Here is a 122,575-nt window from a genome sequence, read left to right on the forward strand (position 1 = left end):
GCCTTTGAGCATTTCCACAGGAAAAATGGGAAGGGGCTGCTACACAAATTTTTTCCACAGTTTTTCTATAGTGTAATTGTTTACTTCTTCATCAGAGATTTATTTTAATCAATGTAAAATGAAGTAAAAGTTGCTGCCTTAAGGCTGGTTTTCACTTACGACGGAGTCATAGTCAGAGTTGTAATCAGAAGCGTGGAGGGATACGATCTAGTGAAAATCAAACCGATGGAGTTGGAAGCAGAACACAGATTCTGCCTAACTCCGTCGCTTATGATCCAGTGAAAACTGCATTGTCCGAGTCGGAAGCGGATGCGGAAGAAAAACCAATCACAATCCTCGATTCCATCTTTCCAAAGTGCACAAATAGCCATAACAAATTTAAACGTGTAAGCTTACTGTAAAATTACGAAATTAAAAGTTAAAATACTCGAAACCTACCGAAAGTACAACTCACAATCACCAAGTTGTAGTTCGCTGACGAGGTTAGCATACTCTTCCTAAGCTGCTCGACGTTGATAGATATCACGAATCCAAAGTTTCTTTCTTTTTTGAATGATATTATTCCTGTATTGTCTCTGCCTGCGCAAAATAATGATTAATAAGAGCCAAAGTTGCTCTTCGTCCGCCATGTTGTCTTTGGCGCCCAAAATTTGTACATTAGCGGGCCTGGAATAAAGCATTGTGATTGGTTTATTCTTCCGCTTCTGCTTATGACTCACACAATGCAGTTTTCACTAGATCGTAAGTGACGGAGTCATAAGCGGAATCGGAAGAAAATGGAAACGTTCTGATTCTTCCGACTCCGATTCCGTCGATCTTATGACTCCGCTTACGACTCTGTTTTTCGATTTTCACTAGTCATAAGCGCTCTTACGACTCCGACTACGACTCTGACTTCGTCGCTAATGAAAACCAGCCTTAAAGGCTGAAAGGACTACCCAACATTTTGATTAACAAAATCTCATTATGAGTATCATGGGAATGTTTAGAGAACAGTATGGAGAATATGCATACTGATGTTTAACATATGAGGCATGACTAATGCAAGCAAAAGGGACCTTACAAGGTTAACCTTGGGTTTCAAGATGACATCAAGAATTACAGCTTCCCCTGCCCGGACCAACACTCAAGGTCTTAAAATAATTGAGAAGAATATGCTGCCTTTTTATAACATCAAGAAATGGTTTAGATATTCTAGTCTTCTCGGATAGGGACGAATAAATGGAGGTCCCGTCTCCTGCAGGGTTAGGGGTAGGAGACGTTAATTTCCCATGCACCAGATTACTGTGTGATGAATGTCCTCCCCTGGGCTGGGATGGGTGGGTTGTTATCTTGCATTTCATACATGAGCCTCTGGCTTGGGCAATATGGGTAACCATGCCCCACGTAAAGGCGTTAAACTTTGATTTGATTAATTCCTTGCAAAATCTTTGATAGTGTTCAGAACTTGTAAGATTTTCAGAAATTTGGGTAATGAGATTGACTAGATCGTTACTACAAGAAAACACAATTAAAAGTGATTTTTTAAAAAGTTAAACAGCCTGATAACCACCCTCTGAGGTAAGCTTACTGTAAGAAAAAAACAAATTAACCAACAAGCTTAGACGTAAAAACTGCCAAATGCCCAAGATAAACACAGAATGTTATAAGAACACATTTGTAAATAGATTAATTTTGAAATACAACCTTTTATAATATTTTATGCCAGATATATGTAACTAGTTTTTCACATTTTTAATCTTTTTATTATAACTTAGCTGAACTTGTAATCTTTTCATCCTGTAACATTAGATACGTATTTTTATCTAATGAGCAATGAAGGCATTTATTATTATTATTACCATTATTATTATTACTATCAAAATATTATTATTGATGAAGGTTAGAAAAATTGCTTGCATTTGACTCTGGAAATTTGGCAGGCATAAATATGATATGATGTACATTATTTGCTATGTGGCAGTTCACCCCTTAAAAATCCTATCGCATCTCCAAAACTATACATGGTGCCTTTGATACAATCATACCATAAATGGTGCCTTTGATACAATCCATCAAGTCCTTCTTGTTCAAGGAAGATTCAATATTGAAAGAAGCAGGTGGGACTAGTGCTTCATCGTGTTGTTCTGTTGAAGATTGGCCTCTCTGAGACTGACAGTCACATCAGAGGATTCCTTTTTGTTTGCATTTTGTTTACTGATATCACTGACTGTAGATTCTTGTTCAATTGGGTTGTTGGCAGAAATAGGCTGTTACAGAGATTGAAGTGATAAATTTTAAAAATTTAATCACCAAAAAAACAAAAGGATACAGTTAGCCTATTGCTTCATTTGATGACAAACAAAACCCCTGTCACCAACTGTAAAGAAATGTCCTCCACTAGGGGAATGGGGAGAAGGGTCTGCATTGGCATTTAAAATACCAGTTGGGCCGGGTTGTTCAAAACACAATTAACCTACACTGGAGTTAGTATAAAAATTTTAGTTTACTTTTAATAGCTTTGCAAAGGAATTTTTCATTTGCCTTTTTTCTGTCAGTTTCGAGAAATTAAAACCAAGGTTAACCTATGTTAGATCAATGTTAACCCCCTTTTGAACCCCCCTTACAAAATGGATTTTGGAATTCCTAGGATTATCCACAGATTCCTGAGTATTTTTTCTAGGAATTGCTAGGAATAAGAAGTGTGAATTTTCATGGTAAATTCTGAGTGGAAATTCCCAACTGCAACCACTCTGGTTCTAAAAATCTAGAAATACCCAGAAATTCCAAGTTCATAGCCAACGGGACTTGGATTTCTAAGCAATTCCTAGGAATTCCAACTCAGAGCACCAATCACTTCCCTGAAAGGCTTTAAATCTAAAAACTTGCCAGAAATTCCCAGGAATTTGCAGGAATTTCTAAGAATGTTCAAGAATTACTGGGAATTTAAGGAAAACTTTGAGATAACTAAATATAAAATGAATACATGCATTAACTTCCAACTAAAAATTCAATTTGTCAAATGAAATTTATTTACATGTTCAACTCAGGTTTAGATGTAAAATAATGTTATATTCTATGGTATATTAACATCAACGTGTAGTAATATTACAGTGAAATTTGATTTATTTTTCTTTTCTTAAAAACTTCATAAAAACTATCCTCGATTACAGCCATTTATCTAAAATAGTCCTAATCAGTCATTCAATTTGGTTTGACACAAATTGTGAATAAAATCTGTTGATTCCTTTCCATGAAATACATTAACTTGAATTATGTTTATTGCAATAAATACTATCAGTCACAAAATGATACAAATGGGTAAATACCCCTTACCTGTGAGAGTCAGGCTTTGACACAATTTTTTGTGGTTGTAATTTCTTTGGATAAAACACTTGTGTGTTAGCATTCACATGTAAGCTGCCAAGCAGCATTTTCATGTATACTGTTTGTTTTTGTTGATTAGAACTGCAAATTGAAATTCGAAGAATTCAACTCAATTTTGACCCAACACTCTTGGGAGTTGAGTCAGTTTGCTAGACATAACGTCTCGTAGTCACGTTCGACGCACTAAAAACTACTATAAAACGAATACAAGAATTGTAAGAACGTGTAAAATGGTATATAAAAAGTCACTTGTAAAAATGTAGCGGAATTCCAAATCGATTTCGATCAATTACGATCCTCATCAGTAGTACTCCGCCATGTTTAAAATACTCATAAATAATTGTTCAATTATGAACAATTATTTATGAGTATTTTAAACATGGCGGAGTACTACTGATGAGGATCGTAATTGATCGAAATCGATTTGGAATTCCGCTACATTTTTACAAGTGACTTTTTATATACCATTTTACACGTTCTTACAATTCTTGTATTCGTTTTATAGTAGTTTTTAGTGCGTCGAACGTGACTACGAGACGTTATGTCTAGCAAACTGACTCAATTATCGAACACGTTCCTGGCCTCGGCCCACAAAATTTCATCACAACTCTTGGGAGTGAAGCTTGGGCTTAATAACAGTTAAATAATTGATTTTTCAATCAGAATCGTGTTGTAACTGTAACAAAAAGTTGTAATAAAGTTATCCTAAACTGCAGGCTTAGCAGCTGTGTCTTTTGCTGGGGTCGCAGCTTGTCCAACATGATTAAAATAATCCTGAAACCTTTACCTTACGGATAGATTTGATTCATTTTTAAGCGTAAGCTTAAGAAACTGTCGCATGCAACTGACCGATTCGATTCTCAGTTTTGATCACGTACTGAATATCGCAATTTATACTCACCACCAACTTTCAAAATCGTAGCTTTATAAATGGCCGCTCGACCAACTTGCTTTTCATCTAAAACACTCACGCTGTTCTCGTCTTCCCATCGAACGACGGTAAAACCCATCTTTATAGGGATGTTGTATTAAGCTAATCAGTCAAGAAGAGAAATAACGTACAAGCGGTCAACAGATGAAAAGTACATTCGAAGATGAGCGCTAATTGAAGTTTTCATTGTTTCTGCTCACGAGCATGATCACGTGGATATTTTGGGAATTGTCATTGGTTACTTAAGAGAATCCGGTGGCTTGTCCGATTGCAGTCTCAAGAGAAGCTTGCAAGATTGCAAGTCATTAAGAATATCGTGGCTTCCCTGAACGTTCCTCTGCTTTTTGGACGATGGATACCCTCGGATCCACGTTCTGACGTTGATGTGAATAATGATGTGAACTCACTTTATGTAGAAATAATCGACAAGAATCGAACGTACTACAAATGCACGATTTGGGGCCAAAAGTTGTCGAGGAGACAAAGACTCAAAACCCTCTTGAATTGTGTACACAGCAAAGGTGAGGAATGAAGCCAATCACAATTCTTTGTTTCAAAAAAGACTTAGGAAAAAAATCCAAATTTTGAAAACAAAGACTACTAGTCTCTGCGGAGTTCCAATGGTTATCGCTATTGTTTTCATTGAACAAAGACTGAATGCATAATTAATGTATGGGATTATTATTGTATGGGGTTATTAATGTATGGGGTTATTAGTGTATGGGGTTATTAATGTATGGGGTTATTAATGTATGGGGTCATTATTGTATGGGGTTATTAATGTATGGGGTTATTAATGTATGGGGTTATTCATGTACGGGGTTATTAATGTAGTGCTCTTGCCAGGGAATTTTGTTTTTCGCTTATTTAATGTGTTCCTCCCCTCCCGGAGCCAAAGCGTCTGTGATTTGCCATATTCAATTTCAGTGAAAAGTTACAGAACATTTTTGAAATAGGATTTAAAAAAATGTGGATTGATCGTTCAAAAATCGCTCTCGAAAAAAAAGTATTAAGAAATCAAAAATTAAACGAGACTTACCTTAAGTCGATGTTTGATTGGGACTCTGCCGAGTCATCAGTAGCACAAGAAGTCACGTGAGAAAGCACCAGCCGCTCAAGTGGTCAGTCTTTAAAGCCTTGAGTGTGCTAATCAGGTGAATAGTAGCACAAGAAGTGTGGGCTGGTATAAATACCTCTACAGGGTTTGGGCATGACTTCTTGTGCTACTGATGACTCGGCAGAATCCCAATCAGACATCGACTTAAGGTAAGTCTCGTTTAATTTTTGATTCTGCCTCGTCGTCATACGCACTACGAAGTCACGTGAGATTTCAAAGCAACTGATAGCACATACTATAATCAGAAGAAGCTCTTTAATACCAATTTAACTTAGGCTGAGTACCCTGTTAGTAAACGAGGAACCTTGTTCAATCTCCCTATCATAAAACCGAGCGAAAGTGGTTGCTGAACTCCACCCAGCAGTTTGCATTATCTCAGCAAGGGAGGCATTGTTGACCTTAGCCTTGGAGGATGCAGCTGAGCGGGTACTATGAGGCTTGTAAACATTAATACTTATGTCAGCCTTCAACATCATTGGCTGGATCCAGTGTCTTAGTGTGTCTCTGCTGGCTCTCTTATGTGGTTTCTGATGACTTATGAGCAAATGAGATTCACTGCCACGTAGTGACTTAGTCTTATCAAGGTATACTGAACAAGCATTGACTACACAAAGGTTGCCGTCAGGTGGGTACACGTATAACTTAACAACTAATTCAGAGGTTGATCTGCCCAGTTCGCTTTGTTTTAAATTACTATCAACGAGAAACGTATAAGTAGTCTCCACTTGTACCATGTTCAGAGTGTCTAAAAGGTGCAATGACTGCCCTCTCTGGGCTGTGGTTAAAGTAACTAACATCACGAGTTTCAATGTCAAGTCCTTAAGTGAGAGTTAGGAGTTGCCCATTATGCCAATGTACTGGAGTACCAAGTTGACATCCCAAGTTTTGCTATAACGAGGAAGAGGGGGCCTACTTTGGAAGACGCCCTTCATGAACCTCTTGACATCAGGGTGCCCACCAAAGGTATGGTGAACTGAGTCAGGACTGTCTAAAATAGCAGACAGGGCACATCTTGCAGAGTTTATACTGCTGTAGCTCAATCCTTCATCATAAAGGGTTGTCAAAAATTCCACAGCCAAACCTATAGTAGGGCAAATAGGATCTGCTTGCCTTTTAGTGCAGAAGAAAAGCCATTTCCTGATGTGGGCATCATACTGTTTCTGGGATGACTGGCGCCAGGATTGCAAGACAGTGTTGGTTGCTCTTTCAGAAAAGCCTGTGTTTTTGTAGAGTCTCCGCATAAATGACATGCTAACAGATTCAGCTTTTTCCTCAGTGGATGAAGTTTCTGGCACCCTGGTAGTGTTAGGAGTGTTGCCCTGGGTGTGATGATCAGTGGAGGAGCCACAAGTAGTCGCATCAGTTTGGGATACCAGCTTTGGCATGTCCAGAAGGGCACCACCAGTATTCCCTCTGCTTTGTTTGCTTGAATTTTTTTCAGACATTTCCCAATCAGACTAAATGGAGGGAAAGCATAAAAGAAGAAAGTATTCCAGTTGGCAGAGAATGCATCAACATACAGTACATCTGGATCAGGCCTCCAGGAGGCATAGACTGTACATTGTTTATCTAAGCGAGATGCAAACAAATCAATGCTTGGCTGACCAAGTCGCTCGGTTATTGACTGGTATATTTTTGACCCTAACTTCCATTCAGTATGGTCATTAAAGTGCCTAGATTCTCTATCTGCCTCAGTGTTGTCACATCCTGGCAGATGTGAGGCACTTAACCAGATGTTATGTTCAACACAATAATCCCATATGTGTTTTGTGACTGAGTTGCAGTCGGGGGACTTTGAGCCACCCATATTGTTGATATAACAAACTGCGGTGGTGTTATCACATTGAACCCGAATGTGCAAATTAGCACATTCTCCACATAAAGCCTTTAACGTTAAGAGTACAGCCTATAATTCTAGATAGTTAATGTGATGGGGTGCTTCCTGTTGGTTCCACCTCCCCCCTGTTCTCTAGTCTCCCCTCACACCTCCCCAGCCATGGGTAGAGGCATCAGTTTGAATGAGGAGTTCTGGTTCACCATGAGAAATAAGTTTGTTTGAGGTGTCCACATTAGTTATCCACCAATTGAGTTCTGCCTCAGAACTGGGGGAGAGGGCCATTGAAGACCCAAAGTTGCCTTTGTTTTCTCTCAAGGCATTAGATTTATCTCTTTCAAGACTGCGATAGTGTAAAAGGCCAAGTTCTACCCCTGGCAAACTTGACACTAGCAGCCCAATGACCTCTGCCACTTGTTGGACTGTGGAGTTCTCTTCGTTAACTAGGTTGAGACAAGCATTTTTCAGTTTCTCCTTTCGGCTGTCAGTAAGCTGCACAGTCATTGTAATTGAGTTAAGTACAAATCCCAGGCATGTCAAGACCTGAGATGGTACAAGCACTGATTTTTCTTCGTGAATAGGAAACCCAAGTTCCCTGAGCAACATAACAGTTTCTAGTACATTTTCATAACACTCCCCATATGAGGCTCCTTGAAGGTAGCAATCATCTATGTACGAGGAAGACAAATAACCTTTTTGCCTGAATACATTAAACACTGGTTTTAACAGTTTAGTAAAAATTCTAGGGGTGGATGCCAACCCATTTGGTAGGCAGGTATATTGATACAATTTGTCCCGCCACATGAATTTCAAGTATTTTTGATGTTCTATGGCAATTGACCCTGTATAGTATGCATCTCTTATATCAACAGATGCCATAAAACATCCTTGGGTCATTAGATCTGTCACTGTCTTGAGTGAGTCCATTTTGAAGTGCCGGTAAACAATGAACTGGTTTAACTCCTTTAAATTTAGGATCATCTTGTAGTCCACTCCATTCTTTTTGAGTCTAAGGAAAATGGATGATAAAAATTCTCCCTGAGAGTGAGGAAACTCCACAAGTACACCTTTATTGAGGAGTTTAACAATTTCAGAATCTATAATAGCAGACATGGTATCATTGAATTTAATGACCTTATAACCCAGTTCCTGTACTGGGGCCGGGATACATCATCTACGAACTCTAAATGACAGTGCTCAACCCAATCTAAAACTTCTTGGTTGTCAGTTATATCTCTCCATGCTGGGACAAATTGTTGCAATCTACCAGCTCGAAAATAACTTGTGTGATAGCTTACCTCATTTAAGGGGTTTTCTGGCCCTATTTGTTTGGCCTCCTCCCCTCGTCCTTTTCGTTGTAAGGGGGGCCGGGCCTTTTCCAGTTTAAATGTTTATTGATCTGAGTTCCTGGACCACGCGAGGAGTACTTGTTGCCAAATCCTTTGGACTTTGCGTGTTTGTAATCTCTGTATCCATTGCTCTTGTGGCCTTCCACTTTGGGGTTAAGCTTTTTGCTGACCTTGGTCACTTCCACGAGATCTTTCAGTTGTTTAGACAAATCGGCATCATTGCCAAACAAGAAGTCTGTGAATGGGACTGAGCTGGAGCACAAATGCTTGTAGTCTTCGTTTAGCTCAGGCTTAATGTTCTCCCGGCACTGCATGTTTAACTCGAAATTAGCGGCACCTATCAGAGCAATGGCATCAGTGGCCGCTCTTATTAAATCAGGGGCATCCAAGGCATCTTTGGGAATTTTATCCCGTACCTGCACAAGTTTCTCAGCCATAGAAGCTACAGGAATGAGCCCTTTGACAAGGTTGGATTGCACTCGTTGCAACTTGATATCAGCAGACCTCGTGTCTGGTTTAAGTTTATCCCAAATGAGATGGTTGACCTTCGTGCTGGTGAGACATTCTCAGTTTTCTGGCGTATTATAGCGATTCTGTGTGGCCGTCAGAACTTCATCCGTAAGTTTTTCTCTCATTAAGCCAGGGACAATTTTGGCGATCTACTCATTTATAGCAGGAGCCTTCTTTTGATCAAGTTTGAGATCATTCGCAATGCCTGACAGTAGGTCAATTTCCCCATAAGGAACATCATGCTGAGATTCAGAGCTCTGATTTATCAGAGTGTTAATGCTCTGCTCAGTTGTTTGAGAACTTGTAGGCTTTTTAGCCCCACTATTTGACACTGCAGACCCAGATTGCTGGTTTTTGTGCGACTGCTGTGTGGATCGTTGGTCCATGTAGGCGGCTATTTCTAGCTGTTCTTCAGTTTCAGCATTTTCCTCTAAAGAACCTTCCTCGATTGCGAGGTGGTCAATAGTGTCCTTCATCTGACCAAGGGATTCAGTCATGGTAAACTTCAGTGAAGTGATGGAAGAAACTAGCAGCTCGCTCATGGAACTGATGGCCGCGACGATGGCTGACTCGCTGTTGCTTGGCGCAGCACCATTTTCAGCAAGTTGAGATTCTGTCATTTTCAGCTCTATTGATGATTTTTTGCTTCCAGTTTGGTACGTAGACACCTTCTAATGTACCTCACAACTAAATTGAGAAAATTTTTCGAATTAACTGTTCTTACACTGCGCCTGCTTTTTTTGCTGACCGACTCGAGCAGTGACCACTTGAGCGGCTGGTGCTTTCTCACGTGACTTCGTAGTGCGTATGATGACAAGGCAGAATAAAAAATTCGGAGACACGCTTTCGTTGTTTAAATCTAAAACCAGTCACTGTCAAAATTTGAGAGCAATCGAACAAATTCCCTTAGGTGATTTGGGCGCTGGCATATAGAAATCGTGAAAAATTTGACAATTAATTTTTTTTATAAAATTTTGGTTTCGTCTGATAGCCAGTCCTATAAGCTTTAACTTGATATGGGCTTTAGATATCTACAGTCTAAACCGGACGCGCTACATCGCTTGCACGCAAGACACCCCTGAAGGTGCACGGTAACCTAATAACTGCATCTCAGAACGAAGAAACATTTGTATAAGAGACAGAAGCGACTATATGCGATTACACTTGTGTGTTGGAATTCTCGCCTACAAATTGATCTACACAGTCCAAAGCGTAACTCCCATGTTTATGATTATGTTAATGTTTTATGATTTTGGCACATCTGTGGACATAAGACATTTTTGCATCTCAATAAAAAATTTTTATGGTCATGGAATCCAAGAGGCCTTTGAGGTTAGAAAGCAAATCTGTGATGTGAGTGCACTGGATCAATTGCCAATTTGTATGTAACAGAAGTGACTACTGCTTTGTGAAAAGTGCATATCAATGTTAAGATTTACTGAAACCTAGTTTGAATAAGAAATTTCATGATAAACATATACCTGCATGTATATCTCTTGGTGCATTTTGTGTAGCATGCCTCTAAAATTACTCCTTGTCTTAAACCTTCACATTCAAGGTACTGAGAATTTCTTGGAATTATTTGGATAACTCAAAAAAAGATTTTAGCATAGATTGATTCACCCAGGTTTCAGTCAAGTCCCTTGCACTGGAAATGTAAAATGACACGGCAGCTTTCAAAGTCAAAACATGTTAAAATTCGAAAAACAAATAAAGGCAATTTGCATTGGCATTGGACCTCTCCGTGGGGTTGGCAGTAAAGAGGTTAAATTTCTTCTGTGACATGGAAGCACTAGGAAGAAAAAAAAAGAGCATCAATACTAAGTCTTTAAAGAAATCAGTTTCCTTTAAGGTTTGAACTTTGTTTGGTGTTGGATTTGTTGTCTGGCTCAGTAGATGTATGCATTTAGATTATTCAGTTTCATTTGCCTTTTTTCAAACCTTAAGAAAGGTGAGCAAGTAGTTTTTGCTTCCAGTCATATAATGTTTTATTTTGTCTTTTTTTGTTGGTTTGGTCCTTGAATTAATAATATGAATTGAACCACTTGCTATCACTTTGTGACTTCATTGATATTCTAGACAAATATTATGCTGGGTTTGAACTAAGAAAATAATTATTGATATCAGTTAGAAAAATTTTTAATAATCTTTTTCACTTTTTTATTAGAAAAATCTACTTGTCCTTTGAACCAGGCCTCAAGAAATCGCATGAACCTCCAAAAATGATTTCCAGCTTCCTTTGATTTATGGAATTTAAGAGTCTCTTTCAAGTGACTTTTCAGTGACTATTTGTTGATTTGGGTCACCAATTCATAACAGAAAAAAGTTGAGCTCAGAGCCCTTCCAGCACAAATATTGTTGTCAGATCTTGAAAAATTTTTACTGAAATGATTTGTTTCTTTTTGTTTTTTGTTTTTTGTTTTTTTTTTGAAAACTAATTGCTTTTAATTGATTTATTTTATTTACAGTTATGTCAGAAGACTGCACTTTCTTGATCAGGTAAGGCGTAAAAAAAGAAGTCAATACTTGTTAGACAGGGACTACACAATTTCTCTAATGAAGGAAAAACAAAGGCAGGAAAGAGAAACACTCCTATTGCATTTATTGTAAATCAAATTTAGCTAGAAAATTTTGAAAGGGGGCTGACCAGATACAAGGTTTCTCACTAAAATCTTATCTTATATATTTGTTACATCTTTCAAATACAATAAACAGTCATTATGCAGTCATTTTGGAGGTTATGTATGGAACACTTTTTGATGAAAATTTATTCTGCAATTGTGGAACTGGCTTTAATCATTACTTTTAACACTTTAATAATCCATAAATATTAGTTACCAGTATTTTATCAACTATTGTTAACAGGGTGCAATTGTAATGTTCATTTGATGTTTGTTTATTTTTTTGTTTACTGGAAACAATTTTCAATGTATGTAACTTTGATTGGATCCAGCAATTGTAAATTTTTCAGGCAATGCACTCCTTTCCTACAGAGAGGGAGTAAAAGTTTTGTGTGAAAATATCAAACAATGGCTGTGGGGAAGACTTTGATCTTATTGACTTCCTTTAAAATCCTAAGGCAGGGTTACTGTGAAATCCGATTTCAGATTTGATTGCTTTGAAAGAAAACTCAATATGATTCTAGTTGTCTACAATTTGATGATTGAATACCTTAACTGCTAAAAACATATTCATTACCCCTGGTGCCCACTCGGGATTTGGTTATTTAAAAAGAGCTCTGTATATTTGATATTTATTTATTTATATCTTTCATGTCATGTATAGGTCTTTTACAAGCAAATTGATAACCAGTGCTGTACAAAAGGGCTTTTACCTCAGGAAGTTCTCAATGACATTTTGTCCAACATTCAAGCTATTCACCAACTGCACAGAGATTTCTTATTACCTAAGTTGGAGGCGAGGATGAAAGAATGGTATATGTTTACCTTTTGGTTACTAGATATTTTCAATTAAAGTTAAGAAGTTACATATCTAATGAATATTTAATGAAGCCAAAGACAGTAAGCCTCCATCCAGTTTCATTTTTGGAATTGAAATGTAGTGCTTCTTTCCCATCAATAAAAAGAGTGCTCCCAACTTTAAGGCTGCAATGAGTTGGTCAGCCTTGGTAGATTGACCACAGTGAAGAGTTTGTAACATTTTGAGCATTAGTCCTTGGTCATAGATAAGGGCTCTGGGAAGAGTATTTCAAGTGTGTTCAGCTCTTCCTTTGGATAAGCTGATGCTCAAAATGTCACCTTTAGAAACTCTTTATGGTGGCCAATCTACATTCTCAGCTGAGCTGATAAAACCAAATTGTCTTGTTATACCTCCCCATGGACCCAGCGCCACAGTTTCTCTTAGGTAAAAGGTAAAGCCTGTTTACAAGCCAAATGGCCCATCCAGCCAGCATTTAAATCCAGTTTCTGTACCATGAAGTGACTAGGAGTATTTCTACTCCCCCACAGGATGGGATGCTAGTCCATTGCAGGGTTACCCCCAGTGTTAAATTCGCTGGTACCCATTTATTCTCTAAGAACAAAACACAAAGTTAACCACTAGGGCTCAAACCCAGACCACTCAATCTGGAGTAAAGCACACTAACCATGAGGCCACCGCGCCTCCAGTTTCTCTTAAGCTAGAACCTTACCCCTTTATTCATCAGTCAGTTGATCATTCAGCCAGACATTCAATCAGTCATTTAGACAGTCAGTCAGTTCATTAGTCCATCAATCATTCATCATTCAGTCAGTCAGTGACTTAGTCAGTTGGTCAGTCAGTAAGTCCCTCAGTCAGTAAGTCCCTCAGTCAGTCAGTCAGTCAGTCAGTCATTCAATCTGTCAGTCAGTTAATCAATTATTTACAATCAATCAGTCAGTCAGTCAACCAGTTCTCAACATGTATTTACTGAATTTGCATGATCCTCTGTCTTATAAGTTTTCATTCATTTATTGACCTAGTTTTATTATTATTTATTTATTTTTATCAGGGGCACCAACAACCAAATTGGGGATATTCTAAAAGGGCTGGCTCCATTTCTAAAGGCAAGTGTTCTTCAAATTATTCCACATATAAATAAGCACTGTTAATTTCCTCTAGGCACATTCTTATGTCACATTATTTCTCAGAGGGGTTCAGAATCCACAAGTGAACGTTACCTCCTACCATTCTACATGTTCACAGCTCAGATTAGCCTTTTGAAACCTAAGAATGGCCAGCATCTAAATTGTCCTTAAAATATTGTCCCCCAATCGCACATTAAGGTTACAAGAATAATGGAGATGATCATCAACTAAAGAGGCTCTTGATTGTTTGACAAAATAATTCTCCTTCTCAGCATCTCAGGAAATGTATAGAGAACAGTATGGAGAATGTGCATACTGATGTTAGGGTTTAGATCATAGCTTTGGGTCTTGTTGTTGCCTTGAATTATAGTGAATATCTTGTACAGGTTACAAAAAAATTAATAATTTTAATTCGTAAAGATCATTTTGTTTCAAGTATAACCATCATTTAATGTAAATCATGTAATTTAAGCATCTAAATCATCTAATTTAAGCATCTTTTTCATAAAATTACCTTCTTACCCCTACCGATGCAGCACCACAGTTTCTTTAGAAACTTTCAGCCTTTGTACTATATTGTTGTTACACAGCAATAAAAAAATATAATTCCAGGGTTCCTATAACAATTTACAGAGCATTCCTTTTGGATGCTGATGTCCCTGACATAGGTCTTAAAAGATTTTTATCTTTCTTTTAAAATAGACAGGGTTTTCAAGCTGTTTAGTAGTGTCAGGTAAAGGAGGAGACGGGAAATATAGTTCTAAGTTCTCACCCGAGAGAGCGACAAATTACAATGTCTGACACTAGACGGATGGCATCGCAGATACAGAGTATTCTCTTCGTCAGTTTTACGAGCACAGACACATCCCTTACTTACAAACATCACGTACGTTAGGCAAAAATTAGGTCGATATGTGAGCGGGAGGTTTCAGACGGAAAAGAGTTATTCCTACTCGCGGCTTTACCTCTCAGTGTTTCAAACCGCACACAAAACCGCCAGCTACGCAGGGAAAGCGCATTTCAGACAACAGAGATGAAAACGGCCCATCACATCGAAAGGAATTTTCAAAGTAAAAATAGCAAACTGCATAAAGCGCGGGAAAAAACGACTAACCGAGCCGCGGTTGGCTTCAGTGTTGCATCTGATTGGTCGAGAGGGCGGTGTGAGTTTTCTGGACGAATCACAGAGCGTTAAAACTAATGTAATACCGGATTATTTTCGACATTCAATCAAAATGTGCCCTCAGTTAGCTACTAGCAATCTCAAGCACTAATTTTACCTTTTAATAGCAGTTTGTATCTCGGCACCCTCTGCACTGGTTCCAACATGTGGTCAGTGAAGAGTTAAATGCTCACATTCCTCAGTTTTCTAAGAGGACGTAAAAATACAGATACCCAGATCTACGATATGCATCACAACTCTCCCTTCAGACTCCCATACATTTTCTGTTAATTAGTGAAGAAAAATTGGTGTTGCATCAAGATAGACTTGTTTCTGGTTGTCACCCTTAACCGCTTTAGGAAGGTTGCGGCGAGGACGACAGACAGTCATCAAGAACGAACATTAATGTTGGTAAGTAAAGGATGTGTCCATGCTCATAAAACTGATGAAGATAATTCTCTGTATCTGCGATGCCCTCTGTCTAATGTCAGACATTATCCAGCGCTCGACACAGTAGCCCACTAGCCACTGACTAGAAGAAATTCAGTTTTGGCTTGCAGTTTTCAATTTCGGTATATCAACAAAGTTGAAATGGTAAATTGGCCACCGTAACGATTACAAAAGCTGACGTTTCGAGCGTTAGCCCTTCGTCGGAGCGAATAGAGGAATTGTGGGTTGTGTGTGCTTTTAAAGGCAGACAATGGAGCTACGTTATTGGTGGGAACATGGGAACAATTTCCACGAGCCAGTTTGGCTACCAAACAAACTGAAATTGGCGTAACATCTAAAAACATCTAAGATGTCACTAGCCACTTGGCTAGTAAGTTGAAAAGTTAGTGTCGAGCACTGATTATCGCTCTCTCGAATGAGAACTTAGAACTATATTTCCCGTCTTCTCCTTTACCTGACACTATTAAACAGCTTGAAAACCCTGTCTATTTTAGAAGAAAGATAAATTCTATCAAGACCTATGTCAGGGACATCAGTATCCAAAAGGAATCCCCTACAAATTATAAAAGGAACCCTGAATTTAGATATTTTTAAAGTTATTTTGGTCTCTCTTTTAACTTGTATTGTATTGTAAATTTCTGTTTTCCCTTATTTAGACTTAGTAGTAGTTGTAGGTCCACTTCAGCTGTACAGTTGCATATTTTTTAAAACTTACTTACCAAATAAATATATGTATATGCCTGGAGAGCACGCAGTTCAGAGTTCCAGTTCGGGACTAGCTCCTGAAACTGGTTATATTTGGAACGCCCTTGAAATATTTCGCCTTCAAACGTTACGCCTATTTCTACTCTAAAAAGGGTAGTAGAAGCTAAATTTGGACTATGTTCTTTGTTTTGCAGTTCAACGACATTCTCCTTTGCTGTGCAAAGTTTCCTGGCACAAACAACTACAAAGTGAAAGTAGAAATGGACTTGTACGGAATGGAAGTACACGACGTGGACGAGGAACTGGAAATAGAGAATTGCTTTCGTATAGTAAGCAAACAAAGAGTCGTGGATTTCACCGCAGCGTCCGCCGAGGAGAAAGAAGCTTGGGTGAATAAACTTAAAGAGACCGTGGACGAACTGACAACGAAAAGAGAGAGTTATCGAAGAGGGACCAAGCTTGAAGTCATGGAAGAGGGAGACCTGGGAAAGAAAGCGCCAGCCTGGGTACGAGACGAAGTAGTGAGCACGTGCATGCTTTGAGACGTCCTGTTTACGAAGTTTCGTCGAAGACATCATTTTCGCGCCTGTGGACGGGTGGTGTGCGGACATTGTTCTGGCTTCAAAGCACCGCTGGAGTACGAGAATGGGAAACTGAAGAAGGTTAGCGAAATTTGTCACAGTGTTCTTGTGAAGGGCTCCAGCGAGGAAGCAGTTAAGGAAGTGGAAGAGAAGGGTCAGAATGTGTTGAAAATCGGTCAGGAATCAAAGATCTGGCACAGTGGATATTTGAATTCTCAAGGCCAAAGGAGATAAAAGCTGGCAGAAGATATGGTTTGTGTTTCCGAGTGACTTTGTGTTGTTGCGGTACAAGGCCAAGAAGGTAAAGGCATTATTAGTATCAGTACCATATTGATCACTTCCGAGTCAGTATTAGTACTTACATTGTGGCAATACTAGTAACAACAGTTTTCCAGGATTGGCAGGCAACATCTTGAGGTACTTTTAACTTTATCGAAGACTGACTGGAAGTGTTTCTTAATCAATGATTGCATTACTTCAGCTAGACGTAAAATAGAGAGAAATTTACCAAGACAAGTTAAACCTATTTCAAATTGTAAATTCGTTGAATTTTTTTAGGTTGGAAACTGGAAACTATTTCGCTAAGTAGGCTGAGAAAAAAAAAAGAAAAGAAAACGCGATAGCGCTTGTTGCGAGTGCAACAATCAAACTTATTTCTGCGATCGCTCGAGTTTGTTTTTCATGCGTGCGCCAAGATTGTTTAAGCTTCCGCCAGCGGTCCCTGCGATTCTCGTGCTGTTATAAGTGTTGTGCTTTTAGTCTTTGGTGGAGTTCATTGAAAGTATTTGTGTCTCTTTGATGCAGGACACAAAAGCAGAGTTTAACCTCCCCCTCCCTGGTCACAATGCAGACAAGCCATCTAAGGTAAGTTATGTTGACAGCATCGTGTAATTCCTTTGAAATGAACCCCTGCATGAAAATCTCCTTCCCTAAAAGTGCGTTAACCGCGTTTTTTCACGCTTCAGGCCCTTGGCCTGTTGTTTCTTTGAGTTCTGATTGGCTCCTCGTGATTTCTTCCTTTATTCTGATTGGCCATTCTGATCACTTGACTACTGATTTTACGACGTACAATGGATTAGTTAAGTGCTTTCGATTCTCTGCGATGACTTATTACATTACGACATTTTTACTACAAGTCTTTAGCGAAGCGTAAAATGTATGTAAATCGTGTAAACAGTACAGTGTTTCTCTTTCTGAACTACAAACTTGGCACGGTTTTTAATAAGATTTTAACTTTTGTATCCCTACTTTTATGGTAAATTGATATTCTTGCAAAGCCTGTCAGTAGATGGCAAAGTTTGTTTTGTTGCAACAAGTAATACCTCTGTGTTCTAAGGAAGCGCTGTTTTACGATGTCGCATTAAAATTATTTTACACGCATCATTGCAAAAGGATTTTTATGTATCTTGTTACATTTTCCATTCTAGGCAGACGGGGTGGACGGCCGAAAAAATGTGTTTAAAGTACATCACAAAAACCTACGGGTGTACTTTTTCGAGGCCGAAAATGGAGAGAGCATGCAAAGGTAAAAACAACTGACGAAATTTCAAACTCTCCTTGGTAATCAGTATACGTTTCCAGTCAGAATTTGTCAATGAATTAGAGATCGCTATGATATGATATTTCTACTTATGTTTTAGTCTCCGCGCTAGAATTCAAATCGCGAGGTCTGGGTTCTAACTCCCAAAATCTGATTGTTAATTCTCTCCTCCAGCTGCTACACATTTCCTTGTAATTTAGTTACGGGAATTTGTTGACGGGTCAAGATGATAATTCTACCTGATAAGTTTGAGAAAGCTCACTACCTGTTTTCTGGATAATGTATGGGTATTATAGGTAGAAGATCGTTGTGAATCGACTCCGGGGAATTTAAGTTTTAAGTTTCTCTGTCCACCCCAATGAAGACCAGCACATTGTCAGAAGACCTGGCGAAATGGCGGGGGGGGGGGGGGAGGGAGTTGAGACGGGAGGGGATGGAAAGGGGATAACTTTTGATAGACTAGAACCCCGTCTAGAGGTGGGTGGGGGTGCGGTAGTCATTGCGACTTGTTACTCTCTGATACAGAAACTGGTGTGATCTCCAGCGGTGTGGTTTAGTATAACTACACTGAAGAGCGCATTGAAGAATGATTTCTCATACCATGGCAGGGGGTAGATAGAGAAAACTGTTCCAGGAGAAGACTGCTGACAATCAGGGCTGAATTTTGTCAGATTCTCCACACCTTAATCCAAAGAAATAAGCGGAAAACTGTAAGGAGAGTTTTTATTTCTTATCAGGTGGATGGAACTTCTGGCTCGTGCAATGAAAGGTGAGGAAATTGACGAAAAAAGTCCGGAAAATCAGGAAAGCAGTGAGATTGTAGAGGTCACGGTTATTTGAGCCTTGTGATTTTAATAGCTTTAAAATATTTGAGGAATTTAAAAAAACTCCGTTTTCCTGACGAGGTTGCAATTTTCAATAAATTTATTTCACGTTCAGAATTTTCTTCAGAATTACGAGTCAGAGACATACGAGACATAATGAAGTCAAAGAATATTATGGGATACTTTCAACAGCTGGTGGGATGATGAAAGGCAAGATTGATTTGCCAAATATGGTTAGGTTTTTCTTGATCCCTACGAGGCATTTTGTTTACGTGTAACACTCACAATGTGTCTCCGAATAATATCACTTATAATATGATACTGAAAATCAAAGACGCGGTGTTAGTTTCATTAACATTCACGTGTGTGTAATTGAATAAATACCGGTACTTAAATCTAGGCCGCTTATTTTGTGAAACAGAGAAACTGAAATACCACTTACAAACCGGGTTCGATGTCCGTACTGTAAGTTATAGACCGAGGTTTTTTCGAGCGGAGAAAACGAGCGAAAAAGGCATAACATATAATACGAACCTGGAAAACGAGATTACTAAGATATATCTGTATTCAAAAAACACAGGGAAAAACGGTCCGTTAAATTGAACAATCATAGCACACTTACTAAATCAGAGATCCGGTAACTAAATGAAGTTTTTCATGCGTCGAAAGATGCGGAAATGTGTTCATGAGCTATTATAAAGAATTGGAGTTGTTGAGGCACTATAAGAAAATTTAACTAAGAAAAGTGTCTCAAGTTAAGAATAGAGATATTTTTCCCTCTATATTTTTGTAATATGGAATTTTGTTTATGCGAAGGAAATAAAATGCATTGTCACTCAGGCTTATATGTCTATCGTACCGTCAAATAATGTCAAATAATGTCTGGTTAGGAAAGTAGATCGGGTTCATTACAGTAGCGGAATAAACGAAGAGTCCTCAGGGGGGTGGGTCTCGGGGGAGCGTGAATGCCTGTTTACTTTCCAGTGAGATTTCGGTGGTCTATTCTAACTTTTGAAACCCCATTTTTATCGCTCTATAGTTTCCATCTCACAAAGCCTACCTATGTATTTACCCTTTCAGAGCGTCCCAAACAACATTGACTCGTTTTGGTGGCTCGACTTAGCTATAGAAGTTGGAACAATTTTGAGCTGTAGAAAAAGGAACAATCTTTAAGGAGTAGACAAACACTCCTCAGGGGGTGGGCCTTGGGCACTCTAAATTCCACTTTCTTATTTTGAACCCTCATTGTTCCCTTCCGATCTTTACCCCCAAACCAGTCTGTTCTCAGACCTCAGTTTGTTCTCAGATCGCGTGATTCGACCGAGACAAACTTATGAAAGACTGGGGAATAGGCATCAGCATCAAAGGAAACCCGCCTACCATCCAAGAGCGCTTCTCGATTACATGTTGTAAAGATCAAAAGTTTATGTAGTCAAAACAGCCAATCAGAACTAAAGAAATATTACAAGGAGCCAATAGGAACTCAAAGTGAACACCGAAACCCCCTGAACAACTTTGAACGCGGGACCAGTCGCGATTGGTTTTCATTTTGAATCTGGTTGGTTGAAAAAACGACGCAAGCTTTCTTAACCAATCACAGAGTGGTGTAGAACAAAACCAAAGTGGTCCACGACTCTTTCAACACTTAATTACAATTGAACTATTCACAGTTATTGCACTTACCCTGAGGTAACAAGTGAAGTATTTCAGCAACTTCAGGCTACATCGCTTGTTAAACAGACAACAGGTGTTTGGCCAAAAACAGTCGGCTGCCGCCGTGCATTTCTGAAATCAACGTTGAACAAAGGCAAGATTTTATGATAGGGATTTTTCCTCGTTCAAAGAAACAGCATAATTTCTGATGCTTCCAAAAGACAAGGAAAACAATTCTAATTATAAGGTAAAACAGAGTTTTGCTAGAACCGTTGTAACACGATTTCTCTCGACTACAAGTTATGAAAAACGCTGCGAGGAAAAAATAATTTAAATTTTTACTTAAGTTCTGACAGTTTCTGCTCCAATAGAAATAAGAAAGAAAACCTTGCAAGGACAAAATACAAAATTATTTTCTGCTTTTTTTTTTTTTTTTTTCATTATCAGTTTCCTCACCTTGCCAGGATAAAATCTTGATGCCGGGTCCAGTACTGCACTACCAGGGTTCAAAATTTCACTGACATCAATTTCTGTTAGTTTTTCGACGACGATGGGCTCATTGATCGGCATGCATTGCTTCACTTCAGCTGTTTGTTCTCCTATGTAAATTTCCCGTGTTTCCTTGCAGGCTAAGCTCGGTGCACAGTTACAATGGGGCTTTTCCTGGGAATGAAAAGAAAACAGCTTTAGGTTAGGAGCTTAAATTCTCGCAAATGTCAAAGTTCTAGACTTACCAAAGTGTCGCACGCTGAATACTTCGGCAAATTGGAGCAAGCCTAAGAAAGATAATAAGTTTGATTTCCAACTAAGAAGAGTTTTACACCATACATCTTAATCTTATCTAAATCAAGAACATCGTTATTTAAGCTGAGATTACTAACTCTGTTGCATCCGTCGATTTACTCCAACCTTAATCATCCCTTTAGCAATTGAAAATCAAATCAGACCGCTTAAATTTTCGTTTTGGTATAAGTGTGTGAATAAAACTTCTACGCAAACTATCACTCACGGTTAAATCATCTATATCTTTCCTTTTCACAAAATATTTTCTCCTCTTTTTCGTCCACTTAGTATCGATACCGCGTTTCTTTGTTTGTTTTTTTTTTTATATGCAAAGAAATTGAAGGCAATCAAATTGAATTACACCAGGACATTTTAGTTACACCGAACCGCTTAGCCTTATCGATAATTACCGCTCTAACCTGATACTTTTAAACTCTTTTAGGCCTAAGATCATGTTTAGTAATTCTCCTTACCTTCTGCCATACAATTCTTATGATGTTAGTTTGGGGAATCTGGTATTGGATCAACTAATAATCTCCTACTTGTTTTCCTTTATTTTAAGGATAACTTTTGTCCTGTTCACTCATGGACGTTAAAGGATTAACAACTTGCTTTAGAGCGTTTCTGGTTCCGAAACGAAAAGTAATCTCTTTTAAGCTTTATATGAACAACTTACCAAAGACAACGAAAAAAAACAGCATCAGGACAGCTACGGTTTTCATTTTGAGGACCTGAAACTAATCGAAATTAAATGGCGGAACCTTGAGGATCGAAATTGACTCAGTCGTAACTGAGTAAAACTACAGATTGCCGGGTCAGTCATCTTTATACGTTTTTGTCACGTGATCGCAGATTTCGCACGATGCTATTGAGAACCTGTTTGACAGGCTTTTGAGTAAAAATGCTTGGATCATGTCAATCTAATAACAGACATGAAAGAGTTCCAAGGCTTTAAGAAACTTTTTAAAAGGAAATGAAGATGTATGCCCTCTGCAGAAACATTAACCGACCTCTTATTGAAAGCGTTACATTGTCGTTTAGCGCATTCTTATTATTTCTTAAGAGAAAATGGCGGGGAGGGCTTAACACTATGAGTCATTGCTTAGAATCCATAAGTAGCCGTTAATGAAACATTAAAGAGTTTTAAGCTTACACTACTTTTATGAGCTTCCTCTACAGTTCTTAAAAGTACAACGCACAATCTCTTAAACATGTAATCGATTGTTAATTCAGACTGTGTCCAGCTCGCGCGAATTCAATTAATCTATCACAGTCGTAAAGAGCTTGTAATATATGTTAAGCATCTGCGAAAACACGCCACATACAAGAAACAACATATTTAACAGTCTAATGGAAACTTAGATAAATATTGAGTAGAAGTAACACTTTACAGCACATTTAAGCAAGGGCTCCTTAATCTGTTTACAGCTTTCGCTGTAGTATATATTCTCGAGAACGTTTGAAAACGCCATTGGAGAGAGTTTGTTTATATCAGCTGAGTTGATTTTGTAAATTGGCCACCGTAAATAGTTTCTATGGCGGACGTTTCTAGCGTTAGCCCCTCGTCAGAGCGAATACAAGGGTAACGCCCGAAACGTAAACTTAGAAACTATCTAAGGTGGCCAGTTTAAGTCATCAAGTCAGTTGGCCATACCATTACCGCAACCGCACCAATACTTATCAGTTCTGCTATCGTTTTTAAGATGTGTAGGGTATTTCAGTTTGTAAAGTGAGTAGAAACATATCGTAAAGCATGCATGTGATCTTGGGTTGATCACATGCAAAGTGGTTCTCGCAATGCAATAAACGCATGTTGAAACTGAGGTCATTATGAAGTCAAAATACTTGTCAACATGCAGCCGTCTTATGATGCAAGGGGGCATTCGATGCCCAGGGCATAAGGTGTGATAATGTAAACAAAGTTGATCTGCTGTTCGCTTTAGTTCTATCGTTGGTGCTTTTCGAATTCTTTCGAGGCTTAGTGCTTTCTTGTTGCTCGGAGGAAGCTGGTGTCGGCTTCCCACTTTTTTATTTCTCTGTGGGAGGGCCAGCGTAAATAATACATTTTTTTTTCGAACCATGGCTATCAAAAATAGTATGAGGCCAAGGGCTTCATATAATCTGTAATTATATTTAGTAGTGACACGCGATTACAGAAGAAAATTGAAAGCGAGAATTAAGGAAATAATTGCCGACTAAAGAAGCTCTTGATCAATACACAAATTCTCTCTTTCATTCATAGAAAATGTATACAGAACATTGTGGAGAATATGAGTTTTGATGACAGGGGGGTATGAAGAGAAATTTAGTAGGTAACAGGTAGCTCTTGCAAAAGGAGCAGAGGAGTCGAATTTAACAGTGTCTTCTGTAAAATTCACCACACTACTACTGCGCAGCTCTCCCGTGTTGATCAACCGTTGTTAAACGCGTGAGTTGAAGTCCTTTCCGGATAATTGTGTTTTCACGTCTTAAAAGCAAAAGTAAACATTATCTGCCAACCAGTTTTTTCATTGAATCATCTTGTATCATTGGATGATGGTTTCATTTATGATTTGAGAGCAGCAGCGCTCATGATGTCATTTGTGACAGTTTTCGACTCAGCCAAGCTTTAGATAATAATGCTAAAAATTACCCAGCATCGTAATAAAATTATGACATACGAAAATGAAACGTGGAGTTCTGGTTTCCGTTTCCAGCTCTATTTTCTTCAGATTACATACAACTTCCGCACGACTTCCTATCTGAACAAAAACACTGTACATGTTACATGTTCATTTTGGAGACAATCACGTTTTCATCTAGAGTCAGGAGCTAGTGAAAGTTTGATCGCGGAAACATTTTTTCGAGAAATTTTTCTTTGAGATTGAGGTAAGAATTCAGTTGTAGTACATTGTTTTTGGCGTCATTCAAAAAACTTGTGTGTTAAATTTATTTGACCACAAATCGACAAATTGACGACTATTCCTGCAAATTGAGTCGACTAATTTAGATTTTTTTCTATATTCTACTCGCCATGGGGATCGAAGCGGTCCCAAGTAAGAGCGCTACTGTGGGAAAACTGTTGAAACTCGGAGATTCATCATTCAGAAGCTGGAGAATTTAATAACGTTTATTTCTATTTCATATTCAGTCGCAGTCGGTCCGATAAAATGTACAGTGTTTTGTTATCTTTCTTTTTTATTTCCCTGGTAGATTAAAATTCATCAAAAATATAGGATACATTTCAAATTTTCTTGAAGCTGTTTTTGACTGAAATATGTTTTCCTGTTTTACCTTTGCATTCAGAATCGTTTCTCAAACAATTGTTTATGACACAAAGGAAATCGGTCTGGTTCTGTTTTATTCTTAGTTATGGCTGACGATAAAGTTTCGCAATTGAAAGAAGAACTAGGTCTGGAGAGCGAGAGTTCCACAGGTAAAAGAAACTATATTTCAACTAATTATATATGGCATGCACATAGTGGGAAGACGGAAAAATTAATTTAATTTTTAACCAGAATAACGACGAATTTCTATGACAGCATTCCCACTAACAAATGAAAGAAAAGGACAGGTTTTATACCTTAATTGAGGAGATAGCCGCTTGTTTCACTCAGATGTTAGAGTCAGACGTGTGTGGTTTTTCATTGACCTTTGGAGCCAGTTTGTGCCAGGGGAGATTTTCGCTTCAAGGGTCGATTGCTACAGTGTCGACATCTTCGCAAATTTTTTTAAGGGAGACACACGACAATCAAAAGTTAAAAAAAAAAAACGGCCGTGTTAGATACTATCTGTATCGAGCTTACATACTTTAAAAGTGGCTATTAAAGTAAAACGCAGAAGGTATCTTAGCATTGTTTTTATTTGTAGAGTTTTTCTTTATTACGTGAGTAAACGGCGTACGATGTATATCACATAGAAAGCAAGTGGTGCAAATCTGCCCTGACACCTTGCTGAATTCCTTCGTTGTTTTTTGTCTACGGAAACTCTCGCTTTACCATTTGTTCTTTAATCTGCTTTACTCATCTTCATGAAAGTTTTAAACCGTAACTACAATTGCAGTTTCACTATCAACCGAGTTCCAAATTCATGTTAACGCCTGCTGGAGAGCTACACTTCGACATCATTTGCTCAAGAAAAAATGATGGAACGAAACAAATCTATCGATTGGAGTTCACCAGTAATAGGTTTGCAAAACTCACGTGCCCATTAAAAAGCTTTGACTCATAGGATGCAACGTGAGGAGTAACGTCACAATTTTCATTGTAAATTTCTTTTTCGAATCCTGAGAATATTTCTGGCTTCCCTGTAACCAACCTCTCACGGCAGTTCTTTTAATGTCTTGCCATTGCCGCATTGAAAAGCCTTGACTAATATATAGAATGGAACTTTGAAGAGTGACGTCACAATTTTAGTTTTTTAAAATTTCTTTTTTGAATCCTGAGAATATCTTTGGCTTCCTTGTAACCTTTCACGGCAGTTCTTTCAATGTCTTGTCATTTACTTTGTCTACTCCCCCATTCCGTTACACTTAAAGCCAAAGTAACTCCATGAGATCCGTATTGTCCTCTATAATTAAAGTGGCTCACCAAATTTCTAATCGATTTAAATTGTAGCTCCATGTAAAGAGCACGTGACAAAAGAAAACCAGATTTAGATATTTCCTGAGGAGTCCGTAATAATAATACTAAAAATAATGGTAAACTTATAAATAAACCATTATCGTTTGACACTCTCTCGAAGGGTGCGATTAAAAAGGCTAAATAAAAGATTTTTGAAAGGTAAAATATCAGCAAAGTATAAGGAAAAATAAATAAAACCGACGACAAAACTTATCACAATAATAATAACCAAATATTCCTTGCGGTATTTAATTCTGCAACATTTTAGATCTCCGGATCATATTTCATTTTCGAGCTAAGAGTGTTGAAGCAGTCGCATTCACAATTTCATTTACAGGAGAGTCACGCTAAAACTGGGTTATTTTTAGGTATGTTGGATAGCAGAGTCTTGGAAATCCAAGGAAAACTGAATTTGGATGATAAGCTTTCTTCAGGTAAAGGAAACAAAACAGCAAATAAATTGCTCTTCTTAAGTTTGTAACATTTTTAAGAGAGAAAGTTACCTAAATAAAGAATCGTATAAAAAAGAAGAGAAACAGCAAACAAACAAACCGTAGTCAACGAGTTTACTGAGTGTATTTACTTTACATCTGTTCTCAAAATGAACAATTACTTTCCATAGGATCTCTAGGCATGGATAAATGTCAAGCTGTATTCAAGAAGGAGTCTGTTGTCCCTGGTCACAAATCACCAGGTACAAGTAACCTATGTGAGCTGAATGTGTATGAACCCTATATCATAAAGAATAGTTCCCGATGGATTTCGTGACTTCATTCACCATAATGAATTTTATTCAACCATTTTCACGATAGAAACGAAAAAACAAATTAACAGTTTTAAAACTTGTCCAGCAGGCTTTTTCTCAGCAGATTGAAACATTTCTAGTCTTGTTACAATTCTTATGACCGATGACATTCTTTGATTTTGGGTTACCAAAGAGGAGCAAGTTGAAGACACCGAAGGAAACCAGGACTTACCTGACAACAACGGTTCATTTGGTGAGAAAAGCACTTACTAAATACTTATCAGACTTTTCTCGACTTGTGAAATAATAACAGAACAGAGTTGGCCCTAACTATGGACAGAAAGTATTTGTGCTGTTAAGCAACTCATCCTTCTAGAATTTGCATGATCCTGTAGGTCTAATTACACACTACACCACTCGCTGTAACTTTGCCACCCGTGGTAGGATACGATTTGGATGGGTGTAACAAGTTCAATGTCTGATATGCGTTCTTGATCATAGGCTGCCTATCTTTTTATTTTATTTGTTGTTACAAACTAGACCAGTCGTACTGAACTAAATTTATACTGCACTGAGCTAAACTTACGACCATAATAAATAATAACAAAGTAATATTAATTCAGATGCATTAAACTAGACTTAACCAAGAACACATTTCATTCAATTTAGATAAGGGACCGGTCATTATTTATCGCCTGGGGGGGGTCGGAGTATTTTTGTTGTCACATCGAAGCATTTACCTGATCCCCCCGTAGAGTATCTGGTTTTTTAGAGATCCCCCCTTATCGGTAGTGGAAAGTTTCATGATCCCCCCCCCCTTTTCTCCCAGCCACCGCCAAATAACTTTTTGAATATGCAAGTGATATTTTAATAGTGGTACTTACGTCTCATGGACCTTGAACCACAACGGTAAATATTTGCTCGTCAGATACGAACTGAATTGTCGAGGAAGTGCCAATCTCAGGCTGTTCATCCAAATCCACGAAAACATAGTCATCGTCGCTCTCTGCCTCTCCACTTTCGGATTCTTCATCCTCGAATTCCACGTCATCTTCATCACTCGACAGTTCTTCTGTTATCACAGTCTCTTTATTCTGTCGGTAATAGTGACATCGAATGGCCTTCACTTTGTCAAGTTTCCGACCCACAGTCGTCAAACCATGCTTGTTGAGATACAGGTCTAGTTCTCTTACCCGCAACTTTTGAACTTTGCCACCCTCGATGAGGTTATCCCATTGAAAGTCCTTGTACGTTCGTTCGGCCTCTTGCCTTCTTCGCTCCTGAGCTGCTCTTGTTCTGATGTCCTTTCGGATCTCAATATCCTTCAAATGATTAACATATGCAATGACGTGCTTCTCTTCCACATTATATTTTGAGCAGAAGCTCTTCATGGTATCCTGATCGTTTCTGATACTGTCAGAATGTTCCTCGTACAGATCTTTAATACATTTTCTTGGAAGGTAATCATCTGGTGTCCTGCCCGTCGATTCCGTCTGATAGATATCCATGAAATGTCCAGGATTGTTTGAATCTGGTACAGGTTGCGGAATTCTTTCCGTTTCTGGACCGACCCATCTATTGTTAGAACACCAGGAACAGAGATTGGAACTTTCTTCTCTTGACTCTTTACAGGCATCACGACAGAATTCCATAAAAAGTTCTCCACGAATATAGTGGTCTTCCATAAACGATTCGATCTTTCGGAAGTATGCTGCACCGGGCGCTTGCTCTTTGTTTCGTTCTGATGCACCCCGATAGTTGTCGAGGTAAACAGAATTGAAAAAGAATAATTCATCAGGGGACTCGCTTACTTTGCTCTTGATGTAATCTTTAAGGACAGGGGCATCATCAATTCTCTCGGCTACCTGACTACAGACATACCAGGCATTTTTCTCCATCCGTTTCTTTTCGTACTCTTCGTATGACTGGAGAGACAGTTGTTTGATTTCCTCTTCTGAAAGATCCTCAAATCTCCTATATTTTTCCCACTCTAGAGTTGCGCCATCCACAAGAGCATCAGAAATTGCCGAGTTTGTTCTTTCGGCTTCACCTTGCCCGCTGTCGCCCCTCGAACGATGACATCGCACTCTATAATCGGAATTGTGAACCCTTGCTAACTCGGCGTCTCGAAATCTAACTTCGTAGTTGGAAACTCCCACGCCCGGACCAGCATCTGTAAGGTCAGCCCATCGTGGCTTTACAGGTGGAAGGCAGAGATCTCCGAGAACTTCAAGACCATGTTTACATGAACTGGTTACCCTTAAAATCCTGTCCTTTCTCGCATCTTTTTCCATGGAATCGACTTCCTCTTTAAACAGATCATCAATGGCATCTAAAATGCGTTTCGTGACTGGTATTATCTGACTAGCAAACAGAGCCCTATTGTGCTCTGACATTTCTGTGTCTTCGCAAAACTGCAACAAATTGTCAATCCTTAATTTCAAATGTTCTGCTCTCTCTTTTTCGTAAGTGAAGAATTTACAGTTACTTTCTGTTTCTCCAGATAATTTGTCTAGGTCATCTGACTCTGTCATATCATAATAAAGAAAGAGGTCATCGTGTAGTCGCGCGCAGCATTTACGAAATCCCAGTGAGTACTGTGGACTGCCAGGTGTCGGTTCGTCAACCTCAAAAGCTGATGGATCCTCATGTCGCAAACGAACCGTTTCACTGGCCCATACAGTGCCTGACGATCCCACTATTGCTTTGGGCCGGACAAATACATAGTGGCGATCGTCCTCAGTTATCAGCTTCTCTTCAGTTTCATTCATTACACTTGACTTCGTGAAAACACGGTGAGAACCCGGGGTCACATATACCATTTTCTCAGGCCAGTCGTACTTTGGCAACTTCCTTGCTTTAGTGTGATCTGATAATGTTAAGATCCTAAGATTTCTGGCTTTGTCAAAACCTTCAGATGTACCTGGTCTATGGTAAGCCTTGTCATCGGTGCTTCTCATGAAACAAAACTTTCTCGCGCTGGAATTTCTGGCACCCCAGAATCGTCTTTTTATGTTTTTTACGTGTGCTCGTTGGTAGTGAGTGTTTTCGTTTGTGTTTTCTTCGCCTTTTGGTGGCTTTTTCCAACAAAATAGGCCTTTGCCACAATGGCGCTTCGCTTGGAGACTTCTTTTGTTTCTCGGTCTCGCCCTGTTGTATACTGTTGTAGCGGATTGAATTAATTTCTTGCCACGTTCAGCTAGTCGGTAGTTGGCAATTGAAAGAAGGTTTTTCTTCTTCACCCTCTGGCCGGTATAGAGGACCGTATCATGTCGTCTACCATGATAAGATGATTTATCCTCAATTGCCTTTGCAATGAAGTCTTCATCTTCCTCATCTAGCTTTGGCTTCGGACCTTGGTTTGACAACTTTCGCCTCTTCAGTCGATTACATTCGATAAGGCTTGAAGCTTGGCGCTTGAGCATTTGGCGTTTTCTCTGATAATTGCTTTCGGTGGGCTGGCTGTGAAGAAGCCCCTCCGTGTCTTCAACTTTTTCCTTGAGTTTTTGTACTTCGCTTTGGATTTCTTCTAACGTTTTGGATGACCAAATATTTGTTTTCTTTTGAAGAAGGTTTTCCTTCTCTTTTATCTCCTTCTCCAGCTTTTCCTTCTTGGAATTTAAGCGCAACCTAACGAGGTCGGCTGCTGCCTCATTAGCATTTTTTACCTCTTCAACAACGAATTTAACTCTCTCCGTCATAGACGGAAGATTGTCAGGATCGAAGCCTAGGGCTGTCATTTCTTCTCTAGAGAATATGGATCGCAATATAACTCTAAGACAAATTTTATCCCATTCTGAGTCCATGGTAGTAACGATACCTTGCACGGTTTCCTTATCGAGAACAAGAGCACTATGTCCACTTTTAGTACTACAAGCACTAAAAATATCCAAAAGGAATGACTCTAAATCGACTTCGTCAGGACGGAGCGCGACATACTCAAAACCCTCGGTTATACGAATGATATTGATCCTGAGACCATGTTTTTCATGAAGTAAAGCTTCGCGAAAGGCAACTCTCTGATATTTTGACGGTGCCCCAGAGTGATGAGGTTGAAACGCAAGAAAGTACTCTAATGCTTCTTGAAAGGGGATTGAAGACCTAATTCTTGTCTTAGCATTGGCATCTTGCACCGGAAGAAATAGTTGATCGAAGACATAGAGCAGACCTTGAAACTTGTGCTTCTTTTCCTCTGAAATTGCTCTCGATAATTCTTCTTCTATAACACCCCTATTTTGCTCTAGGGTGCAGCTTTGTTGCGATGTTACAATCTCCATTCTCTTTTTTCCCTGAAGTAGTTTATAAAAGGTGACTTCGTCTTAGATCGAGAAACTCACGGTTTTACTAGATCTATGGGCTTGAGGAATGTATCTTAACGATTGGATTTTGGTAGCTGTTTTCTCTACAAGTTCCGTTTCTTTATAACGCCGCGTTAATTTTCTTCATCAGTTTGAAATTAAAAAACACACCTTTCGCATTTATTTATTTTATTAGAAAGTATTTTGCCTTCACTTTGCGATAATTTAAATCGCGTCAATTTTCTAGTAAGTCTGCTGGTTTATAGTCTGCATTTGACGCACGCACGAGGGAGCCCCTACAGTTTTTTTTCTTCCGCACGCTTCGCTTGCGTCACGTTCTACATTTCCGTTTTAATTTAATTGTATTAATGGTAAGCATAGTTAAATATTTAACACTGTTATTTACCACTGATCTGCAAATTATAGGGTTGTCTTTCAGATGCCGGGAATAACCCTATCTAAACTATAGTGACCACAAATACCAGTATTTGCAGTCTTTAAATACAAAGAATTAATGTCCGCGTCGTTTCGACGTTTCAATGTTAATGATTACTTATAGTATTGCATGCATATTTTATTGTTTTACTTCTCACCAGTTTGAGCGTAAAATAATGGACCAGTATCACGAAGAAATTGCCGCGTTTTCCTTCATGATGATTTTAGTAACATCGAAACGCCGTCAGACAACATTTGCTAGCTTTTATATTTTTATAAAGACTGCAAATCCATCATTTATTTACCTGGTCCTTGTCGATATCTGATAAAAGCCGCTCAGTTCTCGCTGATCACCATTATCGTCCAGATTGCTAAGCTTTTCTGTCATATCTTCCATTCTTGCTCAATTACAATGTCTGAAGTCCAACTGTCGGAAATCTTCTCAGCGCGCTTTTAAAATAATGCTTTGTTGTTGTGACCTACTATTAACTAACATCGTTGTGACTTATTAACTTTAACTTTATTTTTTACATATTAACATATAAAACCTATATTTAGCCGAAACGTGGGCACAGAACTCGTTCAATTGCGCTGATTTGCTTTCATTATAAGCCTTTTCAATGGATAAAGAAATTGACTATCTTTTAACAAAGCTGACTTGAGCAATTACACAGACAATTTTAAACAAATTGGTGTTGCAAAAGTTGGGGAATTCCTGGACGTCGATGACGAAACTCTTGAGCGAGACATTGGACTAACGAAGATACAAACTCGCCGTCTGAGGCGTTTCTTCGCTCAGATACAAGGCGAATCAAAGCAAAGAGGAACAAGCAGTGAAGGTATTGAGTTATCGTTTCTTAGATGATTATTTTGAAGGCCTCTATAAAATAATTGGCTTGTGCTTCAAACCAGCCATGAACAAAAAACGTAAGGCAACATGGTGCATAATTTGTAACGCAATCCTTAACAAACATTTATTATGTGATCGGTAGGTGTTACGTCCGCCAGTGCTCCCAAGAAGCGCAAGCAGGCGATTTTGTCATTTGGACGCTCCGGGCAACTACAACTCCTGAGGAACGACTCAGCACCAGAAAAGAAGCCGTGGGAAAAATATCTTCTTCCCAACCCACACACAGAAAGGCTGAAATTCTACAATAATGTTGTACCGCAGATTTATGAATCTTCATTCGTGAGTAAACAAGCCGGTTTCAAACAGTATCTCCTCGAGCAACAGCAAATGCGTTGGCAGTTAAACACAAAGATAAAAGCCCTTTCCGATAAAGAAAACAACTTGCTTAGAAACGAGAATTGGGGAGTGTGCCAAAACATCACGAAGTTCATGTCAGGCGTGGATGGATGTAAGGGCAGTGGTGATGTCGCGAAGTGTGAGTCCTCCTTGACCACTGTCAATGAGGCCTTCAATTCAGCATCCGATTTGCTCTCATTTATGAACAACAGACGAAAGAACCTTTATACAGAAGAGCGTACCTTAAGGTCGTTTGCAAGTGATGAGCTCAAATATTTCCAGGAAGCTCAAGAGCGAGTGAAGGCCATACACCAAGAGCTGCAGAAAGCCTCCAATGCGCTCACGACCACCCTCATGAGCTTGAAGAGAAAGTTCCCATCTCCCATGGGGAACAACGGCCAATCCCGAAGAAAAAAAGAAAACAAGAGAAAAGTGAAAAAAATCAAGGAGAAAAGGTTGCATCAGCGAGCAGCACTTCTCCTAGAAAAACTTACCTCAAAAGAGGTAGCTAAAGAGGTTTTCGATTCACTCGAAAAGAATACTTACAAATGTGTCTCAAGTATTAATGCAGGATTCACTGCGAGATTTGTCAAGCGTCTCCACCTGGATCCTCTGCTATGGCTTTTGGAAAGAGGCGTGTTTGAAACAGAGCTGGCACGCAATTTGAAAGTGGTAGTGGCCAGAATGAACGAAGAGAATAGCAGTAATGGTGCTGAAAAAGGGTCAAGTTCGGGCGAGGATTCAGATGAATCTGACGAGGAGACTGTGCAAGAGCCAGTGGAGAGGGCTGCCGAAGATTCTGACACGGAAGCGGAACAAGATACAGCCTCACCAAAATAAACACTTTTTTAGTTGTTTTTTTCATTCGGCCGCGTATTAAAATAATGAAAGTTTATGATTTTAGATTACGATTCTCTATAAAACAAACTGAAACGTTATGAAACAATTTTGAGCAATTGTAAGTATTCCATTCTCAAAATCTTGATTACCTTTCTAATTTAGATCGTGCCTGAATAAAAACGTGTATGTTAGACTACGATAGTGATTCTTTTTTACAAAATGGAGGGTCTGTAAAAGGGTTTGGGTTTTGTGTCTGGGCTAGAATAGAGTTTATATAATACAAAATACAACTGAACGTGGTCTTGAATATACGGTTGGGGGAGTCCCAGCGGCAAATCCTACCAAAGTATTTACAAATGCAATCACCCGGGGTCCTGGCGCGACCTAAAATTCCTTTTTTTTTGGTCTGATCCCCCCCATTATGCTTGTCAATTACGGCTGATCCCCCCTAAAGGTCTTCAAAAAACCATGTGATCCCCCCCTAAATACTCCGACCCCCCCCAGGCGATAAATAATGACCGGTCCCTAAGATACATCTTTTCCACGAAATTTCAGGGGCAGATATAAGTGAAGCTACCTCAAGTGCTAAAGGAGTGGATTTGAAAGCTTCTTCGTCAATTGCAGGTAAGTAGGCCTGACTTGGATTACAATAAAACATCTTCGTGTAGGAAAGTATCTTTTAAGGATTTCATACAATTATGTCATGTGACATGACCCAGACATTTATGGGAAGTGTAAACAGAATCTAATGATGATGAAAACATAAGTAGTAACAGAAATATGATGATGTTGCAGCATCAAAAACGACGAGAACGATCATTCATACCCTTTTCTTTTAATTTTAGACCCGGAGAAAACTCAAGTTTCACCGGCATCTGGAAAACTGGCCATGGAGGATTTGGAGATCGGAAGTTCCACAGGTACAGAGTTAAACTGTTAACAGTGTAGAAGTATTAAAATAAAAAATCTGGTTTGTAAATTAAATCTTAGTTTACAATGAATTAACAGGCAGCCACATATGATACAGTAATGAAATGCTTGAGAACAATAAAAAGCAACAATACTGAGATAGCAGGGGTGAAAAAAAGTGCAGTTATTTTTCTTGATGTATGCAGAGTAGGGGGTTACTTTCTAGAAATTCATTATCCTTCATCGTTTAAAGGAACTTTCCTAAGAACAGCGCAATATGTTTGATTCTTAATTTATTTTAGATACTTTGAAAGGGAAAGACTTAGCAGATCAAGAAAAGGTGGATTTGGATGATGAGCTTTCATCAGGTGAAAGAAATAAAACAGGAAATGAATTGCACTTCTGAAGTTTGTGACTACAAAAGGACCTAAAGAAAATAAATTAAACGCAAAGACCTAGTACTGATTTATTACGGTTCAAAGTCTTCTTTGCTCAAAGTAAAATATTCTTCTTTACCATTTCAAGGTCAATTTGGATTAAAGGAGTCAGATGACGGTGACGGCAAATCAACAGGTAAAAGTAATAAGTGCAAACTCACAAAATGTGTGAGCCTAAGCCTAAATTAAATACTGGGAAAGCAAGTGAGCTTCGAAAGATTTGACACGGACTGAATGACTTTAATTTTGTGGGTCAATATTTAAGATAGAAATAAATAAGGAACTATTTTACAACCTTAATCTGCACAATAACCATGCGATGTAGTTTTTTCACTTTTCCAACTAATTTCGGTCTTAGATATTTTTACATCAAGGGGAAAACCCTTCAACATATTATGATATGAAGAAAAAAAAAAGTCGTGAGTTTCTCATGAGTTAGATTGTTATTATTATTTATGTGTATTGGTATTTTAGTTGGTCACCAGGCCTCCCCTGTAGCAACTGAAGAAAGCCTGGACTTTTCTGACAATAGTTCACCAGGTAAGAAAAAGAAATAAAGTTTCTTGAGATTTTTTATATTATCAATAATAAGACAACTGGAAGCGGAAGTTTGTCAACTATCATGAGTAAAGCGAATATTCTTGGTATCTCGACAATCAAAGAGACCACTCATCAGTCGCGTTATCACATATTTTGGCCATGCATTGCCCTTTGATCAGTTGATAAATCAAAAAAGATTGAAAATCATTTCTTTGTAAATTAATTGACAGAAAAAAGTGAAGCTGCTTCTGTTGAGAAAAAACTGAACATGAAGGATGCTCCTTTATCAGGTAAGCGAGGAAGTGAGGTGCAATCAAAGTCTTTAAAATGTCGAGCGTGGTGGAGTTTAATTGGCCGGATTTATTTCCATACTCTTTTCTCTCTAGCTCTGTTGTGGGAACAGTAAACAGAATCTATTGATAATTAAAACATAAATAGTAACAAGAGCATGACATTGTTGATGACGATGAAAACGGTGATGACGACCATTCAAACCTCTTTTTTCTTTATTTTAGAGCCGGATAAAACTCAAATTTCATCAACTCCTGGAAAAATTGAGGATTTAGAGAGTGGCAGCTCCACAGGTACAGAGTTAAACTTCAAACATTATAGAAGTATATTGCAATCATCAATCTGATTTATTAATGAAATTTTGGTTTAAAATGAATTAACAGACAGCCGCACAGAATAAAATACTGAAACGCTTGAGAACAATAAAAAGCAACAATACTGAGATAACAGGGACGAAAAAAGGTGCAATTATTTTTCTTGGTGTATGCGGAGTAGGCGGTTACTTTCTAGAAATTCGTTATCCTTCATTGTTGAAAGGAACTTTCTAAAGAACAGCCCAATATGTCTGATTCCTTATTGATTTCTAGACACCTTGGAAGGGAAGGATTCAGCAAATCAAGAGAAGGCGGATTTGGACGACGGGCTTTCATCAGGTGAGAGAAATGAAACAGCAAATGAATTTCACTTCTGAAGTTTGTGACTACAAAAAGACCTTTGAAAATACACGCAAATAAAAATAAACGCAAAAAACTGATTAATTAAGGCTCTAAGTTTTCTTTGCATACGGTGAAATATTCTTCATTACCATTTCAAGGTCAATTTGAATTCAAGGAGTCAGATGACGGTGACGGCAAATCAACAGGTAGGAGTAAATAGTGCAAACTTATAATATGCGTGAGCCTAGGCGTCAATTAAACACTGGTAAACAAGTTACAAGGCAAGTGAGCTTTCAAAGATTGAAAATCGATTGAATAACTTTCTGTTAGTCAATATTTAAGATAGAGATAGGGAAGAAAATATTTTACAACCTTAAACATGTGTTTTAATTTTTTCACTTTTCAAACTGATTTCGGTCTTAGATATTTTTACGTCTGGGGAAAAACCTTGAATATATTAGGAGATGAAGAAAACAGAAGTCGTGAGTTTCTCTCGAGTAGGAGTGTTATTATTATATATGCATTATTAACCAAGCGTGAGGTCAAGATGGCTGGATCGTGACCAAGTTCTGTTTTTGCATTTTTATGGACCGTGACGAATTCGAGGTCCATAAAAATGCGAAAAAAAGAAAACAAAAAAACACCATGCTATTATTAAGCGATCTTGACCGAACAAGCTCGGTTGATAAAGGATTTATGCTATTGCAAAAAAATTTCGCCCAAATAAGAATTAAGAGTGACCTGTTTACTTTGAGAGTCGGGAAAGAAAGCCAACTGTGTTTGTATTTAACAAACTTACGAGAGTCGTTTCTGTTTTCTTTGTTTGGATTTTCTTAAGCAGCTTTTTGCGTTTCCATAGTTCTAATTCAATTTTTCTTCATGCGCGGGATCGATGCCGAAAATCCTGGGCGGGCAAGCTGGGCCCATCTTGGACCGCTCGGGTAGCCACGGGATCCGCTTCATCTTGCTCAAGGGTGCTGCGTGCAATGTACTAATTAATATTTAATGTTTATTGGTATTTTAGAAAAAGAAACATAACGCTTCTTTACATTTTTTGTAGAATTATCAATGATAAGACAACTAGACCTGGAAGTTTGTCAACTATAATAAGAAAAGCAAATATTCTTGGTTTCTCGACAATCTAAGTCACCACTTATCAATCACGCTATTACAAGTTCAGTCCATGAACTGCCTCTTTGACGAGTTGATAACTCAGAAAAGAGTGAAAATTATTTCGTTGTTTTTTTTTATTATAGAGAAAAGTGAAGCTACTTCTGTTGAGAAAAAACTGAACATGAAGGATGCTCCCTTAGCAGGTAAGCGAGGAAGTGAGGTGAAATCAGAGCCTTTAAAGTATTGAGCCTAGTGGAGTTTAGTCGACCGGATTTATTTTTATTCTCTTTTTTCACTTGGAGAGCAATTAAAAGCAACATTACGAAAACCTTAGGCAAAAAAAAAATCCCTAATTATTCTTGATATGGCATATTAGGTGCAAAGTTTTATGCAAATTCGGGTAGTTATCTTTTAGCAATTTATTATCCTTCATCAATTTCGGGTAATTTCCAAAGCACAACCCAATTCTATCTTTTAGGTACGTTGCAGGATAAAGTTACAGCAATCCAAGAAAAACTGGATTTAGATGATGGACCTTCCTCTGGCGAGAGAAAAAAAAACGCAAAAAAGATGATTGTATTCTAAATTTATAGCCACTGAGTACAACGAGCGCTATAAAAACAAACCAACACTGACAAACTGAACACTGTCAGTGTTCCTTGCTCAAAGTGAATTTATGTTATTTGCTGTTTTAAGATCATTTTGCCTCCAAGAAGGAATCAAATGATGATGGAAGCGAACCAAAAGGTACAAAAAGTCATTGAAAAGAAATCATTGATAAAGTAATCATTGTAAGCTTAAATCTGCACGACATAATACACAAAGAAGTGACGCTCGGCGAAGTTTCTGTTCTAAACCAAAGCAAAATAACTTAAAATGGAAAGAACTCAATGTTTCCCAACTACGAGCGAAGCTTTTCAGGTCCTGTTATATTAGAAAATTTTGTGTTTTTTCTCACCCTTTCTATCGTGAGTAATAATTTCAGCGACTCTAGGCCTTAATAACTTGAAACAAAAGGAGCACATAGCTTACCCCTTCCAAAATTTGTACAAATGGACCTAAAAGAACAGAAAGGGTTACTTGGAACAAATGTTACGTGACAAATTTGGACTTTCCACGGATTGAAAAACGGATGTAGGAAGTCATGATCATAACGGATTTAGTGAGTATCAGTGGGTCAGTCTTTCTTCACAGCCCAAACATTGCATCTTCACCAAAGAATTCAATACTTTCAGTTCTTTGTTCTAATTGATTTCGTTTCCTTGATTATTTCTAGATTATTCTACATCCAAGAAGGAATCATATGATGATGGAGGCAAACTAAAAGGTACAAGCTAGAGATAATTCTAAAACTACTAATGCGTGTAAGCCTAAATCTACGCGAATTTGTTTAAAAAGCTCCATATTTAAAATCAACTTAGATAAGGTGCATCTTTTCATCGAAATTTCAGGAACAGCTAAAAGTGAAGGTACCGTAAGTGATAAAGGAGTGGATTTTACAGCTTCTTCGTCAGTTACAGGTAAGTAGGACCGACTTGGATCATTAATAATACAACATATTCATAGTAGGAAAGTATTTCTTAAGGACTTCGTAGAATTAATTGTTACATGACCCAAACGATTAGGGGAACGGTAAACAGAATCTATTGATAATGAAAACATGAATAATCACAAAAATATGATAATGTTGATGACGATCATTCAAGCCCATTTTTTTTAGAGTCGGAGAAAACTCAAGTTTCATCGGTATCTGGAAAAAAAGAAGACTTAGAGATCGGCAGCCCCACAGGTACATAGATAAGCTGTAAATAGTAAAGAGGTATATTGTAATCATTAATCTGGTTTATTATTTGAACTTTGGTTTGAAATGAATTAACAGGCAGCTGCATCTAATACAGGGATCTAATGCTTGAGAACTTTGCAGAGTAGGCAGATTTCTGTCTTGAAATTTATTATCATCGTTCAAAGGAGATTTCCAAAGCACAACTCAATGTGTTTGATTTTTTATTCATTTTAGATACTTTGAAAGGGAAGGACTCAGCAAACCAAGAGAAGGTGGATTTAAATGAGGAGCTTTTATCAGGTTAGAACAATAAAACAGCAAATAAATCGCTCTTCTCTAAGACATTTGGAAATTAATCAAACACACACAACTGAATCGCTACGGCTCAAAGTTTTGTTTGCTTAAAGTGTAGTATTCTTCTTTGCCATTTCAAGGTCAATTTGGATTCATGAAGGAGTCAGATGTGGATGATGACAAATCAACAGGTACAAGTAATTAGTGCAAACTCAGAATGTGTGTAAGCTTAGGCGTCAATTAAACAATGAGAAACACACTGCAAAGCGAGTGAACTTTTCGAAGATTTAAGACGGAGTGAATAACTTTCTGTGGGTCAATATTTAGGATAGAAATAAACATAAGAAGAAATTAATTTGACAGCCTAAATCTGCACAATAACCATGAGTGTTAATTCTTTCACTTCCCTAACTGATTACGGTATTAGGTACTTTTCCCCTTGACGTAGGTCTGCATAATAGCCATTGGTTTTAATTTTTTTACTTTCCAAACTGATTTCGGTATTAGATATTTTCACTTCAAGAGGAAAAACCTTGAATATATCAGGTGATGAAGAAAGTCACGAGTTTCTCATGAGTAAGAGTGTTATTATTATTTATATGTATGGGTATTTTAGTTGGTCACCAGGCCTCCCCTGTAGCAGCTGAAGGAAGCCTGGACTTTGCTGACAACAGTTCACCAGGTGAGAAAAAAATGTAAAGCTTCTTCAGATTTTTTATAGAATTATCAAGGGCCCCATTTAAGACAACTGGACATGGAAGTTTGTCAACTATGATGAGCAACTGAAATATTTTTGGTATCTGAGAGAGCACTTATGAATCGCACTATCACAAGTTTAGTCCATGAATTGCCTCTTTGACCAGTTGATAACTCAGAAAAGAATGAAAGTCATTTCGTTGTAATTTTATTGACTGACAACAGTAAAGCTACTTCTATTGAGAATAAACTGGATATGAAGTATATTCCGTCAGAAGGTAAGCGAGGAAGTGAGGCGAAATCAAAGTCTTTAAAAGATTGAGCCTGGTGGAGTTAAATGGGCCAGATTTATTTCCATACTCTTTTATCTCGAAGACAGTAATTAACATCAACAATAGGAGAACCTAAGGCAAAAAACAACCCCAATTATTCTTGATCTGGCACATTAGACGCAATGTTTTATGCGAAGTCCGGTGGTTGTCTTTTAGCAATTTATTATCTTTCATCAATTTCAATTCATTTCCAAAGCACAAACCAATTCTATCTTTTTAGGTGCGTTGAAGGATAAAGTTACAGCAATCCAAGAAAAACTGGATCTGGATGATGGACTCTCATCAGGTTGGGGCAAAAAACGCCCAAGAAGATGATTGTATTCTAAGTTTGTAACCACTGAGTATAACGAGCGCTATGGAAACGAACACACTGACAAACTCAACAGTGACAAACTGCACACTGACAGTGTTCTTTGCTCAAAGTGAATTTGTGTTATTTGCTATTTTAGATCATTTTGCATCCAAGAAGGAATCAGATGACGATGGAAGCGGACCAAAAGGTACAAAAAGTCATTGAAAACTGATGAGTGTGAGCCACAATAAAGTGACGCTCGGCAAAGTTTCTGTTTAAACCAAGACAAGAAAGCTTAAAATGGAATTAATTCAATTTGTTTCCCAACTACGAGCCAAGCGTCTGAGGCCTTGTTATATCAAACAATTTTATACTCTTTCTCACATTTTCTATCGCGAGCTATAAGTTCAGCGAACCTTGTACAAAAGGACCTAAAAGCAGTAAGGTTACTCGGAAAAACTGTTGCAAGACAATTTGGACTTTCGACAGATTGAATACGGATCGAGTGAGTATCAGTGAGTCAGTCTTAGGAATAGAAAATAATTTTTTCTTCACAGCCCAAACATTATATCGTCACCGCACAATCTAATATTTTCAGTTCATTGTTCTAATTGAATTTGTCTTTCTTACTATTTCAAGATTATTTTACATCCAAGAAGGAATCAAATGATGATGGAAGCAAACCAAAAGGTATAAGTAAGAGATAATCTAAACTACTAATGTGTGTAAGCCTAAATCTGCGGGAAATTATCTAGGAAGCTCCACAATTGAGTGAGACTTGGCACAGCTTCTGTTTAAAACAAGGCAAAATAACTTGGAATGTTCCTATCATACAATTTTTCCGTAGAGTTTTCTAACCTTCAAACCAAGGTTTTTAAGGCCCTGTTATATCCAACAAATTTGAAGATTTTTCTGACAGTGTCGTGAGTTTATTTGGTTAAGCGACTCTGGGCCGTGAATCGTCAAAAGAAGTACAGAAATCAACCAAATTTGTACTAAACAATCTGAGAATGGCAAGGGTTATTTAGAAATGCTGCGAGAGAAGTTGAACTTTCGAGTGAAAAAAAATAATAAAATAAAAAATAATAAAATAATGGGTAAATTTTCTTTAGAGCTCGAACATTGCACCATCACCGTGCAATTTGATCTTTTTCAGTATTTTAAGCTGTTTTATACTTAAATATTGTTACTTTATGGGGAAAATCCTGGAATGTATTAGGGGGTGAAAAAACGAACCTCACCCCAGATCGCGCCTGTTTTAACTAACCGTTATTTTATATTCAGTTGACGAAGAGACCAATATGGCAGCCGATGGAATCCTGGCTATTGCTGACGTTGACAGCAGTTTCTCAGGTGAGGAAAAAATTAGACTTTGTCAGATTTTAACCATAACTAGAATGACACAACTCCAACCGTTATTTGTCAGCTATGATGAGCATAACGAAGAGTCTCTGTATCGCGACCGTCGAATACACCAGTCGTCAATTCCGCGATCATTGTTTTGATTCAAGAATCGCGCCTGTGATCAAAAGAAAATTTATTGATCACGATAAAGAGAATCAGCTCAATAGGGAATTACAGAACACACAATATGCGCCAAAAAAAAAAAAAAAACAGACAGTGAAAGTCTTTTCTTTGTCATTTCTTTAACAGACAAAAGTAAGGCTACTTCCGGTGACAAAAACCTGGATTCAAGCAATACGTCTGTGGAAGGTAAATAAGTCAGAAAACTCGGTGAAATTATTAAAGTCTTAACTGAGAGAGGGTAAGCCTGGTATAGAAAAGAAATATCGGCCTGGTATACAAAGAAATTTCTTCTGCAAAAGATTGGTGGTGCTTATCACCAAGATTTTTTGCACCAAGACTAAGGCGAGATCCATAAAAAATACAAAATAAAAAACATTTAGGAACCAAACTAACAGGGAGCGGCTTAAAAGATCGGCGATGAGAATTTGTGATGCAAACAATTACATTCTGAACGTCGTTTACCGGGCCGAAATGTTGATTGGGACTCTGCAAGATCGATGTTTAACCGAGTTAAGTTAAACGATTGACTCTCGGAAACTGAATTACCTACTTAGGGCAGATTCTTCTCAACAGAAGGGTAAAAGGCAGGAGATAAAAGAGTAAGATACAAAGGACCGTTAAAAATCATAATTGTTTATGCCGTTATCATCACCCCTTTCATTTTAGTTCTCAAAGAGGCACAAGTTGACGCTGCTGAAGGAAACGAGGACTTTGCCGTCAACAATTCGTCAGGTGAGAAATTGATCGTGATCAACATTTAGCATGTGCCATTGATACAAACTCGATGAGGAAGAGTTTAACCTGTCCACAAACAGGGTCAGTTATATCGATTCAATCAAATTGATGCGTTGTTAGTCCAATCAGTGGGGTTAATAACGTGCATGGAAATCAAACTGTATATTCCATGAATTGCACATTCATTAAGGGTCCCTAAGTCGAAAATAAGTTGACTTGTATCAGGCGCAAATTATATCTTATATATCGTTGCTATGATTTCAGAGAGCGACAATTCAGGTGATCAAGATGTGGATCCAGACGAAGACCCCTTAGTTGGTAAGTGAGACAACCAATGCGTTGAACTAAACGTTAAATCAGACATCCAATTAACAATTACAGTTAAACCACTGCTTTAAAAGCGCTTTTCATTTAAGTGTTGTTAAACCAAAGCAAAACCAATGTAAGCGCGAGCCAAGGCTAACAAAATATCACAAAACGTTTTAACCGCTAGTTGCCGTTTTCGGATTTTGGCTATTATAGTCGCCCTTTAGGGATTTTGGCCATTATTGACCTTTTGGCAATTTTTCCCATTAGTGGCTGTTTAGTCATTTTGGCCAATAGTGGCTGTTTTGAAATTTGGCCGCTAGTAACCATTTCGATATTTTAGCCACTAGTGATCGTTTCCGAAATTTGGCCACCAGGGGCCGTTTTGCCATTTTGGCCACTAGTGGCCGTTTTGGAATCTTGGTCACTATTGGCCGTTTTCCCATTTCGGGCACTAGTGGTCGTTGCGCCATCTTAGCCACTTCTTGCCGTTTTGGGATTTTGGCCACTAGTGGCCGTTTTCCGTTCTTGGCCTCTAATGGCTGTTTTGCAATTTTGGCAATTGGTGGCTGTTTTGCAATTTTGGTCACTAGTAGCCGTTTTGCAGCTTTGGTCACTAGTTACCGTCTTGCCATTTTCGTCACTAGTGGATGTTTTCAAGATTTTGGTCATTAGTGGCCGTTTTGAGATTTTAGCCACTAGTGGCCGTTTTGGATGATTTTGGCCACTGGCGGCTGTTTTGCCATTTTGGCCAAAAGTGGCCGTTTTACGAATCTTGCCGACAAGCGGCCGTTTTGCAATTTTGACCACAAGTGGCTCTTTCTCCATTTTAGCTACAAGGTACCGCTTTGTCCTTTTGGCCACTAGTAGCTGTTTTAACATTTTGCCCACTAGTGGCCATTTACGAGCGACTTTGTGAATTGACCGAGTGGAAATCGAAAAATGTGGCACATGGTCGAAAAATTGAAAACCTTCAAATTTTTCCCAGAGATACTTTGTAGTGAACATAGAAACGTGGTAAGGTTTTGTTTTCAGACTTGCATCTTTATCCTAGAAAACTCACGAAAACTGAAACGAGCGTCGGTAGCCGTAAAATGGCGGAAATCAGTGCCCCGACTAGAGGCAAATGAGCTTTTTTATGAAAAGTGCTAAAGAAAGCAGGCTCATATTAATTTTATAAATTTGTATAGGAAGGATACAGGCATGGTTTTAGTCAAAAACGGGACCATTTTATTTAATCTGGAGCTCACGGAACACTTTTGAAAATTATCAATATTTCAAAATCCAAATATCGCATTTCGTAGTAAATTTTCAATTATCATTTTCTACATGCAGTGTAACTCAGAATCGGTTCAGGTTAAGCTCATGATAAGTGAAAATAGTGTTGTTCTCGAGGATGTAAAAATTAGTCTAGGGCTTTCTATTTTCGCACGAAAAAACCAGGCTGAACTTTGTGAAAATCGCAACATCGGCAGTAACGTCACGACATAGTCTAATTAGGTACCCTGTGCTTAACGCAGAAATTCCAAGCACCCTTTTACAGTAAGCACTGTGTTTGATCAGGAAATCAATACAATAAGCTACCCTTGTATAGCTAACGACGACAGACTGGTTTTTATCCCTGCTGTCGTTTCAAATTCTCATCCCGCATTCCACATAGTGAAATTGTTTACAACACCACATTCCGTAAGCTAGCGGAGGCGTCTGTTTTTCTTGGCATTTTCGGACACATTTAAGTTTTGAGAAAGTTCTAGGGTAAAACTGAGCTTCACTGTGGACTTGAAAGAGGACAATTCAATCATTTATACCGGTAGATCAAACATTCTTTGACGAAGACGTTGAAGACGGGAGGCAATCTGATACTAGTGTAGATGTTACATACTAAAGCGTCTGTTATGCAAGGCTGAAATTATTTCAATCTTGTTACCACCTTGTAATTTTACGGCCACGAATATCCGTAACTATGGTTTTTAACAAACTTGTCAATGTGATAATCTTTCTTATCAGTAAGTCATCGCTGTGAGAAAACGTGGGAACGTTGCAAAAAATGGATTAAGAGTTCGAACTGATTTGGTACAAAATTTTCAATTTTCTCAAATAAAACGAAGTGAAACGTTAATTGTTTAGGGAGGAACTCTTATTACTACCGTCGTACGGGAAAAAAAGGTGGTTTCTGTACCCTAAAAAAACAAATAGGTAACCTTTAAAAATTGTAAATTGATAAAGTGAACCGTTTATCTTGAAAATTATTGAATGGTTAACACCACAGCGTTTAATTTTGAGTAATGGATGCACGTGGGAGGTGTTTAGGTACCACAGAAGCGTAAGGGTCGCGCGGGGCGATAGCCGAGAGAGACTCTGGTTTCTTGAGTGCTTAGTAAACCTTCTTATGGCATACACAGCTGAGTAGCGTACGCTATGGTGTTGAGCATTTGTTTTATAGCACGACAACGATACATTGAAGCAAAAAAGTTCCTATTTATGTAACAAATATTACGTGACCAGAAAAAACAAGCGTGCGGAAAACAGTCATTGCATTTCTTCATGTCAGCAACGAATATCCATGGGCAAATGGTAGACACGAAATTGGCCAGTAAGAACGCGCGCTTTACTTTGGTTATGTTATAGTTCAAATTATGGAATGCTGTGAACGGCAACGTACATTAATGGAAAATATAATTCCAAAACCTCTCTTGTTTTGTTTGAGTTTATTTAACGATTGTTTTCAAAATGTCGTCACGGATTTGCCAATCAAATGTCAAATAAATCTAACCTATCGCGCCTTTGTTGTTTGTGTTTCCCCACTATTTAAACCAGTTATTTACTTTCTTGCCATAAGCTGTTGTTAAGTCTATGGTTTTCTTGTTGAGGCTGTTTTATCGTTGTTGTCATTGTGGATCACATTTTCTTGATCCACTTGCTCAAAATGTTCTCAAAATCGTAAAACCCATGTTTCATTTGGAAAAATGTGAGGAATGAGCACTCAGTAAATGGACTTGTATAGTTTTGGACATGAGCATTACTTTACTGGGTATCCTAGGTGTTGCAAGTTAGTGGTCATATCGAGTAACGTTTCCGTTTCCCTGCGTTTTTAGTGATAGGAAAGGACTGTCTTCAGCAAGGTAACAAAGAATACATGCAGGAAAATTATCATGGTGCAATACAACTCTACACCGAGGGACTTCAACTTAACTGCAAAGATAATCGGCTGACAGCCAAACTCTACAGTAACAGGGCAGCAGCACATTTCCATTTAGGTATGGAATTTGAATGTTAAAATATTTGTAGTTTACTTTAAAAGTTCATCTTCGAAAAGGGTTATGCGGTCCCATTTTAGGCTAATTTTTCTGAACATTTATCAATGACTCCAAACAAATTCAAGAATATCCAGTAATATAATGACTACTTAAGACAAAGAATCCGTATCTTGCAACTTTTGTTGGACTAAAAGCCCCGAAGAGAGCCTTATATCCACTCACGACTCTTGTTCAACGTTTGGAGGTTAGGAAAGCTCAATTTGTAGGTCCTACTGTTAAAAATAGGGGGGAAATAAATAAGCCAATCCCATTAACACCGTCAATTCCCGTGTGTATTCTACTCTTCCTCCTCTCCAGTCCCCCTTCTTATCTCATTATCGTAGGTGAAATGATCGAGCTGGTTTTCTTATCACTCAGCCGTGAAAAAAACTCGAAATAGTAGTAAACACGCCAGTTTAAAGGCGAATCGGATACTCTTTTTACTATCGTATGATATCCCTCTCTTAGGAAACTTTGAAAACAGCCTGGATGATGCCTCGGTTGCCGTTCAATTGGAGCCAACTTTCACCAAGGCCCTTAAGAAAGGTAAATTTTACTTTAGCCACCATTCTGTAAAAAGGCTCTGGCTACGTTGACATAAAATGTCTCGGCTCATGTCTACGTGGTCACACACTGGAAAACATCTTTTGTGTATTGAAAATGCCAATCTTTTGTCTTCTCAATAAAGGCACTTAACTATTTCCCACCAAACATTGTTTTAATAGGAGCTGAGGCTTGTGTACAGCTTAAGTTGTATGATGAAGCAAAGATCTGGTGTCAGAAAGGACTAGCTATATCCTTTGAGAAATTCATTCGTATAAAAGATGTAAAAAGTGCTTCAAACAACAGTCAGACCTGTATTAAGCGATCACCCTGTATTAGTCGGACAGTTGTCAAAGTACTGAATTTGTTTCTCCTTGATTACTTTAATTTCACTTTTACTAAGCGGTCGTGGTCACCTTTGAATGAGTCCCAAGGGCCTTGTTTGCATTGTCCTCCACCTGTATTAAACGGTCACTTGAAGCGAAACCACCTTTTCTATGTTATTCTATTTACCTAGCCTCTTAACTCGTTAGGTCTCGGAAAGAGACGACGAGCATACTATTCATCATTTATGGTCACTACATCTGCCTTCGTTTTGAGGCTAAAACTATGGTGCTGAATAATTAACATATTCAGTTAAAACTAAAATGTCTAAATCCAGCTTACTAATCACTTTCATCGTGGCCCTCGTCACCTCATTCAGATTCTGGCTTCTTTGTTGAAATCCTCCTGTCATAAAACAGCTTTACAGGGCTAGCACGTGAAGAGGCATGTGGTATCGACCTCTGTGTCACAGGTTAGGTCTGATTGCCATACGTATGGCTGGACTTAGCGAGCACTCATTTCTTTTGAGCACTGATACTGTTTATAAGACTCACTTTTCATTTATTGAAGGCTACAATTTCTCTTGCAATGATAGACTCCCTGCTTGTTCAATTTTCGGGGACGTATAGGGAGTAGCCGAACTCATGTCACACGGTAGTATTGTCGACACGTGGAGGACTTGGTGTTTAAAAGTTAAAGAGCCAATCTGAGCCAATTGCAATGACCTAATCATTTTGGTCCTACAAGAATCATGCCTTGAAGTGCATCAAACGTAACACCAACCTTTCCATTCTGACCGATAGTTTAGATTTGGGTCCAAAGACCTGTTTCACAGCTTTGCAATAAGGGATAAGCTCTTATGTTGTTAGCCCCGGTAGGAAACTACTTTAGATGTCAAAGGCCCAAACAACAGCCTCTTCTTCCATCTAGATATTCCACCGCTAAGACTCGCCTAGACTTTGGCTCGTAAATCCACCTGCTCTCCTCGCTCTTACCCTTCCTTGCTCCAATAAAGCTCAGTGTTAATACCGATACCCCGACGGTTCTTTTACTAGCTTTCGTATGGTCATGGTCCTCTGCTATAAATATCCTCATTGGTTTCTGCATGTACGGTAGAACTACTGATAGTTTCTCGACGATGTATGGCGGTAATTTGAAGATTGCCTTTTCCTTCAGCAAAATATGTTAACCCTCTCAACCAGAAACACCACCTGTCGCTAAGCTCTGACTACGAATTGGAGGTATTTATTGACTGTATATCTACTGCTATAATGCCTAAGAGACTAATCAAACTCTCCACATCGCCAGGGCCTCAAGGATAACGGATTATCCAGCTAAAAGCAATACCCGAGCTTTATCTTGCGCCGTTTCACGTTTTTCCTCAGCTATCGACATCTTGCACACCCGCTTTGCACAGGAAAAACGATACATTATCCATTGTCCTGGCATGAACAATAGATATCAATTTGTCAACAATCTCAGAAACAGGCCCAAGTTTTTGAGGTTTTTTTGCAGACATACAAAACAAAGCGCTCAAATGGCGAACAGGCCGCGAGGAGAGTATCGCGTCTTCCCTGCCCAAATATGTCTTAGTCACATGTAACCTCGTCACCCAGCACTGACAAGTGCTGGATCTTAATATCTTACTCTTTCCACCTTCGTGTAATGCACATTTCATTTTCCATCTAAATTAAAGGTTCTCTTTGGATTGCGAACACGCTTTGATGCTGGCCCCAGTTGAGGTTAAAATATTTTAATCTGCCTGCCATTCTCCCTATAGTTCTTGTGTTTTCACAGCTTTTCTCCATCTCTAACTATGATTCAGGAATGTCAATTAAAATAAAAATCTTCCCAGCCGTTGTCCTTCCCCTCTGAAACTGCCAGTTCTAATTCCATCTTAATCAGCACTCATTCGCTGTTTCTCTATTGCTGTCACAGTTCTATCTTTTCGTCATCTGTTAGTCTGTGTGACGATTAAAGCCGCCTAATCCACCCGTTGTCCCCCAGAGCTCGTTCCATAATTCTTAAAGTGTATGCCATTTGCATCAAACTGGTGGCCCCTTACTTCCTTTTATAACAAACAAACTTTGAAACCTCTTGTAATTCTTAGATGCCCTTTTCTTTTATCCCGTCAAAACATCACGAAATACTTATATATAGTTCTTCAGCCTTTTTGAGCGTATTAAAAACGTTCCTGTTGTGTCAATTTTCGCTAAGATGTAATTCTCCTTGCCTTGGCAAGTTATCATCTTAAGAGATCAATCATTCCATTTCTACTCAAACACTTAAACAATAATTCCTTGCCTCTCTACATGTCACAAACTGTCAATTTATCTTAAATCAGAACTTAGCGATCAGACTTTTCCAATGAGTGGATTTGGGGCAAAACGCTTCTCCTTTCTTGGTCAAAAGGGTACGATATCCGTACATTGTTTTATACTGAGTGATAATTGGAAAGCATTTGTTAGTAATCCCTGCTCCTTTGCGCAGATTTCTCTCGAAGTGACTCGACACAATTTATCCCCCGTTCAAATTTATGTTAATGAGTATAAAATGACATTTAAGAGGCAGACAAAGTGGCAAAGCGAACAATAAGAAAAGCTGAAAAGTGGACCACTTAAACGAATTGCACAAGGAATAAATGACTATGTGAACTGCAAAGTAAGTACAGTTATTATCGACAATTTTGTCTTAAAGGTCATTCAAATCTTTGTTGCGACGTGGTTTCAGCGAGTTTTCAACAGCCAAAAAGGCAATTTGCAGTTAGAACATAAAGACGTCTTGCAGTCTATACATGGCATTCACCAAAACACTGAATTAAACAAACCTTGAGCCTTCCACCCTTCCTCCCAGCAGTTTCATTTGACTTAACGATACGAAGATAGGCGATAATAGGGAAAGATTGCGTCATCTACTAAACAAGTGTGTTGGGGAGACAATCGCATCCGGAGAGATAAAGCCACAGCAAGAAAAGGTAAACTTGAGAATCCCTTCATAACTGTTTCTTTAAATAAAATTATGTTAAGATGAAATAAACAATTTTTGATATAAGAGAAAAATCGAGTTTCCAGATGGGATTGGAACCCACGACCCTCCGTGATCTAGTCGGACGCTCTAACCACTGAGCTACAAGAGACACTATGGTGAGCAAGGGTCAATTTGTGGGTATTGACTTCAATACCCACTAATTGGATATTCAAATCCCATCCCGTGGGTATTGGGTATTCAATTGGGTATTTAAATCCCGTGGGTTCAAATCCCATCTGGAAACTCGATTTTCCTCCTATATTAAAAACTGTTTATTTCATCTTTACATGCTTACTTTGAGGGCTGGTCGGCTGCATGTGATGCTTTAATGCATTTGATGCTCTAATGTGACAGCGTGATGCTGTTAGTGAGCTTCTATGCGCTAGCAGAGGTTTGGCTGTGTAGCCGCGTGATGCGGTTCTAGTCAATACCCACTAATAGACCCTTGCTCAACATTGAGTCTCTTGAAACATATGAGTGAACTGCGGTTATGAGACGTATATAAGAACGATCCTTCGCAGTAAAGCACTATTTGAGCAATAGTGGAAATCAGACCTGAAAAAAATTTCAGGCCTGTACGGGATTCGAACCACTGACCTCTGCGATACTAGTGCAGCGCTCTACCAATTGAGCTAACAAGCCAACTGGGAGCAGGCCATCAAATTAATTCGATATAAACCCCATCTACGGGTTTATATCGAATTAATTTGATGGCCTGCTCCCAGTTGGCTTGTTAGCTCAATTGGTAGAGCGCTGCACTAGTATCGCAGAGGTCAGTGGTTCGAATCCCGTACAGGCCTGAAATTTTTTTCAGGTCTGATTTCCACTATTGCTCAAATAGTGCTTTACTGCGAAGGATCGTTCTTATATACATTGAGTCTCTTGTAGCTCAGTGATTAGAGCATCCAACTAGATCACAGAGGGTCGTGGTTACAGATCCCATCTGGAAACTCGATTTTTCTCTTGAAATTATGTTAGGCGGCAAAAAAATTTAAAGAGGTTAAAACGAGCATCTCGAGTTCACATCTTTTAAATGTAAACCAACCAATTACATCGCTGTGTCGTTACGATCACACGGACATGTAGTAGCCAGTATTGGATGGCGATTGATCCCTCGTCTATTAGGTGCAAAATATTAGCGGCTAAGTATGCCCTAGGAACCTTGTATTTTTTTTCTCTGCCAACTCAAGGTGTACCGAGGGCTTTGGACAAGCCATTAAGAATAAAAATGAGCGATAATAATTTAGAATGACGTTTCGGTAACTCGTTCATCCTTTTTTAGTTCTAAATGTCACATTCCTATGAATTCAATCTCTATGACAGAAGCAAGCTGGCAACCGAGTCTGCTCACCTTAGGAGAGCCTCGGACGAGCGCACATTACTGTTAATAGTTAATATGTTTTATAAACAAGGTTCAAATAACTTTTTGATGATGATTCCGATAACTCTCGGATTGTATTCGCAAAGTCATAAAGCTTTCAGGTCGTAGGGGAGATTTGAGTCACACCTAGAGCAAGATAGACTCGATCTCGTCGGTTCTGTTTTTGCCGGCAAAGCTGTCACCATTTTGAAAACAAAAATCAAATTTTAAAAACTTTTTGGTCCTTTTTGTCGATCTGAAAAACTTTTTAGGCACTTTTTAGTACTCAATATGAAATTATGATGGTTTAAATAACTATAACAGTTATTTTTAGTCAGAAATTATTTCATACGTCAACTATTTCTATCCATTTAAATCGTCAGTGTGTATTTTTCACGTGACTTAAAACTTCTAGTATTTGAAATGAACGGCGAGCCACGCACTTAAGAACCAGTTTTCAGTCGTATTATAATTCTATTATAAGCTAAGATTGTTTGCCGCCTTACTGGAAGAGTATTGGTGCACATAGTGGAAAATGAGGGGACAGAGAGGAACAATTCAGAAGCTGTCTAGCACCTAACACTTGTCGATCTTTCCGAAGTCACATTCAATTTCAGTGATAAATAATTTCTCTGTTTCGTCAGACATCCACACTGAAATAATTTCCGTTTTTCTTACTCGCTTCTATAGACAAAACTTATCTTCAAGCTGTTTAAGATGACATTACTCCCACCCAGAACATCAAAAAGTGATTAGCCTTTAGGCCGAAGTCTTGTAAAAAATACTTACGTTCTAATGATTATCAATTGGCATATTTCAATGGCTTAGACATAAGCCTGCCCCTCCATCACCTCATTTTTTAGCGCTTAGTCACTTTCACAAAGACGACATGTCATTCGAAAATCCACATCGAACGAGGATTCATAAAACCTTTGTACTAGTGTATCTCATAGACCAATCACGAAGGTCTAACAAGGAAACTAGTTGTCTCTGGCCTTTAATGCAAGACCTTCATTCGGACCTAAAACTAAGTGTTCGAATAATAGTATAATAAAAGTTTGCGACACATTTCCAAACCCTTAGGAAGACTTAAACAAGACAGTAGAACGTATGGCCAGACAAGTGAAAGACAATGCCAGGGAAGGAAGAAGCTATGAAAATCTTGGCAATGCTTATGATGGTCTAGGACAGTTCAAAACAGCCATCGAGTACCATAAACATCACCTAGAAATTGCCAAACAAGTAGGAGCCAAGGCTGCAGAGGGATACATTTCTGCAAATCTTGGCATTGTTTATCATTGTCTAGGACAGTTCAAAACAGCCATCGAGTACCATAAACGTTGCCTAGAAATTGCCAAAGAAATGGGAGACAGGGCTGGAGAAGGAAAGAGTTATGCAAATCTTGGCAATGCTTATCATGGTCTAGGACAGTTCAAAACAGCCATGGAGTACCATAAACGTGACCTAGAAATTGCCAAAGAAGTGGGAGACAAGGCTGGAGAAGGAAGGAGTTATGCAAATCTTGGCAATGCTTATCATAGTCTAGGACAGTTCAAAACAGCCATCGAGTACCATAAACGTTGCCTAGAAATTGCCGAAGAAGTGGAAGACAAGGCAGGAGAAGGAAAGAGTTATGGAAATCTTGGCAATGCTTATCGTGGTCTAGGACAGTTCAAAACAGCCATCGAGTACCATAAACGTCGCCTAGAAATTGCCAAAGAAGTGGGAGACAAGGCTGGAGAAGGAAGGAGTTATGCAAGTCTTGGCAATGCTTATCATTGTCTAGGACAGTTCAAAACAGCCATCGAGTACCATAAACGTCACCTAGAAATTGCCAAAGAAGTGGGAGACAAGGCTGGAGAAGGAATGAGTTATGGAAATCTTGGCAATGCTTATCGTGGTCTAGGACAGTTCAAAACAGCCATCGAGTACCATAAACGTCACCTAGAAATTGCCAAAGAAGTGGGAGACAAGGCTGGAGAAGGAGGGAGTTATGGAAATCTTGGCAATGCTTATGATGGTCTAGGACAGTTCAAAACAGCCATCAAGTACCATAAACGTCACCTAGAAATTGCCAAAGAGGTGGGAGACAAGGCTGGAGAAGGAGGGAGTTATGCAAGTCTTGGCAATGCTTATCATGGTCTAGGACAGTTCAAAACAGCCATCGAGTACCATAAACGTGACCTAGAAATTGCCAAAGAAGTGGGAGACAAGGCTGGAGAAGGAAGGAGTTATGCAAATCTTGGCAATGCTTATCGTGGTCTAGGACAGTTCAAAACAGCCATCGAGTACAATAAACGTGACCTAGAAATTGCCAAAGAAGTGGGAGACAAGGCTGGAGAAGGAAAGAGTTATGGCAATCTTGGCAATGCTTATCATTGTCTAAGACAGTTCAAAACAGCCATCGAGTACCATAAACGTCACCTAGAAATTGCCAAAGAAGTGGGAGACAAGGCTGGAGAAGGAAAGAGTTATGCAAATCTTGGCAGTACTTACTCTTGTCTAGGACAGTTCAAACCAGCCATCGAGTACTCTAAAAGCGCGCTAGAAATTTCCAAAGAAGAAGGGCAAATGCTTGAAATGGCCATGACTCAATGTAATCTTGCTCTCATTCATGAAAAGGAGGGGGGTCTCCAATTGGCCCTGGACTATTTTGTTTCCAGTGGGGAGGTTTTTAATGAGCTTCGTGCTACTCTTCTGACTCACGATGTATGGAAGATCTCGTTCCGAAATGTTTACCAAACAGCATACAAGGGTATTTGGCGCGTTCTTTTGAGACAGGGTGAGGATGTCAAAGCTCTTCTTGCTGCCGAGGAGGGACGTGCACAGGCTCTAGGAGACTTGGTGGATGCAAAGTATAACTTAGTACAGGCCTACGCTCGGTGGAGCTCTGGAAAAGGCTCTGATTGCCTTTCACTAAAAAACATTTTATCAGATGCAGTTTTTCTAGCAATCACCGGACCTTACATTGTTTCGTGGGTTATTCGGAATGGGAAAGTCGTCGGATCGAGAATGAAGCATGTGAACAACTTTGTTTACCAGGATGAATTAGAATTCTATATCACCTCTCTGAATAAGGCTACTCGCTCACAAGTCAATGCAAGGGCTGCTGTTGAATGGGAAATAAGTTTACCTGAAGTGGGCCGAGATGGAAAAGGAGCGAACGATGACTCCTTGCGAAACTCCATGACAAATGCCCTGAGGAAACTCCATGATATCATAGTTACTCCTATCGCTGATTTGGTGGAAGGGGATGAAATTGTATTTGTTCCTGAAGGTCCACTCTGCTTGGTGCCTTACGCTGCATTGGTGGATTCGAATTCAAGGTATCTGTGCGAATCTTTCAGGATTCGAGTGCTTCCATCCTTATCCATTTTAAAATCAATCACTGACTGCCCGAAAGAATTTCATGTTAAAACCGGTGCACTGCTCGTGGGTGATCCGTGTTACAAACAGGTTATTCATCAGGAGAAATTGCTGAGTCAACTTCCGGGTGCAAGGAAAGAGGTGAAGATGATTGGAGAAATCATCGGCATTGCTCCTCTTATTGGAGAGGAGGCGACAAAGTACGAGGTACTAAGGCGAATGTCCTCAGTTGCCCTAATTCACATTGCAGCACATGGTAAAAAAGAAACAGGAGAAATTCTCTTGGCACCAAACATCAAGAGGACAACTCGTCAAGCTCAAGAGGAAGACTATTTACTGAGAATGGAAGACGTCTTACAAGTTGGGCTGCGAGCGAGGCTGGTTGTGTTGAGCTGTTGTCACAGCGCTTGCGGAGAGGTCATGGCCGAGGGTGTGGTTGGCATTGCACGAGCGTTCTTGGGTGCCGGTGCTCGATCCATTCTGGTATCCCTGTGGGACATTGCCGACGATGGTACTCTGATGTTTATGAAATATTTTTACGGAGCCCTGGCTGAAGGAAGGAGTGCCAGTGAAGCTGTCAATCAAGCCACGAAGTGCATGAGAGAGACTGCAATGTTTAGAAAAGCGTATTACTGGGCGCCTTTTGTCCTCATTGGAGATGACGTGAAACTGGAATTCACCGAGATGTAGATGTTCTCAACGTGAGTGCACTTTTAATTTTGTCCAATCAAGGAAAAGTGAGATGTTAATCATTACTTTATCCTTACATTGACAATTCTTGAATTAGGACTTGTACATCTTTTCAGCTACTCTGAGGTCAAATTCAGTTTTATCTTTATAAACTTCACTTTGATCCAACAGCCGAGATAGAAGGTGCATAATGCAAAGAGAGCAAAAAACCAAGGACATGTGTTTTGAGTTGAGTCACTGCGTTCAATAAAGCACGGGACTTAGGTTCATTTTGTTGGGGCTTGTTTACATGGAGGTTAGGGACTCCAGGAAAGTAGTACCCGCCTGTCCAGATAATCTCTTATTTTATGGTAATCACGTTTACATGATGGGGGGGGGGGGTAACCTGCCTTGGCAGGTTACTTGGTCTGCCCGACAATTTGCCATATAAACGTGTCAAGGTGGGGTGATCCGCCCGGGGTTGCGTTCATGTTACATGAGCAAGCACGCCAACAATAACTCACCCCGGGATTCCGGAGTTGTAAGATTGTATGTAGACGAGGACTAATTTTCGACCACGGCTAGGCGGGTTACTTCATTCATCTAGGGTCCCCATCCCCATGCTGAGAGTCCCTTATAGGAACTCAAGAAACACCTCAAATTTGAATATGCCTCTATATCTCGTAGTTCTTTCATTTTTCTTTTAGGTCATTACAGAGGGATTTGTGTGTAGACGAGACATGACTAGATCCCTGGTGTGTGGCATCGATCAATGGTAGATTGAACTAACAGAGGGAAACCATAAATTAAACGTCAAGCAGCGGCTGCAAGTATTAAACAGCCTGTTGCGAGGCAATTATTAAAGAAGCGACTTTAATTGCAACCAAAGCGATCAATTGTATGTACAGTTCAAAACTCTTTTTGGAGTTTCATCATATTCAGTTTTGGGGATTTATACTGATGAAAATCAGAGGACAGTGTCTGTGGATTTTGAGTAGCTAATGTTGCGGCCATACGGAGGACATATTATGTGGATAAAACATTTGAACTAATTTTACATGGTCTCCGTTGGATTTTTCAGCAACTTTTTATAAAAAAAGCGATGTGCAACTTTATGTGGTTTGTTATCAAGTCATTTTCACAGACACAAACAACAATTTTATGATTTTCTGAACAGCTTTAAGCATAAGCTAATTACCAGGTTTCAATTTTGGTGTTACAGATAATCTAAAGATATTTTACCTTTGAAGTTTTTGGCTTGCATTTTTTTAAAATGCATTTTAAATCCTTATACCACTTTCCACTTTAGAAGTCATGTACTATTGGAAAAACCTAGAGCAGACATTGTATTAAATTATGAAATGCGGTAAGAAAGGAGTTCCTTTGCATTTACTTCGTACATAATCCAGTTGTAGTCCATTTCATCAACACGTTTACTTCCAAGATCTTGATATCGATTCTTCTTACTTCTTTCTATATATTTACTGCAGTTTACACCCGGAGAGTTTTAGAGAAAATGCAGCCGTTGTCCCTCGAGCATCACCCTCCTGGTTAGCATTGAAATATTATTGTAAAAAGGGTTTCGGAAAGAACAACACTACCAAAAGAAAAGGTAACATTTTGTTCAGTGGTGGTCAGATCCCTCCCCCACCACATCTCTTCTTTGTCTTCGTAATCTTTTCTTGCACATTTATTTCCAAGAAAACATTACATTACAAGGGTAGGACCCACGAGTTACCTCTTATTCGCTGCGATAAGGGTAGTTGGTTGGACTTAAAAAAGGGCTACCTTGAAATGTCATCAAATCTATAAAAGCAAAAAATATCCATATTTTGCCAGGCACCCTGGTAAAGAGACTGAAGGCACTCTTTCAAACAGCAAAGCATTCTCTCCTACCGTCAGCTCCGATCCTTAAATCCACATGCAGGTTCGATTTCCGTCGGTTACTGAGATCTGGATAAGAGCATGGGCTCATTTCCCGAACAGCGGCTGGTACTCACTAATTATTTTTCCGTCGAGTTGTTCGCTGACACTAATCGAAATTTTTCAACCCTCAGACAGCTTGGAGTTCTTGGTATCTAATGTCTCCTTGCAACGTCACGCTGGTTCAAGCATTAGGGTCATAACAATAAAGGAAACCTTTCATTACCAGTCCCCTTGGGGACAGTCATGATTACTGTAACAGTTGTGGAGAGATGCCTAATTATGTAATTTATGAGGATAGCAAGCAGGCGGCAAAGTACAACATGCTTTTAATTTATTTTAAAGATGTTACTAAAATCTGATACTTACAAGTCAGAGGGATAGTAAAAGAAGACCAGATATTCCTCTGGGGAGGAAGAACTCATATATCAAAATGAATAGAATAAATCGGAAGGAAATGGCAAATTGTCAACAGATGATGAAAAACTGTACATTAATATGCCAAAAATTGAGCAAGGGTAAGGTTTTTAAAAGAAGTAATAATATACCTAAACAATATGTTTGATTAGGTGTATTTGATCTGAACAGGTCACTCTACTAAATGTGAATCACACTTCTTCCAAATATCTCTTCATTCATTCAAGCCCGGGCAGAAGCTACGACTTATGCATAGATAATAGCACACACCAGTACACATACACAATGTACACAAAGAACAATTCATCATTTGTAAGTATTACTGTGTCAAATTTTAAATGGACTTCACATGGGGCTCTTTAATTTTTCCAAGTTTTTTATGAGCAAACGGTAATATCTTAGTCTTGAAATCAGTTATCTTCAACTCTTCAACCGCGCCACTAACAGTGGATGAACACAGAAAATCTCGGTACGAGTTTTAAAAATCAACTGTGAAACGGGTGCGAGAACTGGAAAAAGTATCAAGTAAAGTTAGTTATCCTCATACAACCCATATTCTTATTTTAATTTACGAGAGAATGCATAGTCAAGAGAAGAATAACAGCGAGGCTAAGATTCGCTGACTAGTAGGGTTTCATACGAAGCTCAAATTTCCCACCAATTGACGCTCCCCTCCCCCCTTCCACTTTCCTTCCCCTCCCCTACCCTCCCTGATACAGACAACACTGACCGTGACCGTGAGGGACCTGACTCTTATTTGGCGCTCTCTAATACCCGCTTACAAAGTCATATTTTGGAAAGAGATTGTTTAAGGTTTTCAATGTGCTTTTATTCCTCACTTTGTTGTTACAGACTTTGCTCTACAAATTTCAAACTACTTTATCTGCAATTTTGAATCATGTCAGTTCTGCGCCATGTTCACTCGGGCTTCACACACTGTTTGATGGGAATCTTGATCCCAAAAGGCAATCGGATCGTGGTTGTTACTTTGCAGGCCAAACCATTACCGCAACCGCAGTTATGCTTGCTCTATGGTAATAAAAAAGAGACAGAAAAAAGTACGAAGCGCACTCATGGAAAGAAATTATACAGAAAGATTAAGGGACCAATGTTAACTGTTTCATCAAATAAGTGAACCGGTGGGATCTTGGAGGAATTTGGTTGTGTCCAAATAACATTCACTTGATCCTCCATAACACCTTGTAATATCTTTATGCCCCACCCCTCTTACCACTGACAATTAATTGACAGCCCCTTCCTCTGTTTTTCATAAAAATCACGTGATCTCCTTCAAAATTCAAAATTACCTCAAAGGAGATAAGTAATGAAACGTTTCTGAGACTTCTGTTGCTAATATACTGTACCAATACTTTTCCAATATTTTTACCGAAATCTTCACGACGTAGTTACAACTAGTGTAAAAAATATGGCATTAGCTGATAATACACTGATATTGTCACTAAAACCAAGTAAAGAAGATTCTATATGAGATACAATAAAATATATGAAGTTCATATATTTTGAACTTCATATATTTCATTGTATCTCATTTATCACTTTCACGGGTTTATTACAAATCAACTTAACGGCCTGCTCCCAGTTGGCCTGTTAGCTCAATTGGTAGAGCGCTGCACTAGTATCGCAGAGGTCAGTGGTTCGAATCTCGTACAGGCCTGATTTTTTTCAGGTCTGATTTTCGCTATTGCTTAAATAGCGCTATCTACTGCGAGGATCGTGCATCATATGTAAGTTTCTATATCGTGAAACAAAATATCTTACTTCACTTTTCGATTATTCATTACCAAAAAAGTCACAAACACATTTATAAAGAGAACTTTGTTACTGACCACAAAAAAACAAGTGAAGAACTCTCCGAGTTTAGGAGCGCAACGTTTGCCAAGCGCACAGCAGTAGTTATCTTGACATTCAGCCTCGGAACTGCACCTCTATGAAAATGCAACATGGCGTAGATAAAAAAATAATATTTCTCGGACTGAGAAGATCAGCTAAAAAAAAATCCTTTTTTTCATTTCTTTAATGTTGAATTTGTCTTGGGAGGACAACACTCCCAGCATCAATTCGATCAAGAGATACTTGATGACAAGGAAGATCAAATTTCTCGTGAAAAAGCATGGGAACACAGATTCGGGGTGTCCAAAGGTAACCCTTTGAATGAGGTTCATCCTTACGGGAAATTCTTCTCTCGGTATTTGATAATTGAAGAAAATGAATTTCAGACTCGAGGCATCGTAGGAAGCAGTGCCATGACCGAGTAGGGGTGGGTGGGTATAGTTTAGGGCTGAAACAATACCAGTTGTTCAGGCTTCCATGTGGATGTGGGGTATATTTTCAGAAAGTTCATCATACTTTTCGGTAAAATTGGTGGATATTACCCTTTCGCTCCCTCACTCAACCTCCTCCTCCCCCTTCCCCCTCCCCCTCATAGCATTTTGGTCCTCTAAGCGAGGAGGGGAAGTTAAAATTCTTACGTTAAAAAGAAATCGTTTTTTCCTCTTGGGTTCGTCAGCAGACTGGTTATCCAGATCCACCTCTTCCACCTCAATGTCCATTCCTTCCGGCATGCACTGTTTAACAGGGATAACCTGTCCATTGTAGATCATATTCTTGGTCAACGAACAGGACAAACCGGCTTGGCAGCCACAGTCTCCTCCGCCCTGAAATGAATAACCACATTGACTTCATATGTGATCATTTGCAGAACAGACAGACAACGACATGGAATGTATTTGTTTTATATGATAAAAAACCAAAATAAATCATAAGTAAGAAGCAATCGAAACGCTTATCATATAATGAATTTTAATCTCTCTTCCCTTTTCCCTTTCTCGTACATACTCATAATTTTGATCTATCAGTCCGCTGGGACGCCTTTTCCTTTAAACCTTCTCCTGATATCCTCTTGACGCTAAGACAGAGTATTTCTTTTCTTTTTTATTATGTTTGTAAGTGCTCCTATAGCACGAGTTTCTGTTCCTTGTTTGATTTCAGGTTTATTATAATCTTTTAAGTCGCACTAGGTGGCTTGTCACGCGTTCTTAAGTGTAATTCAATATATCTGATAAGAGGCCCTTTGATCAGTTTTTGGTAAGCACTCGTGCTCGTAAGGAAACAAATCAGCAAAGGAAAGAAAGGAAAGGTTCGATTGATTTCAACCCTCGCCAAACCCGGAAATTATCTAAGTTTGATGCACCTGAAGCATTTCTTAATCTATCTGCATGTCCATAATTTCTTAAATCAATTTTTAGTTTCACGGTGTAATACAATAATAAAGAAGGAGACGTCCCCAAAGAAGTTTGGTGCGGTGCATTGTATTTACCAGTGGATTTTGTGGGGTCCAGCTAGCGGTGGACAAGCGCCGGTATATATAATACAGAATTTGATTCTTCTCTTACTAATACGCTTAGCCACCCAAACAGTCTTAGAACCCCAAGCATCATTCAGTCACCTACCGGAGCAATGTTGCAAGCGGCCAGTTTGGGAAGATTACTGCATCCCTAGAGAAAGGTAGAAAAGATGTCTTAACTTTAAAAATTGTTCCACGAGAGTCTGCCTTGTGCCAACTTATAAGGCTGTATTATCATGGTGACTGTAGACTCTAAACACTAAAAATCCAATGTCGATTATTATTTTCAATTCTTTTTCTTGTATCAAATAAGCTCTTTCTTAACTATCACTTCTATTTCTGACGCATGACATTCATTTAATCCAAGAGGAGAGAATGGTATCGTTGAAACATCGGAAAAAACATCAAACAATTCATTTCTAGAAACACACAAAAAAATTAAACTCCAATAACGCCTTAATAGATTGTTTCAAAACTTTCCGCTCGCTGAAGGAAAGAAAGTGCCTGTCGCTTAATGGAAAAACTCTGTGAAAAGCACATAAATCATCTTTATGAGGAAAAAGGCTTGAAATTATTTCTTAAGTTGCTGTGAAACTCACCAAAGCAGCCGTAGTGCAAATACTCAGAATGATGAGAATCTTCATGACTTCAATGAAACGACTAACAGAAACTCTCAGATCCAACTGAACTTTTGGTGAAGTTGAGTGCTGTGATCTGCTGTGTCAGCTGTTTTATAGTTTTGAGGCGCAAAGGTTGAGTAGCAGCTTTTACAACATTACTAACAATCTGAGAGTCTTTAAACAAGTATTTCAAACGAAAACTGTTTTTGTAAAATCAAAATTTGCCTAGCTGTTTGTTGAAAGGAATAAAGAAAACAGAACCCATTCTAAAGTATTTTTGATGTGCTCTTTTTAGAAGAATAAACAATTTCCGGTCTGAATGTTAATTGCCACGGCAAATTTATCAAACGCAATTACATTTCAGTTATATCCTTGCCTTATATTTTTATGGTGAATATAATTGTAGAAATGATACAAAAGAAACCATTTGTTATGGAGAGAAATTCAAATTGGCATGCATGTTTCTCAGAACGCGCTTCAATAATCCCTTGTTGGGGAAAATGAGGAATTTTTCTGACCCAAACTTCTGAAAAATGGTTATTCGACGATTTGTTAATGCTTCTGCTACGACGAATAACTACGTTTACAGTCTATGTCTACAAATACAGCTTAACTAACATGATTGCGTTAAATTGTTGGTGCTTTAAGAGAATAAGTCATATACCGTGAAGTATCTATAACAGGTTTAAGAAGTCTTAAAACAAGGGCTAACAGTGTGTGTTATTTTGTTAATCAAAACTTCCTTTTTTGGCGATGAAGAAAGGCTGGTAAAACAAACAAAACAAACAGTATTTCTTACTCTATTTGCAGCACGATAAAGTATGTTTTCGCAGGAGCATTGAATAATAAACCTTTCTTTAATTCAAATATAGCATCAGACTTGTACAGTCACTTACATAGCTAACATAGCAATCTTTTGTTGATCTTGTTTTAATTTCAAGACAACGTACGATTGGAAAATAGTTTTTCTTCAAAGGTCCTTGGAACATTTGACAATATTGTATTTACACAGAGTTTTCCATGGCCTTTGGCATAAGATGGTTGGATACACACGCCTAAATTCGCTTCGCCGTGGTTTCTCATCCATCTGAGGAACTGGTTTGCAAGTGGGCACAATGGCTTAGATCGTTCTGAAAATTTGTCATACGAAAAACAATTGAATTCATTTAAAAGAACTTAATTCAGAGCTCCTTCCGAATACAGTATAATTTCGTTACTGGTAAAAACAAACATTAAACTCTACGGCATCATAGTTTTGAAAACCGCTGGATTTCATTAGTTAAGAATCATTCAGTAGTGAGGCCACGCTCTCAAGTTGAGAAAAGTTTATTGGGAATTCTCCGAGACTGTTCCCAAAAACTGTTTAACGGGATTTTCCCATATTAATCAAACAGAGATAAAGAAAAAAAACCGCTCATATATTCTGTTTGTCATGGTTGTGTATCTCCGTGAAAAAACTCTTTTTTCCATAACAATTGCTTTTTGGACTTCCTTTTTTTGATCAGAAGATCAGCAGTAAGTATGCTTTTCTTCAATCTAGTCTAAAAGAAAAAAAATTGGTGAAAGAATCCTCTCATTTATTCCGTAATTAACTTCGTTCATAATTATTCAAAAATATTCTTCGGGGGTGGAAAGGCCGTGCAGCTAAACTAGCCGATCAAAAAATGCACGGTCATCCACATGGGATTGGTAGGAAGAAGCGCTCCATTCAAATCAAGAATTTTCATAAATTGAAATTTAGGGACGAACTGTGGCGACAACTTAACGTTTCTACCAAATGTTTTCCCTTCAAATTCATAAGCCTCTCATCTTATTCGAAAACTTGAGAAACGACTTTGCATTATCTCGAGGAACAAACGAAAGCACGGTATGTTTTTTTCGACAGTTTTAAAAGCGTATCAAAGTTTGTGAAGTAATCGCAGGAAAAAGCGGGCTGAGGCCATGTGCAAATGTGCAAGTATACTTCGCGTCGAAGCTATCGGTCAAGAATCCTTTGATTCTGTTTGTAGTAACTTGTGGTGTGTACACAAGTTAAACGGTAGTTTACCTTTAAATCTTTTTAAAGGCAAATTCAAAGTATTGGATTTCATTATGAAAGTTTGTCACGCTTAAGCTATTAAATTGAAATTGGGTTGTGTTATCTCGTGTTACTTTCAAATTTTGCTGGTTTTTGAGAAATAATGTTAGGCAAATTGTCTGCCTTTCAGAACAAAGAATTGAACGATTTTATATCAGAGACAGATCCAGGGTCAGTAAACTGTTCGAATTAAAGAGTCTGTTAACTGAATTCAACAAGTGATTTCCAGATTTTTCTCGAAGACTTTCTTTATTCCTTTCACTGAAATTATTCCAAGCGTTACATGGTTAGTTTTGTCTTCTCCTCGGCTGATTACTTTGTCTCGGTCAAGAGGCTGGTACGAGTTACATGCACTGCCTCAGGGCGACCTTGATAGCAGTCAGAGAGATGGTAACGGAGGCTGTTTCGGCACAAATGAGATCGTCATGGCAACCACACTTGTGCAAGTGCTGAAAAAAATCAATCAGATAATATTATTGGTTATAGTTATTATAATGAAATGATAATGAAACGATAATGAAAATAATAAAAATGACAAATATGGATAATGACATGATTTCGAGTGCAGTTTGGTGTGAATAAGTGCGAGTAAATTTTTCAAAGACAAAAACATTGCACGGTACCGTAGGGTAAGTGCAATTTATAGTCTGAAAAATTTACAAAGGTTCTCTTTTACATTAAATTGCACGACGAATCATGGTATTACTTACTAATAATTTAAAGAAAAAATCCTCACATTAAGTCAAGAAAAACGAAGTTTTGACAGCACACGCGCACTATTTGTAATATACATCGTTTTACAAATACATGGTAAAATACACTCGTTTTCAGCCAATCAGAGGCGCGTATTTTTTTGTTTTGTTTTTTCGTTTTCATTATGGTTATGAATACAGTGATGATGATATAGATAATTTTGATAATGATGGCGGCACTGCTTATAATTATGAGTCTGATGATAATAATAATGATAATAAGAACAATACCGATAGTAATAATGATAAGGCTCTTGACTCTGCTCATAATGATATTAATAATAATAATGATAATAATAATTCTAATAATACTAATAATAATGGCGGACGCTAATAATAATAATGATTACGATCAAAAGGATAACTGCGCAAATAAGGATAGCGATAGCAAGATTGTTAATGATACCCCACCGATGTTATTGCCTTTATTACGACTGGACTACAAGAAATAATGTAAACCTTCATTCTTCAACTAACCGTTAAATAACATGTGAAGTACTGTGAGGCGTGAGTAGTCCAGTGGTCAGTACGCTAGACTCTGCGTCAGATGGCCCTGGTTCAAGTCCTGGCTGGTGCTTGACGTTGTGTCTTTAAGCAAGACGCTCCACTCACATTGCCTCGTCTTCTCGGATAGGACGTAAAGCCGGAGGTCCCGTCTCTTGCACCTATCAATGAGTTAAATTCGGCAGGGGACGTTAAAGAACCCACATCACGAGATTACTGTGATGTGGTCTGGCCTGTTTACTGGGAATGGGGGGAGGGGGCATCTGTAAAATTTCTCCTTTATTAATTGTATACTGCCTCCGGCAGTCTGGAAAAGTCCCCCGCACAGTGTTGTAAAGTGCATTAGAACATTTACATGGAAATGCGCTATAGAAATTGATATATATATATATATATATATATATATATAAGAACTAATTACATGAGGGAATATTGCTCATGTAATTAGTATGCTCCTGAAGAAGACTGAGACGGTCGAAACGTCGAGCTATTAAACCAACAAAGCTACATTGGAGTTGGCCTCTTGACCATTACATTTCTGCTCTTATTTACGTTATTTCAGGAGCCCACGATCGCTTCAGTGATCCTCCAGGCAGCGCGTTTGAGACTGATCAGCATTGTTTGTGGGACCCCTTACAAGCTTCTCCTTATTTATATATATATATATAGGAAGTCTGCAAGTCGATTTTCGCGTGGAACAGTGCTCAATACGTTGAAGCAGAGCAGAATAAATATTATGAGAGGAAAAAAGGACGTAACTACATTTCCCGACAAGCCTGTTTCGTGAATCGCTTCACTCTTCAGGGGTTTAATGAAAGAATATTCATGTGACTATCGTTTATATACTAGGAAAATTTGCATAATGCGCGGTAAACTTAAAAACTTTAAAGTTCAGTTGTTGCGTAGCAACGCTTTGTTTCTGTGTCGGCATGAAGATACGAGTTCGTTACGCTTATTTAGTGATGAGAGGTCGGGTCGGTAAATTATCAGGAATTTTTCTTTTAGGCAGAGGTTGCATCTTTTATTGGAGCTGTTGTAGGGAGAGTTAGATGATAAGATGCGCCATGAGATAGAATAGTCAATGTTGTCGTTCTTGAGTGTCCAGATGTGTTTGCTAAGTTCGGTAGAGTTTTTGTGCTTGGCGTGGCGGAATGATGCGGTGTGATTTCTGTGTCTTGTTTTGAAGTCGGTTTCTGTGAGTCCGATGTATGTTTCAGAGGTGTTGTTGTCGTTCCGTGTGACGGTGGCTTGATAAACGACTGAGGATTGAAGGCAGTTACCATTGAGCGGGCAATTGTTCTTTTGTCGGCAGTTGCATGTTTTGTTGGTTTCCGTGCCGTCTTTGTTGTCTTTCGTGTAAGGTGAGTGGGACGAGTGTAAGATGCGCTTGTTGTGGTTGTCGATGATCTGTTTGGTGTTGTTCATACAGCTGTAACTGATTTTGATGGTGTTGCGGTTAAATATTTTGCGGAGGCTGTGATCCTTAGTGAAATGTTTGTCGATTAGGCTGAGGAATTTGTGTCCGATATTGGTGCTGACGTTCTTGCTGAATGGAGGGTTGTACCAGAGGATGTTGCTTCGCTGCCTGTTTTTGCGTTTTGGAGTCGTGGTGGGTTCGTAGTGAAGGGTGTATTGGTATCCGCCTTCGTCAAGTGCTTTTTGGTACGGGGGGGCGGTTTTGTCGAATGAAGCTTTGTCTGATGAAAGGGATGAAAGTCGTTTGTTGATGCTGGCAGGTATGTTCTTTGTGGTGATCGGTGGATGATTGCTCTCGCGGTGTACGTACTGTAGTGTGGTGTTAGGCTTTGTGTAGGGCTGGTAGGTGCTGTTGTTTAGGTTGAGAGTGACGTCTAGGAAGCTGATAATCTTTTTGTTTGCTTCGATGGTGATACGTAGTCCGTTGCGGTTTACCGCGCATTATGCAAATTTTCCTAGTATATAAACGATAGTCACATGAATATTCTTTCAATAAACCCCTGAAGAGTGAAGCGATTCACGAAACAGGCTTGTCGGGAAATGTAGTTACGTCCTTTTTTCCTCTCATAATATTTATATATATATATATATATAAGTACTTCGGAAGTTTCGGAGAGCATCTCTTGTTCAATAAGCAACACTGGTCTCCTCTGCAGTCAGTTTGAGTTGTACATCTCTGTTTTGCAAAATAATAGTAACATTTTAGAAAATATACGACATTTTTTTAAAAAATATGCAAAGCACAAAGTTGTCTAAATTGAACCGAAGATGACAGAAGAACTGTCGAAATATGTTTTTAAAAAATGTCATATATTTTCTCAAACTCGTGACATATCTCCAGATCTTTTGGCAATAGTAACATTCGTGCAACACTAAGCTTCAGACATGAAAGAAATATGTTACTATCACTTGGTGCATATAGTGGGTTTAACATCCCTTGATCTTATCAAACAATTAAACGCAACTAAAACTGTAACAATTCACGACTTATGCTCGTGCCTTACACCTGCTTTACGCTAGTTCAGCGTATTTCTTGTACTTCCCTAGTTTTTCTTTAGACCGCTTTACAATCCTTAGAGGAACAGACTCACCTGTGATATATGATTCTATGGTTACCCAATTATTACAATTAAATCCCCCCTACCTTGAATAATCCATTAAACAAAAAACGTTTCCTCTTCATGGGAGCCACAGCACCTTCCCCGTCAAGATCGACTGTTTCCACTTCTATCTCCATCCCTTCTGGCATGCACTGTTTGACGTCGGTCATTTGTCCTTGGTAGATGAACTTTTTAGTCAGAACTTAGGACAGACCGGTTTGACAGCTGCAGTCTCCCTCCTGGTACAAGAATCACGTGACGTAGTTGTAACTAATACGTTATCAACTGAGACACACAGAGAGACACCTGCACTAGCCTCGTGGACCACAATGCTTTGCAACACAACAATCTTACAGACCTTGAGGCAGAAGCTTTGGTGGCGGAATAAGAGCGGTGGGACGCTTAACTGAAAAATTCTCTTAGCCATTAAAGTGATTAATTGAAGTGACTACAAACATTATTACCATAAATATTTATCAACACCATGAAGAATAAGAAATGTGTTTTGAGCTCACCTCTCTGTTATTTATAATATATTTCGATTCTTTAGGACGTACACAAGTGCGGCTGCGCAGATGGACTAGAATGTAAGGAGACAGCCTACATCACGCTCCCTATCACAGGAACGAGGCTCTCTCTGAGGCAGTGTATGGACGCTTAAAGAATGGCGCTTAGCTTTAGTTATAAAAGCGAAGACTAAGATTGAAAAACTCCAGATGCAGTTTCCAAAATAAATGTGTTAAACCTTAAAACAAAACGTGAGTGTGTTCTTTCAAATGTTGGCGTGAACTGCGGTTTAAATTAAAGAGCAAGTGGTGTAATTTGCGTTTCTGGCAGAAACGCAAAATCGACTTCATCCTTTTGTCGTCTTTGGTTTCTTAATATCAAACCCAAAACAGGCAAGGCTAATTTTATTCATTGAAATGGCAACCTCAATTCTCTTTTAATCTTGGCTTTTGGTAGAAAAATCTGTTGGATGCCTTGTTTTCTCCCTATCACAGATCAAAATAATTTCTAAAAGGGATAATACGCAGTTTGATGAAAAATAAAGTAAAAAAAATAATATTTTCAAAGCAAATGTTCCACAACATCTGTGACAACTTACCAAAGATTTGACGAAATTGCTAATGGGTTATGTCAACAAGACGGTAATGTTTCTCAGTAATTCTTCAACAAATTGGATTATAAACAGTAACAACAAGAAAAAAATTATTTATTTTTCGCAAGCTATACTCAAAGTCGGTTTCCTTGAAGGTAAAACCTGAGTTTTCCCAGCTGATTGAAGTGCACTCCCCTTTTTTTTTATCTTCAATTTTCTTTTAAATGTCAGTTTTTCTATTAACTTTTTTTTTGGAAAAAATACATCAATTCTTAAAATCAACGTTTTTACTTTGTGAAGCCTCTTCGTTGGAATACCGTGACTGAAATCCCTTAGAATTCGTTGGACGGTAATAGCAAAAATATACCGTGATTCAAAGTGCTCAATTTTCTTGCAAATTTTGACATTAAGAAATGAAGTTTTAGATTGACATGTATTGTGACAGAATAAAGCAAAAAATCATTTCAAATTACGAATAAATTTTTGTTGATATATAATTTCACAATAGTTTTTTTCCAGGCAGTTGAATAAACTTAATTTCATACCGATATTGTTTTTCGTTTGGACTTCGTATTTAGAAACACTTGCACAATTAACTTTGTAATTTTCATTCGAGGCCTTGTAACAGGAAGCTATAAATACAGCAGTTTATAGAGCTTATCTCTTCCAATTGCGAACTTCTTAACAAGATCAAGTTGTAGGTTGGTTTCTTCAAGTCAGAAGTCATGAAGATCTTGGTCGTTTTCAGTGTCTGTCTCGCACTTGCTTGTGCGGTGAGTCTCTGGGGTTGATCCCTTATGTATTTCGTTTGTAGAATAGTTTAAACTGAGTTCAAGAAATTCTTCTTTTTCTGCCCTAAAAATATCTGCTGGCCGCTATCAATACTAACAACCGCCAACACCTCTCCCTCTCGCATTCTACAATGGTATAGCTCAGTTACGAGTTATAATAGTAATAATAATTCTATTACTTATAGCGCGCAAATTAACATTAAAATATGATCGAATGCGTAAATAATGCAAAAAGGCTTGTAAAAATTAAAACTAGCTTAGGTTTGAGAAATCACAAAAAAAGTCAGCAAAATGCATGTGAATTGGAAATATGAAGTAATACAAATAACGAATGATTTCAAAAAAATTACTTTTTTTAAATGACATACGAAACCCTGTGGATCGCATAACATTCAATTCTATCGCTTACTGTTTAAAACAAAAAAAGACTTAAATAGAAAGTAAAATGTTACATCTTAAAATAACAGGAATATCGTCGATATGGATACTTTACATATACATTCAAATTTGTTCATGTGATTATCATTTCCCAGGCCTGTGAAAATCTCAAGAGGCTCGAGGCTTGTAACAATGAGGTGAGTGTGCGGATAGGGACAATTATTTTAGTCGTAAAATAGAATGATTTAAAAAAACGAAATATCCTTGAACTCAAACTCAACATAACGCATAAAAGTAGCGTTGAGTACCAAATTGTAAATTAAAATAATTTGCCGCCGCGGTTTCGCTTCGCAGACGACGCAAATTTTGGTGATTTCACGTTGTTGTTTTACAGAGGACGGCTAAGAAATGTACAAAGTTTTAAAACGCACGTGCTGAGCTATTGTTCTGCCAATTAGATCTATTGTTTTTCCACGTTCTCGTTGCCGTAGCCGTCGTGGTTTGCTTAAAGTCCCTAACGAATCGGTTTCGCAACACTCATTCTAATGCGCTTTCATTGGTTTATTTTCCCTTCCACAGGGGTTTGATTGCACCTGCCAATCCGGTCTATCGTGCAGGTTAACCAAAAAAATGATCGTGGATGGCAAAACTATTCCCGTCAAGCAATGCATGGGCGACCATGAGAAGATTAACGTGGAGACAATCCACATGGACCCTGAGGAGCAGATCAGTGCAGCTAACGCAGCTTACAGAGTGAAGCGTTTCCTGGGAATTCTAACGGTAACTAAGGGGCAGCTAAGGGGCAGCTAAGGGAGGGTGTTGTCTCACTTTGCTGAGAACGAAATCAAGTAGATTTCTAGAAGGGGTGTCAAGGACAAATTGAAGTTTACCTCTCGAATGAACCAAAAAGCCCATCAATAGTTCCTTAGGTGAAGGAACCGCATGTAGTTCAGTTTGAAAAGCAGTTTCATCAGTATTTTTTAATTTTTTTTTTTATTTTTATAAACCAGAAGTGTCAGTCTGACGTTGACTGCGCCCCGAATTTCTGCTGTCCGATTCTGGCCCAGCGGTGTATCCCGAAAATCCCAGAAGACGGCGCCTGCAACTTCAAGGTACTAGATAAAAGACCATGGGTTTCACTCGTATTAATTTTCTTTAATCTTCTCTCATCGTTAGTCATTTTGGGTATGTCCAATTTATTTTTCTCAGGATTTGCATAGATGTGGCTGTATGGATGGATTGGTATGTCAAAAGACCACAGAGATCACAATTTTCCCTCCCTTTAAGTTTCCTCTAGAGCAGTGTGTCAAGATGTAAACACGGATATTTACCTAACATAGGAAACGTCGCACCATAGACATAAAGTGCCGTAGCAGTTTGAGCCAGTAAAAGAAAAATAAAACGGCGCTTTGCTTTGTTTCTTCCGATTTCACGTCTCTCACACCTATGCTGACTTGTCCTCTATCTTCCGTGAAGGAAGCCTGGGCAGATCTGCCCTCCCGTCGTACTCTTCGTTACGTACAATTGTGATTTGTCCCCAACTGGCTCGCACTTTTTGAGGTAACCATTTCTTTTACGCCATCTTAAGAGTTTTTGACCCCATTTTCGCCTTTCCTTGAAATATTTATTCTTCCTTGCGGCTAAAATTTATAATTCTTTATTCTTTTTCCTTTATGCGCCAATATTTAATATTTTCAGTTACCTTGCGCGCCATCCTTTCATTACACATCAAGCCTTTCCCTTTCTCGGCTGGGTATCATCAATTCACCATTCTGAGGAATTTCTGAACCGAAGAAAAGTTATTTGACTTGATAAACGCTTTGGGGTTTTGTCCATTTTTCTATCAGTATCTTCATACACTAACTACATCTCAATATATATTCGATAGAGCATCAATTACCTGTTTTGTCCTTTTGTAATCTAAATAATAAATCCTTCTAATTACATTTGTACGGCACATACTTAAACTGTTACCTATGTTTGGTGACTTCTGGCTCAATAATTTTCAGAAGGCGAGTTTGTGTGAGTTTCTGTGTGTTTATGTATACAGGTGTGTTACTGATAACACTAACACGACGCTAAAACTAGCGCAGGCAGTATTCTCCTTGTTTCTTATAGTTTTAGGTTAAACTTAAAATGTAAATGACAATATAGGGCTTGTATTCCGCAAATTGACATATGAATATCAAATTCGCATTCTATAATAATCCAAGTGCATAGAAACAGAAATATAACCTAAACCCCTTTGAAATTTTATAAATTTCTGCTTGGATCTAATAAGATCTAATTTTGAAAAGATTCTAAAATTAAATTATAACTGTTAAGGAAATAACTTCGTTAAAATTTCTAATAATATCTATTTAAATCTTTCTTAAGCGGTGTAAATGATAAGATAAAAATAAAATAAGTTCTTGCTAATGTTGGGCGGTTAGCAACTCGCTTGACTTTTAACGAGAGGTACCAAGACTCTGGACTCTTCTCTTTTTATTCTTTCCTATTACAACGCTCCAGATCATTTCTTCTTCTACTACTTTTTTGCGAGGAGTGCCCACCACGTATTAAATACAAAAATCGCAGACATGTTTGGGTTAGGTGACCGTGGGAGTTTCCATAGTGTATCCGTTGTTTTGCAAAGGGGGAAATTGGGTGGCTTGCTCCGAAGTACTTGGCGAGCACTAAGGAACCAATTAAACGCCAATGATCGAGCTGCGCACGAGAATCGCGCGCGCAAACAGGATCTTCTGTATGGGTAAAAACCTCAAGGTCAGTTTTACCAACCCAAACATGACCATCTAGGAAACTTATTATCCTCAACCATAACAAGCGATTAGAATGTCTAGCACGGTTTAAAGGAAATCCGCAAACTGAGCCAAGTTCAAGCATACCATAAAAATAAAAGATCAAAGTTATAAATCTATCAAAACAACACGTAGGCGCAAAAGGCAAGGCTTAACAAAACAAAAGGCTCAACTGGAAAAATCTCAAAATAGCAACTTCCAATTTTACCTCACAACAATATATATTGTCACAGTAAATAAGGAGCGGGTTTTCATTCTTCATTCAGTAAGACCAAGTAGAGCCAAGAACCTGAAAAAAAGGTAAAGCAACTTTGTTTGACTACGAAAAAGAAAAAGTTAAATGATATAACGTTACCTTCCGCAGTCTTTACGCCAACTGAGAGTGAAAAGCAGGTTCACCAATATAAGGGCCGATTAAACGAAGAAAATAATTCGCAGCTTACCAAAGACGCGGACTAATCGTGTAAACATTACATTGCCACTTTTAAGGCCGTGTTTTCTGCAAAATGGGGATTTTGAGAACGTCTTGAATAAGCCGCGGCTTTGATAAGATACGAAACTACTCGTATAAATGGCATCGCAGCTTGTTCGTGGCTTACGCAGGACGCGAACTTACGATGCGCAAGCGCAATATTTTCCCGCGCTTGAGCATTTTTCCCGCGCTTGAGCATTTTTCCCGCGCTCGCGACCTCTCACACATGTTCATGAGAACTAAGACATGAACCCCTCATGCGAACACTTCGCGGTTACCGTTTATGTAAGCCGTGGTCTTATAATTGGTCCAGTTGACGTCTTACACAAGACATGGATTATTCATGATCTTCGTTTAAACGGCCCTACTGATACAAATATAAAGATTTCTTTCAGAGACCTTTTCAGGGAGCGTTTATTCTACAATTTTTCGCAACGTACATGTTATAATCGTTTAACTGGTATTAGAAACGGCAGTTTATGTAAATTGTACTTTTTGCATGACATTGTGCGTGACTTACGTACGAGTCACGCACCTGATTGTGCGTGCCTCCGGCCACGTGCCCATCACTCAAGAGTGAGTGACTGACACTTGAAATGTACCATGATATAGTTCCTTGTTTTGATTGGCTATATTTAAATGTTCAAAGCCCCTAGAAAGTCTATAATGTCCTATAATGTACTACTTACTTCTCAATCTTCTCATCTAGCCACTTTTTATGTAGCAATTCATTGAGCCAAGACTCTGGCAGTTTACTGGCACCCAGTTTGCAGCCTAACAGCGCTCCGGCTACTGCGCCATTTGTGTCCGCATCTCCGGCCTGAGAAGAAATGTAGGTTCCAAATTTAGTGCGTGAAAAAAAAAAGAAAGAAATTTCAGAACATTGTTGAAATAGATGTGGCTTAAAACTTAAACTTTAAAATGTTGTTTAATCATAAAAATTTTTCCAACAACCTCACAAAGCCCTAAAGACTGACTTCAAATGGTGAACCGTTAGTCCTACATAATAGGCCTTGCCTACAGATTGAAAATTCTTGTAAGATGAGTAGCACATCAAAATTGTGGAAGATTTTGTACCCAGAAACACGAATTTTCGAAAGGTATGAAGATGCTTCATATTCCCTCGACACTGATTTAGACAAAGACTCCGTAGAAACTACAATTCATTTGGACTCTTCCAAATGATGGTTTTTACATGAAAAACTAAAAAAGATATTGTGTCTCGGTTGCCAAGTATCAGACTTACCTCATATGCCACAGCTTCGATAGCGGCACGAAAATCATCCTGCCTCAAGGACCAAATCCCGGCGCCTAAACATTTGTACGTGTAACCTATTTTACCGCGTTCGTCAAGCTGTAGATCTTTCAATGACTTAGCAAACATGTGTTCCTCCAAACCCTCTTTCTAAAAGCAATTCACGAGATAAGGTTCTCGCTTTGGTTTAAACTAACTGAAAGGCCACATACAGATGCTCTATGGGACCGGTCGTTATTTATCGCCTGAGGGGGGAGGGGTAAGGATTTTGCTTGTGTCAGGAGAAGATTTACCAGATCTCTCCATAACGCTCTGTCATGTTTCAATAGTAACGGCTCACTGGCAGTTAATTGGGGGTTAATTTTCTATAATCCCCCTTTTAACTCCATTGGCAACGACAGATTCCCCTCAGTTCCCTCTGAAACCCTCCCCCCCAAGAATCGCCCCCCCAAGGATCGTCCCCCCCCCCCCCCATTTCGACTAGCGATAAATAATGACAGGTCCCCGAAGCAGTCAAAAACCTACTGGTAATCTTACTTGTAAATCAACAGGAAACTGAAAAACCTTAGAATTATTTCATACACGCCTAAGAGAGGACTGCCTAAGTCTAGGCTTACGTTGCGCACTTCAGGGAACTCGCATCTCTTAACCTGAGAACCTCTACGCCGGCTATCTCAATAGAGTCTTTTCATGTTAAACCTTTAAGTACCCTGGTTGCTGGAAGGCCAAATAAAGGAAATCGCTTTGTTAAAGGGCTAACGCTGCAAACGTCATCTTTACAATTTTTGAGCTGGCCAACTTACATTATCAACTTAGTTGATCCAAGCAAATTATCTTTTAATACCTCCTACCGATGCAGCACTACAGTTTTCTTATAAACTTATCCCCTTTAAATTATAGAAACTTCCCATTATTTATTTCTTCAATGTTTAGCATGGTTACTTTGGCCACCAGCTTTCACGAGGCTTCTTCGCGTCCTCAATAACAAATAAACGAACATTACCTGCTCGTCAGTTTCAAGTGTGGCACAGGCATAACCAAAAGCTTCCTTAATCAATGCCTCAGCATCATAGCTTCCAGACTCCTCCACAAAATGCTTTCCCTGCAACATCATTGCAATGGCTGTTGTCACGGCAACACAAGATGCAATGCATCTTGGGTCTGCATGGGTGACTTTACATGCTGCCTTAGTGTTCTTTATCACTGCATCTATGTCGCCAAAGTTATGAACTCCTAGAATTGAAGTGCGCATGACACCTCCGTTTGGAGCAAGAAAGCGACCTGAAGATTCCCAGACGTACTCGGCTGCCTGAGAACAAAGATTAAGCAGTAAGTTTACCTGACGAGCTGAATTATTCCCGCACTTTGATCGGTTGTTACTCATTATCTATTGGAAGACAAATGCATGATTACCCCTCAGAGTGATTAGCATCTAATTTCTCCTTGGAACATCAGCCCAAAATCATACATCATAATTATCATAAGGTAATGAAAATAAAGGAAATGATCACAAATTAAAGCACTTGATGGTGAAACAATTTCTCCTTAATGCATGGTAGGAAATGTATTGTGAATTAAACAGAGAATATCAATACTGATATTAGATCTTGAGTGTAAATGGCAATAAATGGTTAACGACATTTTCTTTCCATTATATTTAACAATTATTCGCCAAAGGCGAGGTGAATATCGTCGAATAATCACCGAGACGAAGTCGAGGAGATTATTTGACAATACTCACCGAACCTGTGGTGAATAGTTGTTTTAGTATAATTTCAGAGCTGAACAACAGAGAGATTTCTAAAATGATCATAACATTTTAGTGACATTTATTAACATTTTATTTTAACATTTTATATAAACCACGTGGAGCGGTTTATATAGTGTCGTATAAGGAACCGCTCGACCAATCAGACTGCTGGAAACTCATAGCTCAGCTCTGAAATTACGCTAAAATTGCATATGAAATGAGTAAATTTCATGTTGCCATGGGTTTGCACAGTAATAGATAACAGAAGTCATCAAAATGGAGTAAGAATATCAGTGACGACTCAATTTCCTGATCCTAGAAATGTGAAGGATGATCCAATACCAAATTCTCCAAACTATCATCATAAGAATTGTATGGCAGACAGTAATGAGAATTACTAAATAATTATGATCTTGGGATTAAAAGAGTTCATCACTTGAGCAGGTCAGGGCAAATTCCTGACCACCCCCACCCCCACCCCCACCCCCATTTCTCTGTACCTTGTGTGGATCAGTAAGAAAGTCAGGATGATGCAGAACATTACGAGTGGTGCTGCCGATTCCCATTCCACCAATATCACCTAGCTCTGGAAAACCTCTTCTGCTCCAAAATTTCATTTTTTTGCCAAAATCAACAGGAACCATCTGCAATAAATCAAACAGCCAACACTCCGAACCAGTATTCAAAAATAGATTGTATATTTTATCTATTAAGGTGGTTTATCTGGAGTCAATCTATGGCCCTTATATAATGTCTATATAATGTCATATATAATGTCATATATAATGTCACTTGTGCCAGGGGGCCCCTTTGCAGTAGAGCTCAGGGATAAGCCATTGAAAAAGTGATGGAGGAGGGATATTTCAGGATGAGTTTTTGTTGGGTACACTTTGGGCAGAATTCTTTATTGGCGAGGGGGCTGCTCTTTGTTTGGTCAAGTATTTCGTCAAGTTTTCCTGATAATTTATTGGTACACAATTTTATTTCTGGGTGGAGAAAGACATTGTGAGGGAGTTATGTTTTGTCCCAAAGCACCACTCATTTATGCTGCAAAGGTTGGAACCCAGAGCTCTTGGTATGGAGCCCAGTGTGCTAACCGCACTTAAACCACAAGGCCAGTGCAGCTTCCACTCAACACTCTCAGGGGATCATAGGCGCTGGGTGCCAGGTGCCTACAGAGTTAATTCTCAATTGGTTTCCTTGTAAAACCATGATCACCCAACTTTGTAGGGTAACATGACTGTCTTACTACTAAATTATCTAATAACCTTTCCATCATTGTCCAACAAAGACTGCAAAATCAAAATCATTTGATCTGAGTCATCTGTCCAGTCTCCAGTGTCCCATTTCCACCGATGACCATCGTTGAATTTCATATCATATTCCAAATGTACCTTGTCTTGATCTGCACTGAAAAGTCCCTTTACTCTCTGTACAATGCTTTTCTTACTGTAAATCTGTAAGAATCAGACGAGAACATAGGCTTATCACTGGGTAATAGAGTCTTGAAAGGTGAAGGAAGGTGGACTTAGGTCACAATTAACCTCTTACTTTGGAACCAAAGATACTTTTAATTTACTACCAAGTCTGTAATTCATTTTTGGCTGGGTTGCCACAATATTTAATAATAATAATAATAAACATCTAATTACACGTTCTTCCAAGTACAATCACATAACTCCCATCTTGTTTGAACTACAATGGCTTCCAATTGCTGAGTGCATAAAATTCAAGATTTTGCTTCTCACTTTCAAGGCTATACACAAACAATCCCCCACATACATTCAAGATCTGATAAACCGCTATTTTCCGTCACAAAATCTAAGATCATCCACTTCAATGCATCTAAATGTGGTCAACCATAACTTAAAGTCTTATGGCTCTGGAGCCTTTGCCATCGCTGCACCTCAACTGTGGAACAATTTGCCTGCCCATATACATTTTTGTGATAATTTGAATTCTTTTAAATCTAAACTTAAAACATATTTATTCAAGGAAGCCTTTAATTCCAAGAACTGTAATTATTTTAATTACTGCTATTGATTCACATATGTGCAAACGTATGTATAGGTATATTTGTGTATGCATTTTACCTAGTAAAGTATACATTTTTAGATATTGTGAAGTGCCTAGAGCACAACTGGATAGGTGCTATATAAATGTGGTTCATTATTATTATTTATTATTATTATTTAACAGAATAAGCTTCAGCATGTGCACAATGCTGCCAGACGCTCAGTCTCCCATCCTTGCAAGTATGACAGAATTATGCCAGTTTTAATGGATCTCCATTGGCTACTTGTTAAACAACATCTATCTTTCAAGATATTACTACTTACATATAGGGCCTTGAATGCCTTAGTACCTCAATATATATCAGATATGCTAGTGCAGGACACACCAGCTAGAACTTAACGCTCTTCTAACAAACAGTTCTTGCAAGTGCTTATAAGTTTAAACTTAAGACTTATGGAAGCAGCTGGTCATGTAGCTATGTCACCCCCAACCTGTGGAACAAGCTTCCAGAGACCATATGACAGGCACCATCACTTGTTAAGTCAAAGCTTAGGACCTATCATTTTAGTAAGGCTTTCAATTTGTAGGACTATTAATATTAATTAATTTGTTAGTATTATCTCCTGGTTAATTTTGTCAATTATTTATAATAATTTTAAATGTACATACTATGAAGCGCTCTGAACTCTAGGGTGATAGGGTGAGTACTATAGAAATCCTACATTATTATTATTACTATTATTATTATTATTATTATCATTATTATAACAGTATAAAGAATATGCATACTGATGTTTAACATAATGAGGCATGACTAATGCAAGCAAAAGGGACCTTAGAAGGTTAACCTTGGGTTTCAAGATAACATCAAGCATTACAGCTTCCCCTACCTTTGTCATTCCTTGGAAAATCTTCGATACTGTTCAGAAGTTGAAGGATTTTCAGAATTTTGGGTAATGAAGGTAAGAAAAATTGGATGCATTTGACTCTGGAAATTTGGCAGGCATAAATATGATGTACATTATTTGCTATTAGCAGCTCACCTGTGCAGCTTCAGATTTTGTCATAAATTCTGTTAAAAGTCCTATCGCATCTCCAATACAATTTCCATAAATGGTGCCTTTGATACGATCCATCAAGTCTTTCTTGTTCAAGAAAGATTCATTATTGAAAGAAGCTGGTGGGACTAGCGCTTTAACACGTTGTTCTGTTAAAGATTGGCCTCCCTGTGACTCAGTCACATCCAAGGATTCCATTTTGTCTGTATTTTGTTTTCTGGTATCACTGACCGTAGTTACTTGTTTAACTGGGTTGCTGGCAGAAATACACTGTTACAGGGATTAAAATGATAAATATTAAAAATGATTCAAAAACAAAAAAAAAAATCAAATGAATGGAGTTAGGCTTATTTGCCTCTGTCGGTCGGCTGACGACATAAACAAAACCCCTTGTCACCAACTGTAAGGAAATTATATAAAGGCTGATAGTTTCGAAAGAAACTGTTTGGGGCTGTGTTGGTGGGGGTAACGAAATAATTTGGATATATCAACAAAGTTGAAATGGTAAATTGGCCACCGTAATGATTACAAAAGCTGACGTTTCGAGCGTTAGCATTAGCCCTTCCTTCACTAGAGGAGTGAAGAGAAGGGTCTGTATTGGCATTTAAAATACCAGCTAGGCCAGGTTGTTTAAAACAAAATTAACCCAATCTGGGGTTAGTAGAAATGTTCAATTTACTTTTAATTAATAGCTTTGCAAAGGGAATTTTTTTCTTTTGGACTTTTTTCCCAATCAGGTTCGAGAAATTTAAAACCAAGGTTAACTTAACTTAGATTAATGTTAACCCCCTTTCGAACAACCCAGTCCAGAGTTTTAACCCTTGAACTTCAAGAAGTGACCAAGAAAGAACTTCCTCTTACAATATCAAACTGTAATATTAAGCAGACACTTCAATAAGAACAAAGCAAATATCAATAATCTGATTGTTAGTTGATCCAATATCAAGTTCTCCAAACTCATCATAGGAATTATAAGGCAGACAGTAAGGCGAATTACTGGTGGGATCTTTGGAGTGAATGGGTTTATATCTTGGTGTGGCTTGAAATTTCTTGGACCTTGGACTGATAACAGCACAAAAGCTTGAGTTACCTAAACTTTCACTGTAATGACTTGTATGATCTTAATGCTTTAATTCTCAAGATCCACAGAGTAATTCTCCCTAATGACTGCCATAAATTTTCTTGTAAATTAAAGAGGAGAATTTGGTGCTACATCATAACCTGATTGCCGAAAACATATTAAAATTTTAAGGAGTATATATACATGTTGGTCACCAATCACCTGTGGGAGTTTATTGCTAACCATGTTTTCCTTTTCAAAATTCCTCTACCAAAAGAAAATCTAAACGATTTGTTTGTTCATCTTATTTTATCTTATGACCATCAATTGTTTAAGGTTAGCTTCGCTTGCAACACAGATAGATAACTTGGCAGATACAAATTAACAGAGATCTTTAATCTTTAATCTTCAATAAGTATACTCCTAAGACAGCAAAAAAAAAAACTATACTTAGTCTAGGAGTTTCAAAATTATATCATAAAAAATAACAATAATTTCAAAACAATCACACGGCACTAAGTAATGAACAACAATCGGTTAAAACTGTTGACATAAATATGATCTATGAATTACAAATAAATAAATATAAAAACAACAATAAAACATAATTTTCTATTGAATATATAAATATAGCTATAACATAACGAACTATTCCTAAACTAAAAGATTAAAGCAATTGATAGATGTCAATTAGATGACTTGATGGCTGCAAGAGCAACTGCCTTAAACTCATTTAAGTTAACGTCTTTACTGATAGGTACATTGTTCCATGATACTATTGTCCTTGGGTAAAAAGAAAACTTGTACACATTAGTTGATACGCTGATTTGGCGGAAAGGATGACTGTTTGGTAATCTGGTAGCTCCTGTTATTTCTTGAATTTCGGGAGGGAAAATAATACCTACATGACCCATTAAGATCTTGTAAAACATACTAGATTGAAGAAGGAGTCGGCGATTTTACAAGGGAGTCCCAACAAAGGTGTTTAATCATTGGGGTAACATGGCTAAATCTTGAATAGTTGTTAAATACAAATCTTGCTGCTCGGCAGTGAACCATCTCAATTTGAGCGATGCTCTGTTTGGTGAAAGGATTCCAAGCACAACAGGCATACTCGAGTTTTGGGCAAACCAACATACAATGGGCTGTATCTTTGACTTTGTTATCACAATTCCACTTAGGATGCGACGCAAAAGCCCAAGCGTAGAATTTTCCTTGCTGCAGATGTCGTTGACATGCTCGTTCCAGCCGAGATTATCTGTCACTGTGATTCCGGGGTACTTCGCTGAGGAAACTCTAGAAATGGACTGGCCACCTAAAGAATATAGGAACGTAAATTGAATTTTCTTGCAAGTTATACCGAGTCCATAACACTTCTTGATATTAGAATTTAATTGCCAAGTGGTTGATCAGAGCAGGAATTGATCAAGATCATCTTGCAAAGACCAACAATCCCGAGGACTATTGATTTCTCTGTAGAGGATGCAATCATCTGCAAAGAGGCGTAGGCCTGACTTGACAGACGAGGAGATGTCGTTTATGTATAGTAGAAATAGCACAGGCCCCAAAATCGAGCCTTGTGGAACCCCCGAGAGCACTGGCTTGGAGGAGGATTTGATGCCATTCACTGAGACTGATTGGGGAACAATCAATCGTTACCAGTGAGACTGATTGAGAACAATTAATCGTTATGGTGGCCAATTTACCATTTCAACTTTGTTGATATATCCAAATTATTTTGTTACCCCCACCGACACAGCTCCAAACAGTTTCTTTCGAAACTATCAGCCTTTATGATTGGGAACAGTTTGACAAAAAGGCTTCAATCCACATAAGTATATTCCCTCGGATGCCATAACAGTTGAGCTTCTTCAGCAGTCTTTGATGGGGTACTGAATCGAACGCTTTAGAGAAATCGAGGAGTAAAACATCAGTTTGACTATGAGTGTTGATTGACTTTGCCCAGTTGTGTATGGCTGATACTAGTTGAGTTTCACAAGAAAACCACTGTCTGAAACCACATGTTGCACGTTGGACGGAATGTTATTACTAGACAAGTGTTTAGCCATATGGCTAAGAAAAATATGTTCCATAACTTTGCAGCAGATTGAGGTTAGTGAAATTGGGCGGTAAATAGAAGGATCTGATTTGTTTCCATTCTTAAAGACTGCAGAAACGAGGGCTTTGGACCAATTTGATGGAACAACATCAAATTGGTCCAAATGACTGTTGAAAAATAAAGGCGAGCCACATAGAAGCTGTTTGTGAGATCTCTTTGAGCACTCTTGCAGGAAATTCATCTGGTCCACAAGCTTTATGGCAATTTAACTGGGCTAGCTAGTTGCTTAGCAACCCCATCAGGTGAGAATAACAAATTTGCAATCGAGGTAAAAGGTGACAGGACAGTTTAGGAAGGGGTTTCTTCTCATGGTTAAAAACTGAAAAAAAATAGGAATTCAGAGTTTCTGCTTTGTCTTTTTCTGTAATACTCACCCCATCTGCAGTTTTAAGAGGTGGAATTTCAAGGCTTTCACTGATTTACTATGCTTAACATACAACCAAAACTTTTTAGGATTATCGGTCAAATTTTCACCAATACCTTAATTCATTTAAATAACGATTGTGGGATTCTTTGATCAGTTTTGCCACTCGATTTCGTTGATTCTTAATAAACGTCTGCCAGTGTTGCCAATCTTTGGAGTGCATAGCTTTCTCATGGAGACGATCCTTTTTATGCATCTCTCTTTCAATATTCAGAGTAACCCATGGCAGCTTGTATTTTGGCTTGGACATTTTTTCTGGAACAAACTGGGAGATACCTTTGATTACATCATTTTTTAATGCGTTCCAGTTTTGTTCTTTTGAGCTTTCCAGAATTCAGCTGACTACTTAGCTATAAATTCATTTAGGCCAACAAAGTTTGCTTTCTTGTACAAATAAGCTATAATTATGAGGGGGCTTGGAAAAACGTGTTGCTTTCAGATTAATCTTAAAATTAACAATAAGATGGTCGCTAAGACCGGTAGAACTGGACACATGAGAGATAGAATTAGGATAAGTACACAGCAACAAGTCCAAGATTTTCTCTGATGCTGGCCTCATTGCTGTTTTGATGTGTTGGGTTAAAGAAAAATCAGCCATCAGCTGCAAAAATTTATTATGTTGTGAAGCAGTGGCAGGATTATTTGCGTTTGGGACCTCATGATTCCAGTCGATGTCGCCCAGGTTGAAATCCCCTCCGATGATAATGTTTGGGTGGTTGGACACTTTGATAAACACTTGATTGATAGAGTCACCTAGTTGGTCGAGAATCTCGATAGGAGAATTTGGTGGCCTGTAAAACAACGATAAATACAAAGTTCTGCAGTTTGACATTTTGATAGAAGACCAAAGGATTTCACAGGAGTTCTCATTAAAACCATCTTCTTCAATACAAGCCAGATCTGATTTTATTGCATGGAAGACTCCACCGCCATGGGCATTTCTATCCTTTCTGAAGACAGTATATGAAGGTGGAAAGATGGAATAAGTGGGAATGCCAGGATCAAGTTTAGATTCGGTTCCCAAGACGAAGCCCAGATTGTGTAATTCAAGTAGCACCTTGAATTCAGCAGAAGCTCTCCAAGCTGTTTCAATTTATTATCATACCTCTCAATTTATTCCTTTTCGGTGTTTTTCCATACATCTGAATATTTTCATGGTTCGGTGCGTTCGTCGCTGAAGTATTTAAAGAACTATTCCTGGAAATTTCTGATGTTTGATTACAATCCTCTGATAAGATATTAAACGAATTCGACAAGTCTAAAGAGCTGGTAGACGATTCCAATAAAGTGGTTTCAAAGTTTGGAAGGTCACAATTCAGACAAAACCAGGTTCAAGAAGAATTTGCGAGGATTTCGTACTCATCAATATTCATCTCCAAGCAGCGAACATGTAGCCACGAATCAAACGAGTCGCATTGGATGCCGCGTTGGTTACATTTAACAGGCTTCTTACAAAGACCACAAGGAAATTTTCAAGTTGGGCCTGGATTTATGCTGATATCTCCACACAGTAGTATCAAATTTAGCAAGAGACATGACTTGGTTTCCCGAACAAAGGTAGCAGCTCGTCCTTGGCGACTTTTGGATGACAAGAAGGCTTCAAAACCAAGCGAGCCAACGGACTGTGGCTTATGTAGGAAATTCGTTGATAGAATTTGAGTTTATGATGACTCTCTCAAACCTTAGGAGTAAATGAAAGCGAAAAAATAGTCCAAGGAATAAGATTGCTAACGGAGCTCGAAAAGTAACGTCCGCCATCGTCATGCATGCACGCGGAAACTTCAAACTTCGAAAAATAATCAAAGGCTTCCAGCAGCCCTGATATCTTTGCAAACACGAAAGACTAAAGTGAAATTTTACGCTGTTTGTACATGTCATTCTTCATCTGGGCTCTTAGTAGCAACAAAATGTGAGTTATCCGTTTGCAATCAAATGCTTGAACACCTGTTTACTTATAAGAGCAGAAAAATTAAGTAACTTGCCTTGGTAACATCTAAAGTTTCGTTTTCAGGGTCTGATCTGTTGACATCGACAGCTTGTAATGAGCTCTCTTGAGGATGACTGGCCATCTTCCGTCTCAATCTGTCTACAGTTTGCCTTAAATGTCGTATGGAGTGATTTAAATAATCGAACGACTCCAAGAGAAGTAGTCAAACACTTCTATTGAGAACACGGTCGTTCACTTCCGCTTCGTAGAACGAAACTGACGTTATGTATGATTTCATATAATGTGTACTACTTTCCAGTACCCGGAGGGCTATCAGTTGACACAACCTTAAAAACTGACACACACCTTTTCCTTCCCTTCGGCTCACCCCAGGGAAGGAAAAGGTGAAAACTTATGGGGTTACTAAAGGGAAAATGTTACCGTTGATTGTTTTTTGTCATTTAACTAAGGCATGTATTTTTTTGGTACATGAAAACGTATACGTGAAAAAAAAAAAGAAAATACTGAAGATCGTTTCAGGAATTTGAAGGGGGCTTCACTTCGGTTTGTCGTGATACACAAGAGTGTTAGGTTTAATCCAAGGGCAAAGTAACCCCGTAGGAAACTGGGTTAAGCGTCCTCCCTGGCTCTCTCCCCCTTCCCCGCTTAAGTCCCCCTCCCCCTCTCCCCTCTCCCTCCTCCGCTGCCCTCCCCCCTCTGCCCCCCTCCCCCTACGACCCCCAGCGTTAGGTTTGAGCAAACAATCCCAGTACTTTATATTTGTCCCTAATATTGCAACGTATCAATAGCTCTATCAAGAACTGACAGACATTTTCACTTTTTAATTCTTGAAATAATAGCATACAAGACTTACCCCACGCGACTTAATTTAATTTTATGTTGATTTTTCAAACTATACGTCAGTTTTCACCTGTTTCATATCGTTCATAATGGCATATCATCATTTGTTTTATATCTCCATCGATCAAAGCTCCTATTAGACTCAGTTCGCAGTTGTCATTTGGTCACGTTACGCAATGTTACAAGAGGAGTGCGTGTTGCGTGACCTACAGATTCACCTACGTTATAGTCCTCCAAGGGTTCTAACTGGGCGATCTAACGATAAGTAACTCACCATTATCGATAATAAACGTATTAGACCTAAATACTGGACGACTAGAAAGGCTATATTTCAGCGCAGTTATCTCACAGGTGGATAACGCCACCCGCCGTAAACATTACCAGACCGTTTTCATATTGAGTGTCGTAATCACAACAGCCTTTCAGCAGAGAGCAACCTCGTTCCCAGGACCTTTTCCCTTCGTTGAGGATGGGGCGAAGCCCCTGGAAACGAGGTTGAGAAGAAAGAAAAATGTAAATGGTAGCCAATGAGAGATTGGGATAAATACTGCTGGCGCGAGTTTTCTGACCAATGAAAACCCGTGTAACTTTGCATTACTTCAGACATCAAGTAAACTTGTTCAGCTCAGTAAATAAGTATTCACAAAGTTATTCCGTTTGCTGAATGGCTTTAAACTCCCTCAGAACTCACTGCGCTTGTTGTCGTGAAGATGAACCGTGCATTTCAATTGCGAGACAGTATTCTACGCAAACCAAGTCTTGAGTAACCAGAGACCGACTTGGTTCAACTTTTCAGGCCTAGCATTCAATACCGCGCTTCCATTACAGGAACGAGAACTAGAATAAATCAGCATTTAGAAAAAAATACCTAACCTTAAGAAAAATAAATGCAAACTCTGTCTACTTTGCATCCAACAAGATAGAGTCCTGCATTCCAAAATTAATTTTGAAATGTAAAAATGAGCTAAAAACGTTATTTTTATAATATTTCTTCAATCAGTAAATTCCAACTTGTTCACTTCATCATTGAATCACATCTAACCAGTATCGGGTTCATACTCGTTTCCAGTCTTTAATAAGCCACCGTGCCTTTTAAACTGAGGAGGGTTGAGGAGAGGAAAGCACATTCTCTATAGAGACGTCGTAGAGTTTTAAGTTTCTTGAGAGCGGTGCCATATCATATGCAAAACTATATCTTCGCCAAGCTTAACTCGCTGCGTAAATGCCTCGAGTCAGGACTGCAATCGCCATTGTTGGAGCTTACAGTCGGACCTCGTGGTTTGCCAGAGAGCGAACTTGACAATGACGAACTACGGCCTTTGCGAAGACATATGTAATCTACCTTAATTTTGAGGGCTTTTCTGAATTTTTCTGCTCTGAAGGCGTAAAGAAGGGGGTTGATGAGTGAGTTAAAGCTAAAGAGGACAGTTGGCAGGACGCCTGTGAGAATTTCTCTACTTTGCGGCGACATCACCTCCTGAATGTTTGTTGTAAGCCACAGAAATGCGATAACGATCGGTACTAAGAAAAAGATCATGTTGCTAAGGACTAAAGCTCCAATTCTCCTTGCTAGGGTACCGTCTCTTTTGATTCCCACCTTTTTTCCTGTTTTCTTCACAGTTTTAAAAACTCTGATGTAGAAAGGTATGGTGGTGAAGTACAGAACTATGCCCCAAAGGGAAAGTCCAATACTCAGCTCGTACGAATGTGGAATGTCTTTTATCGGGCGAATAGGAATGCAGAATGTATTGCCGTCGTAAACAGAAATATTGACCAGCGGCAAAACAGCGATGCTCACGCCCAAACACCATGTGAGTAGCACAAGGATGAGCGCTTTCTTCCGTGTGATTCGTATTGAGGGCTGCATACAATACACTATCACCAAATACCGCTCTATGGTGAGAAGGATGGAAGTCTTGATGCTAACAATTGCGCTGGAGAGCCACATAAACCCGAGAGCATTGCAGAGGTTCTCCATGATTAACAGGAACTCTGTGTAAGGCTTCAGTCTTGCGCTGACCAAGATAAGAGTGTAAAGACTGACGAGGAAGTCGCTAAGAGCCATATTGCTCGTTAGAAACATGGTCACATTCCTTCTTAGTGCTCTTGTTGTTAATGTCACCACGATAACTGTAAGATTCAAGATCATGGCGATTGGCGTGATTACGAACTCGACCCTTAGGATCATATTATCGATATCCCAGCAACGGTGTAAGGGGGTGACGCGAATTTCAGTGTCAAAACAAGCTTTAGTTTCGAGGCATTGAGGAAAAAATCCATGTTTTGCATATTCAACGACCTCTTGGCTCACCTGGAGTCTGTTTACTCGACAGTGTCCCATGTTACCAACCAAATAGTCTCCTTTTTGAAGATTAGAAGTCTCGATGTTTACATCATTATTGTTAAACTCGCCTTCCTTCAGAGTATAGTTTTTCGCCAAAGAACAATTACCACAAAACTCGTTCCAGGTCACTCCCTTAATTTCTTTGAGCATACGCAATTTGAGTAGAGGGGTCGGGGGTAAGAATTTGGAATTCCCAGCTAAATCCAAGAACATCAAAGACGGAAGACTGTTCGTGAAATTTCCTTCCCATTCCATCAGCTGATTCCCAGAGAGGTCTCTGTTATCAAGAGAGATTGAACATAGAAAAAAAAAAATCACTAACATTGTCCGCCAATCTTGTTTGCCGAAAAAGCAAATTCTGACGAAAAAGTTTCTCTCGCTACACACCGTTTATGCGAATACCTGGTGTAAAACATCTCTGCATGAAACTGATTTGAAATTACTCTGAAATGGCATTCTGTGATCAACCCCACAAGTTTAAGCAGTTTAATTTTAAGCGACTTCTTTCGGTAACAACATTCTGTAGTAGGGACCAAAATCACCTAATTCACCAAAGCGAATTTTTGTTCCGACCCTACACCCTGCGAAGTGTATGCAGCACCGAGTTATCGCGTGGTATGTTCCGTGAAATATTTTTATATTTCTGAATTTGCTACAGTTAATTTTTTGATTAACCGCTGACCAGACAACAGGAGAATATTACTCACAGACGTTGCAGATGATTGAGACTGGAGAATGCACCACCTTTTATGACACGGATGTTGTTAAAAGGCAAACTCCTAAAAAATTAAAACAAAGTGATGGTAAAATCAGTATCTGGTTTAAGATGAAACAGATCAAACACTGATTGTTGTCAAACTCGTGATCTGATCGTCGAACAGGCAATGCCAACACGAAATTCACGAAGGTCTATCATGAAAATTTATTCAACTCGGATAAGATGAATGGTATTAAAACGCGCGGGAAACCACTGCGTATACTGGAAAGTGACTACGTGCATTTCGTGAGTGTCAGTCATGATGGTCGTGATTATGCGCGTTATCGTGTGCTGATTGTGCGCACTATCGTAATTACATACGAGATCGTGCATGTGCGTGTGACTGGGAATGATTTCTAATGACACATGACGTGGTCGAAGGTGTCATCGTGATCACGTGCTCGAATGCGTGATCGTGAAATATACTTGATCGACCTTAAAAAGTGGTTATCTCAACAACCACAACTACAAGATCTTCCAAATGACGATAAAAGGTGATTAAAAAATTAACCATTACAACAAAAGCGTTAAAAATATGAAACTCTATTACATTTCAAACAAAGAAAGCACTTACAAATTGACAAGACTGGTGAAATTGCTAAAGGCTCCATCAGGAACTGTTTCCAGATCACTGGAGAAGATACTCCTGCAAAATTGTAAGCGGTAAAGTCGTTCATTGGTGACTTGAATGAAAAAAGTTTGACGCTTCCGCTTAAAACAATATGACAGCTTCACAACAGACGTTTTTTTGACGTAGAAGGCAGCTGAATGTTGAGAATTTGCCTTTATGTCAATGTCAGCCGTGAGCCACCATGCACGCACCAACACCTTCCCCAACCTGCGAGCTTATAATGCTGACCCGTTCTGCATTACAGGCTCACGTACGCCCCAGGCTTGAAACTTTCGTTCAACGGTACATCGTTGGCGTTCCCAACTGGATTGTTATCATTATCTAAATAAGCGATTTCAAATACATGTATCTTGACAACAAAAAGGCTGGCGGTAAATTAGATATTACTGCAGACGTCATGCGAATGCTAAATGTTCCTCAAGCTTTTAATTTTGACGTTTTTGCGGGAAGTTCTCATCTAAAACCCAAACAAACCGTGAATAGATTTTCCGCTCATAAGTCCACAATTCGTTTATCTGTATTTGTACGCTAGCACGTTTTCTTTCAAAACTTTGGATTGTTTGTGCCTTGGTAGTGTAAATGGAGCTGTTACAGTGACCGGTTTTCACCTCACGAATTCTCGTACGTTCTGATTTTGAACAAACCAAACTTGACATGAAAAAACAATGTTACACTCAAGGACAAAATTTGTTACTACAGAGTAAAATTCTACAATATTTTTTTCTTCAGAGATGCGTACTTGAGGAATTTTCCTCTGCAAAAATGTCTACTCCAAAGAATCTTCATTTACATCTTTTTGTTGGTAATGTGACTTATAGCTATTTTCGTTTCTCGAAAGTCATCTGAAATAGCTCCTTTAATAACTCTGAACTTTCGAGAAAAAAATTTATCTCGTTCGAACTCTCCTCTACATGTATCTTACTTCCAAGATCGAGAGATCGATTCTCCGCACCGTTTACGATAAATTCCTTATCATTCTAGCGTTGAGAATTTGGTTGAAATCAAATGATTTTCTCCAGTTGATAATTAGATTTCTTCTTTTCTCTTGAAGTTCGATACGTTTTCATCAGTCGGCTGCATTTCTAGAAAGATGGCAAACATTTGTCGACAACGGAAACAGGAAATCTTGAAAAACCTCGTAAGGGATTTAAAAAAATACATAAACAGGAAAAAAAAAACAGGCAATTTCCGCTTTGGGGGTTGGACACTCAACTACTCGAGCTGAACAGCATTTGTTCACCCGCCAGGCCGAGTTTAAGGACTTTTGAGTATTAAAGCAAGAAGGAAAACATTGCCACTTACAAAGATTTCACATCACTCGGGTTAAGCAAAATCGTCGACAGCTCTTGTAACTTTGCGATGGTACATATCGCGGTAGTCCCACTTTCGCGGTCGATCTTGCACGAACTGTTCCTGCTTGTGACAGCCTCGCAGAGCAAAGAAGCTTGGAAAAAAAGCGTCGCAAGGACTGGCCAGTAATTCATCTGTGGAGAAGTATTGAGAAATGTGATAATCAGTGAAAGTTTCTCGGAGTGACTGTATATCCCTCAAGCTGATCTCGAGATGTCACGGCAAATTTGTGAACGGCAATGGCCGAAAGTGTCAAATGTTTATGCTAAGACCGTGTCAATCACTGAAACGAACAGGAAATTACATCGATAAAACCCGTTTTGTGCATTTTGAATGGTTTACCTTTGTAAGGCAATCTCTCGCTTCAAATAATGTTGTATCGCCCAAGACAAGTGCAAACACACAGGTGACTACTTCATCATGCTGATACGAGCTTAAATATTGCACTTAGCTCATGTGGTTTCAAAAAAGGATTAGTGAACGTGTAATGCACTTTAAGACTACTATTTAACATACAGCGGGATCGAAAAATGGGTTTCAAAGTGACATCCAATTTGTGTCCGTCAAATTAGGTTAGCTCTAAAAAGGTTTTTAATTTGGTCTGTCAATCGGGAATCTCATTCGTGTTCCATTGGCTGGAAACAAAGGCAGTTGTAAATGGTGTTAGTTTTTAATGAATTTAATTTACATCCACTCGGTTCCATTGTTTTAATACGCAGCTATGATAACTAAAAACCTTTTTAATTAAAATCTGATTACCCAAGAAGATATCTACCGTACACAGTAAATACCTCTGAAAAAAATTAGTTTGAGAAGAAACAATTACTAGTTGAAAAAATTTTTTAATCGAATTATGTGCCTAAACAGTTTTGCTTTCACTTTAAAAACCTCTCAGTTTTTCACAAAGCGGTACTGAGGAGAAAGAAACAGATCAAAATTTGCTCTAGCAGCTGAGTAACCTACGTTCTAATCCGACATTTGTTTGTATAGGATGAGAAGTTTGTCAAGCGACAGTGATAACTGTAGTGACAAAGTGCTCGTATCGTTAGAAGTAAAGAGGACGAGATGTTTAAGTTGATTCGAAACAGAAAAAAATGGGCAAGCCCTGGGGTATTAAAATCTTAATTTGCCATACTTTGAAAAAAGTCTTACACGCTGTAACATTTTAAAATATCAGTTAGAAAAAATAAGGTAGACAAAATTTTCCCAAAAAAATCGTTCAGTTTGCACATGGCAACTATGGCCTCGTTAATTGACAAGCACGCCGGATTTAGCTCGTGTCGTACGCGCTTAATAAAAGCGTACGAAAGGAATCAAAATGAAACAAAGTTTTAAGAAAGAGAGAAAAAATATGAGAAGCATACTAAGATACTACTGAAAGAGATCAGAGGTGATCGACATTTCTCCCAAAAACTCCAAATTGTTTATCAAAATGGGAACTAGACGAGTCACACTTAATGGCTAGAGGGTATTTCCGTACTCAAATTCTCTACACCAATTTACAAGCACATGCACAGCAGATAGTGTTCACATCTTTGCTGCTGGTCTTTTTCTTACCCAACGATTATTGAACGCATTAATTAGGAATCATCAAATTCTTTGCATTAAAAAGACCATTGGTACCGTTACTTCTTTCGGAACCTGGTTCTAGAGCTTAACAACACGTGTGCCGAAATAACAATTTCAGATTATGCACCAGATGCCTGAAAAATCAAAGATGTCGAGGCTTAAGGGGTCTTAAAAAAATCTGTTGCCAGCGTGGGCCCAAGAAAAATCTCCAGCATCGATCTTTTGACGTATTTTTTGTTCCTGCCGCACTTTGACGTCATCTGTGATCGATTGCTGAACAAAAACACGGCAATGAATGGAATTTATTTGTTCATTTGACAACTTTTAACCGGCGAAATTAAACTGTGCTTTAAGCCGCTGCGACGAAGGCTTCAAAATAAAATGACATTATCATTGTTTTTATCATTGTAGCAAACGTCGCATAAGGAAGATTCCGACCGCATTCCATTCACTCTCACGTTTCACCCTCACAACCACTCAGTCAAATCCATCATTCTTAAAAACTTCAAATTGCTTCAAAACGATCCAGAGACAAGCACTATCTTTTCGCTGCCTCCGCTCATTTCATTTAAACGCGACAAAAACTTAGGCAATTTTTTGGTCAGAAGTTCTTTTCAGACTAATGAGCAACCAGGCACTTTTAAATGCGCTCGTGCACGATGCAAAACGTGTCCTTTCATTCACAACACTGATAAAATATCGGGACCTAAACGATCCATTAAGATCACCGATCACTTCACGTGCACCTCCGCTAATGTAATCTATTGCATAACTTGCACTTCTTGCAAAAAGATATACATCGGCGAAACAGGCAGAAGACTAGGTGACCGATTCCGAGAACACCTTCGAGACGTGGAAAGGAATGACAAGGACACATCGAAACCAGTCGCTAGACATTTTAATTTACCTAATCATTCTAAGCAACATATGGCAATCTGCGGTCTTTCCTTGCACTTAGGTGGCACGGAAAGCCGTAAAAATCTTGAACAAAAGCTCATCTTTCAAACCGGCAGTCTAAATCCCACAGGGATCAATGAACGCTTTTCATTCCACTAATTTATTCATGTTTTTCTCGTTGCCATGCACCCACCAATAACGTAGCTCCATTTTCTGCCTTTAAAAGCCCACACAACCCACAATTCCTCTATTCGCTCCGACGAAGGGCTAACGTTCGAAACGTCAGCTTTTGTAATCATTACGGTGGCCAATTTACCATTTCAACTTTGTTGATATATCCATATATATATATAGTCGTTAATGGAACTCTCAGGCCAACAAAGGTGCACCGCGCCAGGAGGATCAATAAAGATTCGAAGTCCAAACCTCACAGCCAACACGAACGTAGAAAGTTTAAAAATTGCGAGAATGGGCAACTTCTGACGTAAAAAATATAAAAAATTTTAATAAAAAACGTTTCGGTCCATCCTCGCAATTTTTTAAATTTTTTAAACTTTCTACATACATATATATCTATATAATTATACTTCAAGATCTAAGCTACTTGAACTTTTACTGCAACTCTGAGTTTCGTGGCTCTTGCAGAGTTGCAGTAAAAGTTCAAGTAGCCTAGATCTTGAAGTATAATTATCCACAGCTCAAGCCCTGCCATCGAGCACTTTTTGGTAGATGATGATCTCATTCCGCTATTTTGGTCACACACATATATATATATATATATATATATATATATATATATATATATATATATAATGCTTTTAACATTTCCGGTGTAAGCTCTTCAACCAACTGAAACCGGCTTGTGACTAAGATTTTAATATTTTTTTTCAGGACTGCGGAAAATTTATAGTTTGTTGACACCAACCGAGTCCTAACTTGTGTTGAGTTTGAGTAATATTTGGACAGGAAGGAATAGACAACTATTAAAACAGAAAACGTTGTTTATAACTTGGTCAGTTCACACCTCTATCTCCCCTCCCCTCTTCTTTTCCCCTTCACCTCCACACTGGGGGATTTTTAGCAAAACAGCGAAAGCAGAAACAGGAAGTCGAGACAGAAAAGGATATTGGAACGGCAAGAACAATGAAATACACATGGAAATGAACAATTAAAAAGCGTTATAGCGTAATAACACACGAAGCAGGAAGACGCAGTGAGATGCGAAAGCGAAATTAAACTCCAAAACAATAAATGAATCGATCCACGACAAATCCGCTGGGGTTCGAAACTACGAAATTGAACTCGAAATAACATACATACACAGATACTGTTCGAGTCGGAACAGGAAGTCGCGATACTTCAAGACTTAAGTTGGATTCGTAACACCGATAAAATCAGGACACCGAATCACCGGAAATGGAAGGTCAGGTGTATAAGATTAGATAGGGAGCGCTCCGAAAACACCCCAAACACCAAAACTAGCAAACGAAACACAGAAAACACTATTTTAGAAGACACAAGTAAAGAACTAGTAAGACGTCAACAACACAGGAAAAGGTATATTTAACACCGAAACGGATTAAAGAGGCCGGAAAAACGGGTACGAAAAGGACAGGATACGTCAAATCATCGGAAGCACTCCCACGTTACGTCAGAGTAGCATAATACCCTTAAGGTGACACGTGACTAAGACAGAGGAACGCTGAAGAAAAATGAAAACAACTGAATGAGATTATGCCACCGGCAAAATACCAACATACGATCATTAAAACGTGCCCTCCGTTACTTTTGAGGAAAAAAAATTTAGCCGGTGGTAGCCTTATAAATCATTAAGACAGGATGATATATAATAATAATAATAATAATATAATAATAATAATAATAATAATTTAATATTTATATTGCACAAATTAACCTGTGGATGTGATCAAATGCGCATCATCACAACACTTTTCGGGGGACTTTGGCCGGACTGCATCAGCAGTTTACAAACAATGCATGACTGACATCGCTTTCACGCGAGATTTAGCCATCAAATGATTTGTTTTGTTAAGGATACAACACCACCTGAGAGTTTTCATGAAACCGGTGGTTGATGATGTACACTTTAGGTCATTTGTATTTTGCTTTCTTGTCAAACGAAACTCAATTCTGGGTGTGATGGCGGGGAGATTATTAACTTTCTGTGTTACAAGCTACGATTCTCGGGGGGAGGGGTTGAAGTTGGACTTTTTGTCACTATCTTAATATTTGCTGTGGTGTTTTGCTTGAAAGGTCTGTGCTCGAATGTTGTTGCTAAACACGCTCGCTTTGATTGACTTCCTCTTGTAGCGTTTGAGTAGTGAAACATTGGGTTCTGGAAAACTAAAATGACCAGCCGGTCGGATAATTTCAATGATAAATCACAGGTGTGCTAAATAAAATACTCCGTGAGTGTTTCCGCACAATGATATGAGGAAACAGCACCGCTCATAAAAACTTCTTCACAACGCTATAAATCCGATATTACACATCGATCATAAGAAAACTGTTACGACGATTGTCTTAGCATCATTAAACACCCGCATACGTTTCAATATTACGCATCAGCCAGCAAGGGAAACAACTTGTGCAGTAGAGACTGTTAGTTACTGTTCACATACCTCGAATATACTTTGTTAACCCCACCATCAACTAGATCGCACCAGCTTCAAAATCAATCTGTAACGAAAAAACACTTCAGCATAAATATCATTCATTTTCCTTGAAAGGGAAAAAAAGTTACCTAATTTCTGATTCAACTGTATATTAAAATGCATGGTCTGGCGATTGACGCAATAGCGCCTTTGTTCGTCTGGTAAATTAACCCAAACATGCATATATACACGTGTACATGCCTCAGAAAACCGCTGAAGCAGAACTACAAGAAAAAAAAAAACTACACCTGAAACTGCCACAGCAGTTTCTGTCTAAAAATATACGAATCAAAGCGTGCTTTTTTAACCTGACTTTCGGCAAAACTTGTGAAACGGTTTTTCCGTTTCCATTTTCCAATACGGACACAAGGTTTTCAGGACAATCCTGTTCACAAAAAAGCCAAAAGCGTCTTTCAAAAAATCATGAAGCACTTTTCAGTTGCGCCAATTTCATTTCCGTAGAAAACTTACTGCATTCAGATAAAAATTATACAAATGAGCACTACAGGAACTAATTTTAAACACAATTTCCTGAAGCTCAGAAGGCTCCGGCTTAAGGTGGTTAACCGTTGGTAGTAAAACGGCGAAAACCTTTTTATGCCGGTATAGGCGTAAAAATTGAGACATTTTAACCGAAAGTTGTATAAAAAAGATTAACCGTAAATATTCTTCGGGTGACCACAATGGAAAGAAAATTAACTGTTAGCTGTAAATTGGCCAAAATTTCAACCGTTAGATGTAAAATTGGGACCCTCGTTCAGCTGTTCTTGTGGACAAAACGGCACTTTTGGAAATTTAAGAATATAACCAAAAAAAAAAAAAAAAGCAAAACGCGAACCAAAACATTCAAACAATTGACACAACTGAGACTTTGGAAACTGCCTATACGTCAAATTAATAAAGAGATTCCAAGTTGCCGAGCGTCTTTTCGGTTGTAAATAACCTTGGAGGTCAATATGTGATTAAGCTAGACAAAATAGTGACTCACGAAGCACAGCCAAGTACGTCACTACTAACCACATTTTGACATCTGTGATAAATTACGGTACACTGCCACGGCAACACGGAATCTCTTTGTTTAATCAACGTAAATGCAGAAACGTAATGTTGGAGAGGCGAACTTGACAAAGGGAGAGGGGAGACTGGGGAGAAGGTCTTTTCGTGGAGCAGGTAAATTTTATCTCGACACAACAAAATCCCCGATTACCACCCCCAAGTGACATTCTCATGTCCCCCTTTCCCCCCCCTCCATTATTTGCAGTTGAGTTTCCGAATTGTGATTTTGATAGCTCGGCGAGCGAATCACGTGTGAGGTGAGAGTATTCAAGGATTTGCAGAAATTAACTAACGTACTCTGTTCGATGGACCAGGCGATCACATGGCTATAAATTTTTAATGATTCATAACAAGTAAAAGTCTTCACCGGGTTTAGTAAGTGTGCATTGTTTTACTCATACTACACCAAGATCCCTGGGGGGGGAGGGCTCTTACTGGTAATGTAATAGGTTATCGGGGATGTGCCGCTGGATGGGCTCGCATTTAGACGACTTTAATGTGAGAATGTGAGAAGAGACGAGAAGAGACTATAATGGGCCAGGGCTTCCTGGAGGCCAGCGGCACATACCTGACAAAAATTGACCCAACTACCCCCCCCCCCCGAAACATGGCAAAGTCCAATGACAAAATGTTTACGCAAGATAGATCACATGGAGGTCACGCTTGTTGTCCGTATTTTGTCTGTTTGTTTCGTTTTCTGCAACGAAAAAAGATGAAAGGAAAATACTACATTCTTCTTTTCCTTTCCTTCGCTTCCAAATGACGGTATCTAGAAATACCGTTATCCAAGATATCGTAATCCATGATGCGGTATCATAAAAAAATAACGCAGACAAGAATGGAAAGGTAACTGCTCCAAAATACATTAACTTTTCAAATGAGTTGAATCAAATCTGGGTGGTGAAGCATGTTTTCGTGATAAAGGTTTGCTTGGAATTTCCTTCGATTGTTCTTTCGGAGGAATATAAATTTTTTATCAGCCCAATCATCCTTCTCAATTGAAATGGTACGCCTCGGCAGCGTTCTTGCAAGATCACTTTTCGTTGCTCTGTTTACCATGTAAACACTTGCCCTGCTCAAACTAATTAACTCGTTTTCAAAATCGATCCCTCCTAAACTGTAGTCCTGGTGCGTTTGTAGTAAAAAAAATTGACCAAGTTCTTCGATGCAAAGGTAATCTGTTTTATCCTGCAATTCATATAATCGTGTCGCCTGTGAAGTTATTTCGTGAAATCCAAGAGTCAATAGTCTTGGCGATGGTTGTGAAATGATTCCGAGAGTTTTGTAATTACATTGGTATACGACCAATCCTACCTTTCTCAAGTTGAATAAATAGATGTAGCGGTGATTAGTTTCTTTAACTTTGGTGGGCATTATGTTTAAAGAAGCCAAATTTTTATTTCCCATCGAAAATGATAGCAAATGCTTTAGCCGAATTTAAATTAATTAGCGTATTAATAAAATAAACGCTCAAAGGAAAGGTACTGTTTTTATATGTCTCATCGATCGTGGATTTAATTGCATTTGCACGTTTACTGAAACAGATGTCACGCCGTGCTTAAGTTATTTGAAAGCTTTCTTTTAACCACTCAAGTTTTACAAGATACAATACTAAAGAGCTGGAAACCTTGTTGGAAAGCTGTATAATGCAACGACACAGTAGACACATAATATGCATGGTGAAATTAGTTCATTTCGTAAATGTGAAATATTTCAGATTAGCTTTCATTACGCCTTGAGTGAAGCCATATAGATATATTAAACAAAACGATTATTTCATCGATAAACAAATTGTAGGAGGGGAGGGAAAAAGATCGAGAAAAACAAATGTAGGGAGCACATGCATGTAAAGCTGGAAAATGGAATGCAATTTAGTCACAAACTTACCTCAATAATTACGTTTACTTGGCTCCGTGTTGTCTTCGTCCCTTAATTTTTGTCGTCTAGGAAAGCACTGAAGCTTGACCGCACACTCAAACACAGAGGAAGCAAACTTGCAGCGACTTCCTGTGAAGATTCCCGTGCAGATCAACGCAACCGACTGCGCTACCACTTTAGGAAAACCTTTGTTTGTGTTTGCACATCACGTATGTTAATCAGACCGAAAACTCTTTACTAAGCTCCTATTACAAAGACTATTTCTTAGACGTGAAGACAAACACAACAAGTGAGGTGAGATACCTTATTTGCAATAGATAACATAACTATGTTATGTCGCATTCAGGAAACCTCCCAAGAAAAATAATCTTGACATGTACGTTGTTATTTATAGATTGAGATAGGCTCGTTTTCGGTCTCTGCTTATCATCCGAAAGACAAGCGTGGGCTCAGTTTCGGAACAGCGGTTAGCCTATAACGTCGTTTTGAAGATAAAGTATGGGTACGGATCCACCAAGAAAGGAGGACGGACACCAATTTTTTCTAGTAACTTAAAGCTGGGAAAACGTGTTTCTTTGTGACATTTTCTGTTTCCCACTCCAACACGACAAACCGTTTCGTTATGCATTCTTCAAAGGTCATACAGTTAGCTTTCATAACGCTGGGTGCGCAAGCTCTCCATGCGAGGATAATATTATAAAGCTTTGAATGGGGGTGTAGGCTCCGCTCCGTAACTCCCTAACTATAATAAAGCAAATAAACTCCATCCATATTCCTCTTTGAAAAGAAAATGAAAAGGGTGACAAAAAGCAGATTTTTCCAAAAGAAAAAATACGTGGTAGTGTAAAACTGAGTAATAATGCGAATAAAGGATTTCTTTAGCGTGCTATCCTATGGCTCATGGCACTTTACAAAACTTTGCAGGGAACTTTGGCCAGACTGTATCGAGCAGTTTAGAATTTTGAAAGGATATTTTTGCACATGCCCCCAATATCAGAATGAAAGCCAGACCACAAAACCAGGACTATATTCCTTACTCTTTGCGATAAGCGTGAGGGTTCTTTAACGTACCCTGCTAACCGGTACAAAGAAGTTTCAGGAGAAGGGGCTTACGGTTTTTCGTCCTTGTCCGAGAAGACTAGAATGTCTAACCATTTGAAGATGTCATAACAAAGGCAGCACATTCTCCACAGTTATTTTAAGACCCTGTGTGTTGCTCCGGTCTGGGGCTTGAACCTATGACCTCCCGCGCGGCAAAGCGGCGCTCTACAGCATGAGCTAACCAAACTCGCATGAATTATGACTGTTGGGGGTGCCCTTTGGAAAACATTTGACTCATATCCAGGTCCTGTGAAAAGAAAGATGAAATCTCAGCTAAGATACACCACCAGAGAGTTTAGGGTTGAGGGTTGAGTTCTCAGCTCATGTTTGACGAAATGGCTTGAAATCGCTACCAGTGGACTAAAATAACACAAACGGTACTGTGTGAAGGTTAAAGTTTGTTTGTTGCATTATGTACGGAGTTACAGAGCGGAGCCTATACTCCCATACAGTGCTTCACAATAATATCCTCCAATGGAGAGTTGGGGTGTACTGTGGTCAAAAGTGTGAATGTGAGCTACCTGTGCTACAACCTCGTTCCCATGGTGCTCTCTCCTTCTGCCTCGAGAAAGTGCGAAGATTACTTGGGAACGAGGTTGTCTGAGCTATATGCAACAAGCATTAGTCAGCTGTAGTTCCCTTCGTGAAAAAAAATTGATTTATCAGAGTTGCTCGACCTGGTCGGTCATATCCAAAATAGTACAGAATATTATTACCGAAGCTCAACACATGTCAACAAAAACCAGAATTTCTGACAGAAAGATACAATAATTTTTTACAGACCAATCTGGTCATTGCGATCCAACAGGAGCCCACTGCTTGGAGCGTTCACCTGCCTTTGTTTATTTCACTTTGTTTTCACAGACAAGACTATTTTTGGATACAATGTATATATGAAGTTCATATATTTTGAACTGCGGTATTAGATACGTATGATGCATGATCCTCGCAGTAGAGAGCGCTATTTATGCAATAGCGAAAATCAGACCTGAAAAAAATCAGGCCTGTACGGGATTCGAACCACTAACCTCTGCGATACTAGAGCAGCGCTCTACAAATTGAGCTAACAAGCCAACTGGGAGCAGGCCGTTAAGTTGATTCGTAATAAACCCGTGATGATAAATCAGATACAATGTATATATGAAGTTCATATATTTTGAACTGCGGTATTAGATACGTATGATGCACGATCCTCACAGTAGAGAGCGCTATCCTCTCTACTGCGAAGATCGTGCATCATACGTATCTAATATCGCAGTTCAAAATATATGAACTTCATATATACATTGTATCTGATTTATCATCACGGGTTTATTACGAATCAATTTAACGGCCTGCTCCCAGTTGGCTTGTTAGCTCAATTGGTAGAGCGCTGCACTAGTATCGCAGAGGTCAATGGTTCGAATCCCGTACAGGCCTGATTTTTTTCAGGTCTGATTTTCGCTATTGCGTAGATAGCGCTCTCTACTGCGAGGATCGTGCATCATACGTTAGACTATTTTTAGTTTGAATTTACACGAAATGGGATTCCCCCCTAAACGCCGTTCGACCAGTCACGATTCAATAGCGCGTAGTTATAACTTGACTCGTGACTATGTGAGCTCGAGTGGCCTATTTCCCGGGAAAAGATAGTCTCAAAATAAACCATTCTCTGAAAATTCCATGACATAGGCTCAGTTTAAGAGCTGAATGCTCCAACTATAGAGCTCTTGGTTCCAACTTAATGTTTTTTTGGAACCTTAAGGGATGGGGGGGCAGGTACCTTTACTAATAAATTATTTTTTTTCTCCGAGAAAAGTCATACATTAGTTGATAAATCTGTCCAGTAAAGTGGCATCCTGCGGTTCAACCTGAATGCTTCCAAAACAGAAAAATTTCTCACCTTAATACGAACAAGAATTACCGACAGCTTTATGCCAAAATTGCGACAAAGGCAGGCAGCGGGTACTAATTACAACAACAGGCAATTACAGGTACCAGGTGTTTTAGGGACCATTATATTGATTAATTATAGCAGTGGGAGAGAGGGTGGAAGGTTTGTGGGGCTCACGTGATTTTTAGGAGTAACTGAGGGGGAATTAGTCGTCGCTAATAGAATATAAAGAGAGCACTATAGAAAATAGACTGGAAATTAACTGTTAATGGAGGGGGGGACCATTGAAAAACTACAGAGCCTTAAGGGGGATCAGATAAATTTTATCATGACGCAATCAAAATCCTCCATAAACCCCCCACCTCCCACAGGAGAAAATAGTAGCCGGTCCGTTGGATATGTGCGACCGTTATATTTGCTCGGACCCCAACGATGCCAATGCACTAATTGATTCCTAGACACACACAAAAAAGGTGGATCATGGACAATTTCTGCTTTTACACGTTTGGTGTGATCACCTTCTTCAACCAAGAGATGCTGTTTATAGCATCGCAGGATATTCTCAGCGGACGGAATCTACCCTCAGCTACAATTCTGGTCTGTTATGTAACACCTTTGATGACCACGAAAATTATCGCGCCGTGGTTTGTAGAGAGGATTTCGTACTTATTAAAAGTCTTCTCCATAGTCCTTTGTATGACGCTTGGAATGGCTCTGGTTGTTTTCATGGAAGACATACGACTTAAACTTGTGGGAATTGCTTTAAACGCGATGGCAACTGGAATTTCTGAAGTGGTATTCCTTGCTTTAGCTTCGTTTTATCCTCAGATTTCCATCAGTTCGTTCGTCGCTGGCACCGGTACGGCTGCGTTGATCTCTCCACTTTACTACACGAGTAAGTGAAATCTTCTCAGACTTTGTTCTAAGGGGATGGGCGAAACAATAATATTAATAATAATAATAATATCAGTAATGATTACAAACAAGTATAGTGCTACAAGCGTTATTACAAAGTGCGACAAGTCTTATTATGATAATAATAATATGTGATAATAATACGGTATTTACATGGCGCTATTTCTATCACCATTCAATAGCGCTGTACAGTAGAGTTATAGATCACACCGATAAAATTTATAGAACGTAAAAATCTCTGAAATATGAGTAAAAGAAACTAACTAATAAGGTAATAATCTGAATATATCGACAAAGTTGAAATGGTAAATTGGCCACCGTTACGATTGCAAAAGCTGACGTTTCGAGCGTTAGCCTCTCGGCATTCGCTCCGACGAAGGGCTAACGCTCGAAACGTCAGCTTTTATAATCGTAACGGTGGCCAATTTACCATTTCAACTTTGTTGATATATTCAAATTATTTCGTTACCCCCAACGATGCAGCCCCAAACAGTTTCTTTAGAAGCTATCAGCCTTTATTCATTAACTAATAAGGTAATCTGTAATAATGAGAGTAAAAACTGTAAACTTATAATGAAATTAACTAATTTACTAACTAACTAACCAGCTGATTAATTAATCAACTAATTCACTAACCAGCTATCTAGCGGCCTTGCTAACTTCTTAAATAACCAGTTAACTCACTAAGCAATAGTCTAATTATAAAATTTGTTAAAAAGGTGTCTTTATACAGGTCTTAAAATCTGATAGCGAGCCACTCTCTTATTAAAAATTCTTATTAAAAATTCTGATGACTTCTACAAAGTGTGAAAAATTGCAAGACACTCAGGATAGGGTAAGATAAGCATGTTTATTTACCGAATTTTCACTTTCTCCCTGCCCCCCCTCCCTTTACGTCCTTTTTCATTCCCCCTCCCTACCCTCACAACCTCGTCCCATCCCTTCCTAAATGCCTGTAGGATCTGTCTTACCCGTCTAACCAAAATCCTGCGCTCGCCAGAATGAATATCATGTTCGTTTGTCACTTGGATTACTACACGAAACCAGGAGCCCATCTTGACGAAACACCTGAGAAATATCCATATTTCAAAACTGAATTAAGAATCACGCATTTTTTTTTTTTTTTTTTTTTTTTTGGACATCATCCTTTTCAGGTGTTACCACATGGAGTTGTGCGGAGTCTCCTAAGAACGCCATGATGATCGTGATTCCGTTGCCCTTGACAATCTTAGTGTCTTACGCGGCGCTAGACAGGGAAATCATCTCGAACGGAGAAGGATTGGGCACTAAGGAGCATGAAAAAACAAAGAACACTGCCGACACCATTGATGAGGTCTTGGAAACTTCCCAAAGACTGTCTTATGCCGAAAAATTGAAGACTGGTCGAAAAATTCTTCGCTTCATCATTCCTCTGTTTTTGAGTTTTTTCGCGGAGTATCTGGCTAATTCCTCTGTGATTACTACGATCGCCTTTCCTAATTCTCAAATTCTCCCGCGAGATCACTTCCTTTATTACTCACTCTCTTACTACATCGGCAAGTTTCTAGGGAGGAGCTATTTGTTATTATTCGCTTGGCTATCGATAGACCTCACGGAGGTTATATTCTGTGACAAAACGTGGATTTTCGCCGTGTTGGAAATAGCGCAACTGATTTTCTTCTTGTTCCAATCATGGTACCATTTTGTCTCGTTTATTTGGATAATAGTCTGTCTTTGTTTCACTCTTGGTTTGGTCGACGGCATGATAGCTGTGCACTCACCTCATGCCGTTGCGCGGTACGTTGAGCCCGAGGAGAAAGAGTTTGCCCTGGGACTGATAACAGCCGGTAACTCTGTGGGCGCATTTGCGGGAGGATTGGTTGGGTTGACTGTGGAATCATATCTCATGGAGCATTGCGTGAAGCAGTTCTCAAAAAGCAAAAAGTTCTGTTTTACCAGGCATAAGAATATTTCCGGTTGGGAAAGAAATATTCACTGTTCTAAGTGAGATACGTAGGCCTTAAAAAGATAAAAGAAAGATGGATTTCCTTCGTCGATATTAGTAAGGCTTTTTTAAATTAGCGATGTTAGGGACCACTTAATATCGCCTCGGAGGATTTTTGATTTCGAGGTTTCGGGAAGAGATCCAATTTCGTGCTTTGACGAGCTATGGCGGGGAAAAATGTGCTCCAAGAAGTCTGTAGACTTTATGTCCGAAGCTAAGAATGGGAATTCCATGAAAGTGCTAAACGAGCTTCCTTCTCGTCCCCGTGCACTCAGTGTCACTCTATATTTATTCACCTATCGAAAAATTACGGTGATGAAACATGCAGTCTTTTACGAGACTCTCTCAAAGTTTAATTAGTTGATGGGTAAAGTACCTTCCAAATGCTACCTACGCATCACTATCAACATGTCGCCTGTCTAATAATTCGGCTGGTATATCTTGTCTACGTTTCAACCGTTCGTTTACAAGCTCGGCTTCATCTTTTTAATTTGCTTCTCTCCGCAGCTGGCCCCCTCCAGGTGGTTGTTGGTCAATAACACACCCTGGAATTTGCTCTGAACTGCAGAAGATTCGTCTTTTGATTTCTTTAGCTTCTGAAATTGTCTTTCGTAGTAACAACTGCAAGAAAACTATGCGAAAAGTTCTTTCCCTAACAGCGTAAATCAGAGGATTAAACAAAAATCTTAATAATTGGCCATAAAATGACCAAAATTTTAACCGTTAGCCATACATGGAGCAAAATCTTAACAGTTGCCCGTAAGTTGAGACCCTTTTTCAATTGCATTATTTAAAATCTTACAGAAGTAAATAGATTCTCATAGAACCACTGCTATGGGTCGGTGGAAAGCAATTTCCAAAAGAATGTTTATTGTAAGTGTTAATGTTACCAACGTTTTCTTTGGAAAAACGCCCCCTTTTCCCTCTCGAGAAAAAGAACACAAAGTGCAGATACGTTGTTTAACACGGCAATGTAGAAATGATGAAATAGTAAAACTTATTGTTGCAAGGTACAGAGTGTCCATTGAATATATTCTTTATAATTAGAAATGTGGTAATAAAGAAAGCAAAGGACACCTGTTTCTGTCTTTTAACGCTTAGCAAACAAGGAGGCTTGTGTTTGTGGGAAGGTGCCATGACGACATGATCATAATAAAATTGTGTAAGTGGTAAGTTCAAGGAACGGAATGCCCATTACGGCGATATTTGTAACGGCATGGGGCGAATGTTATTTTTGTTCAGAACTTCCACAGCTTGCTGATGTAATCTACGCGTTCTATCAAGCCTCCGATAACCACGTTTTAAAGCCCCAAAGCTCCCCAACAGTCGTCCAACATTAATTGCTGGTAAAGGGTCGGGCTGATGGACCCAAAGAGAAAAAAGGAAATCCTCGCCAGCCTGAGAAGCTTTGATTGTTCAATGAATTCTTCTTTTCAGCACCAATGGAAGTTTAGAGAGAAAAGTGTGAAGAATATTGACATCGATGTTAAGTGTAAAGGGTTCATTATCATGTTATTAGCTTGGTTTCGCTTATATACTGCGCTCAAACGAAGATAGCCCTCTGTTCTGATAGCTCGAACCAAAACAAACTCAGCATTATTTCATCCTACATTTATTCGTGTATCCATATCTTCACTTCATACTAATAATCAAACTCAAACGAAACAAAGATAGAAATTAAAATTAAAATTCGCTGCAATCAGGAGCCCATCAATTGGAGCCTCTATCTTCCGAGAGGGTCTTAATGAGGCTATACGTTAGTCGTAAAATGAAGAGCAATTTAACTGTCAGTCGTAAAATTTCTAAAATTCTAACTGTTACTACAATTAGGCCCTCTTCCAAACGAGACCTTGGATTCAATCCTTTCCCAATTAACGAGGCTCCCAGAGGAAGTTTCGATTCCTACTAAGAACCAATCAAGAGAGAGTTACGACAATCTTTTTCTTTTTTAGTATACCTAACTCAATGCAAAATTAGAGATAGAGGCTCCCGTGGATGTGCAAACTTGTCAACTGAAAACAAAGTGTTGGTGGAAAAAGTTTTTCACACTTTTTAAAAGCAATTTTCAAAGTCTCCCTGCAAAATGTTGGGTGACGTTAAGACACAGAAAAAAACTCTTAAAATTAATTTTCAAAAATTCTACATATAGCTTTTTTTTTCAACTCAATTATACACGGTCAATCTATTTCCTATTTCTATCACCTGCCTTCTTCCCTTTCTGGTTCTATTTTGTGTATTTAGTAACATCTGCTACCCCTTAAAACTGTTAACAAAAATTAACTTACCCTGAAGTTATTGTGGAGCTTAGATTCCATTTTGTTTTCATGTAAATAGATAAATAAATAAATAACCGTGGCCACTTCTTTTCAGCCGTAACCACCCTGTCATTATTCATATTTTGTCAGTCTTATGCATCTGCCTCGTGACTTATGGCTCTTGAAACATTATTTTATGATTTGCAATAATGAACATGCGCAAACGTACATTCTCACCTCCAACCCCCCCCCCCCCCCCCCTGGCAAAACATATGCTAAGCATTATCTTTTCGCCATATTTAGCCAAATCCTGTAAACGAGGCTGGGTGTAAATTGAAGCGCATGCAACTGAACTTTTCTTTACATAATTTCGTAAAAGAAAAACAACACGTATTCCTTTCTTTGAATTTGAAATCTAACAATGGAAATTACTGTCCCATCCTGTAGTATTCCGCATCCGCGTAAAACAGAACTCTCTGCTGGCTGAGAAATGTTGGATGCACTCGTTCTCAAGATACGGTTCCATGAACAAGCCAACTAATCCCGCCAAGAAGCCCCCGATTGCGTTACCCACAGTTAGCAGTCCCAGGGCGAACTCTCTCTCCTCGGGCGTGGTGTACCGCGCGACGGCATGGGGTGAGTGGAGGACAATCATACCGGCAAAGAGCCCAAGAGTGGAGCAAAGGGAGATCATTATCCAGATGTATGGCAAAAAATGGTACCATGACTCCAAAAGGAAGAACACCAAGTGCAACATCTCCAATGCTGCCAGAATCCAAGTCCGATCACACTTCAGAAAGTCAGTGGCTTCTGGAGGGAGACATGCAAACACGAACAGGTAGCTCCTACCGATAAACTTGCCGATTCGGTAGGAGAGAGAGTAGTATAAGAAGTGGTCCCGCGGATGAATATGCGATTTCGGGAAGGCGATTGTTGTCACCACGGACGAGTTAGACATGTACTCAGCAAAGAAACTAACAAATAGAGGGATTATGAAAGGCAGGATTCTTGCGCCGATTCTCAGCTTCTCGCCACATGGTTGTCGTTGGGGGACTGTCGGGGTCTGTTCCGTGTCTGGGTTCGTGGATCCTACCATGGAATATTCTACCGCTTCGTGTTCAGTGGGCTTGGTGTATGCAGCACTCACAATATATTCCTTGTCCAATACTGCATAGAAGACCAAGATGAGCACAGGCAAGGGGATCGTAATCATGATGGCGGTTTTGGGAGAGACGCAACCCCATGTGGTCAGACCTAAAAAGAAAATAACGATATGTACAAATCATGCGATGGCCGATTTAGGTGAGGGATGTAGGGGTACAGACCTTTCCTTCCCTTCCTATAAACCTTTATACTCTGACATCAGTATGCATATTCTCCAAACTGTTCGCTACATGTTTCCGCAGAGGTGCTGACAAGGAAAATTTGTTTAAACACGAAGGCGCGCTATATAAGGAAGTCTTCCCTGGGAAGACCTAAGCTCATTTGTCACTCACCGTTGACGTGTGCGGGTCAAATTTAAATGCTGGTAGACGAACAAAAGGAGCTAATGAGATATCTATTGTTTACTTCCACCAGCATGGTGGCATGACGTAACGTGCGAACCACCTACTTCGATCTCAAATTTACCGCCACAAATAAAGACAGTTTCCATTGGAGAAAGGAAATACAAATCTCAAAAATTCTTGTATTGTGATGAAGACATAAGACAATTTTGAGGAATGCGCCCGCTGTTCACTGCTTTGGAGTAGCTGTAGCTCAAGCTGACTTGACTCTGAGAGTTCTACATCACACGACGGTTGATTGACAAATGGTCCAGTGGGACTTAAGGCTCTTTTTATAGCGCGCCTTCGTGTCTAACAATCAAGAGCGTCTTTAGTTGGGGGTTCATTTCCTTTCCTTTCCTTATGCTAATGTCTGAGTTATCCTTCTTTTAAGATTAAAAATGTTTGGTCGGATCGATGAGAATAATTTGTGATCTGAGGCCTCTATCTATACAGATGGGAGGAAAAATCCGAAAAATAAAAAATTGGAAAGAGGAGCAAGAGGAGAAACTAGACAAAAATCGTTTGCTTCACCGATTTAACAATATTAGCCACAAACCATTATTTAATGAATGTTTTAGGATTTGAGCAATTTTGTATTTTTCAAGAAGCTATTCGTTCGGGTCGTGGCGTAAATTCAACGATCGCGAACTCTGAGAAGAGAGGAGTCGAGATTTTTTTTTTTTTTGGTCAGTTTTCAATTCCAAACTTCTGATTCAGAGCGCTCTCCGAATTAGCGTCGTAAATCTAAACCCAATCAAAAGAAAGGAAAACACCTTCCAGAGCCAACGAGAACTGAAAGCAAAAGCAGCCAAATTACCCAAAGCGCGGGAAAACGTGGGCGACAAAATGTCGTGATTGGTTTTAGTTCTGCATCGGTTGATCGAGATAATGGTACGAGTTTTCTGTACCAATCAAAGATCGAACTAATAAAAGCAAAACCATTGCAATCTTGGATCGATTCTGACACTGAATTGGAAACAGCTCTAAATCATAAGGAAATTTAAAGCCCAAATTTTGAGAAAACTGATCATGGTTTGATCGGTATAATTAATCTAAATTTCTCAGGCTTGCTTCCATGTTGAGAGTGTCTTATCACTAGAAGGAAACATTCGCACAATTTAACATTTCTAGGACTAAGCTAAAGACGCTAAGAAAAATTCTCGTGGCTCCCGAGCAGTTTCATTTTATTTTCCAGCAAATATTCAAAGATTTTGAAATCGGTTTATGGCAACATTGCTGGTGTCGTGGATATCAAGAACGGAAAAAACACGCAGGTTTATTACATAAAAAAATAAATAAATATATAAAAAAGATACCAGCGGGGGAAGAAAAACTTATCAGTAAAGAAGAATTATTAGAGCAAATATGATGGATGAATTTTGGTGGCAAAACCCTCGCAATCAATGTCGTAAAAATTATGTGCCAGTCGATCAGTATAAGTTTGATCCTGGTGTCATGAAAAGTGAAAAATTTACATGAATTGTTAGATGTTAGACAAGCCATCAGAATGTCTTAATTGATGAATTTTTTTCAACGTTAATTCTGGATTGAGCTCCCAACGAATTCTCCCTATCCTATGGCATTGCCACGAAATATTTCCAAATCAAGAGAAAATATATGATTATGTTTTCTTCAGTTTCCAATACAAGATGGCACACGTCCAGCAAATATGAAAACAGGAAAAATCACTGAACCGTGTCAATCGATTAAAACAGCCGCTTTTAAAAGATATAACCCACAGTTGTGGGCTTACGATTGTTTAGATTTTAAAATCAAGAATTAAACACATTCTGTCACCATGAGGCCTTTTAAAATCATGATTAAACACGCGTATTTCCAAAATGGCCAGAAGTAACGACTCTCTTTTTTCAACGTTCAGAGCGTCGTCTTGGTAAATCCGAAATTTTTGAAAATGCAGAAGGTTCGTTGACGAGGAGTACTTTTAAAGGGCAGACAAACGCTGGCACAAAACAAAAACAGCTGAGATTAGCAGATCAGACTTACTCTTTCCTAACTAAAACTACCTAAGCAAAAAATATTATTCGTCTGTTAGAATAAACGAGAAATGCAAAGGTTAAGCCAGAAGGGTTATAAGTGAGCGGGCGTAACGATTGCATGAATGCGCTTACACAAAGACTCTTACCGTGGAAGTAGATTTAAAATAAAACAGCTGTTTCATTGCCCGATTTTTTTTTTTTTTATTTGTGAAATGAATTATTCCATTTTCGCGTCCCTCGAAACTGAGATAGCAAACATGATAAAAAAAGAATTATTGTCCGTTGAAGATTAATGATTCAAGTTTGTTGATATTAAATGAAATGGCTCTCGCTGATCTAAACGCTTGAAAAATTTAAATTGAACGAGAATGGTTCGTTCATGACTTCCAAATATATTATTCAACGGAAAATATCTGAATGAAACAAAAGCGATCGATAAACTGAGAATATTTCACTTACTTGTGTAATAAAGAGGAGAAATCAACGAAGCCGTACCAGTGCCAGCGACGAACGAACTAATGGCTATCTGTGGATAAAACGAAGTCAAAGCGAGGAATACCACTTCAGAAACACCTGTAGCCATGGCGTTTAAAGCGATTCCCACAAGTTTTGCTCGTATATCTTCCACGAAGACGATTAGAGCCAGTCCGAAAGTCATACATAGAACGATGAACGAAGCTTTCACCAAGTAAGGAATCTTTTGTATAAACCATGGCGCGAATATTTTTGTAACCATCAGTGGGGTTACAAAACACACTAGAATTGTAGCTGTCGGAAGTTTTCGTCCGCTCAGGATATCTTCGGAGGCTGTGTAGAGTAATTCTTGATTGAAAAAACTGAGAGTGCCGAAAATAAAGAAACACAGCGTATTCACCCAGCTCGCGCTTGAAGAGGGATCAGTTTCTCTACTACCAACATTAGGACTGAAATAACAGAATATCTCTTTTATGCGACCCCACATGGTTTAAAACGTTGTTCTTCAAGGCCTTTTCAAGGTCAAACTTGCCAATGCCTTCATTTTCACGGCATCGTCGTGGAAGAAAACACGACCGTTCGGAGAAAGAGTCGCTGACGCGAAAATACTTCTTGTTCTTTTCTCCGCTTAAAGCAAATTGAAGAAAATTTGAATTGCAGATTTTGACGGATGTTCGCCACAAGGAGCTGTAGACAATAGCTGCTCTCAAAACAAAGATCATCTAATTTTAAATTGAAAAGAAAAATTGCGTAGACTCCTTCGATGTTGGCAGACGTTTCCTTGGGGTAAAAGATTAAAAAATTTGACAAAAATTTACAGGAATTACCTTTTCAATAAAATAGCAATAACCGAAGAAAAATCAATGCGCTGTCTGTTATTAATTAACCGGAGGCCCATCATTTTGAGAGGTGACCCTGGCAACTATCACTTTACGTATAAAGGGGCGATTATTTTACGGAACAACATTTTCCACAACATTTTGTACTTTCAATTTTTCCATTCCTGTATTTTAACTCGCGCTTTAAAAAGAATACTATTGTTAGAAAGCGAGGAAAGCTTTTCACGCTTTGGCAGATGGGAATCGCAGTTTTAAATGAGTTATTAAATGAAAAGACAGAAAAGATGTAATTTGAATAACCATAGCATGGCGTGGGCAATCCTGAATAAATTAGAGTTTGTCTCGAAACCCAATCTATCCATATTCAAATGATAAACCCATATCATTGAATTTCTTCGAAGTAAAAAGTTATCATTTATGACAGACAAGGTAGAGTTTCGTGACAATATTTACGGACAGTTCGAGATGCTTTTACAGTTAAAATCTGTCATCATTGTACTCAATTTTCTATTTACACATATGGTAAATAAGACTTAATTCCATTTACCCAAACGGCCATTATATTTTTGGCGTGAAAAACACGCTGCATTTCCCCAACTACCGAAATAAGTTGACTGTTTTTCCGGAGAGGTGCGTCACGATCGCCGTTAGCGACAAAAGTGATCGCTTTTGGTCACGTGATTAAAAAGATGTCAGCACAAAAGGCAAACGCACGTGATAACATTCCTTCGAATTTCTTTGCCCGCGCTTTTGCTGTCTTTCGTCGTTTATCCGCTTTCGTTTAGCAATACAACATGACCCACCGTAAAAAATTGTTCAAAACAACAACTTGCCAGTCGGCAGAGTCAAACTCCCGAAAATTCTAATTGCTGAACGGTAGAATGTAAATAGTCTCACAAACTCTGCATACAGCAACAAATTATCGAAAAAGACACATACAAACAAAAAATGATTTCAATTCAATTTTATATCGGAAGCATTCTCGTCTCTAGAGCCCCTAGGTTTTGAAATCCACTGGGCTTTCATTAAACTACCTTTCCAGCCTACTAGGGAAACATTTGATGAATCACTTTACTTGCTGAGTTTGTCTTAACACCCGATAATTTATTTTTATACCTTAATTTATTTGAATAAGAGACTAATAAGTATTGACTTTTGAAAGAAAGTACGTCGCTCAGAGGCAGAAAAAGCTATTCATGCAATTCCGACCAGCGGAAAAAGATGTCTGACATGCGTATTAGATTTTGGTAAAGAGTTAAAGCTGATGTTTCGAGCGTTAGTCCTTCGTCATTTGCTCTGTCGAAGAACTAACGCTCGACATGTCAGCTCTAAAACCACAAATTACCAAGAAGAAACGTCTGCCCTTAGAACAGCAAGTATAAAAAATAACTTGTGTATATTTTCCGCTCCAACGATTTGATCAGTTTCGTCATGGAACGAATTTTATGACTGGCGTCGAAACTGAAGGGTTTCAATAAAAGCCAGTTAATCGGAGGTCTAAGGTCATTTGTAAGGCCGTCGCGTGTTTGAAACTCTTGGAAATTTCTCTTAAATAATAAGTCAGTGGTTTAGAAAACTAGTCAACCAATCACATGGTGCAAAATCAAAACCGGTCACGGCATCGTCATACGCGTCACTTCCCGCGTATTTTCCTGCAGTTGTCATCGGTTCATTCTGTTATTCGCGCCTTTTTTTTTTTAATTGGCTGTCGCAGTTGCGTTATTAATGGTACCTTAGGACCCGTACAAATCTTCTATACTAAATAAGAATGGGCATCGCCGGCTACTGAGCCTATAACAATTGTGGCGGAACAAAGTAAGAGCCTCTCGCTCGCCTGTATTTGTTTAAAAGTCTGAATTTAAGCTACGTTCAACGTCTTCTACAAACTGTGCAAGATGGGGTGTCGTCGCATTCTTCAATTCCTCGGGCAAATAAGCGAATAAGATGGCGATGTACCCTGAAAAAAAAGAGATGGAAAAAAGGTCAAAATCACAAGAAGCAAATTCTGGTTGATTGGGAAATTACAGAGTTGGCCCTTAAACTTCCATGAGTGACCAAGACAGAGTTTCCTTTCCTCAATGTCAGTGCATTATAGTTCCCGCAGCGCCTGTGGACAATATGAAGCGAATCCTGTGATATGATTGGCTACCTGAGCGGGTTTGCCCGCTTTGATCCCGCATAACAAAAAAAATATTCGTGGAGCGGACTTAAAAACTTCGTAACTTTTGAACAATGTCAGCGATGGAGTCACAAAAAAGCAGCAGAAGACAGTCAGAACAAAAAATAAATAAAATACATAGAATAAATAAATAGAAATAAATAAAATAAATAAACGACCCTCTTGGGTTTATTGTGCTAAAAACACTAGTTTTTTTTTTCCCGGCTATCGAAAAAACAAGTTATTCTTGATTCTTATTAAAGCGAATTCTTTTTGTAATATAATAAATCCTTTACTGACTATGCTTGTTCGGTCAAGATGGTTGGATATTAGCCTCGTTCTATTTTTGCGTTTTTATGGTCTTCGAGTTTGACTGGATGCCTAAGATGAACTCGGCCAATATCCAGTCATCTTGACCTCACACTTGGTCAAAAATGTATTTATATCAAACAGATAAGTGATGGGAATGCATGTATAGAAAAGGTTCGTACTTTATGTGTATGGCAGGATGTGTAACCAACTCTCCATCCACGTTCCAAACGCTCCTGGCGCGGGGTCGTGACGTCACTGATGACGTTTTTGCGGCCAGCCGCTCTTCGTCGTCATCTCTAGTTCCAGTCTCTTCAATGCCGTCGTTTTCGTCACCAGGCTCACTATCCTCACTAAGAGGCCGGAAGTAAAACTCCCGGACGCGATGAATCTCCACAAAATCGAAGTTAAACTATTTGCGAGAGAAGAAAAACCACAAGACTTATCAATAACTGTTGCACGAGATTAAAAAATGAGAAGGGAGCGACAATGAGCGAGTGCGAGCAAAGAGAATTTCAATACTGACCTGATCTGCCTTAGAAGAGATTCTAATCATATGTCTAAGGTATTGTAGGCGCGATGTATGTCGCACAAGAATGAGATCCAAACAGCCATCAGCTAGATGCGCACTGGGAGAAAGGCCTTCCGGACTCTTTGCGCATGCGCACGAAATATTCGCACCAATGACACTGATGAAGGGACCTCTGAGAGATTGCCAACCTAGAAATAAAACAGGATCATGGTGAACACCACTCATTCTTTTCTCTGTGCCACACCCAGGACTCACAGCCTTCTTTATTTCGTGACCAAGGCTAACGATTTATGCAATTTAGTCATAGCAAGTTTGTCCCCAATGCGTTCGTCCCCAAGACGACAATTTCACCCCATCATCCGCCCAGGGAGCAAACTGGTCAAGGGTGGAACTATGGCGTCCCATCAGGGCCAAAATTCAACAATGCGATTTGACATTGTACTTTTAGTATTCTTCCTTATTTCGCGATTGGACATTCAAGTTTTTATTCCTTATGAAACTTTTTCCGATTCAAGGTTATAGCGCTAGCGTGCAACAAGATGGTAGATGTGGACGACCCTCGTACGTGATAAGCAAAGAACAGCTCTCATATTTAATTGAACAAGGTTTTAAATTGCAAGAGATTGCTACTATGCTTGGAGTAAGTTGCAGAACAGTCAAGAGAAGAATGATGTCATATGGACTAAGTGTGTCAGGTACATACTATTGTTTAAGCTAGGATATTATGAACACAGTCCAGTAAATACGAGGTATCGTCCAATTTTCATTTCACAAGATAACCTCGTACGAAGTTATGAGGCTTACATGAGGTACTTGACCTTAGTGAGCCTGCGCTCCTTCGTTAATAGCTGGGTTGCAGTTGGATGACGGAAAGTTGAATGTTGAATAGCGCGAAGTACTGCATGTTGAATATATCAATACCATAAGTACAAAAATATTGCATTGCCACAACTACAAAGTGGGATTACGAGAAGTACAATGTTTAATACTTGAAACTTGGAAGTTTAAATGTAAAATAGACAATGTTGAATCAGAAAAAGTTTCATAAGGAATAAACACTTGAATGTCCAATCGCGAAATAAGGAAGAATACTAAAAGTACAATGTCAAATCGCAATGTTGAATTTTGGCCCCAATGGGACGCCATATGGAACTTGTTATATTTCGTGTGGCGAGGTGGGAGTTCGAGGTAGGGCCGAACTTTACAGGATGAACATGTAATACAGTGCAACCTCCAGATACCAGCCCATCATTAAACAACCCTCTCTTTCGGTCGCGAAGCACGCTCTCAATAAATACTGAGCTTGACCTTATACGAACCTAGATTATGACCTTGCTCATTGACGAGTTCTCTGGAACTTATTGGTAAAACATTCGCCTTCAAAACTCTGGAGGTTTGAAGTTAGCAATCTAACCTATACTAACCAACCAACCAACCTGTTGTGGACTGTTGAGGGTCACGTTGCTGGCCTGAGTCACAAAAATCATTACAAACATTGCAGCTACAGAAAAAAGAGTACACGAATTAGGAAAAAAATGTCAGTTGCAAGAAATAAACGCTCTTGAAATAAAAACAAAGAACCGAAAGTTTTCTAATCTAACAAGATAACTGTCTAATTTTCTATTTGGAACTCAACGTTGTTTATATATGTTATGCTAAAGTTGAGGTGTGGCGCCGTAAGAGACAGTAAACGCCTGCAGCCATTTTCGAAATTCTAATTAAAAGTAGAAATTCATTTTTTTAATCGACGTCTTCCTTAGCGTTGCCTTCCTGATTGCTTAAGGTCCCTAAGTCCCTAATAATGAGAACCCTCTCGTAGGCGATTTGAAATACTTTTGTTCTGAGTAGGCGCTGTATCTCTCTTTGTACGCTTTTGTTAACGCTACCCGGCATTGGACAACATAAAACATATATCCATAAAGCAAAAAAGTAGTGCGAGGCAAGTTTTGTTTTCAGATTAGATCAGAACAAGACACAAGCCGCCGCACATCGACTCATGAGCGAATTAGAGCTCACTTACCCAGACCGACATCTTGTTCTGTCTCGTGGCGCATTCTCTCCAGTTTGAGCTGGTAGAAAAGTAACTGTACCATCATAGCCCCTGCGCAGAGGAAAATTGAATTATAAAAATTTACAGCTACGTGCAATTTATGGACAAATTATCAATTGAGATTTGAAAGGAATCCCGTGAAGGATTGGATTGGTTTGTCTCACTCCGTTCTGTAATTGGTCCAGAAAACATTCGCTACCCTCTGTGTTTGTGATTGGTCTAGAAAATTCCGCGCCATCCTCTCAACCAATCAGGTGCAAAGCTAAAACCAAGTGCATCGCCGGCATCTGCGTTTTCCCGCGCTTGACTTGTGATATTTTCACGCCCTAACAGGTTCTTACTTTGAGTTCTCATTAGTTCCTTGTTCCCAGCTGCTTTTAGCTTTGCATCTGATTGTTTGAGAAGGTGACATGAAAAAATTAAAAATTAAACATTGCTAAACCATCATGACTGTGGCAATGGAGACGTTGCTACACTTGAAAGAAAAAAAAAAAGCGAACATTCCGATCAAATGAAAACTTAACCAGGGTGTCTTAAACACTTTTTAGGGAAATTCATCTTAATTACCGGTTTGACATGAATTTTTTAAAGCCAGAAACGTCATAGCGTTTAGGACCCATCCAGCGAAGTTTCTCGCTATCTTGCATGACGTCACCAAAGAATCCATAGGCTGCCATGGCAACATTGTAACGTAATACTTCATTCTTTCGCTTGACCGAGCAGACATCAAGCGGCTGATTGTCACCTGAATAAAGAAATAGCAAATCACTTTGTCAGTTAATTAGACAGAGTTGCGGCGGATACCATGGAGGGGGGGGGGGGGAGGGGGGAGGGATTTGTACGGGTGTATGCACCGTCTGACACCAAAATTAGGAACTATTAAAAATTACTTGTCTCGAAATATTTCTTAGCTTATTTAGGTAAGAACACAGACAGTCTAGCTGTTGGTACACATGCATCTGACACCAAAATTAGGAAGTATTCAAAAATTACTTGTCTCGAAATATTTCTTAGCTAACACAGGCAGTCTAGCTGTTGGTACACATCCATTTTAATAGCCTTCAATTTTCATAATTTCCAACTTTAAGAAATCTTGGTTTCTACAAAAGAATACCTGTTCCACTGACCTAAAATTATGTGCAAGGCTGAAGTGACAGGATCGTTATTTCCTGTTGTGCAGAAAGCAATAGCATCCGTTGAACCTGAGATGAAATATGAAAATACACGAGATTGTTTTGATAAAAACAGAGAAAAATTATACACTTAAACAACTAATAGTGTCACTAATGCAAACATCTTGCTGGCTCACTTTGTTCAAAGCCTAAATCTTACTTGCTAGCAAAGAAACACTTGTGCTGTAGTGTTAATGATGAAGGCCAACATGCAGGTTAGTTTATCCCATGGTGTGGATGATTTTAGGGATAAATTCTCAACCCAACTTATTGAGGTCTTGTGTTTGACGCACTGACCACTAAGTTACCCTATCTGTCATGATCAAATACAATAACTGGAAAATACTTGACTCACCTGCCGGTATGATGCCTATAGGAAGGTTAAGAGGTATCGGTTGAAAGTTATAGGATGTTGAATCCAACATGGCATCTTGCTGAGCTCGTATTACAAGACCGTTTAAAACTTCATGAAACATACCATCTCCACCAACAGAGATGACACTAAAAAAAAAAAATAAAAAAAAATTAAAAAAAAAAACATTTGAGCAAGTTAACCATCACTCAGGTTTTCTCTAAAAAAGGCAAAAATGAACTTCAGAGAAGTGTTATTTTCTACTGAATATGTCCTTCAGTTGAAACAGTCCATTTTACAGCTGGGTGCTTGGCTGTCCCACCCTTGAACAGAAGTGAGGCTAAGGGTGACCTTGTTATGATACAGAGGTTGCTGCTTTTCAAATGTAGATTTCTTTGTTATCATGCTAAGCAAATACTGGTCTCCATTCCAACAAGCTCACCTTCAGCCTCACTCCAAATCAGAAGCTTGGCAACTAAGTACACAACTGTAAAATGGCCCATTCAGAGAAGATTTTATGAATTCTGTAATAAAAAGAAAATACCGGTATACTGAATTTACCTTTGTTTTAAAAACTCTGACTAATGTAAAGGGCACCAAACACAACTCTGTACACTGTAACCTGGTGAAGCTTAGGGCAGACAACTAAATTGGAAACTTGTGACATGGCCATGGCAATTTTATCTAATTCAATAGTCCATTTTACAGTTGTGTGCTTGGTTGCCAAGCCTTTGAACGGGAGTGAGACTAGGGATTGTTATGATACAAACCTTGCTGCCTTTCAAATGTAAATCACTTTGTTATCATGCTAACTAGATACAGGTCTCTATCACAACAAGGTCATCTATAGCCTCACTCTGAATCAAAGGCTTGGCAACTAAGTACACAACTGTAAAATGGCCTATTTTAATTTCACTTTTTTAACTGCACTCACAAATACATTAGTAGACAAAGTGTTCATTGTTACTTTAATTATTATACTTACCCATCAATTTTTTCCAATGCCTCCTTCAGAAGATAATCTTTTGCATGATTTGCTCTTTCAGTAACTGAATAAAATAACAAGTTAAATATTCTAGGATCAGTATCACTTCATTCATTGTTACATTGCTCTCAATCTCATTATTATATAGTGCATGACTTGTTGCCTGACACAGTGACGCAAGCAGTGCTGTCTGCACTCTTATCAATAACAACAAATTGGCCAATCAGATTGCGACATTACTGCCAATTGTGGTAAAAAAAGGCTGGGAAATTACTCATGGTTTGAACTTAATAATATTCAAGAAAATTGTGATCTTAAAGTATTTAAATTTAACTATATGTACCATTCAAGTGCAAAGGAATTGCATAATCTACACTTTACTTTCTACTCACCTATCAAATCAACTTTGATGTTGGCTAGTTCAAATAATGGTTGGACCTGTTCTGTATATATTTTACAACCTAGTCTTCTTCCCCCGATTGGATTGATAAACACAAGTAATCTTTTGGGTCTGTTAAAACCTGCATATAGAGATTTATAAAATAAAATCAATCTTGATTTACTTATTTTAATAATTAAAAGGTAATAAACCTCATTCTTAATTTCTTTTGGGAAAACACATGGAGCCATTGCAAACCAAAAATATTTGAAGGATGATGAGAAAATCTGTAAGACACCTCAGAAATTCTATACATTAAGGAAATTTTTCATGTAGTTTTAACAAAAACACCATTTGAACCATTTCGATGGCAGAAAAACAAGCTCTAAAAATCATGCTTGCAGTAGAAAAACGTGGTACTTTATAGTACCATTTTCGTGATCAACAGTTAGTATAACTTTTTAACACTTGCTTAATATTAATACAGCTAACGTATACCTGAAAGAATGCTTTTTATACTATCAATCCATTCTTCACACAAACATTCATCATGGCAGTCAAACACAAACAGTTTCTCACGCCACTTATGTTTCCGTGTTCTCTTGACAGCATAAACATAGAATGAGGAACTTCTAAGTGACGTTAACTCAATTTCTCCTTCAGTAGATGGCACAGTCCTCAACTTGTGAGGCACAACTGCAAAGACTTCGGACAAAGGCAAGGTCTTCTTGAAAAAGGCACTACCTGAAAAACAAATATCCCATGACTCTAATTAAAAAGTACTAAATTATTGATAATCATTATTACCAGTCATATCAAAATGCATGTACTATTGGCAAGGTTAGTTATAAATACAAATTCAACCAAGCACATAATAGGAAACTACCAAAGACTTCTGCTCACTTCATTTGTATGGGTAATTGATCTTGTCATAATTCTTGCAGTTAGAGCCTGCATTATGATTGGCTAATTTAGTAGACTATATTTCAATACACCGCCTGCTATATTCAACACTGGGAGCAACTACAGAATACAGGTCCACCTTGACAGCATTCTTTGAAGAATGAGGCATAACACAGAAGGAGGTATTGTGTTTCAATGAGATGCAAGCAAGTGGCCTTGTATTCTGTAGTATTACTCAAAAGTTTGTTTGAATCCAAATCTTCCCCCTCTCTTTCAACCTAAGGACATAATAAGTATCTCACTGACTTCAATTTCTTGGTCTCTACTGTAAGTTAATGAACCTTGTGTTTTCTGCTTAGATTTATGGCTTGCACACTGTACTTGGGCTATAGATCCAAGCAGAAAAAACTTGCTGTGACTTATTACAATGCCAATCTTGAACTTGGTTAAACAAGAGGAATTTTAACCAAAACAAGCAAAGATGTCAGAGAAGTTAGATAAAATTAAAATTGTATTCCTTGTAATAATATGGGTGAAAAAATTACATGCATCTGGTTGGCTGAAAAGAGGTGTGTTTTTCATGTAACAGTCAACTGTAGATTACAAAGAGTGCGCATATGCTGTCGAAATTTGGCTGTCTTGACTTTTGGCAATGCTTTTTTCATGTAGATTATTAACAAGGAACAAATGAACAGTTTTGGTGTCAATAAGCACTTGTACATTTTTCAAAGACTACAAATTGCACTTGCCCATTTGAAGTCTTTGAGAAATTTACTTGTGCTTATTAACACTAGCTTGCCCTCAAAATCATGTTATTACCTAAACCAATTGCCTTAATCGGTTTTAAATTTGTTTGAGTGATTTTTAAATTAAGTAGCAGCAGATGCCTTGAAGTATAAAAACCTATGTCTTGTAAGGAAGTTTTGGAATCTGACGGGCTGACATTAGTCATTCAGACTTAAGACAGACTTTTTCTAATTCTGGAAACAAGTGAGTCACACGAAACATCACTAAGAACTATTTTTCAAAGATTTAAATCTTGAAACGGAGCAGTCGTTTCTAAATAATCCAGTCGTAATGCTGTAGTCAAACATATAATCTTACTGATAATGGCGTGGATCTAATTTTCGATTGCGAGTCAGCTATCATCATGGAAAGCGTGTTTTTTACATGTAAATCGCAACATTATTTCACATTGCGTAAAATTAAAATAAGATTAATTGTAATTCTCTAAAGTGAAAAACAGACATTACAGCGAAACTCACTTGAAAACCGTATAATCAAAGTCGGCACAAAAGTAAACAACAATCAGGCTTGTTAA

General features: G+C 38.7%; 11 protein-coding genes, 3 long non-coding RNA genes and 2 pseudogenes across 17 annotated transcripts in view; 7 read left to right on the forward strand and 9 right to left on the reverse strand.

Annotated features, from left to right (window-relative positions):
* The first annotated feature begins 4,560 nt into the window (after positions 1 to 4,560).
* Positions 4,561 to 19,774, forward strand: LOC148731799 (FYVE, RhoGEF and PH domain-containing protein 1-like). 2 transcript variants are annotated; one of them, XR_016002026.1, is made up of 5 exons: positions 4,561 to 4,818; positions 11,576 to 11,606; positions 12,393 to 12,541; positions 13,597 to 15,245; positions 16,184 to 17,185. XR_016002026.1 is itself a non-coding variant. In XM_088762069.1 (4 exons), the coding sequence occupies exons 1-4, from the start codon at positions 15,240 to 15,242 to the stop codon at positions 18,948 to 18,950; spliced, it is 267 nt and encodes an 88-aa protein (XP_088618195.1). In that variant the 5' UTR covers positions 13,694 to 15,239; the 3' UTR covers positions 18,951 to 19,774. The 2 variants fall into 2 exon arrangements, 1 of the variants encoding a protein (XP_088618195.1); XM_088762069.1 differs by lacking the exons at positions 4,561 to 4,818; positions 11,576 to 11,606; positions 12,393 to 12,541; positions 16,184 to 17,185 and adding exons at positions 17,375 to 17,434; positions 17,998 to 18,095; positions 18,848 to 19,774 and having other exon boundaries at positions 13,694 to 15,245.
* Positions 5,653 to 7,002, reverse strand: LOC148731800 (uncharacterized; annotated as a pseudogene).
* LOC148731801 (uncharacterized) lies at positions 7,933 to 10,894 on the reverse strand (annotated as a pseudogene).
* Positions 19,775 to 24,717: 4,943 nt separating the features above from the next.
* Positions 24,718 to 27,074, forward strand: LOC148731802 (uncharacterized). Its single transcript, XR_016002060.1, has 3 exons — positions 24,718 to 24,785; positions 26,594 to 26,665; positions 26,910 to 27,074. It is a non-coding gene; the product is annotated as an uncharacterized LOC148731802 (long non-coding RNA).
* Positions 27,075 to 27,391: 317 nt separating this feature from the next.
* LOC148731803 (uncharacterized) lies at positions 27,392 to 29,852 on the reverse strand. The gene has a single exon (XM_088762012.1). It carries the CDS (start codon positions 29,674 to 29,676, stop codon positions 27,604 to 27,606), a length of 2,073 nt encoding a protein of 690 aa, XP_088618138.1. The 5' UTR covers positions 29,677 to 29,852; the 3' UTR covers positions 27,392 to 27,603.
* A 1,773-nt stretch (positions 29,853 to 31,625) lies between these two features.
* On the forward strand, positions 31,626 to 33,731 carry LOC148731804 (uncharacterized). The gene is made up of 3 exons (XM_088761949.1): positions 31,626 to 31,692; positions 32,103 to 32,288; positions 32,442 to 33,731. Exons 1-3 carry the CDS (start codon positions 31,626 to 31,628, stop codon positions 33,533 to 33,535), a joined length of 1,347 nt encoding a protein of 448 aa, XP_088618075.1. The 3' UTR covers positions 33,536 to 33,731.
* LOC148731805 (uncharacterized) lies at positions 33,721 to 34,483 on the forward strand. The gene is made up of 3 exons (XR_016001997.1): positions 33,721 to 33,765; positions 34,066 to 34,159; positions 34,381 to 34,483. It is a non-coding gene; the product is annotated as an uncharacterized LOC148731805 (long non-coding RNA).
* A 7,551-nt stretch (positions 34,484 to 42,034) lies between these two features.
* LOC148731806 (uncharacterized) lies at positions 42,035 to 57,424 on the forward strand. The gene is made up of 10 exons (XM_088761950.1): positions 42,035 to 42,231; positions 42,532 to 42,591; positions 43,072 to 43,137; positions 43,405 to 43,458; positions 46,542 to 46,703; positions 47,211 to 47,288; positions 47,468 to 47,745; positions 50,485 to 50,583; positions 53,080 to 56,063; positions 56,739 to 57,424. The coding sequence occupies exons 1-9, from the start codon at positions 42,180 to 42,182 to the stop codon at positions 56,050 to 56,052; spliced, it is 3,822 nt and encodes a 1,273-aa protein (XP_088618076.1). The 5' UTR covers positions 42,035 to 42,179; the 3' UTR covers positions 56,053 to 56,063; positions 56,739 to 57,424.
* Positions 57,425 to 59,175: 1,751 nt separating this feature from the next.
* Positions 59,176 to 62,586, reverse strand: LOC148731807 (uncharacterized). The gene is made up of 5 exons (XM_088761389.1): positions 62,335 to 62,586; positions 61,842 to 61,886; positions 60,861 to 61,046; positions 60,219 to 60,317; positions 59,176 to 59,400 (listed from the first exon to the last, which is right to left on the reverse strand). The coding sequence occupies exons 1-5, from the start codon at positions 62,377 to 62,379 to the stop codon at positions 59,290 to 59,292; spliced, it is 486 nt and encodes a 161-aa protein (XP_088617515.1). The 5' UTR covers positions 62,380 to 62,586; the 3' UTR covers positions 59,176 to 59,289.
* Positions 62,587 to 64,665: 2,079 nt separating this feature from the next.
* On the reverse strand, positions 64,666 to 69,988 carry LOC148731808 (uncharacterized). The gene is made up of 3 exons (XR_016002050.1): positions 68,309 to 69,988; positions 65,662 to 65,849; positions 64,666 to 64,881 (listed from the first exon to the last, which is right to left on the reverse strand). It is a non-coding gene; the product is annotated as an uncharacterized LOC148731808 (long non-coding RNA).
* On the forward strand, positions 69,985 to 71,959 carry LOC111342295 (uncharacterized). The gene is made up of 5 exons (XM_022949359.2): positions 69,985 to 70,136; positions 70,688 to 70,729; positions 71,112 to 71,312; positions 71,543 to 71,644; positions 71,742 to 71,959. Exons 1-5 carry the CDS (start codon positions 70,089 to 70,091, stop codon positions 71,847 to 71,849), a joined length of 501 nt encoding a protein of 166 aa, XP_022805094.2. The 5' UTR covers positions 69,985 to 70,088; the 3' UTR covers positions 71,850 to 71,959.
* A 214-nt stretch (positions 71,960 to 72,173) lies between these two features.
* Positions 72,174 to 85,686, reverse strand: LOC111342294 (uncharacterized). Its single transcript, XM_022949358.2, has 8 exons — positions 85,467 to 85,686; positions 79,867 to 80,151; positions 78,076 to 78,264; positions 77,308 to 77,451; positions 76,061 to 76,366; positions 75,049 to 75,207; positions 74,492 to 74,622; positions 72,174 to 73,619 (listed from the first exon to the last, which is right to left on the reverse strand). The coding sequence occupies exons 1-8, from the start codon at positions 85,551 to 85,553 to the stop codon at positions 73,589 to 73,591; spliced, it is 1,332 nt and encodes a 443-aa protein (XP_022805093.2). The 5' UTR covers positions 85,554 to 85,686; the 3' UTR covers positions 72,174 to 73,588.
* A 552-nt stretch (positions 85,687 to 86,238) lies between these two features.
* LOC111342307 (thyrotropin receptor) lies at positions 86,239 to 99,577 on the reverse strand. Of its 3 annotated transcripts, none has more exons than XM_022949372.2 (6): positions 99,439 to 99,577; positions 96,463 to 96,520; positions 91,307 to 91,488; positions 89,948 to 90,019; positions 89,324 to 89,395; positions 86,239 to 88,893 (listed from the first exon to the last, which is right to left on the reverse strand). In XM_022949372.2, the coding sequence occupies exons 3-6, from the start codon at positions 91,486 to 91,488 to the stop codon at positions 87,462 to 87,464; spliced, it is 1,758 nt and encodes a 585-aa protein (XP_022805107.2). In that variant the 5' UTR covers positions 96,463 to 96,520; positions 99,439 to 99,577; the 3' UTR covers positions 86,239 to 87,461. The 3 variants fall into 3 exon arrangements, with proteins under 3 accessions (XP_022805107.2, XP_088618140.1, XP_088618141.1); XM_088762014.1 differs by lacking the exon at positions 99,439 to 99,577 and adding an exon at positions 96,804 to 96,822; XM_088762015.1 differs by lacking the exons at positions 96,463 to 96,520; positions 99,439 to 99,577 and adding an exon at positions 91,697 to 91,933.
* A 3,256-nt stretch (positions 99,578 to 102,833) lies between these two features.
* Positions 102,834 to 106,790, forward strand: LOC111342293 (uncharacterized). The gene is made up of 2 exons (XM_088760232.1): positions 102,834 to 103,298; positions 104,473 to 106,790. Exons 1-2 carry the CDS (start codon positions 102,884 to 102,886, stop codon positions 105,303 to 105,305), a joined length of 1,248 nt encoding a protein of 415 aa, XP_088616358.1. The 5' UTR covers positions 102,834 to 102,883; the 3' UTR covers positions 105,306 to 106,790.
* A 110-nt stretch (positions 106,791 to 106,900) lies between these two features.
* Positions 106,901 to 113,219, reverse strand: LOC111342302 (uncharacterized). The gene is made up of 2 exons (XM_022949366.2): positions 111,561 to 113,219; positions 106,901 to 108,811 (listed from the first exon to the last, which is right to left on the reverse strand). The coding sequence occupies exons 1-2, from the start codon at positions 112,060 to 112,062 to the stop codon at positions 107,973 to 107,975; spliced, it is 1,341 nt and encodes a 446-aa protein (XP_022805101.1). The 5' UTR covers positions 112,063 to 113,219; the 3' UTR covers positions 106,901 to 107,972.
* Positions 113,220 to 113,363: 144 nt separating this feature from the next.
* LOC111342301 (ceramide kinase) overlaps positions 113,364 to 122,575 on the reverse strand; it is a 9,623-nt gene continuing 411 nt past the window's right edge. The window contains exons 2-12 of the mRNA XM_022949365.2: positions 120,850 to 121,095; positions 120,365 to 120,493; positions 119,973 to 120,036; positions 118,991 to 119,136; positions 118,591 to 118,665; positions 118,031 to 118,208; positions 117,434 to 117,514; positions 116,850 to 116,914; positions 115,408 to 115,601; positions 115,064 to 115,293; positions 113,364 to 114,371 (exon numbers count right to left, since the gene is read on the reverse strand). Coding sequence (XP_022805100.2) covers positions 114,284 to 114,371; positions 115,064 to 115,293; positions 115,408 to 115,601; positions 116,850 to 116,914; positions 117,434 to 117,514; positions 118,031 to 118,208; positions 118,591 to 118,665; positions 118,991 to 119,136; positions 119,973 to 120,036; positions 120,365 to 120,493; positions 120,850 to 121,095 — 1,496 coding nt within the window. The 3' untranslated portion in view covers positions 113,364 to 114,283. The remainder of the gene's footprint in view (positions 114,372 to 115,063; positions 115,294 to 115,407; positions 115,602 to 116,849; positions 116,915 to 117,433; positions 117,515 to 118,030; positions 118,209 to 118,590; positions 118,666 to 118,990; positions 119,137 to 119,972; positions 120,037 to 120,364; positions 120,494 to 120,849; positions 121,096 to 122,575) is intronic.

This window comes from Stylophora pistillata, chromosome 5 (assembly GCF_964205215.1).
Source record: "Stylophora pistillata chromosome 5, jaStyPist1.2, whole genome shotgun sequence".
NCBI classification, from domain to species: Eukaryota; Metazoa; Cnidaria; class Anthozoa; order Scleractinia; family Pocilloporidae; genus Stylophora; species Stylophora pistillata.

Bases quoted from the DNA above. Each gene is read 5' to 3' on its own strand.
- LOC148731804 (XM_088761949.1), top strand. From the start codon at position 31,626: ATGGACCAGTATCACGAAGAAATTGCCGCGTTTTCCTTCATGATGATT. The intron at 31,693-32,102 runs GTCAGACAACAT...CTTTTAACAAAG, and splicing joins TTTAGTAACATCGAAACGCC to CTGACTTGAGCAATTACACA. The intron at 32,289-32,441 runs GTATTGAGTTAT...TGTGATCGGTAG, and splicing joins AAGAGGAACAAGCAGTGAAG to GTGTTACGTCCGCCAGTGCT.
- LOC148731806 (XM_088761950.1), top strand. From the start codon at position 42,180: ATGGCAGCCGATGGAATCCTGGCTATTGCTGACGTTGACAGCAGTTTC. The intron at 42,232-42,531 runs GTGAGGAAAAAA...TTTCTTTAACAG, and splicing joins CGTTGACAGCAGTTTCTCAG to ACAAAAGTAAGGCTACTTCC. The intron at 42,592-43,071 runs GTAAATAAGTCA...CTTTCATTTTAG, and splicing joins AAGCAATACGTCTGTGGAAG to TTCTCAAAGAGGCACAAGTT.
- LOC148731807 (XM_088761389.1), bottom strand. From the start codon at position 62,379: ATGAAGATTCTCATCATTCTGAGTATTTGCACTACGGCTGCTTTG. The intron at 61,887-62,334 runs GTGAGTTTCACA...ACCTTTCTCTAG, and splicing joins TTTGCACTACGGCTGCTTTG to GGATGCAGTAATCTTCCCAA. The intron at 59,401-60,218 runs GTCAGTAACAAA...TTATTACCATAG, and splicing joins TCTTCACTTGTTTTTTTGTG to AGCAAGCATAACTGCGGTTG.
- LOC111342294 (XM_022949358.2), bottom strand. From the start codon at position 85,553: ATGGCCAGTCATCCTCAAGAGAGCTCATTACAAGCTGTCGATGTCAAC. The intron at 78,265-79,866 runs GTGAGCTGCTAA...TGATTCTTACAG, and splicing joins CAAAATCTGAAGCTGCACAG to ATTTACAGTAAGAAAAGCAT. The intron at 77,452-78,075 runs GTTATTAGATAA...GATTTATTGCAG, and splicing joins TGTTGGACAATGATGGAAAG to ATGGTTCCTGTTGATTTTGG.
- LOC111342302 (XM_022949366.2), bottom strand. From the start codon at position 112,062: ATGTGGGGTCGCATAAAAGAGATATTCTGTTATTTCAGTCCTAATGTT. The intron at 108,812-111,560 runs GTAAGTGAAATA...TTTTCTTTTTAG, and splicing joins TTCTCCTCTTTATTACACAA to GTCTGACCACATGGGGTTGC.
- LOC148731803 (XM_088762012.1), bottom strand. From the start codon at position 29,676: ATGAGAAGCACCGATGACAAGGCTTACCATAGACCAGGTACATCTGAA.
- LOC148731799 (XM_088762069.1), top strand. The intron at 17,435-17,997 runs GTAAGTTATGTT...TTTCCATTCTAG, and splicing joins ATGCAGACAAGCCATCTAAG to GCAGACGGGGTGGACGGCCG. The intron at 18,096-18,847 runs GTAAAAACAACT...ATTTCTTATCAG, and splicing joins AATGGAGAGAGCATGCAAAG to GTGGATGGAACTTCTGGCTC.
- LOC111342307 (XM_022949372.2), bottom strand. From the start codon at position 91,488: ATGAATTACTGGCCAGTCCTTGCGACGCTTTTTTTCCAAGCTTCTTTG. The intron at 90,020-91,306 runs GTAAGTGGCAAT...ACAATTTTGCAG, and splicing joins CCGAGTGATGTGAAATCTTT to GAGTATCTTCTCCAGTGATC. The intron at 88,894-89,323 runs GTGAGTAATATT...TCTTGATAACAG, and splicing joins CTCAATCATCTGCAACGTCT to AGACCTCTCTGGGAATCAGC.
- LOC111342293 (XM_088760232.1), top strand. From the start codon at position 102,884: ATGGACAATTTCTGCTTTTACACGTTTGGTGTGATCACCTTCTTCAAC. The intron at 103,299-104,472 runs GTAAGTGAAATC...CATCCTTTTCAG, and splicing joins CTCTCCACTTTACTACACGA to GTGTTACCACATGGAGTTGT.
- LOC111342295 (XM_022949359.2), top strand. From the start codon at position 70,089: ATGAAGATCTTGGTCGTTTTCAGTGTCTGTCTCGCACTTGCTTGTGCG. The intron at 70,137-70,687 runs GTGAGTCTCTGG...ATCATTTCCCAG, and splicing joins GTCTCGCACTTGCTTGTGCG to GCCTGTGAAAATCTCAAGAG. The intron at 71,313-71,542 runs GTAACTAAGGGG...TTTATAAACCAG, and splicing joins GTTTCCTGGGAATTCTAACG to AAGTGTCAGTCTGACGTTGA.